This window comes from Lynx canadensis, chromosome C1 (assembly GCF_007474595.2).
Source record: "Lynx canadensis isolate LIC74 chromosome C1, mLynCan4.pri.v2, whole genome shotgun sequence".
NCBI lineage: Eukaryota > Metazoa > Chordata > Mammalia > Carnivora > Felidae > Lynx > Lynx canadensis.
Window position 1 is genome coordinate 186,805,099 of NC_044310.1, and position 128,537 is coordinate 186,933,635.

At 40.1% G+C, this 128,537-nt stretch overlaps 2 protein-coding genes across 5 annotated transcripts; both read left to right on the forward strand.

The window, feature by feature from the left end:
- Window positions 1-6,960: 6,960 nt before the first annotated feature.
- On the forward strand, window positions 6,961-55,530 carry CFLAR (CASP8 and FADD like apoptosis regulator). The gene is given in 11 exon segments (XM_030324433.1): window positions 6,961-7,062; window positions 24,297-24,490; window positions 24,493-24,709; window positions 26,965-27,070; window positions 28,740-28,875; window positions 29,726-29,811; window positions 34,321-34,378; window positions 37,841-37,890; window positions 38,628-38,706; window positions 52,846-53,356; window positions 55,122-55,530. Coding segments are annotated over 10 exon segments (1,524 nt in total). The 5' UTR covers window positions 6,961-7,062; window positions 24,297-24,348; the 3' UTR covers window positions 55,261-55,530.
- A 10,601-nt stretch (window positions 55,531-66,131) lies between these two features.
- CASP10 (caspase 10) lies at window positions 66,132-121,658 on the forward strand. 4 transcript variants are annotated; one of them, XM_030324657.1, is made up of 11 exons: window positions 83,718-84,100; window positions 85,519-85,872; window positions 87,907-88,000; window positions 93,538-93,673; window positions 97,205-97,340; window positions 98,910-98,937; window positions 103,077-103,083; window positions 105,332-105,408; window positions 106,532-106,640; window positions 108,031-108,529; window positions 111,637-113,748. In XM_030324657.1, exons 2-11 carry the CDS (start codon window positions 85,526-85,528, stop codon window positions 111,788-111,790), a joined length of 1,587 nt encoding a protein of 528 aa, XP_030180517.1. In that variant the 5' UTR covers window positions 83,718-84,100; window positions 85,519-85,525; the 3' UTR covers window positions 111,791-113,748. The 4 variants fall into 4 exon arrangements, 3 of the variants coding, with proteins under 3 accessions (XP_030180515.1, XP_030180516.1, XP_030180517.1); XM_030324655.1 differs by lacking the exons at window positions 98,910-98,937; window positions 103,077-103,083; window positions 105,332-105,408 and adding an exon at window positions 66,132-66,401 and having other exon boundaries at window positions 84,046-84,100; window positions 97,205-97,314; XM_030324656.1 differs by lacking the exons at window positions 98,910-98,937; window positions 103,077-103,083; window positions 105,332-105,408 and adding an exon at window positions 77,780-77,798 and having other exon boundaries at window positions 84,046-84,100; window positions 97,205-97,314.
- The last annotated feature ends 6,879 nt before the right edge of the window (window positions 121,659-128,537 follow it).

A 128,537-nucleotide genomic window follows, 5' to 3' on the forward strand; every position in this document is an offset into this window, starting at 1 on the left:
GTACTTTATGTACTGTAAAAGAAATCATACTTGTACATTTTGTGTGTCTGGATTCTTTCACTCAGCACAGTATTTTCTTCCCAAACCTTTCGGTTAAAAAAATGTTCAACCATAAAGCAAAACTGAAAGAATTTTACAGTAAACACCCATATACCTACTACTAGATTATACTACAATTGACTCTTGAACAATGCGGGGGATTAGAGGTACCAATCACCCATGCAGTCAGAAATCTGTGCATAAATTTTGACTCATCAAAAACTTAACTACTGTTGACCAGAAGCCTTACCAATAACATAAACCGTTGATTTCTTTCAATAAAGTAAGCTAAAGAAAATGTTATGAAGAAAATCATAGGGAAAAGAAAATACATTTATAGTAGTATGCTAAAAAAATCTGCATATGTGAACCTGCACAGTTCAAAGGTCAAATGTTTTAGATTCTACTATACTTGTTTTAACACATCCTTTTGTTCATTCTTCAATCCATCTTATTTTTTGATGTATTTTAAAGACATCAGTACATTTCCCCTAAATAATTTAGCTTGCATATCAGGCATAATTATCCATGTCGTTGCATGAATCTTTGGCTTATTTCTTTTTACTGCTAAGTAGTATTTCCATTGCATGGATATACTGCAATGGTTTATCCATTTGTCTATTGATGGAATTTTAAGTTGTTCCCAATTTGGGGTTATTATAAGTAAAGCTGCTGTGAATGTTCATATACAAGTCTTTGTACAGATACATGCTTTTATTTATCTTGAATAAGTACTTAAGAGTACTTTTGTGGGGTCATATGATAAGTATACTTTATAATAAGTAGCCAAACTGTTTTCCAAGTGGTACCATTTTACATTTCTGCTAGCATTGTATTAAAGTTGAAGTTGTTCCATATTCTCGCTGATACTTTGTATTGTCAGTTCTTTTGATTTTAGCCATTCCAGTAGGCTTTTAATTTGCATTTCCCTAATAATTATTGGTATCAAGTATCATTTCATGTACTTATTGGCAATTGTTTTGTAAAGTGTCTATTCAAATCTTTGGCGTATTTTTTTTAATTTTTTTTATTTAAAAAAAATTTTTTAACGTTTTATTATTTTTGAGACAGTGAGAGACAGAGCATGAACAGGAGAGGGTCAGAGAGAGGGAGACACAGAATCTGAAACGGGCTCCAGGCTCTGAGCTGTCAGCACAGAGCCCGATGCGGGGCTCGAACTCACGGACCAAGAGATCATGACCTGAGCCAAAGTCGGCCGCTTAACCGACTGAGCCACCCAGGCGCCCCTCTTTGGCGTATTTTTAAAATGGGTTATTTGTTTTGTTATTATTGTTCATATATTCAAGTTTTATGTCCATTGTGAGACATGTATTGGAAATATTTTCCCCTGGTCTATGGTTTTTCCATACTTTTATTTTCAATCTATTTGTATCTTTGTATTTTAAAAAATGTTTATTTATTTTGAGAGAAAGAGAGAGTGAACAGGGGAGGGGAAGAGAGAGAGAGAGACAGAGAATCTCAAGCAGGAACTGCACTGTCAGCAGGGAGCCCGATGCGGGGCTCAAACCCACCAACCACGAGACAGTTATAGCTCGAGCATAGGTTTTTTTCAATACAGTCTAACAAGCTTTCCTTTTGATTAGGTTGAGCCTTTCCATTACTATACATATGTGTGTATATATATATATATATATATATACACACACACACATATATATACACATATGTATACATATACATATTGTATGTATATACATATACATACATATGCATACACATTACATATGTATATGTGTATATATATATGATGGTTTATTTTCAGAGAGAGAGAGAGAAAGAGAGTGTGAGCAGGGCAGGACAGAGAGGGAGAGAGAGAATCCCAAGCGGGCTCTGCACTGTCAGCGCAGAGCCCAACGAGGGGCTCAAACTCATAAACCTGCATCAAAATCAAGAGTCGGATGCTTAACCGATTGAACCACCTAGGTGCCCCCTTTTCCATTTAATAGTATTATTTACATAGTTGGATTTGCATGTGCCATTTTACTTTTACTTTTTGTTTTCTATATGTCTCATGACTTTTCTGTCCCTTTATATCTCCTTACTGCTTCCTTTTGCATTAAGCGTATATTTTTAATGTAGTATCTTAATTTCTTTAATGATTTTCAACATATTTTTTAAAGTTATTTTTAGTGATTTCTCTATGGTTTACCATTTACGTCTTAATTTACCAGAGGCAGCTGGGATTTATACTAGCTAGTTCCAATGAAATATAGAAATCTTGCTCCTACATAGCTCTATTCCCTCTTTCCTCCCTTTGTGGTATTTTGTTATATATCACATCAATTAATGTTATACATTCAAAAATACATTGGTACAATTATTACTTTACCATCTGTAGTCATTTCCTTATCCCAGTATAGCTTTGCTCCTACCCACCTCCTTTGTGCTATTATTGGCAAATACATTTCACGTATATTAATTTCTCTGTTACAGGCACGATGATCCATTACATTACTTTACACAATTGCTTTTTAAACCAATTAAGAGGAAGAGAAGAAATATTAATTTATACTATTTTCTATATTTTCATTTTTTTGTTTTTAATTGAATTATAGTTGACATAATATTTGTTTCAGGTGTACAACATAATGATTTGACAATTACATTATGAAATGCTCACCATAAGTATATTTACCTTTTGTCACCATACAAAGTTATTGCAATAATTTTCCTTATGCTGTACTTAGTCTGGACTTATTTCTTTTATAACTGGAAGTTTGTACTCCTTAATCCTCTTCCCTTATTTTTCCTATCAACCCACCCACTCCCCTCCTCTGGCAGCCACCAGTTTGTTTTCTGTATTTATGAGTCTGTTTCTATTTTTTTGTTTGCTCATTTGTTATGTGTGTTAGTGTTTTAGATTCCACATATAAGTGAAATCAAATCATTTGTCTTTGTCTGACTTATTTCAGCATAATACCCTCTAGGTCCATCTATGTTGTCACAAATGTTAAGATTTCATTCTTTTTTTTATGACTAATATTCTATTGTGTGTATATATATATATGTATGCATATATGTATAAACATCTTTTTCCATTCATATATTGGTGGACACTTAAGTTGACTATTGCAAATAATGCTGCAGTAAATATAGGGGTGCATATATTTTCTTGAATTAGTGTTTTCATTTTCTTTAATACCCAGTAGTGGAATTACTGGATATTATGGTATTTCTATTTTTAATTTCTGAGGAACCTCCATACTGTTTTTATTTATACTGCCTTTTATAATTTTATAACTACTTTTTTTGGTGCTCTTTGTTTTTTGTGTGTGAGTATTTGAATTACTGTCTGGAGTTATTTGCTTTTAGCCTAAAGAACTTCCTTTAGTAATTCTTGTAAGGCAGGTGTGCTAGCATAATTTTTTTGTTTTTGTTTGAGTATTTCACCTTATTTCCCCAATCTTATTTTCATAAGGTTGTTTTGCTGGATGTAGGATTCTTAGTTGAAAGTTTTTTTTCTTTCAGCACTTTGAATATGTTTCTCATTGCCTTTAGCCTTTATTTAGTTTTTGGTGAGAAGTCATATTAACCTTACTGGTATATACTTGTAAGCAAGAGTTGTTTATTCCTTTGTTGCTTTCCAGGGTTTATTCCTTGTCTTTGACTTTCAGCATTGTTACTGTAATGTATCTGTTTGTAGAGCTCTTTGCATTTATCCTATTTGGAATTTTTGAGCTTCCTGGAGTGTAGGTTACAGTTTTGAATACATTTGGGAAGCTTTTAGCTCTTATTTCTTTGTATATTTTTTCTGCTTCTTTTCATTCTCTTCTTCTGGTATTCCCATTATGCACGTGTTTGGTGTGCTCCATGGTGTTGCACATTTCTCTGAGGCTCTCTTCATTTCTCTCTGTTCTTTGGCTTGTATAATCTCCATTTCCTAGTTAGCTTTTCTTTCTTCTGCAGTTCAAATCTACTGTTGAGCCATAATAAAGTTATTTCCACTCCAGAGTTTCTATTTGGTTCATTTCTATAATTTCTGAGTTATGTCCCTGCTCTAGGGACTGAATATCTCTTTATTGGTATTCTCTCTTTGATATGACATTCATACTGATGAAGGAGTGTGGGCCAAGCTGAGGGCAAAATACAGGCTAACAGCACGCTTCTTTCCCACCCACCCCTCCCCACCCCAGGTGGGATATGTGTGACATAATATGTAATATGTGGCTTGATGATGTGTGATACGTGGCTTATGGCCCCCTGATATATATCTGAAGGGTCTCATGATTGAGGTTTTATTAAATGGTAATAAATGGTTGCCTAGCAACATCTAGCCCCTCAAGGTCCTGGAAACCTTGCTCCCAAAATACCTTAGAGACTTACTCTATCCCTGACCCCCTCCCAACCTGAGGGTATATAATGAGTTATCCATCATGACCCCTGTGCCGCTCTTCTGCCCACGGGTCCTGTTCCCATGCTTTAATAAAATCACGTTTTTGCACCAAAGATGTCTTCAAGAATTATTTCTTGGCCATTGGCTCTGGACCACTCCATGCATCACCCCCAAACTTCATCAGTACCTTTCTTCTTTAATCCTGCTTTTCTTTAGCTCTGGGAAAATATTTATAATGGCTACTTTGAATTTTTTTCTGATAAATCTGACATCAAGTTGCTCTCACAGGCAGTTTTTATTGCCTATTTTTCCAGTGTATGAGTCACACCTTCCTGTTTCCTTGCATGCTTCCTTGTTTTTTCTTTGGAAACTGGGCATTTATTACAAGTACCAACTCTGGGTGCTTATTTTTCCTCCCTCGTCCTCCTCACTTTGTTATTATTATTTGCTTGTTTATTTGTTTAGTGACTGGCTGGATTATTTTAGTAAAGTTTACTCCCCCCCCCCCCCTTAAATTTCTGATGTTTTTATCCTAGTATTATGGTAATTTGGCTACAGCTCTCTTTGTCTTATTTCCTGACCACACCCAGCTGTTAAACTTCAACAGTTTACTGCCTGATTGCTCTATTATTTTCAATGCTGTCCTGAGACATAAATTTCTCTATAAATGGATCCAATCAACTTCTGGGTCCTTTGAAGCAATATTTTATGAGGTCAGTGTTATTATCTGTTCTCACCCAAGGAGGGCTTCCCTCAACTGTCTTTATCTTTGGTTCTCTCTGGCAAACTAGCCAACTTACAATTTAGCCCATATCTTGAATCTCCTCACAATTGCCTAACACCAAAACCCCGAGGTTTTTGAGAGCACTGCTTGGCTTACATTTTCTCCATGTTTTTGGCACATGAAATCACTTCCTTTGGGAAGAGATTTAAGCTATGTGTTTCATGGACTGCCCCCCCCCCCCCTCCTCAATTAGAGAGCCAGGGCTTTGGGGAAGAGGAAGAACAGTGGCAAACTGAGTCACATCTCTGCTCTTAGGGGCTGAACTCTAGGTAGAGGAGGGGGTAGTAGCCCGAGGTCCTCTGGCTTATCTCTCTGGTCCCAACTACCACTTCTGAGGTGAGGGTGATTAGGTCCCTAGTATTCGCAGCACTCCAGCCCAAGGTAGATCCTCTATTCCATGAGTGGACTGGATGGGATAAAAGATCCTCCATCTCTCAACCACACCTACCCAGGATTTAGCTTTAGCGTCAGGTACTAGGGCCTGGTGAGAATTGCTGACATTCTGCTCCACCCCCTGGAATTATGGGGAGAGGAGAACCTGTGTTCTTGATTGCAGCAGAGTGGGGTCTCTGCTGAGTAGAGAGGGTGAAGCGGTCCTGGTTGAAATACTACAGATTCTCACTCGCCTTTCTTATCACATTTCATGGATTTTCTTGAATAGATATTTTTTTTCATTTGCTGTTTTTCTCTTAGGACTATTTCCAAGGGTTTAAGTGATTATTTGTTGTTCGCTTGTTTTAAAATAATTTTTCATCAGTATCACTGGGGAGTGGGTCATCTGAGCTCCTCATGCTGTCAGGCCAGTAGTTAATCTCTTGGTGTTATTCTTGCCAACTTTCCTATAAGCTTAAATTGATTTCAAGAAAAGTTAAGAAATAAAAAAAAAGACACAGAAGAAAGTGGTTTTTAGGAATAAACATTTAAAATATAAAGTGCTTTGCACTTGCGATTATTATTCATTCCCATGCATTGGTATCCAACCACTAGCCAGTGTTGCTTGCTCTTTAATGACAACTAGAACTACCTTAAACAAACACCCTGGGTTCATAGCATATCCAGATATTGAGGAAGAAGACAATTTTTACTTTACCGTTCAACGTTCTTTTGTCTGGTCTAAGAATTAAATTGGCATATGACAGATTAACAGACTACAAATTTAATTACCTACCTATCAGGCAGTCAGGCAAGTGAGGCTTCTGTGTCATTCAGGGATAAGGAGAAGGGAGGGGTCTGGGGCCTGGGACCTCAAGGGAAGGAAGGACAATTCACAGGAAGATGAAAGAGAGTAAATGTTCGGTAAACAATGTTTGCTGGGCCAGACGGAAACAATGGGGACAGAGAGAGGAATTTTAACAGACTTTGCTAAATTCTTCCCTGTCTAAAACACCTAGTTCATATTATACTATAGTTAACTTATGTGATAGGTCCCTTCCTAGAGCACATCCAAATTCGTTACACAGTTAGAGGGAGGGTCAAAGGTTCTTTCCGAGTTGTTTCTTGAAAATAATCACCAGAAAACCCACATGCCAAAGACACAATTTTGGGGTGCTATTCTTCTCCCCGCTCAGTAATAGAGGGTATTAACAGCTGGTTGACTGTGGTACAGGAGTGTTTTAATTCAAAAGGACTCAGGGACTGGTGAAATGGGGGTTGCGGAGGGGGGTCTACTGGTTTAACACAGTGAACGTCAGGCATCAAGCTTTCTTAGCGGCTTTTTCCTGGGTGAGCAAGGCCAATGGAGGCGGGACTGGGCAGGAAAGGCGGCCACGTCCGCTTCCAGGGCTTAGGCTTTCGTTCCTTTCTCCATCTTGCCTACGATTTCTGCGTCAGTGTCAGGCGAAGCCTGACAGGGCAGCCTAAGAAGAGCCCCGCGGTGAGCAGGACGGTAAGTGCCCAGGGCTTGCTCTCCCCGCTCCCCCACCCTCCCCAGATCCAAGATCGAGGCTGGTGGGGGCGGGGGGGGGGGGGCCCCCCGAGGGCCCCCCCCCTCCGCCCCTCGCAGCTACTCGGGACTAGCTCTTCCCGGAACTGGTCTGGTGGCGGGCTGAAGCCCAGGCAGGGGTTACGGGATAGAGGGGGCCTTCTGGCATGGTGACTCATCCAGTTGGGGGTCCTTACTCCCGTTGGACTGGCAGGCGCCCTCCCGGGGGCGGGAGGGGGCGGCTGGGGGCGGTGGCAGGGGGCGGTGGCAGCGGGATCAAACGCCCTAAACAAACCCCGCTCCCTCGCCCTCCCCCACCCCACTTCTCAGCAGGGCCGCGGGAGGCTGCCAGGGTCCCGGGTGCTGTCCGAGAGTCCCCTACCCTCCCAGCCCACGTAACCCTTGCCTAACACTGAAGCTCCAGAGGACGAATAATAAACGTTGCCTTTAAAATTGAGAGTTTTTGCTCAATTCCTGGGGTAAACCGTTCAAAAGACTTGGCTTTTTTCTCTTTCGAAAAGTTGATGAGAAAGAAGACTTTCCCTGCAGCAGTATGTATGTGTCTCCGCCCGAGTAGCTGGTCTGGCAGGAATTTTTACTTTCTCCCCATAGCCTGGTGAAGTAGGTCAGGACTGTTGTTTTTCACAGCAGTGCAATATGTATTTTGGCAAATTGCACTGAAACTTGCGAACGTTTGGAATGATTGGTAAGATTTTGGTTAAGCCTTAGCTTAAATTTGTTCTCCGCTCCCCGCCTCCCCCCAAAGAACTGGGAGACGTTGAGTTCAAGATGTTATTTCTTGACTGTGTCCGGATTGGGACAGAAGGACTTGTTCTTTTTAAACATTAACAGTGGAATGCAATAGAACAAAGGCCACTGAAGTACGTTTTTGGTTCAAGGGAACAGGAAATGAGTAAGGGCGTAGGTTAGTAAGGACACTAAATTGCCTCGAATTATTTTCATTTGTTGACACTTGAAATTTTTTACGCAATGAGACTGTAGTGCCAATAGAGAGAATATGTCAAACATTTGGACACCGACAGACCTGGGTAATCTAAAATTTAGACTGGGCTCTGGTGGGCTTGACCTACTTTAGTTAAGATATTTCAGATAAGAGGAACAGAATTTTTGGTATTTTCCCTCTGGTGGTGCCCCTAAATAATCTTACAATAAAGTTCATTAGGAAAAAACTTGGCTTAACTCCAAAATTTAAAAGAAAAGACTCAGATTTGGAAAGGAATTTTGAATGTTTGCCATACAGAAGTTTTCCCTTTTCATGTTACCTTGTGTTTTACTTACAGCTTCTGGGATGAAGGTCCTGATTAAAATGGCCTTTTCTAACGACTTTATGTTTTAGATTTCTGTTTGTTACTGACCTTGGTACTTCTCTGTAACACTATATTACTTACTAGCTTGCACCTGCTTTAAGAAGGAGACTGAATCCGCCTGCAGGTGTGAAGTGCACCTTGCCCCCTGGAAATGGGCGTGGGTGGGTGGGAGTGTAGTAAAGGGCAGTTTTTTTCCGGGTAGCAGGGGGCCTACCGCAAATTGAAACGGAAGCAGGTTTCGTCTCTGGGACGCCCGCGAGTCAGACCTTCACTCTCAGTGGGGAGGTGGGGCGTAGCCGCAGTACCCACCCACTGGGTCTCCCCCAGCAGCACGTTAATTCCCCGGAGCGCCACGTGGGCCCTTTGCTTACACAACGGAGAGTTTCGGGACAACAGCGCATGTGCTCTCGTGGAGTTTCTTAGGTGTGGGGGGCTGAGGGTTCTCGAGCCTTAAGTCTCTTGTGGGCGGCCTGGAAGAGGCTCGCGGAAAGCCCAATGGGGAGTGCACCTGTTGATGCGTGCAACGCTCTCCTCCAGTTCCCGGAGTACTACTCCCGGCGCGGTTTCCCCTAAAGGCAGGTCCCGCACTGGTGAGTCCCCTTCCCGCCTGAGATCCAGCGGGAAGAGCCGGCCTACCCGGGCATGAGTAGAATAAGAATCCTGTCCGTCTCTCCTCTCTCGACCTGCGCCCCCTTGCGGGAGTCGCCCTGGGCTCCGGGGCTGTAACTGTCCCGGATCCTGGCAGAAAAAGATTGAGCCCCTCTTGGCCCTTCCGGCCGGTTCTGGAGCCTCCTGGGGATTCATCTTACAGCAGTATAAGTCACGAGGCGTGTCACTTTTTTAAATCTGAGGAACGGACTCCGTTTGGTTATTTCTTCTTTTGTAGGGCCGCAAAAGTTAATTAAAGTCGTGTTTTTGGACTCAACTGACTCCTTTCCTTTGATTCAGTGTAATCCTACAAACATTTATTGAGCTCCTATGGGCCAGGCTGAGTTCTGGGTGCTGGGGACATAGAGACGGAACTGAACTTGGTTCCTTCCCCCAGAGGCTCTCAGAGCGGTTGGGGGAGACGGAGCAGTTATCCACACGGGTAACTTGGGCTTAAGGGGCCTGGAGGGGGGCCACTGACAGGGGAGGAATGGGAGGAAGATGGTGGGGCCAGTTGGAGAAGTAATGACAGGTAACAGAGGGCAACATGTACTCAACGCTCATTCTTGTTTTCCGTACTATGCATCAGTGAGGTAAGAAACACTATTTCTCCTTTATGTTCAGCTTGTCACCTCCTCTCCCAAGACTTCATAACCCACCCACGAATGTTCCCTTCCTCTACATTTTCATACACTCTGTGGCTGTCTTTACACTTACCATGAATTGCACTTAACACTCTGTATCCTAATACTTTTCTTTAACAACTTTTCAGTTAAGTTGTATTATAATTTTCTGTGTTAAAATTCATGCAGAGTAAATAGAGAAAGCTCTCAGGAGTCTGTTCCCTAAGATAACCAAAGGTTGCAGTTTAGTGTCTTTTTCAGACATTTACACACTCAAATACAGCCTTTTAAGTGTTTTTAAATATATAATTTTTTGCTCTTTTGTTTTCTTATTTTGTATGATGCTGTTCAACTGCATTTCAGAACTGTTTTTTTTTTTTCTATTAACATCTCTATTTTTCTCAGATGTAATTTCACTCCCCTCTGGCATCAGTGTTTCTAATGATTTTCCCCCCTAATGACCACCTTTCTTGTTTCTGAGAATATGTGTATCCACAATTTACATTTAATTCATCTGCTTGCTCATATGCCCCCAGTGTTTTTTCTCCCTCAATTCTGGGTTTAGAGAAGTAATTTCTTCTTTGACTCCATGTACATATGAATGAATGAATGATGAATATGTATATATTTTAATATTTTCTTTCCAGATAAAACTGCTTTTTTCTCTGATGGTCTCTGCTTTTAGCCATATTGTCTTTATTTGGCCATTTAAGTTTTTGTGCAAAACAAACAGCTTCCTCATTGTTTTCTTCTTATTCTATATATTGGGTTGTCATCTTTGGTGATTCAGTACTTGTGAAAGATGTGATATAACGTTCATGTATATATTCAAGATGGTTTGTGTCTTCTACATGGAACCTTTCTCCTGGAGAAATTAACCCATTTTATTTACATTAATATCTATATGCTTCAGTTTTTCAATATAATTGAAAAATCCTCTTGTAGTTCCATGCTCCAAGGTTTAAAATGTTCCCCAGGGTAATGGTTTCCTTTTATCATCTGATAAGCTTCCTTACCTACTTGTCAAGTTCTTGAGTTGTTGTTTTTGTTGTTTTTTTTTAAACTTCTTTCAGATCTTCACTTTAGCTTAGTATATTTTGTTTGTTTGGTTTTGGTTTTGGACTTGAAGCTTTCAAAATGTATAGTTTTTTAAATCAGTGATATTTGTTTTATTTTTTTTTTATTTTTTTTTTAATTTTTTTTTTCAACGTTTATTTATTTTTGGGACAGAGAGAGACAGAGCATGAACGGGGGAGGGGCAGAGAGAGAGGGAGACACAGAATCGGAAACAGGCTCCAGGCTCTGAGCCATCAGCCCAGAGCCCGACGCGGGGCTCGAACTCACAGACTGCGAGATCGTGACCTGGCTGAAGTCGGACGCTTAACCGACTGTGCCACCCCACCCAGGCGCCCCAGTGATATTTTTTAAAGAATAAAGCACATGAAAATCTTGCGTGGATACTATCTGGTGAATGAATCAAATTCCTTGCAAGAATTGAATAAAATAAATAAATAATAAGTTAATTATTCCCTACATTCAGCATTTACTGAGCACCTTCATTTACTGAGTCTATCTTTTTCACCCGGGTTGTCAACAGGAATGCCACGGAAAGTAGAAAGAGGAACCAGGTAGGAAATGAGAAGCTGGAAACAGGTACCAGAGATAATGATGGGGCTGAAGCAAATGAGGAATTTTAGTTTCTTCTTCACTTTTCTTCATTTTCCAGATTTTCCTATAGCATCCAAGTAGTGCTTTTTATAGTTAAAAGAAAGAATGCTATAAAAATAAGTTTGAGAGCTTTGTATCTCCGGTATTATGCACAACTTGTGATTTTGAACACGACTGTTTCCTGATGGGCTAACCTTGTCCCTTTAGCTACTAAGAATCTGTTGTATAAACTGAGAAAATATACCTATTAGGTTGAATTTGTTTAAGTTTATTTATTTTGAGACAGAGAGTGCAAGCAAGGGAGGAGCAGAGAGAGGGAGAGAGAGAGAGAATCCCAATGTGGGGCTCAAGCTCCCAAACCATAAGATGGGTTCTTGGAGCGCCTAGGTGGCTCAGTTGGTTAAGCATCTGACTTCAGCTCAGGTCAGGATCTCATGGTGTGTGAGTTCGAGCCCTGCATTGGAGTCTGTGCTGACAGCTCAGAGCCTGGAACCTTCTTTGGATTCTCTGTCTCTCTCTCTCTCTCTGCCCTCCCCAGCTTGTGTGCTCTCTCTCTCTCTCAAAATACATAAAAAAAAAAAAAAAAAAAAAAAAGATTTGGACTCTCGACCAACTGAGGCACCCCAGGCACCCCTAGGTTGAATTTTTAATTCAAGCTAGTCTTGTATAGATGGGCCTCAGAGAATATTTGCTAAATATTTATTTTACTGTAGCATAACTGATACCTTGGTTGTTTCTTGACCCCCTTTTGAGTCCTTTGATGAAAACCTTGAGAAGAGGGAATGTGTATCTTCCTGATAGCAGTTGTATGGTGATAAAGAAGACACCAAACAGCCATATGATAGTGTGAGGCATTTACTACATTCATCAATTTACTCTGAGGCTTCAATTTCCTCAACAACGGCAACAGCAACAAAAACCAACAGGCAAAACTGAGTTTAAGCAGGATTCCAAATTTTAATGCTTCAGCAAAGTCTGAGTTCAGAGACCAGATCTTAGTTCCAAGTAGTGCAAAGAAGGGCTGTGACCTAGCCTTAATTCTTTGTACATATCTGAGCCATACAAGGTATTAGTAATTTTTAAAAGCTTATTTATTTTGAGAGAGACAGAGACAGTGTAAGTGGGGGAGGGGCAGAGAGAGAGAAGAGAGAGAGAATCCCAAGCAGGCTCCGTGCTGTCAGTGCAGAGCCCAATGTGGGGCTCCAACCCATGAAGCCATGAGACCAAGAGTTGGACACTTAGCTGACTGAGGCACCCAGGTGCCCCAAAGTATTAGTAATTTTGTTGATGTCCTATTTGAGGAAAGAATTCTTAAAATTTAGGTATCTTTGAGTCCATCCTTTGAGAATTATACCACACACAGAGGACCTGCCTAGAGACTTGGCAAAATGAAAATCCTGACACATAAATCTTAGGGTTTTAGAAATTGTGATAAATGCAAAAGGTAAAATTTTAGCTAAAGGTACAGGGAGATGTACCTTTTGTTAAAACATCTTGGCTAGAGATGTTGTATTCTGCCTGTTCAAGGTGAGGTCCTGCCAGGTCCTAGGAAGCCCTGCATAGAGGCTCACCCAGCCTCTTACAAATCACATTTAAGCCACTGTTACTTAACCAATAGCATTGTTACCCCTTATATTTGCAAAAGCTACCTTTCACAATCTGTTTCCTGGATCTAACAGCCAGGTTCCAAGTATGATATCTGCTCCCATCTTGCTTCATTGTACATTGTGAAAGGATGAGTAAGCATTACACATGTTCAGGCCTGCTGGAGCTGTGTAATGGTGACCAGTCTGTTTTTGGCAGGCCTGGCCAGGGCTCACCACAGCCTAATGAAGGTGAATGAGAACCTACCAATCCTCAAGGACCTCACCACATATGGCAGGTACCCAACTAGAATAAGATAAATGCCAGACGAAAGTAAAAACAGTGCTACGATGGGGCGCCTGGGTGGCTCAGTCGGTTAAGCGCCTGACTTCGGTTCAGGTCATGATCTCATAGTTAGTGAGTTCTGGCCCTGCATCAGCTCTGTGCTGACCGCTCAGAGCCTGGAGCCTGCTTTGGATTCTGTGTCTCCTTTCCTCCCTGTTCCTCTCCTGCTTGTGCTCTCTCTCTCAAAAATAAATAAATAAAGACTAGAAATAAATAAATAAATAAATAAATAATAAATAAATAAATAAATAAATAAAACAGTGCTACTAAGCAGCAGGAGATGACTTGATTTGGGCATCAAGATAAGCTTATGGAAGTGAAGTCTTGAAAGGTGGGGTAGAATTTCAATAGGTAGAGACTGGGAAGAGGGGAGGAGCTTTCCAAATGGAGGCAAATGCTTGAGCAAAGAGGTTGGGACAGAAAAGCACTGGCCAGAGAATGGAGATATCTATTTGCAGTGAGTTTAATTACAGGTTGGGCAGAACTCTTAGGTATTCTTGGGGAGATACTCTTAGGTGCTTGGGCTATGTAGAAGTTTGCCCTTGTGGAAATTTAACTTTGGTTAAGATGGAGCGGGCCATTGCATTAAAAGGATTTACTTTTATTGCCCCTGGTGATTCTGTTTATGTTTTGTATCTGATTAGATGATTTATAATCTCCTTCTATCTAGATCCTTTCTTGTTCTGTGGTTGTTTCATTCCCTCATTTCTGCAGCTTCTATGCAACTGTTATAAAACAGGGAGGTGATTGGTGGTAATGTTATGTTGGCGTTTGTGGGAGCTTCCCTGAGAGTCATGGGCCTGAACTTCATTAAAGAACTTCATAAAAATATCTTCTAGGGGAGCACCTGGCTGGCTCAGTCTGTCGAATATGCAACTTTTGATCTTAGGATTGTGGGTTCAAGCCCCATGTTGGGTGTGGAGCCTACTTAAAAAAAGAAAACAAAATTTTTTAACATGAAATTTATTGTCAGATTGGTTTCCATACAACCCCAGTGCTCACACCAATAGGTGTCCTCCTCAATGCCCATGACCCACCCTTCCCTCCCTCCCACCCCCATCAACCCTCAGTTTATTCTCAGTTTTTAAGAGTCTCTTATGGTTTGGCTCTCTCCCTTTCTAACTAAGAAAAAATGTTTTAAAAAAATCTTCTAATTTTATGTCTTTTTATAATTGAGATTATCTATTGTTTGTGGGAAATTTGCTATAATTGAAGCGGATGGCTTGTGAAGCCAAATCATGTTTTAATATATAATTTTAGCTACTAATGCATAATAGTGGTCAGTACATCTCACCTTGGAGTGTTTATGGCTCAGCTAGTATATGGTCATCTAGACTATGTTTGAGTAGGTATCTGTAGCATTCCAGAAATCAGGAACCACATAATGATCTGTTATTTATAGACCTCATTTTAAATATCTGTGTGTGTGTGTGGGGGGGGGAGGTTGTGCAAAATGGCATTTCATGTGCTCTCTGAGGTTTAAAATGCCTCAAGTGGAGGAGGAAAGAGGGTTCATTATATTAGCTGCTTGAATTGTTACACAAACTTCCCACCTCTATGGATTCTGTACACAAACGGGAGGAAGGTGGGTTCTGTTAGGTTCTAGAACTCCCATGAGATGGCTACTTCTCTTTTGCCCAGGATCATGTAACCCCTTCTCCTTGATCCTTTCAGAATCTTCTGGGTGACTCTCTCGGGGACTTTATGTTCATATCTTAGTGGGGATTTCCAGACACATGAAAGTTCCAGCTTTGCATGCTGCTTTCTGCAGCTGGCAAAGCTGGCTTTTCTCCATCACTGTTCAGTTTTGTGGTGTTTCAGGGAAATTACATTTGCTTTCATACTGTGACCGTGTTTGTTTGTTTGTTTTCATGCCATGCTATGACCTTGCTTCAGATACAGAAGCACTACAAAGAATGGAATATTCAGTATGTCTTTGGACAGGTCGAGGTATAATGGGAACCAGTTATGCTGGTGGCTGTGCTGCTGATTACAGAGAATTATGTGCTTTAGATACCAGATAGTTTGGAGGCAAAATTGACATCCTGTGAGAAAGATTGAGAAGCCTGACTTAAGTTAACCACACTTTACTCTCGCCTATTGGGACTAATGCTGGATACCAAGGAGGTATGTTCATAGTACTGTGATAATACAAAAAAGTTACTGGCTAAGTCTGTGTGTGCTTTTCCCAGGAAAGCTTTACACAGTAGGAGATGCTTCAGCTGGCCCTGAAAACTGAGAAGGGTTTTGTTTTGTTTTGTTTTTGCTAGACATGTAAGTAGAAGAGGGTAGTCCAAGCAAAGGCATAGAGGCATGGGAAAGAACTCTGTGTTGAAGTTAGGTTGAAGCCAAATGTGCAAAGTCTGTGTTAATAAGAGATGAAGGCAGATGCTGGACTACAAGGAGCCTTGAATGCAAAGAAAATTGGAACCTGCAATGGGAGATGAGGAATCATTGGAAGGTTTAAAACAGGAAAATGACTTAGTTCAAGCACGAATGTTATAAAGTTCATTCTGAAGGAGATCAATTTGGAGGGGTTGAGACCATAGGCAGGGAGAACAGAAAGACCAGGGAAAAGTCTGGGTGAGAGATAGTTGCTAGAAGATAGTTGCTAGGAGAAGTTGCTGAAAGAGTACTGAGGAGTCAGAGAAGGTTAGGGAGGTATTGCATAAGCTATAGTGGTCTGAGGTGAGCCAAAGAAGACTTTCCAGGAGGGACTAATCGGCAGCATCAGACGGAGTAGTGTGCCCAGGTAAAAGAGGGCTTCCAAGTGACTTTGGATGTAGCTACTAGGACGTCACCAAGTTCCCTACTTAATGGGAAGTAGACCACTGTCAGCAGGACTGGAATACTAGGGTGAGCCAAGTAAGACGCTTACTTCAGGCACAGCGTTTAAGACGTGCTCACTAACTCAGCAATCAAGATAAATAATCTTGAGGCGCCTGGGTGGCTCAGTCGGTTAAGCGTCCGACTTCAGCTCAGGTCATGATCTCACGGTCCGTGAGTTCAAGCCCCGCACCGGGCTCTGTGCTGACAGCTCAGAGCGTGGAGCCTCTTCAGATTCTGTGTCTTCCTCTCTCTCTGACCCTCCCCCGTTCATGCTCTGTCTCTCTCTGTCTCAAAAATAAATAAATGTTAAAAAAAGTTAAAAAAAGATAAATAAACTTTAATATTTTGAAAAATTGACATTAATGCAAAAAAGTCACAATGAACAAAGTATCAGAATTTAAAATAGAGACAGCGTCAGTATTACTGATTTTTCTTTTGCCTCAGGTTCCAGTATGGCTTGGCACAGAGTGTCATTATGTAAGGGATATGGTGGGAGGGAGGATGCAGATAAGGGGCATACTAAGGAGTGAATTGAAGTTGTGGGAGTTGAAGCACTGAGTGCAGACTCTTCCTTCATAAGGTTCCATTTATGTGAAGGGAAATAAAGTGAAAGGGTGGTTGGCTTTGGGATCTCAGGCTTAAGGTCTTTTTTGTTTTATTTCTTTTTTTAATATTGGAGAGACTTGAACATGTTTATAAGCTGGAGGTAGAGAGAGGTTGATGAAAGAGTGTTTGTAGGGGCTCACAGAGATAGAGGGCATGGGGGTATGGGGTGGATGGCCCTGGCAAGGTGAAGGGCAGCAGGTGATGGCCCCACAATGGGAAGGTGGAAGGTTGTGGAAACTTATGCCTGATAAATGGCAAGGTCAACTGATGAGGGATGGCACTAGTAGGTGGTGAAAGAGCTGTTAGGCAGCTGTGGAGATGGAGCTGACCAAGGTCCTGTAAAAGTAGTTGCTGAGTGACAGTAAGGACCAGGTCAGGTTGAAAGCCACAAGGGTTTGGTGTGATCTTTCCCTCTCTCCTTGGCATGACTTGCTACTCTAAATGTATGAGTGGAGGGGCTTACCATCCAAAGATGGGATGCTGGGGTGGCCAACTATCCTGGTTTTCCCAGGACTGAGGAGTTTCTGATGATACAGACAGGACTTTTAGTGCTAAAACTGGAAAGTTCTGGTGGTCAGGAGGCAAAAAAACTGGAAAGAGCTGGTGGTCAGGAGGCAAAAGGGCAAGATAATTGCAGGTGTTGGTCAGAGAGAGTTAGCATGTGCTCTAGGATCAGTCCAGGGAAAAGGAAGCGAGGCCATTACCTGGTAGCAACTTGTGAAGACTCCAGTTATTCACTGATTCATTCAGCAAATACTAATTGAGTGCCTACTATGAGTCAGGCACTGGGGTCCTTGCCCAGGATTTAACCACCAAGAAGATAAAAATGTCCTCATAGATTATCCTTCTGTGGTGGCTAAGGTCAGTTGGTGCTCAGGACCCATTCCCATCTCTGCCTAGAGGATGGAACATTACAAACTGCATTTCCTAGACTCCTTTACAACTGGGATGTAAACTAAGTTCTGCCAGCTAGGTGCAGTCAGGCAAGATTTGTAAACAGAATCAAGGTAAAGCCTAACAGCTGGCTGCTCTTGTTAGTTTCTCTGTTGGCAAGCATGGTGGTGGTGAGGTAGGGATTTGGGCAGCAGCAGTTACCATGTCCACTCACCAGATTTAGAGGTGTTGGAAGCAGGTGGTGTGGTTGGATGCTTTCTGATTTCTGGGTCACTCCAATGCAGGTGAGCCCAGCACTCCCAGTGACAGCCTCCTGACTCCCCACTGCCCTGGCTGAACCAAGATCTTTCTGGGTATAGAGGAGGTTTTTTCAGAAGCCCAGGCGAGAGCCATTTCCTCCAGCCCTTACAACAGTTTTGGAAGCACCTGTATTACATGTATTTCTACTGAAAATACCTGGAGTGTTTTTTGTTTCTAGAACCTGATACCACCCCTTCTATTAGTCAGTGTTGTGGATTTTAAAGCTCTGGTGACATCAGCTTTATTTAGTTTTTTTAAATGGCAACGGTCCCATGACCTCCATGTGAGAAATGAAACTGGAACCGGTCTTAGTTGCTTTGGTTGTGAAGATTGGGGACAGTTTGAAGCACTGTGGAGATTTTGTGTAGGTGTGGAAAAGAAGAATTAAACTAGAATTTGCCAGTAAGGGGAGAAAAAGAAAAGGGGGATTTCTTACAAATTTTAGAAAACATACCCAGATGCCAGTTTTGTCTGGCTAGAGAAGGTGAACTGCTTAAAACAGTAGCGTGAAACCAAACTGACAGAATATTAACCGATCAGGAGGACTGGGTATTTGAAAACAAGAAAGAAAAAGAGTTGGATTTGGATCCCCACTTTGTCTCTCAGCAGCTGCAAGTGAACTTCTAAGGAGGTGAGTGGAGTGCTGAGCTAGGCAGCTCAGGCAGTGGTAGTTGTGGGGGGGGGGGCTGGCAAGTGGTGAGCACTGTCCTTTCATGGAACTTTAAAGAACTCATTCGAACTGCCACCCACTCCCAACCCCCTCTTCTCCGTCTTTGAACCATGCTAAATAAAATCTGACCTGTTCTTTTGGAGGATAACTTTGGGATGCCTCCAGGCTTTCTTGTTCTAATATTTATCTATATATACACCACGGAAGCTCTAAAAGCATTTTGAATGCTGTGAGTTGGTTTCTATACAGCATGCTTTGCTTCTCCCTTTCCTCCTCCCCTACACCTGTATTTTCTTTATACAGTGCTTGTGAACTGGTAAAGGCTGGTGTGGAAGAGAAAAAACTAATTTTTTACTTTGAAAATGTGTAGGGTTTCCCTTTGGCTTATTATAGTTTTCTAATTTTGTTGTACTGTGGTCAGAGAATGTGGTTTGAGGCACATTTATTTTGATATCTGTATACCTATTTCTCTGCTTATAAAGTAAAACGTTACAAATTCAGTCATTTCTCCTGTACATTTTTAGCTAGTCACATTCTGTTCATCCTGTAATGGAAACTACTTTTCTGAATTCAGTATTTATTATTACTATGTATGTTTTAATATTTTCACTACATACACACAGACACATACACACATTGCTAAACAATATATAGTATTATTTTTAACAGTTAGGATCTTAATGTGAAATAATCATATGGTATGTATGCTTTAGCAACTTGCTTTTTGCTTCAGCAAAATATTTGTTGTGTTGTTTTGTGTTTTGTTTGTGAGATTCATGTAGTTCTGGTTCATTCCTTTTCCAGGCTGTATAGTGTGTATACCTGTCTGAGAGTTTTTAAGAGATATTTACTTAGAAATGAAATTTTCATGTCATAGAGTAATGTATATTTTTATCTTTACCAAATATTGTCAAATTGTTCTTCAAAGTGGCTGTACTAATTTATCATTCTTCTAGTAATGTTGGCGATTTTATATTTCTGTGACAATTGGTAACAGATACTAGCATTTAGCTGATGGGAAGTAATATCTCATTGTAGCTTAAATTTGCATTTTGCTGACCACTATTATGGCTCAAGCATCTTCTCATATGGTTAGTGGCTATTTGGTTTTTCTTCTGGGAAGTGCCTATTGCCTATTTTCCCTTTGGGTTGCTTGTCTTATACTTATTGATTTGCAGGATTTCTTCTTCTTTCTTTCTTTCTTTCTTTTTAATTTTTTTTCTTTTTTAAAATTTATATCCAAATTAGTTAACACATAGTGAAACAATGATTTCAGGAGTAGATTCCTTAATGCCCCTTACCCATTTAGCCCATCCTCCCTCCCTCTTTCTTCTTTCTTTCTTTCTTCTTTTCTTTCTTTCTTTTCTTTCTTTCTTTCTTTCTTTCTTTCTTTCTTCAGATTTTAGTTTTAAGTAATCTCTATACCCATTGTGGGGCTTGAACCAACAACCCCAAGATCAAGAGCCACATGCTCTACTGACTGAGGCAGCTAGGTGCCCCTGTGGAAATGCTTTCTATATTCTGTATACTAATTCTTTGTTAATTAAATATGATGCATTTGCCTTCTCTGTCTGTGCTTTATCATTTTTTAATCTTTTTCATTTTTAAAAGGATGTGTACTTTTTATGTCTTATAAAATCCTTTTGTAATCAGAGGTTATAGATTTTCATTTAGAATTTTATATCCAGGACTTGAGTACATGTGGAATTGACTTGTAAGTGATATGAGGACAGGATCTCAATTTCCCCCTATATGTATTGAATAACCAGTTATCCCAGCCCCATTTCTGGATATGAATGTCCTTTCTCTATTGATTTTCAGGACCACCTCAGTCATCTGTGTATGGATTGATTTCTGAGTCCTCACCTGTGTATTGGTTGCTTTATTATATATCCCCTGTGCCATATTACATTTGTATAAAACCTTGATATCTGGTAAGGCAACTTCTTCTAACTGGTTGTTCTTAAAACTTATATTGGCTATTTTTAGACTTTCTCCTCCTTACATACGTTTAAAATCAGCTTGCCACAGTCCATGGAAATTTTTTAAAAAATTTTATTGGACTTGTATTTATAAATTCATTTGAGTGTCTATGATAGCCAGTTTTTTTTTCAATTATCTAATGTAGAGTTTCTCAATCTTAGCACTATTGGTATTTGCGGTTGGATAATTCCTTTTGTGGGGAATGTACATCCGGGGACGTTTAGCAGCATCCCTGGCCTCTGTTTTCTACAGCCAGTAGCACCACCTGGTAATGATGACGAAAATGTCTCAGACATTGTCAAATGTCCCCCGAGGGACAAAATTGCCACTGATTCAGAACCATTCATTTGGCCTATTATACTGCAGAAATTTTCCTCATTTTTTTGGAATTATTTTCATACTTATTTAAATTCTTTCAGATGTAGGTTCTTCAGATGTGAATTTTATTTGTGTTGTCTACTGTCATGGTGATTTTTTTTTTGTACATGGTAATTTTTAAGCATGAACTTGCCTCTAGCATAATGGATGTCTCATATGCCCTGGGTTGTGAAGGTAGCTTTATGGGGTGGTTTTGAGTTTGCCTCTGAAGATCTTATAGGCTTCCTTAGTCTGAGAGTACTTTTTATGTTAATTTCTTGGTTTGGGCTTAAAAGAAACCCCAACAAAGTAGTGATTATCTGGACCCTAGCCCTAGGTCTCCCTTCCGTGCTCCCCTTTCTCAAGTGCCTGTCACCTTTAGCTACACTTAACTGCCTCAACACCACCCTAACATATACACACTGGCATTTTGCTGCGTGTTGGCTTGACGCAGCGTGAGATCTGTAGTTTTCCTTTTGATATTTTTTCTGAATATGCCAGATGCTTCCACTGAGTAATTTGGATTTTGCTGCCAAACTATACCTCCATTAGTACAGAGGGAAGACAGCATGCCAGTTCGCTTGCTGGGTGTGCGTGACTGGCAGAAAACAGTCCTGGTATAATGGTTGGAGGGAACAAACTGAGCAGATAATATTTTTAAAAGCGATTATCTAATTTTGTTAACAATTTACAAAATTATTACATCATTGATAACTATGAACTCCAAAAGTTGGCTACTGTTTTTAAAAACAGGGAATTGTACATTTGATTTCTAGAGTTCTCTTTGGCTTTTTTTTCTTCCAGATATGTCTTGTGAATTTGGATAACATCTCATTTATTCCTCTTGTGTTTAATGACCTCATCCTTATTTTATACTTTCTAGTGTGTATGAATATTTTATAGGTTAATTTATAACAACTACTAACAAAATTGTGACTTTTAGTCAATAGAAAAAAAGTACTTGACTACCTTTCATGGAAACTAGAAGTTATGTTAAAGTATTGTTAGCCCCTGAATAAAGTATAGATTTAGGGTCTCTGGAACACGTAAAATTGTTATTAAGCTTTCAGATTAAAAAAGTAAAGTAGGGGTGCCTGGATAGCTCAGTTGGTTAAGCATCTGACTCTTGATTTGGCTCAGGTCATGATTCCATGGTTGTGCAATCTAGCCTTGTGTTGGGCTCTGCATTGAGCATGGAGCCTGCTTTGGATTCTCTCTCTTTCCCTCCTTCTGTACCTCTCCCCAACTCTCTCTCTCTCTAAAAAAATTTAAAAAAAAGTCTGAGTGCCAGTTTTTCTACTTTCATTGAGCAATCGTTTAGTAAATTCTATTTCCTCAGTCATTCACAATGGCTAGATTTAAGTGAAGTTTGGATGAATGAGTATGAGACTGGCATAGACATAAGAATACCTATTAGCAAGTATGCATTAAGTAAAATGTCTATTTTTATTAAGAGTCACCTGTTTAGCCTGGTTGTGGGAAGCCCAGTGTGAAAGATATAAGTGATCTACTTTAAAACAAATATTTAGATTTTTGAAAAATAAAATGAAAATTAAAGTAAATTTGATTTTGTTACTTTCAGACACTAAAGAACTTATCAATATTTTCATCTATGGGGGACTCTGGATCTCTAGGGAAGTTATGCTTACTCTAAGAAGGTATTTTGTCTTTGACAGCAAGAACAAAAAAATGTCCCATATACCGTTTTTTGCTTTGACTGCCAGGAAACTCAGGGACAAATTCACAGTCTACTAAAAACTGTTTAGGCCTTTCTGGTCTGCATATTTGCTTTGTATTCTCTATCCTTCCACCCCAGCTCAACTTTCTAAACTAATATTTTTTAACCAAATTCCCCTGCCTTGTTCTCATATAAAATATTTCTTGTACTTAGTGTTGTTATTATAAGATGCCTTAAATCTATTATGGACTGAAATTGTACATAAATAAATAAAATACCTTCAGTGTTATTTTCACTAAATATAGCTCGATAAATAATATAAAAATGCAAGTGGGGCACCTGGGTGGCTCACTCAGTTGAGCATCCTACTCTTGATTTCAGCTCAGGTCATGATCCCAGGGTCCTGGGTTTAAGCCTCATGTGGGGCTGTGTGCTGAACATGGAGCCTGCTTAAGATTCTCTCTCTCTCTCTCTCTCTCTCTCTCTCTCTCTCTCTCTCCCCCCCCCCCCACTCTCCCCTTCTCCCCCTCCCTCTCCTTCTGCCACTCTCCTCCCACTTGCACTATCTGTCTCTCTCCTAAAGAAAAAAGAAAAAGAAAAAAATATAAATATACTTGTACACAAATACATAGTAATAGTTAGCAACTTATAGTTGGGTTGTATTTCCAATTATTTTTTTTTAATGTTCTCTGATAGAATAGACAAGATACTCTTTCAGAACACAGCGTTTATTTAACATAAAATATAGCTGTGAAACTTTAGAATAGAATAGACAGTGACTGCCATTTGCACCTTAGACTTTGAAAGAGAATAGGTTGAGTTTCAATGGAAAAAAATTAAGAAGTCATCCATGGCATGACCTCCCATTGCTCCCACCCAAGTCCAGCCCTGGGACCAAGATTTTTCTCCAGATTTTCTGTTCTACTTCCTTCCTTCCACTGATACCATCAGGAACTCTTGTGACAATTACTGACCTGAGTAATGTGTTGAGAGTAAGGGGCCTCTGGCACTTCCATGGGCTCAGGGTCTGAAGCAGTGATCAAAGCTTGACAAGGCCTTTGTTCAGATAAAGTGGGAGGTCCTATGAGCATTCATGATGAAGTTGTGAAAATGACCTGAGACTTTGGGAGGATGCCAGGGAGGGTTTCTACTTATAGGTGTAAATGAAGAATTTTATAGTAGGAGACAACTGGGAAAAATGGGTGGAGTAGTTCTGACACCCTGCCAAAGGTCTCTTGTCAAGACCCGTGTTTGTTTAAACTTACCTGGTTGGGGTCACTGAAAGTGGGAGTTAACCCTGTGACACCAGTTTTTCTGGTCCAGTTAGCTTCTTCATCATTGGGCTTTTTCTTCTTCCTCCCACCAAGGTTATTCATATGCCATTTCATCATTTATGATTTCTTCTAACTGTATTTACATTCTTACAAATTCTGATAAGACCTGTGGGATTTTTGGGAGATAATTTGTTTCTGGTTTCATTTCCTTTAAAATGTAGTTTACCTTCTTTGTGTGTCTTGATTTTTCAATCAGTTGCTTTGTCTGCTGAAGATCACTTTCTATAGGGTTAACAATACAAGTTTAATCTTCTAAGTTAGAGAGACCAAGAAAGGAAGAACCTATACCATGAATGTTAGGCATAAGTTATTTTGATAAGAGGATTTAAAAAGATTCCCTTTTAATCACAGAACTCCTCCATTGGAAAGGGGATTTTGAAAGAAATGAAGAAAACCATCAGAAATGATGTCAGCAGCCTCGTGGCCTTTTATTGACTGGAGTGGAGTTTTATTATTGCATTTCCTTGGAATGACACTGCGCAGGATGTCTGCTGAAGTCATCTATCAGGTTGAAGAGGCACTTGATGAAGACGAGAAGGAAACGATTCTTTTTTGTGCCGGGACATTGCTGCAGATGTTGTTCCCCTTAATGTCAGGGACCTTCTGGATATTTTAAGTGAGAGAGGAAAGCTGTCTGCCATGGGCTTGGCTGAGCTACTGTACAGAGTGAGGCGGTTTGACTTGCTCAAGCGGATTTTGAAGATGGACAAAAGGGCGGTGGAGACGCACCTGCTCAGGCACCCTCAGCTTGTTTCAGACTATAGGTAATTCATTATCTATTCCCAAGGCTGGACCTGGTGGGAGGGAGTGAGATGGTCTGGACTTATGAACAATAGACATGAAGACAGTAAAAAAAAGCAAACACATTACTTCTGTGCCCACAGATTCGACTGCCTTATGATGTTACTTTATTCCTTTGAAGTCTTTGAATTCTTAGAACATGTTCACTTAAAGTAACTGGGTAGAAGATCATAAAGAAAGTGGAAGAGCTGGGTAGTATGTGTTTGACGAATGGATAGAATGAGAGAGATAAGAACAACTAGAACTAGTAATTCTTGCCATCCTCTGTCTGTGGGATCTGTTGTGGTCTGTGATGTCAGACTGGCAAATTCCGGTACTGAGAAAGGAAATAACAAGTCTGACAGTGATTTTCCTGACCTTTGTAGAGCTCTGTGTTCCCTCCTGAGTCCCCATTGGTCTTTCCCCTGCTAAGGAGCTTATGAAGTGGACTCCCTTTCTGTGAGTTTCTTTGGGGTCCTTGCCCCTAGAGGCTTGGTAGGGCAGGGGTGCTGAATGAACATTTCATCAATTAAACAGCCATAGGCCCCCTCCAGTTCAGAGAGGGATGGTCACTGGAGTCCCCTTTAGTTGAGACCATCTGAGTTTTTCCTTCCTCCTGTTAACAAACTACTCTCTTGGAGACTGAGAGGAGCACACAAACCATAAGAAAGGCTGCATTTCTGGAGAAAGGAAGATAACTTGTGACCTTAAATTAATGGTTCCTTTTTCTTCAGACCACCAGCCTTTAAGTTATATCAATGGTGTGTATTTGGAGAGGATGTGTATTATTGAGAACTGTATTAAAGACAGTTGAAAGCAGCTCTGCCCTTGAAAAGTGTCAGAGACCTGAGGTCTGGAGGCCTGTTTCAAGTCCCAGAAATACCAGTTATAGGCCACCTAGGCTGAGCCAGCCACTAACACCAGTTGGGACTTTGTTTGCCTACTTATAAAGCTAAAAATAATAATACCTGATTTCTCAAGTTTGTTGGTGAAGATCAGTTATGATAATTTAGTATGTGAAGTACTTTTAAAACTGTGAATCCCTCTACAATCACAAGAGTTTATTATTGGGGTGCCTGAGTGGCTCAGTTGGTTAAGCATCCAACTCTTAGTCTTAGCTCAGGTCTTGATCTCAGGGTCATAAGTTCAAGCCCCATGATGGCCTCCATGCTGGGCACGGAGCCTACTTAAAAACAAACACACGAACAAGTGAAAGAGTTTATTTTTATTGTTGTCGTTGTTCTTGATCATCTTCTACCTCTTCAACCATCATAAAATGTCAATATGTTCTTAAAACTTTTTCAGAGGTGCTGGGTTTCAGTGAATAAGTTGGGGCACTCTCTATTTCCTGTCTCCTTGCTAATGTGAATGTAGGCAGTTCCTTAGGGCCTCTGGGTGGAAAGGGTGGGTAGAGGGAGGGGATGCTAGATTCATTGATTCATCTGTTCAGTGGGCTTTTTTTGGGGGGGGGGGTCAATATATGCCAGGTGTATAGTAAGCATTAGAACAAAATGAAAGAAGCATCTTCTGTCCTCAAGAATTTGAGAGCCTAATTGGGAAAACAGCCCTCTAAAGCAGAGATGACAATGTCAAGGCAATAATGCCAACCACAGGGTGTCCTGAGAGCCCAGGTAAACTGTGATGGTGGCTCCAACTGGAGCAGAGGTGACTGAGTCAGGTGAGGCTTTGTAGACAAAAATATCTATGGTCATAATCCCCAGGATCTAGATGCCTTTTACCCTTTGAGTTTAGGAGTAGGCCAGGATATCCCAGGTATAAGCTTGCTTTAGAAGCTTGTGACTCAAAGTGTAGGCCCTGGATCTGCAGCATCCTCATCACCTGGAGGCTTGTAAGATGGGGAAGACAGGACGACTTCAAATTCTATTTCTATCTTTCATCTTAGTCATATATGTTCTTCGCTTATTTCATCATAACATCTGGGGGAACTAGGGGATTCCTTTAGGGAAGTTTTTATCTCTGAGTTGTTTGTAGATCAGTTAGTTGGAAAGAGAGGTACTATCTCTTATTGAAAGTAGGAGGAAAGGATGAATTTCCTTTTGAATTCCCTTAAGATCTCTTCCTAGGGTGGTCTAGGCTTTCTGTTTTATGGGGGTGCTATTCAAATGGGGGCCGAATTAGTCTTTTAAAGCAATTATTGGCATAGCAGAAGCATAGGCTTTGGTGTTTTCATTAGGATTAGTATCTGAATTTACTTAAAAAAAATCTTGTCTGGTTGCAGGGTGTTGATGACAGAGATTGGTGAAGATTTGGACAAATCTGATGTGTCCTCATTAATTTTCCTCATGAGGGATCATATGGGCCGAAGCAAGGTAGCCAAGGATAAGGTGAGTATTCTTTTTCTGGTTCATGTTTCCAAGGGCATATCAGAAGGAAGAGGGTTGCTCTGTAGTGTGTGGGAAGAGGGAAGTGGGCACTTGAATATGGAGACCCAAGCTGGGAGTGAAGGTAGGAAGTGAGAAAAGTAAATCTTTTTACTTCAAATTCACTTTCATCTTGCTCTCCCATGGCCATCTATTTTCCTTCAACTAGCTTGAGATCAGTGTGGAGTCATTAGGCTGCATGTGGAGGTGGGGAGGGAGAAGGTACTTATGACTCATGTATCCAGGGAATGGCAAAATTAGAGATTTGGGATTGGAAACTAGGTAGGAAACAAGATCTCAGGGATATTGCAATTGCTGGAAAAGTATTTAAATTGTCTAACCTTATGTGGTACTGCTGGCCTAAGGACGGGCCAGGAAAAACTCCGATCTCTAGAATATGAAAATATGTTCTTAAAGGACCTGCCTTTAAGGACTCTGGTAAATTGTTGCTTGAGAATTTTCTCATGTTCCATAATAATTGTAGTTTTGTTTCTGAAATCTATAAATATAGGGTGACTGTATGCCCCCACCATCAAATGCATCAAATGGGAAGGAAGAGGAAAAAATAGAACTTCTTTTTGGTGTCCTCAAGTCAACTTATTGCCAATCACTTATATCAATTTCATGATGATTATTATTAAAAATAAATAAATATAGCGCCTCAGTAACTAAATGTTAGAGGAAATAAACCCAAAGCAATGCCTATTTCTGAAATATAGTTCTTTCATAATCTCTGTGGTCTAGGGCAAGTAAGTAGCAATATACCCTACTTTTTAATTTTGCCTCATACTCCCAGAGTCAGAATGAGTTTGGAATGTCCAGCAGTGATTAAGATATTTTAGAAATTTCTGGGGTGCCTGGGTGGCTCAGTCAGTAAAGCGTCCGACTTTGGCTCAGGTCATGATCTCATGCTTGTGGGATCTCACTGGGTTCTGTGCTGACAGCTCAGAGCCTGGAGCCTGCTTCAGATTCTGTGTCTCCCTTCTCTCTGCTCCTCCCCCACTAGCTCTCAGTCTGTCTCTCTAAAAATAAATAAACATTGAAAAAATTTTACATATTTTAGGAACCTTCAAAACTGCATCATGGGGATTTTTCTTTCCCCCAGCTATCTTCTCTCTTCCCTTTTTAGGAAAGCCCTTAGAGTTTTTCAGTATAATACCAGAGTAGCCTTTTGGAACAGAATGAACTCAGGCAGATTTTATTTTTAGGCCTGCTCTCTCACAGTACTTTTTGTTGTTGTTGTTTTTGTTAAGTAGGCTCCATGCCCAATGTGGAGCTTGATCTCATAACCCTGAGATCAAGAGTTGTGTGCTTTACTGACTGAGCCAGCCAGGTGCCCCATCTCACAGTACTTCTGATGACGTAAAATGACCTCATGTGTCCCCAACCTAGGGTACAGGTTGGTCCGCCAAAAGACTTTACCACCACCTCTTTGTAAAATCCAGGAGTGTAATTTGCTTCTGGCCCTGGAGGACTATGAACAGAGAGGTCTGGTTTAAGATCACTGCAGATCATGGAATGGGTTCTTCTTCTCACATTTGCTTGCTGTTACAAATCACACAGCTTGGGGTTTGCATTTAGGGCTTAACAGTCCACCTTACTGACATTTGTTTCTTCTTGGTGGCTCTCTTAGAGTTTCCTAGATCTTGTGATTGAATTGGAGAAGCTAAATCTGATTGCTCCAGATCGATTGGATTTATTAGAAAAATGCTTAAAGAACATCCACAGAATAGACCTGAAGACAAAAGTCCAGAAATACAAGCAGTCTGGTAAGTAGAATTTTGGCCTCTCAGTGGCCCAAGGAAAGTACCCTGGGCATACTAGGTTTGATTGGTAAAGATTCATTTGTTGGATGGGTGGAGGGAACAGAACCTAAGTGTCCACAGCCCCCACTAGCCTGTGGCTCGAGGTCACATCCCCTCTAACTTTCATATCTCAGATCTGCTGACTTATCACCCACACCCATGAATCACAGAGTCTCAGCTCTCTGCAAATGCTGCTGAGAAGTTCCTAACATCCCGGCCTTCATGAAATAGTCTGCACCCCCAATTTTCTGCATGGGTTGGCAGCACAGTGGACACTCAGAGCTTTTGAGGAATATGCCAGGCCCTGCTGCACTGCTCCAATGTTTGGCCTGACCACTATCCAATTCTGGTCTCATCCTGTCACTGGGATCCCATAACTGCCCTGCATGTGTCCTGAGTTTCCAAAACCCCATGGAAAAGGGTTGCATTTGCCCCCTTCTTAAAGGTGACCAGTCTCACGTTGGCCTTCTTCCTCATGCCACCCTCCCCCATTGTCTTTTAGATTCCAGGCTCAGCATGGACTCTGTTGCTCTGTTAGCAGTCCACGCACCATAGAGTTACAGCCCTAATGGGGATAGCTGAGACCCAATGATCTACAGATACCTCCCACCCCATGACCAATAAAAAAAATCAAGGATGGGTGGAGCATTTTTAGCACATTCTTAATGATAGTGGGAGATATTTGACCTAGTAGGGTGGTTAGAAGTTTAGGATATTTTGAAAGATGATTGACCCTGAACTGAGCCATTGTTGAATAGGCATTTTGATTAGTAACTTATAAATCTTAACTCCATACCTCTCCTCCTGCTTATAGCTCAAGGAGGTGAAACAAGTTATATAATGCACTCCCAGGCACTCTCTCCAAATTTGAGTCTTAAGGATCCTTCATATAACTTAAGGGTGAGTCTGGAGCACATGTATGGAATTCCAGCATGAAACAGTTTCAGAACTTTTGATAAAGATACAGACATTTGCACAGCATGGACTTTATTTAATATCTGAAAAAATGTGATAGTCATGTGCATTTGTTTTTTGAAATATGTGTAACTTCTTATGGTCACAAAATTGGCATGTGTTCATTGAGATAATTTGGAAAATATAGAGAAATATAAAAGAAGAGCAATAAATCACTTCTATCCTACTATCTAAAGGTATGTTGGCAAATTTCCTTCTAGTCTTTTTTCTATGCATGTTTGTGTATCTACATATCCAATTGAACATTTTTTTTCATAGTTCATTTGTTCTTTAGAAAATTTAGGTTTTTTTTTTTTTTTTTTTTTTTTTTTTTTTTGAGAGAAAGAGTGCACATACATGGGGTAGGGGCAGAGAGAAAGGGAGACAGAAAATCCCAAGCAGGCTCCTTGCTGTCACTGCAGAGCTGGATGCAGGACTTGGATCTCACAAACTTGGAGATCATGACCTGAGCCCGAAATCAAGAATTGGACACTTTCGCTGACTGAGCCACCCAGGCGTCCCTAGAAGATTTAGCTTTTTTAAATATAAATAGATAGTGCATCCTCATGGACAAAAATTTCAAAGTATACTAAAGAATTTTTAAAGTATGTTTTCTCTTACTTCCACTTCCTTTCCCCCAGAGGCAGCTGTTGTAACCATTTTCTTCTATACACATTCAGAGACAGTCTACACATACCATATCTATTTTTGGTTTTTCCTTTCTGTGCAAATGGTAGAACACTATGCCCATTGAGCTGAGAATTCTTGGAAATTGTTCCATATGAATCATATGTGACAACCTCTATTTTGTCATTGCTTTTAATGGGTGCATATGGTTCTACTTTCTGGAACTTTAATATCTGAAAAAATGTGATAGTCATGTGCAGTTGTTTTTGAAATATGTGTAACTTCTTATGGTCACAAATTGGCATGTGTTCATTGAGATAATTTGGAAAGTATAGAGAATATAAAAGAAGAGCAATAAATCACTTCTATCCTACGATTAATCCTGGGTATATTACAATGTGTATAGCCTTTCTTGTGTGTATTTAGATTGTTTCCAGTCTTTTTTTGTAATACAGTGATTCAAAATAAATATACTTGTATTTACCTCTCTGTGCATTTGCTTGTTATTGGGCGTATTTAATGATTTCAACCCAAAGTGTTTTTTGTTATTGAGTGATAATTGAGGTAATTGAGTTGTGACCCTAAATATCACATAGTCACTTCTGGTTGTTGTTTTAGTAATGGTGCAAGGTATTATCAGAATTCTTGTTGGTTAATTTTTTATCTTGAGAGTATCCGAGTATATGTGGAATTTGTAGTCAGGCCTCAGGCCACAGTGCAATTTCATGATTAAATTATAAACACTTAAAAGCATCTGAAGAAAACATTAACTACCCTGTAATATAGTTTCTGAAAAATGTGAGATGTGAGGATATCTCTGAGCAATAGAATTTCAGAGCTAAAATGGGTATTAAGGATTGTACTGTTCACCCCCCTCATTGAACAAATAAGGAAATTTAGGCCTAAGGTGCATTAAGTGATATTGCCCACCTCTACCTATCACCAGAACTGGGCCCAGTCCATGTTCCTTCCTCTGTGACATGGCATATTTAATAAACTATATACCAGTCATGACATAGCTTAAATATATCTGTCACTTTTTTTTTTCAAGAATAAAATATACTTTCTTTTGTCCTTCTGAATCTCTATGATACCAAATTATGAAACCAAATTGATTTAGGATCACATCCAGATTTTCTGAGTATTCTCTGCTATTATATATCTAATATAAATTATACTGTCACTCTTAGTAAAACCTTGCAATATTTTACTATTGTCTTTCTATTTGTTGATGAGAATAACTGTATTACTGTATATGTAAATAGACATTTAATTTTCTGTCATTTAAATTTTCTGTATATCTGTGACCCTGACCATTCATTTAGTAAACAGACCCTGTGGCATATGGATTCAGCATATTTCTCATAAAATTAGGAGGTAAATACCTGGATGTTAACTCATACAAGAGTGCAAAGTGCTTTAAAAATCATAGTGACACTAAATGACACATGATACCAACATTTTATAGAATAAAAAAGTTGTGTCACTCTGCAATATGATGCTTTTTAAATCCAGCTTTGTTTTGATGTTGTATCTCCTTAATAGCTATGTAAATGTGAATGCACATCCATGTGGGGTTCCAAATTCGATGTAGTATTGTAGTATTATCAGCCTCTGGCTAAGTCTCTTATTATTAGTGATAAAAGCAACTTACATGTTTTTCTTTAATTTAGACACACAGACTTAGCTACAGACACAGCTTAATGAATAGTATACTTCTCTCTTTTGGCTAGGATAGCTTCAGAGGAGAACTGTCATTTGAAAGCTGAACCTATCAGATGGTTGGGAGTATGTGGTATATGTACCTTACAAAGGACCTGTCATCTGAGAAGAGAAAGGGTCGGTTCAATCTTTCATTCTCTGATTAATTTCATTCTAGCCCTCAGAATTGGTAGTTGATTTTTTTTTTTTTGGTAGCTGACTTTTAAGAACCAAGCCCACATGTGACTTCTGTGTAGCTAAGCATTATAGAAACACAGTAACTAGACATTTATTAAGCTCTTCCATAAGCTAGCACTGTGCTAAATGCTTGTGTACATTTAGTCTTCACAAAAATGTATAAGGTGGCTATTGCTATTATCCTCATTTGAAGATAAAGAAACAGACATAGAGGTAAAATAACTTGCTCAAGCTTACATAGCTAGTAAGTGACAGAATCAGGATTCATAGCCAGGTTTGTCTGGGCTAGAACTCCCACTATTTTTTTTTTTTTTTTTTTTTTTAGTATCGTTGCCACAAAATGTTACATTAGTTTCAGGTATACAGCATAGTGATTTGACAAGTTTATACATTATGTTATGTTGTTATTTTTACCACAAGTGTAGCTATCTTCTGTCACCATACAAGCTAATATCATTGATTATATTTCTTAGGCTGTGACTTATTCACTCCATAACTGGAAGCCGTCACCCATTTGGCCCATCCTCCCACCCCTCTCTCCTCTGGCAACCATCAGTTTGTCCTCTCTATTTATAGGTCTGATTCTGCTTTTTGTTTGTTTATTCATATTTTTAAAAATTTTTAATTTATTTTTATTTTAGAGAGAGAGTGTGAGTGGGGGAGAGGAGCAGAGGGAGAGAGAGAAAGAGACTCTTAAGCAGGCTCCGCACTGAGTGCAGAGCCTGATGTGGGGCTTGATTCCATGATTCTGGGATCATGACCTGAGCTGAAATCAAGAGTCGGATGCTCAATTGACTGAGCCACCCAGGTGTCCCCATATATATATATTTTTAAGATTCCACATATGAGTGGTATTTGTCTTTCTGAGTCTGACTTACTCCACTTAGCATGATACCTTCTACGTCAATCCATGTTGTTACAAATGGCACAATCTCATCCTTTTTTGTGCCTGTGTAATATTCCATTTTATACATATACCATATCTTTTTTATCCATATCTGTTCTTTATCAATACATACTTAGGTTGCTTCTATATCTTGGCTTTTTAAAATAATGCTGTAGTAAACATAGGGGTACATATATCTTTTTGAATTAATATTTTCGTATTCTTTGGGTAAATACCCAGTAGTGGAACTACCAGAATATGTAGTATTTCTATTTTTCATTTTTTGAGGAACCTCCTCCATACTGTTTTCCACAGTGGCTGAACAAATTTACATTCCCACCAACAGTGCATGAGGGTTCCTTTTTCTCCACATCCTCACCAGTACTTTAGAACTCTCATTCTTTCTTTCTTTTTTTTTTAAAGTTTTTAAAATTTATTTTTGACAGAGAGAGTGAGTGTGAGCTGGGGAGGGGCAGAGAGAGAGGGAGATACAGAATCTGAAGCAGGCTCCAGGCTCCGAGCTGTCAGCACAGAGCCCGACGCGGGGCTTGAGCTCACAAACCATAAGATTCATGACCTGGGCTGAAGTTGGACGCTTAACCGACTGAGCCCCCCAGGCACCCCTAGAACTCTCATCCTTAACCATACCGTACATTGCCTCTGTGTTAAAGGATCAGGTAGAATGTCGATCTGATGTTCCAACAGCTTGTTCTAACTTGGAGCTATTATAGCAACTCTACAATACTGTAACGTCTGACTTCATTGAGCTGTTTTGGAATATTCTAATAAGCTAATTTAGCATATTTACATGTTCATTGTATTTTTACTTTTTAAAAAGAAGAGTTGCCTTGTTCTTTGGCTATAGAAATGGGACTTACGGAGTTAACCGCTCTTGCTATTCTCCTTTAGATAATTTAACTGTGAATGTGATACTTTAATTTTTTTCCTGGGTAAGAATTCTATTGAGATATTTAAAGAGGTGTGATATAAAGTGCCTCTGAAAAAACTAACAGGGGGTATGACCTTATTCTTTATATTTGAAGCTCCAGAATGGGAGAAGTAATGAACAAAGACTCAATGTGGGACAACCTGATACTCAGAGTAAGGCCAATTTTTCTTTCTTTCTTTTTTTGTAATGTTTATTCACTTTTGAGAGAGAGGGAGAGCGGGTATATGAGCAGGGGAGGGTGAGAGAGAGACACACACAGAATCCAAAGCAGGCTCCAGGCTCTGAGTTGTCAGCACAGAGCCTGATGCTGGGCTGAAACCCCGAAGCCGTGAGATCATGACCTGAGCTGAAGTCGGATGCTTAACTGACTGAGCCACCCAGGTGCCCTACATTCATTCTTTATAAATGCTTGATAATTCAAGTATAAATCATTGCATTTTTGGAGTTTCCCATTTCCTTTATCTACCTATTCTGATTAAGTTCTCAAAATAAATAGCAGTTAAGTTCTTAAAATGTAGTCCTTGGCATTTCTAATTATGTAATGAATTAGCTTATTTGAACTTAAATACCTCTTACTCAGTTTCATCATCTTGGCGATGTTTTAAGAAGTTTCAGGTTTTATACCTGAAATGGAACTATAATCAGGCTATGTGAAACATTAATCTAGCCATGATAATAAATTGAGTTAAATTGAATATCTAGCAGCAGGAAGAAGAAAGGTACTAGGATCTGTTTTATAGCTTATTTAATACATCTAGATACTCTACAGATGACATCTCTGTACTCCTAAAAAGAAGGAAAAAATACAATAAAAAACTAGGCATTTCAACCCATACGATTTCTCTCTTCTCTCTTAAAACATCAGCACTTGATCCTATAACATCATTTAAAAAATGTATTTCTTTTGCTTGTCTTGAGTCCTCCTTCAAGTGAAGGCTGAGACTTGGTCTCACACTGCATTGTAGATGATTGTGTTTCAGAACTCAAGGAGGCAGGGGATTGATAGGCAGGTAAGGAGGGCTCAGTCTTCCCTGAGGGGCTTGGAGTTTGTCCTGGGTGCAGTGCTGAGAGCCGATGGAAGCCTTCTTTATGTGGCAGGCCCCTTGCCAAAATCTTATGACTCAGCCTACATGCTGTCTGCCTGCACCTAGAAACTGAGAAGGATTTCTCCCAGATTAGCCAGATGGCATAGCTCATGCCTGTCATTCCTCACCTAGTATTCTGCTCTCCAGCAAAAGCTATTGAGAAGTGAATTTATTCCTGAAGTGACAGCATGTTTCTCAAAACACTGACGAGGTGGTGAGAATTTGCATTTTGAAAGCTGTTTAAAAGGAAAATAGGAGAGCTGGCAGATTTGGATAGGAATGAAGAACAATCAGTGTTCTTTCCACAGCACACCCTGACGGCAGGTTTATCCTTCACTGTAATTATACAGGAGAGATAAGTGAGGCATCTAACACCTCTGGTGATTCTTAGGAGAGCTAGGTACCTGCTTTCACCTGGATGCTTTATTTGCTAATAAAAGAAAAAGTCTTCATATTAATTTTGACTTCCAAATAGATTTCAATTGGATGATGATGATGATCACTGTAATTTATTAAGCTCTTACTAAATGCCTTACACTGAGATAAGCATATTAAAATAAGTTATTTTGTGTTTTTTATTCTGTTAATCCATGATTGCTTAAATGCAAAATGATAAAGAGAAATTTCCTTTTAATCCCAAGTATCAGATAACCACTGTTAATATTTGATTTATATACCGCTGGACTGTTATTTTTAAGCATATCTATGTGTAAGGATATGCACACAAATACATATATTTAAGTATGTTGGATTAATAATATTCATGTTGTGGGGCGCCTGGGTGGCGCAGTCGGTTAAGCGTCCGACTTCAGCCAGGTCACGATCTCGCGGTCCGTGAGTTCGAGCCCCGCGTCAGGCTCTGGGCTGATGGCTCAGAGCCTGGAGCCTGTTTCCGATTCTGTGTCTCCCTCTCTCTCTGCCCCTCCCCCGTTCATGCTCTGTCTCTCTCTGTCCCAAAAATAATAAACGTTGAAAAAAAAAAATTAAAAAAAAAAATAATAATATTCATGTTGTAAAATAACCCATTTCACTTACTATGTCTTATGTATCTTTTCATGTCAAATACAAAAGGATCTTTTAAAACCAAAGGACCTTTTTAACATGTATAGTATCCATTATATGTATCATGATTAATTTAGCCAGTTTCATTTTTAAGTATTTTTCTAGTTTGAGGCCATTATAAAATTTTTTTTTACTGTTTATTTATTTTTGGAAGGAAGAGAGAGAGACAGAGTGTGAGTAGGGGAGGGGCAGAGAGAGAGGGAGACACAGAATCTGAAGCAGGCTCCAGGCTCTGAGCTGTCAGCACAAAGCCCAACACAGGGCTCGAACTCATGAACTGCAAGATCATGACCTGAGCCGAAGTCAGATGCTTAACCAACTAAGCCACCCAGGTGCCCCAGTTTGAGGCCATTATAAACAGTTATTCAGTACATATTCTTGCATACTTGCTCTATTATTTCCTTAGGATAAACTTCTAGAAGCAAAATGTTGTTTTAAAGGATATCACCAGTTGTTCTTTAAACAGATTGTTTTTTTTTTTAAGATTTTATTTTGTTTTAAGTATTCTCTACACCTGACGTGGGGCGTGAACTTACAACCCTGAGATCAAGATTCACACACTCCACTGACTGAGCCAACCAGATGCCCCTTAAAACACTGTTTCAACTTACACACTTGAAAGGCCTCATTTCCCTCAAACCTTAAAAATACTGGCATTTTCTTTGCTTGTCTTTGCCATTCTCATTTTTGCAACAATCTTCTAAGGTAGATGTTGGTATGTTCACCTTAGGGATTTAAAACCAAAACAAAAGAGCCTGAGACTTCAGCGGTAAACTTGCCTAAGATCACAGAACTCATCAGTGATGGTGCTAGGGTTTGAGCTAGCCCTTTATGGCTTCAAAACTGGTGGTTTCTCCACCTATCTGGGCTAATAAAGTCATTTTTACCTAATGATATTGACTTTAGGCTCATCTACATTTGCTAGGCTCACTGTCCTTATCTTGCAACTGCCATTTTATTTTATGATCTCTCAATATCACTGGACTAAGAAAACATGGCCATCTGTTGTACAAGTGGCTAATACAAGTACATTTTCCCTTCTCTGCAGTCTCTAAGGCTGTCCCCCTCTAGGCCTTATCCACCTTGTCCACATGGAAAAAAGCTATTGCTATTGCTAGGTGGTGAGGTTATTGGATTCTCCCTATCAGTTTAAAAACTCATCAGTCACCTGGTCCTCGCCTGGAGAAAGGCAAGGGAGAGCCTTTTTTCCCCCTTTGCTATTTAAGCAGTTTTTCTATATAACCCCTGCCTGGCATGCAGACTTGTGTTTTCTTATCAGTTAGGTTCTTCAGTGTGAGGCTGAAACCTTGGGGCCAAGTAGAGCTGAAGAAAGAAGACACAGTAAGGGGAAGAAAATAGGGGAAGAGGACAGCTGAGATATAAAGAAACCCAGTCAGCATGGGAGTGTGCTTAGTTCTCCTTCAGCTTTGTAAATGGTTTCTCTCTCTCACCCCCCCCCCCCCCCAGGAGAATCAGTGAAGACATCCATTCAGGAATCAGGAACATCTCTACCTCAGGTATGGAATAAATGATCTAATTTGGTATTGTATTGTTTGCACAGTATCTGTGGGGAACACTGGCTTCTTTAAAATATCTATTAAGAATTCTCTGTGACAAGAATAGGATGCTGACAGTGTGAGAGTGCCTTTTTCTTGAGAGATCTCCTAAGGGGGAACCTTGGATAGAGCAAAGAAGTTGTTGTGGAAGTGGATTGCATTAGTGAACTCTGGAATGCAGGAAAATTCCAAAGTAGCACTTCTCTTCCCAGCTGAGTGATTGGTGAATATATAAGTAAGCAATGACACTGAACCTTGACTTGCTCTGGCTTTTTTTTTTTTTTTTTTTTAAAGGCTGAAACCTTTTCACCATAAGGAGGCAATAGAAGGCTTCCTTTTTTACTGGTTTGGAAAGATATCACTTGTATAACCTTAGGTTACTGTGGAAACAGATCCATCCTTTCAGCTTTAAATTGTCTTTATCCTGTGGCTCTAAGACGTGTGTAAAGGGACTGTAATTTTCACTAAAATTAAATAAAAACTGAAACAGCTTGTCTTAAACATATTGCCCAAATAGAGGAAAAATATGAAATTAATGGGAAATGTCAGCTGTGGTGACTTCAGGCTGTATCTATTGAATGGCTCACCTGGCAACAGGAAGTTTGAGGAAATCCAAAAGAAAATATGGTTTATGGGTGGGACCTATAGGAAGCAGAGCAATGTCTAGCGTTTTCAACAATTGCTGTTTTCCTTTCCAGCACATACAAGAGAGATATAGGATGCAGAGCAAGCCCCTGGGAATCTGCCTGATAATTGACTGCATTGGCAATGATACAGGTAGGTATGCATGCTGCAGATTAACTGATACCCCACAGTGAGGTCATGGCCCAGAAAAGCTGTATTCATCAGTGATCATCACAAGCTGTTATAACAAACCACTGCCAAAATCTGTGGTTTCACATAGCAAGGGAAACTTTCTCACTCATGGCACAGCCTAGTATGAATTGGGCTGGAGCCAGCTTTGTTCCATGTGTCATTCAGTGGCTTCATTATCTGAAGCCTTGGGGTTTTCCACAGGATCCTCTGTATCTGGCTGGTGGATTGTGGGAAATCAAATAGCTATGTTCCGGTTAAGGAGATTATAGGGAATGCATTATACTGCTTTCTGGCCCTGCTGAAAACAGCTGACCAGTATCTAATTAATGCATATTTAGGGATTGGGTCCTGCCTGTGCTCATGAATTCCTTAGACCATGTTATCTATGGAATATCTTATCTTGTTCTCCACCCTGCTTTCAGCATCTGCTCTTTTGTAGTCTTAGGAGCACCTTGTTTTTTTGCATGCTTTCTATATGTTCTCGCTGGCAGTAGCCGCTGACATATTGCATAATGTTTTCCCTATAATGTAGGCCCAATAAATACAGGAGCTTGAGAGCAGCTTGGGGAGACTTCTCTTAGCCTCCCTTTCACCTGTCTTGACTTGTGGCGTCTTGAGTAATCCTTTCTGCCGTCCTTGGCTTTGCTGGACAAAACTGAAAGCTGAACCCACAATTGGTGACCCCGATGTGATAAGCTGAACCCACAACTGGGGACCCTGACATGATCCCACAGTGGATGAATGAAATTCGTGGAAGATCTCACAAGAGACTTTAGGGGCCAGTCCTGAGAAAGTGAAATGCATCGTTTCCATCCACATTCCATTGGTCAAATGCACTCATGTGGCCCCACTTAACTGCAGTGGATAAGGAACTCAGTCTGGCTGCATGCCAGGAGGAAACTGGAAGGAGATCTGGGGAGCACATAGTTGTCTCTGGCACAAAGGTGTAATTGGTGAAAGTTGGTGAGCTTCAGTCTGGCTTTTTCATGCTGGATGCTGTGGCAGAGAGGAGGCTGGGGATCCAGAGTGGGGTTTAAAATGGAAGGCTTGCTGGCTTCAGTGTTAGCAGATACCCCATCATTTCATATAGATAGACTATGAAAGCTCTTCTGGGGGACATTAAAAATGTCATAATGTGTGTTCACTTAGAGGCAGTGTGTCACTTGATTCTGGCACCGTGTACTTTGGCTGTTGGCCTGAGTCTGTACTACTTGTGTGTTCCTTGTTGTTCAATCTGAATTGATTCTCTTGCTCAATTGTTGCTGGATGTCTTACTCAAACTGAATCAATCACTGGTGATGCATCAAAGAATGTAAGAAGAATCTCATTGCGAAACAATGTGCTTAATTATTTACCTCTTCCTTAGTTGATCATTACATTCCCACAGTTTTCCTGCTTTTCAAGATTCTTAGAATGAGTCAGATCTGTCTTTCAGGCTCACTTAAATGTTACCAGGGTGAGTTTTATAGAAAGAGACTCTAAGAGAAGGTCAAATCATCAAATATTAGGTTGAATTTCCCAGAATTTTAAGATATGGTCTTATTTCCTCATGTTCTATTTTTGGTTTAGTGAGAAATACCATCTCCTCAGCTATAGATGCGTGTCCTTTCCTTTTTAGCCATTAGTATCCATATAAGAATGAGAAAATATTTTCTCAATGAGTAACTTCCTGCTTTAAAAGAGTAATCATCTTCTACTTTCTATTATAGTCAGTTCTGTTTCATTCATTGGCAGAAAGTTCCCAACTACACGATGTATGTTTGTTGTATGAAGATAATCATAAAGCTATGACCTGCGATGAATTTGTGGCTAAAACCCAGTGTCTATTTGCTTCCCTTGCTGAGTTATGGGCCTCTTGTGGGCAGGGACTGAATGTATATTTATGTTTTCCTGCATTATAGGAGCATGGTCAGAGTTGGGCCCTGGAATATGACTGCATGGGTTTGAATCTTGGCTCTGCCATGTCCTAAATTATAACCTTGGGCAATTTTCCTAGACTCTCCATGCCTCAGTTTCCCTTCTATAAAATGGATTAATAACAGGACCTCTCTCTTGGGGAAGTTGGGAGAAGTGAGTGAGTTCATACTTGTCAAGAGCTTAGAGCAGTGCCTGGCACCCTGTGAGCATATACTAAATGCTAGCTAACCTTGTTTTTTCATTTTGTTTGTTTCATTTTTGTTGCAAACCACTAAGCTAGAACTTTCTGTGGCTTTGTACATGGAGTCTGAGCCCAGACAAATGAGGAAACAGAGGACTGGGGGTCTGACACCTGCACAGGGGCTCAGGGATGAGTGGGGCAGGTTCCCATAGGCTGGGGCTAACTGGAATGGAGGGGAAATACCCAGGTGGGCAGTCCACTCCCACTAGTTATCAGTATGAATGGGCTTGACAGAGACAGAGAGTCTGAGTACAAAGGTTGGGGCCAGGGAGGGTAGGGGGTGGCAAGACCATAGGAGAGAAAGATGGGAGTGAGGATAACATTGGAGGTGGCTCCTGGGACAGTATCTCTGGCCTGAGGCATGTGCAGGTATTGACATAGGTATGTTTGAACATTTGCTCCCTTGACTCAAGCTCTCCCTGCTTCTGGGGACAAAGCAAATAACTGATCTTGAGGCTACTAATACAAGCCCCTGGTGGCCGGGTGGCCAGTTGATAGTTGAGAAACAGGACACTTTTTACTCCCATGTGTGGTGGCTTTTATCATCTGAAGGGTCCTGAATCCATTCATATGCCAGCACCAGCAGAGACTCAGAATAGCAGGAGAGTATCAATTGACTTGAAGTGGAAGGCAGTCTCCTCTCTCACACCCTCTCTCTAGGGCTCCAGCTCCTCGTTTTCCAATTCTCTCCTGGCACTTGTTCACTGAGGCCTGTAGGCCTGAAATCCTGCTTCAGTTGACAGTAATCCTAAATCCATGCAGCACACTTCATTTCTTCATCTCCATCTTGACAGCATGGGAGGGGGGTGCTTCATCTGGAGAGATTAGGTGAGGTTTCCTTTGTCTCTTGCCTAGTTAACTTAATCATTTGGTTAATGTTGATTATTTGGGAGGAGTGCAGGAGTCTGGGAATAGACATTATTGCCAATTGAAACAAGGGCTCTGAGAGAAACTAACAGTGATATTGTGAGACTAACAGGGGTGGTGATGATGAGAGTGTAAAGTTTATTAAAAATCTGCTCTGTGCCAGGTATTTTGCTAATTCTCACTCAATCTTCATAAATAATACTGTAAGATGGGTACTATTATCCCCATTTTCAAGGTGAGCAAACAGAACACAGTGAACTGCCTTCCTTAACTCCCTAGTAACTGATAGAGCTGACATTTGAAAGCTTTACTCCAAAGCCTCTGATTTTAGCTACTTTGTTATAATGTAAGTTTCGTGAGGGTGGGGAGCTTGTCCATCTCTTTTGCTATGTGTCTGATATCTGGAACAGTGCCTGGCACATAGGAGCTCAATAAACATTTGTTGGTTAGATGAATGGAGAAATAAGGTCTGTTAGCTTCTGTGTTTCTAAAACCATTCCTTTGTATCTGTAGAATTTAGTAGACTCTGCCCTGTCTTCCGAAAAAAAAAAAAAATCAGACTTTTATCCAAAGAGTATGCATGTCTTCTAAACATCTATAGGTTTATTTTTCCTTTATCCCATAAATGTTTACTGAGCACTTACTATGTGCAAAACACCATGCTTGGCCCTGCGTGAGACAAAGATGGAGTCCGGTGTTAGATCGGTCAGTCCAGTGTCACATTGTTTAACAAGGATAAAGTTATTTTTTGGTGGCTTGTCCTTGAGAAGAAACCTGATAGAGGTCAATTATCTCTTCTTGAAGAGAAAGCTAGGCCTCTGCTAGGTCCTGATTCTCAGTGCCCTGATGTAGCACCAGAATTCTGATCTTGTTGGGTATGGAGAGTTGAATGTCTCAAAATGCAGACGGATGGATCTGAGCTTTGACTTAAAGCTCTGGCTGGCTTTTAGGCTCCTGAATGGAAGGTGGTGTTTGCAGATTTTAAGAGGAAGGGTTTATTCCTCTGTCTTCTCCTTTGCTCTCTCTGAAAATCTTTATAAATCTTGTGTAAGTAAACTTCCTCTTCAAACAGAGCAACAGGAGTCATGAAAGCCAGACGTTAATAGTGGAAACGCTTTGTAGGTGGTGTTGATTTGAGCTTTGCTGTCCTTGGGGTTGTCCAGTCCCCTTACCCCCTTTGCCCTCAATGGAATGAGTAACAACTCAGATCAGTAGCATTTTCCTGTACTAACAAATGTAGGAACATCTCAGCAAGGGGAAGTGGAACAGTCACTGTGGCCTCTGCTTCTGAGCTATGAAGGCGAGTGGTAAATGGCAGTGGAGACGGCTCAGAGAGAGCAGCCACCACATGCTGCCTGCCAGCTTGAGTGCCAAGGAAGTGGGGCTTCCCCTCATTGCTATCATGGGATTAATATATTATTAAAGATAGCCTCCTCCTAGAGGCAAGAGACCAGGAAGTCTGTGGTGGCGTCCTTTTTCTTCTGGACATTCTTACCTCTGAGAGCAGAGGTAAGCAGACCTTCATTTGGAAACCTAGTATCACAAATAAAATTCCCCTTTAAATCTAGGATATAAATAAGAATTATAGGTCCACAATCCCTTATTGGAGACCTTTGTATTTCAGGATTTGGAAGATCCAAGAGTTTAGAAAGATGACAAAGTATAGATGCTGTAATTCATAGAACACTCCAGGGGGGTCCAGGGCAGTACCCCATAATTGTATACGTTAGTATTTCTACAGCAAAATGAATGGATATTCACACTAAGGGGAATAAAGACTCTCAATAGCCTCTCATCAGTTCAGGAAAGGTTTTGCCACAAAATGAATCAGGGAAAAGAACTGAAGGTTTTCAGAGCTTTTGGGGCTTTGGCATTGTGGATAAGGAGTTGCAAATACGTGGAAGAGTAGAGTACTTTGAGGCTGCCTGAGGTACTACAGAAGCTTCTTTGACATGCAATACACAGGCTTATTATTGATATTGTTTTCTGCTACGAAAAGCTAGTCCAGAAGGAATTACTAGTAATCATTTGTACTTAAAAAGAAGACATTTAACAAGTAGTTTATAATTTTGAGTGAATATAGATTGTCCAGCGAAACCCCTTGATTGGTCTATGGAAACAAATGAAAAGTCAGATTTATCCAAGGCTGCCTCTGCCACTCACTTCCTCACTCACTCACTCATTCTGTCTTTGTTCGTCATCATCCCCTATCTGGGGGACCTCCTATTTCACTTGTTCTTCCAGCTTAAATTGTACTTTTACCACAATCTCATCTCCAGGTGTCTCAGACTGCACTGACAGTCCCTTCTCTGACTGTGTGTTTTACCTAAAATCCCACTGTACGTGTGACATGTCAACCATTGTTTTGTGCATATTTATAAGCTTTGCTTCCCCAACTAGATTATAGGCTTCTTGAAGGACAGGTGCTTCAATCTGTATTTCACAATGTATTTCTGCCACATAGGGAAGAGGAACTGTGTAAAATATGACTTTTGGGGTCAAAAGAATTTGAGAAATGGTGAATAATTTGTTCCTCCTTTGGGGATTTGCATATTGGCCTTAAAGGCTCTGAGCAGTCCTCCTGTAAAGAAACTTATTTAAGTCTTAACCAATGTTGCATCTCACATTTGTAGTTGATCTCAGAACTCCCCTTCTCACTAAGAATAGCCTGCCCAACTTGTATTCCATTTGTGAGTAATTAGAACTGGGCTGGGATGCCTGGGTGACTCAGTCGGTTAAGAGTCTGACTTCGGCTCAGGTCATGAACTCGCGGTTTGTGAGTTCGAGCCCCACATCAGGCTCTGTGCTGACAGCTCGGAGCCTGGAGCCTGCTTCGGATTCTGTGTCTCCCTCTCTCTCTGCCCCTCCCCTGCTCATGTTCTGTCTCTCTCTGTCTCTCAAAAATAAATAAATGTTAAAAAAAAATTAAGAAAAGAAAGAACTGGGCTTATTCAAGGTGCTCACTACATAATGGTAAATAGACTGATGAAGGAAGTGCTCCCTCTTTCTTAGTTATTCCATACGTTTATTTAATGGACTTCTTTTCATAGGTTGTGTCAAGATTAATGTGAACTCATTTTGTTTTATATATTTTTAATATTTTGTCTTATTTTATAGTATATATTTTTAAGATTTTATTTTTAAGTAATCTCTACACCCCAGATGGGGCTTGAATTCATGGCCCTAGATTAAGAGTTGCATGTGCTACCAACTGAACCAGCCAGGTGCCCAATGTGAACTCGTTTTTGATGAAAACAAATTATAAATGAATGGGGTCATGACTTTCGACTGTATTTCAGTTTTTGAATTTTATCTCAATAGCCCCCAAACATGTGAGTGGTGCTGACCCCTAGCCCTTGTCTGCTCACCATTTGGGGTAGTTGATTTCTCAAGAACAATGGAAGTGTTACAGATACAGGGTTGGGTCAGTACTGGGGTTTCCAGGGTGGGTGGAAGGAGAAGTGGGACTTCTGCCGTCACTAAGGTTGTATTTCCCAAACTCAGCACCCAAGTTTTTCTTCCCCTATTTGAGGGACATGACAAGGCAGCTACTGTGAAAAATGGGACTAACCCAGTAGGTGGAGGAGCCAGAACTTAAACTCACATCTTGTGATTCCAAGACTGCTTCCTCTTTCCCTGTTCCCGTGCAGCTGCCTGCTCACTGCTATGTGACAGCGTCTGCTCTAGCCAGAGCCTACAGGGAGTTCAGAAAAAGGAAAGAGATCTAAGGCACGGGACAGCCCTTGCTCTGTCCCTGACCCCTGCACACCAGCATGGAAAAAGAGACTATGTCTTTCTTTCTTTTTTTTTTATTATGACATTTATTGTCAAATTGGTTTCCATATAACACCCAGTGCTCATCCCAACAGGTGCCCTCCTCAATACCCATCACCCACTTTCCGCTCCCTCCCACCCCCCATCAACTCTCAGATTGTTCTCAGTTTTTTTTTCAACGTTTATTTATTTTTTTGGGGGGACAGAGAGAGACAGAGCATGAATGGGGGAGGGGCAGAGAGAGAGGGAGACACAGAATCAGAAGCAGGCTCCAGGCTCTGAGCCATCAGCCCAGAGCCCGACGCGGGGCTCGAACTCCCGGACCGCGAGATCGTGACCTGACTGAAGTCGGACGCTTAACCGACTGCGCCACCCAGGCGCCCCAATTGTTCTCAGTTTTTAAGAGTCTCTTATGGTTTGGCTCCCTCCCTCTCTAACTTTTTTTTTCCCTTCCCCTCCCCCATGGTCTTCTGTTAAGTCTCTCAGGATCCATCTACATAAGAGTGAAAACATATGGTATCTGTCTTTCTCTGTATGGCTTATTTCACTTAGCATCACACTCTCCAGTTCCATCCATGTTGCTACAAAGGGCCATATTTCATTCTTTCTCATTGCCACATAGTATTCCATTGTGTATATAAACCACAATTTCTTTATCCATTCATCAGTTGATGAACATTTAGGCTCTTTCCATCACTTGGCTATTGTTGAAAGTGCTGCTATAAACATTGGAGTACAAGTGCCCCTATGCATCAGGACTCCTGTATCCCTTGGGTAAATTCCTAGCAGTGTTATTGGTGGGTCATAGGGTAGATCTATTTTAAATTTTTTGAGGAACCTCCACACTGTTTTCCAGAGCGGCTGCACCAGTTTGCATTCCCACCAACAGTGCAAGAGGGTTCCCGTTTCTCCACATCCTCTCCAGCATCTATGAGACTATGGCTTTCTTTCAAGGACTTTGATAAGGGAGGAAATCTTTACAGTGAAGATTGGGTTTTGAGGGAAGTGAGTCAGTCTAAGTAAACAAGAGCTTTGAGTCTGGTTTTCCCTGTTTGCTTCTGCCCCCTGGAGGAAAGAATACTCCATGACCTGTGAGTCCTCAATAGACGACTGGAATAAAACAGTAGTGATGGAACTGGGTTCCTGGTCTGGATTCTCACATTGTTCAGTCCTGTGTTCCAACCTGAGCGCAGTACTGGGTATGGAAAGCTTGCCTACATCTGCTGAGGTGAAGGCCAGGGGGCAGTGCTGGTGGACTTTTTCTACCACAGTGAGATCCTGTGGGGATGAGTGAGCTATTTCATAGGTTATCGGCAACCTGTGTATCGTGTCCTTCATTTCCATCACAATATTTATTTATCATAGGGTTTTAAGGAGATTAGCACCTCCCTTATATCTCTCCATTATAGTTTTGTTTTTTTTACCCTTATCTGTGGGCCAGACATACAAGTACATAGCCTAACTACATCTTTAATTAATGGTTATTATCATTTCCTGACTTACCTGGTGAATTATGTATCAAATAATGTATTATTATCAAATAATAATCACTCCAAATTTAGTGGCTTAAAACAACAATATTCATTTATTTATATATCTCTCACAGTTTTTGTGGAGCAGGAGTTTAGGGGTAGCTTAGCTGGGTTGCTCCGGCCCAGAGTCTCTTGGTAGATGGTGGTCAGATTTCAGCTGGGGTCATCCCAAGGCTTGATTGGGATTGGAGAATCCTCCCAGGTGGCTCCCTCCTGTGGCTGGGAAGTTGGTGCAGCGCTTATTTCTTCATGTGGGCTTCTGCACGGAACTGCTTGAGTGTTCTTTTTTTTTTTTTTTTTTTTTTTTTTTAAATTTTTTTTTTTTCAACGTTTATTTATTTTGGGGACAGAGAGAGACAGAGCATGAACGGGGGAGGGGCAGAGAGAGAGGGAGACACAGAATCAGAAACAGGCTCCAGGCTCTGAGCCATCAGCCCAGAGCCCGACGCGGGGCTCGAACTCACGGACCGCGAGATCGTGACCTGGCTGAAGTCGGACGCTTAACCGACTGCGCCACCCAGGCGCCCCTCTGCTTGAGTGTTCTAATGACAGGTTAGTTGGCTTCCTCCAGAGTGTGCTGTTCAAAAGAGGGAAAGAGCCAGGTAGAAATTGCATTTTTTTATGATCTAGGTTTGGAAGTCATATAGTATCCCTTTAGCCACAGTCACTAGAAATAAGTTACCAAGTGTGGCCCACATTCAAGGGGAGGGTAATTACACTCTTTTTAAGGAAGGAGTGTCAAAAAATTTGTGGACACATTTAAAACTGCCATATCTGGTAGATGTGGGGCCACAATTAAACCCAGCTCTCCTGAGTGGAAAGTCCCACTAGACCCAATGTGAACATATCCAGGTACCACAAACTGGGTGAATTAAACTCAGAGCACCCAAGCCAGCTTTTATTTGCCCGGTGGCTAGTTATTCCAGTTTTTTGTTTACTCAAGGCTACGTTTCTTTTCTTACCTTTCTCTCCCTATTTCCTGCTGAGAAGCCAGAAGACAAAATGTGATAGCTAACTTTCACTTTTGTAGTTTATTAGTGTTGGTAAAATTTTCAGGGCAAGAAGGTTGAAACTATTGGTTGAAGCTGTGAGTCTCTGAATTATTTGTGACTATTCAGACTTCATATTGTTCCCATTTAATATAGAGAGTTGAGAATTTGTGGAAAACTGTTATGTGGTGATTTCAGGGGAATGACTTACATCCCCTTTCTGTGATGCCTACATTGGTATGAGATGGGGGCTTTTGTTCCTTGGTAGAAGTTTTATCTGTTCTAATTACCGTTATGTTGTTTGGTTTGGGATGAATGCAGTGGTAGACTTCTGGAAGACCACACCCCAGGGGACGAAGAGAGGTGGGTACACAGTCATGAGACATGGAAAGAAATCCCAAAAAGTTGGCTAAGAGTAAAGGTAACTATCTGAATTGGGAGACGTCTGTTTAGCTTAGGGCAGAACAGTTTTTCTGCTCTGCAGATGAACTAAGAAGTGGAGGCATCTTTCAGACAAGGAACAGAAACTTAATGGGTGGCTCAAAAGGATGTGGCATTTCTTAATGAGGAAGAGAAAGATGTCTCTCTTCGCTGTTAGAAAGATATAAAAAATCAAGAGACTGTATTTATTTTTCTGATGAGGGCAAACTGAGCAGATGGGAAAGAAATGGACTGGGGAAGATTTCTACGGTTCCAAGGCTATAGAAACTTCAAAAAGATGGATAAAATATATATATATTTTAAAGGTAATAGGAACTCATTACTCTTGAGCACCAGGAGCTTTATATGTATTACCTCATTTAATCCTCATAGCATGCTCACAGGATAGGTATCATCACTTCCATTTAAAGCTAAGGAGACCCACTTCTTTAAGGTCATGCCACCATCATGTGGTAAGGTCAGTGTAAGAAGGCAGCCTTGTCTGACATAAAGTCTCACTTTTCCACTGCCTTACACTGCTTCTTCAGGCAAAGTCAATCCAGGATTCCTGGAAACTGGGAGAAGAATCTTTTCTTTTTTAATATGAAATTTATTGTCAAATTGGTTTCCATACAATACCCAGTGCTCATCCCAACAGGTGCCCACCTCAATACCCATCCCCACTTTCCACTCCCTAACACCCCCCATCAACCCTCAGATTGTTCTCAGTTTTTAAGAGTCTCTTATGGTTTGGCTCCCTCCCTCTCTAACTTTTTTTTTCCCTTCCCCTCCCCCATGGTCTTCTGTTAAGTCTCTCAGGATCCATCTACATAAGAGTGAAAACATATGGTATCTGTCTTTCTCTGTATGGCTTATTTCACTTAGCATCACACTCTCCAGTTCCATCCATGTTGCTACAAAGGGCCATATTTCATTCTTTCTCATTGCCACATAGTATTCCATTGTGTATATAAACCACAATTTCTTTATCCATTCATCAGTTGATGAACATTTAGGCTCTTTCCATCACTTGGCTATTGTTGAAAATGCTGCTATAAACATTGGAGTACAAGTGCCCCTATGCATTAGGACTCCTGTATCCCTTGGGTAAATTCCTAGCAGTGTTATTGGTGGGTCATAGGGTAGATCTATTTTAAATTTTTTGAGGAACCTCCACACTGTTTTCCAGAGCGGCTGCACCAGTTTGCATTCCCACCAACAGTGCAAGAGGGTTCCCGTTTCTCCACATCCTCTCCAGCATCTATAGTCTCCTGATTTGTTCATTTTAGCCACTCTGACTGACATGAGGTGGTATCTGAGTGTGGTTTTGATTTGTATTTCCCTGATGAGGAGCGACGTTGAGCATCTTTTCATGTGCCTGTTGGCCATCTGGTAGTCTTCTTTAGAGAAGTGTCTATTCATGTTTTGTGCCCAGTTCTTCACTGGATTATTTGTTTTTCGGGTGTGGAGTTTGGTGAGTTCTTTATAGATTTTGGATACTAGCCTTTTGTCCGATATGTCATTTGCAAATATCTTTTCCCATTCTGTTGGTTGCCTTTTAGTTTTGTTGATTGTTTCCTTTGCAGTGCAGAAACTTTTTATCTTGATGAGGTCCCAATAGTTCATTTTTGCTTTTAATTCCCTTGCCTTTGGAGATGTGTCAAGTAAGAAATTGCTGTGGCTGAGGTCAGAGAGGTCTTTTCCTGCTTTCTCCTCTAGGGTTTAGATGGTTTCCTGTCTCACATTCAGGTCCTTTATCCATTTTGAGTTTATTTTTGTGAATGGTGTGAGAAAGTGGTCTAGTTTCATCCTTCTGCATGTTGCTGTCCAGTTCTCCCAGCACCATTTGTTAAAGAGACTGTCTTTTTTCCATTGGATATTCTTTCCTGCTTTGTCAAAGATTAGTTGGACATACTTTTGTGGGTCAATTCTGGAATCTCTATTCTATTCCATTGGTCTTTGTGTCTGTTTTTGTGCCAATACCATGCTGTCTTAATGATTACAGCTTTGTAGTAGAGGCAAAAGTCTGGGATTGTGATGCCTCCCGCTTTGGTCTTCTTCTTCAAAATTACTTTGGCTATTCGGGGCCTTTTGAGGTTCCATATGAATTTTAGGATTGCTTCTCTAGCTTTAAGAAGAATGTTGGTGCAATTTTGATTGAGATGGCATTGAATGTGTAGATTGCTTTGGGTAGAATTGACATTTTAACAATATTTATTCTTCCAATCCATGAGCACGGAATGTTTTTCCATTTCTTTGTATCTTCTTCAATTTCCTTCATAAGTTTTCTATAGTTTTCAGCATACAGGTCTTTTACATCTTTGGTTAGGTTTATTCCTAGGTATTTTATGATTCTTGGTGCAATTGTGAATGGGATCAGTTTCTTTATTTGTCTTTCTGTTGCATCATTATTAGTGTATAAGAATGTAATTGATTTCTGTACATGGATTTTGTATCCTGCGACTTGGCTGAATTCATGTATCAGTTCTAGCAGACTTTTTGTGGAGTCTGTCGGGTTTTCCATGTATAGTATCATGTCATCTGCAAAAAGTGAAAGCTTAACTTCATCTTTGCCAATTTTGATGCCTTTGATTTCCTTTTGTTGTCTGATTGCTGATGCTAGAACTTTCAACACACTTTTAAACAACAGCGGTGAGGGGGACATCCCTGTCGTGTTCCTGATCTCAGGGGGATAGCTCTCAGTTTTTCCCCATTGAGGATGATGTTAGCTGTGTGCTTTTCATAAATGGCTTTTATGATGTTTAAGTATGTTCCTTCTATCCCGACTTTCTTCAGCGTTTTTATTTAGAAAGGATGTTGAATTTTGTCAAATGCTTTTTCTGCGTCGATTGACAGGATCATATGGTTCTTATCTTTTTCTTATTAATGTGATGTATCACATTGATTGATTTGCGAATGTTGAACCAGCCCTGCAGCCGAGGAATGAATCCCACTTGATCATGGTGAATAATTCTTTTTATATGCTGTTGAATTTGATTTGCTAGTATCTTGTTGAGAATTTTTGCATCCATAGTCATCAGGTATATTGGCCTGTAGTTCTCTTTTTTTACTGGGTCTCTGTATGGTTTAGGAATCAAAGTAATGCTGGCTTCATAGAATGAGTCTGGAAGTTTTCCTTCCCTTTCTATTTTTTGGAACAGCTTGAGAAGGATAGGTATTATCTCTGTTTTAAATGTCTGGTAGAATTCCCCAGGGAAGCCATCTGGTCCTGGACTCTTATTTGTTGGGAGATTTTTGATAACTGATTCAATTTCCTCGCTGGTTATGGGTCTGTTCAAGCTTTCTATTTCCTCCTGATTGAGTTTTGGAAGAGTGTGGTTGCTTAGGAATTTGTCCATTTCTTCCAGCTTGTCCAGTTTGTTGGCATATAATATTTTTTTATAATATTCCCTTATAATTGCTTGTATTTCTGAGGGATTGGTTGTAATAATTCCATTTTCATTCATGATTTTGTCTATTTGGGTCATCTCCCTTTTCTTTTTGAGAAGCCTGGCTAGAGGTTTATCAATTTTGTTTATTTTTTCAAAAAACCAGCTCTTCGTTTCATTGATCTGCTCTACAGTTTTTTTAGAATCTATATTGTTTATTTCTGCTCTGATCGTTATTATTTCTCTTCTTCTGCTGGGTTTGGGGTGTCTTTGCTGTTCTGCTTCTATTTCCTTTAGGTGTGCTGTTAGATTTTGTATTTGGGATTTTTCTTGTTTCTTGAGATTGGGAGAAGAATCTTTGAGGGCAATGAAGGGAATCTTGGCTAAGGACTCCCACTGCTCAGTTAGAGGTTACACTGGGAGGCAGGTCTAAGAGGAACTGGGGAGTCTGGAAATGGTCACAACTTAGATGTAGTTGTGGGCCTCTGTATCAGCCCACAGCCCATGGGAAGGTGGGAACTCGTGACCCGTGCCATCATTTTTGATCTAGATTTGGATCTGTGCTCTGCAAATGCATCCATTCCTACATACTTGGGTGTTATTTTAAGAAAGAGCCTTTTGAAAAATCCCCAACTTTGTTTTGAAGAGAAAAAGTTTTGTACCCCGCCTTGGTTGCATCAGACTAGAAGTGGGCCCAGTCTGTGCCCGTGACCAGATGTGATAGTAGCTTCAGGCAGGGGACAGATCATAATAGGGGACAGATTGTAAGTGAGAATCGGGGACATGAATGTCGTGTGTTTCAGGTTGATTCTCTCCTGACCCATGCTCAGGTCCTTCACAACCTCAAAATATGGCATAAGAGCAGAAATGGAGAAGTAGCGGAGATCAGACTGTGCTTAGGACTGCTACCCAGTACCTCTTAAACTTTTCTAACCTTAGTGTTGTTTTCCATGTGTGTTTATTTTATCCAGAGTTTCTTCGGGACACTTTTACTTCCTTGGGCTATGAAGTCCAGTATTTTTTGTACCTGCATGTGGAGAGTATAATCCAGATTCTTCGCCAAGTTGCCTGCATGCCCCAACACCAAGACTACGACAGCTTTGTGTGTGTCCTGGTGAGCCGAGGTGGCTCCCACAGCGTGTTTGGCGTGGATCAGACACAGCCAGGGTTCCCTTTGGATCAGATCAGGAGGATGTTCATGGGAGATGCATGCCCTTCTCTCTTAGGGAAGCCAAAGCTCTTTTTTATTCAGAACTATGTGGTGTCAGAGGGCCAACTGGACAGCAGCAGCTTCCTGGAGGTGGATGGGCCAGCAGTGAACAATGTGGAGTCCAAGGCCAGGCAGCCTGCGCCCTGTACCATCCACCGAGAAGCTGACTTCCTCTGGAGCCTGTGCACAGCAGACGTGTCCCTGTTGGAACGGTCCTCCAGCTCACCGTCGTTGTACCTGAAGTGCCTTTCCCAGAAACTGTGGCAAGAAAGGTGAGCCACTCAGGCCGTGGCCCATGCCCAGACCACTTGTTTGTTTTCTTGCTGCCAAGATGGAGAGATGGAGATTGCCACTGTGCCATATTTGATGCCCTTCTCTTCAGGGAGAAAAGGATTTTTCATTCCTTGTTGGGGTTTCCTTGGGAAGGTTGCACATTCTATGACCTGCCTTTGTGCTTCAGGAGGTCACTTGTTAGTCAGCTTGTAGTTTGGATATTGTTCTTCAAAATAAAGAAATTTTTAATTTTTTTTTTAATTACAAAAGCAGTACATACTCCTTATTTAAAAAAAAACAATGAAATATAAATGCTTAAAGCAGAACATAACCAATAGTTATAATCCTGCTTATTAGAACCAATCTCTGTTAGCCAAGTCTTGGTGTATTGCCTTCCAGATCTTTTTCGATACCCACACAATCGTATATAAATATGTTTTTTAAACCAAAATGAAATTGCTATCTGCTATTACTTTGTAACCTGCTTCTACTTGGTGTAACACTATATCACATACAGTTTTACATGTCACTAGTTACATTTCTAAGCATCATTTTAAACTTTTAAAAAATGTTTATTTTTGAGAGAGAGACAGAGAGAGAGAGAGAGAGAGCATGAGCAGGGGAGGGACAGAGAGAGAGGGAGACGCAGAATCTGAAGCAGGTTCCAGGCTCTGAGCTGTCAGAACAGAGCCCGACACAGGGCTTGAAGTCACAAACCATGAGATCATGACCTGAGCCAAAGTCAGACACTTAACTGAGTCACCCAGGTGCCCCTGTAAGCATCATTTTAATGTCTGTGGAACCATCCACAATATGATTATGGCATAAGTTACTTGACCAATTTTCAGGCGTTGGAAGGTGTTTCGCTTTCATAAAAAAAAGTTTTCGATGTCTTTGTAGTTCAGTGTTTGTGCTTATATTTACTGTTTTCTTGAGGAAAATACCCAGAAGAAGAATTACTATGTCCAACAACATGCATTTTTAAAGGTTTGGATGCATTTTATCAGATTGTCGTCTCGGACAGTTAAACCTGCTTTGCATGAGAGCGCCCATGTCCCCGAGCTCTGCCCGACACTGCATTTTTTTTTTATTTCCCCATTTTGACAGTTTGATAGGTGAAAAATGGTACCTGACTCTTCAGGTTTGCAAGTCTTTGTTACACAGACATTTCTGATGTTTATTGGCAAGAATACTTTTCTAAGGGAAACCTTGGTGATCTGGTTTTCATTTAAGCTGAATGAAGCCCACTATACTTCCATGTAAGATTAACAGTCCTTTTTCAGCTGTTCCCTCCTTACAGTTTAGAATCATGTTCCTGAGCCATGTGTGAAATGCATTCTGTTGTATCTCTGGGGACCTCAGGAATACATCTCATCGCCTGTGACTCCCCAGCCCCCTCAGTAGTGGCTTAGCAGCAAGGAGTAGGCGGTAGTAGGGATGACTCAGCCTTCCAAGGTAGACACTTCGTGGACCAGCAGTATCCATGGTCTTTTACATCTGTCCTCCATTTGCATAGATGGTCCAGCTAGGTTATCATCTGACTGGAGTGTCCCCAGAATATGACTCGGTTGCCTCTTGGGTGAGGGTCATGGGGCCAGAGTGTTGCAGGCTGGTGTGGATCACTCACTAAGCAGCTTGTAGAGCATTTAGAAAGGAACAATTTCAAGCACTTTCACATCTGTTGCCTCATTTCACCCAAATGACAGTCTGTCTCCTCTTTGATATTTGCATGGCATTAATTTTTGCCTTTCTCATTCCCTCCAGAAGACGCCCACTCTTGGAACTCCACATTGAACTCAACAGCAGTGTGTATGATTGGAACAGCAAAGTGTCTGCTAAGGAGAGGTACTACGTCTGGCTGCAGCACACTCTGAGAAAGAAACTCATCCTCTCTTGCAAATGAAAAGCCAAAAGACTTTCTTAGCTCTGCAGTCTCCATCACTAGCCCCAAGTAGTTTTCAAGCAAATGTATGTGTCACGTGGGTAAGATGGGGTCCTGTTATGGGCTGAAATGACCCTCTGTGAGGAATGTTATCAGGAAGGGGTGTTTGAGCTAAAGCTTCTGGGTTGAAGGCTTTGGCCTCTGTTGCTGAAAGCTTGTCAAAACAGTGTTAGAAAGGAAATAGCTTTGAAACTTTATTATTATTTTTTTAATGTTTATTTATATTTGAGAGAGAGAGAGACAGTGTGTGAATGGGGGAGGGGTACAGAGAAACAGAGACAGAATCTGAAGCAGGCTCTAGGCTCTGAGCTGTCACCACAGAGCCCGATGCAGTGCTCGAACTCACACGCCGTGAGAGAGATCATGACCTGAGCTGAAGTTGAATGGTTAACCAACTGAGCCACCCAGGCACCCTGGCTTTGAAACTTTAAAAAGCAAGTACTGGTTGAATTGGGTGACTCATGATTGTGTTGCCTTCCCTCGTGCAATCAAGTAAACCGGAGCCATGGAGATAAGGTTGCAGTAACACAGTTAATTAGCCTGTGTGTATCCATGCTCCAAGAAGAAAAGTAAAATAAAAAACCAAAACAATGAGGGACACCTGGATGGCTCAATTGGTTGAGCATCCAACTCTTGATTTTGGCCCAGGTCATGATCCAGGGTTGTGGGATCAAGCCCTGCAACACACGCTGAGCGTGGAGCCTTCTTAAGATTCTCTCTTTCTGACAGGCGCCTTGTTGGCTCAGTCGGTTAAGTGTCTGACCTCGGCTCAGGTCATGGTCTCACGGTTCATGGGTTTGAGCCCTGTGTCAGGCTCTGTGCTAACAGAGCCTGGAGCCTCCTTCAGATTCTGTGTCTCCCTCTTTCTCTGCCCTTCCCACATTCATGCCCTGTCTCTCAAAAATGAATAAATGTTAAAAAAAAAAAAAAGATTCTCTCTTTCTGAGTATCCAATGGAAAAGACAGTGTCTTTAGCAAATGGTGCTGGGAGAACTGGACAGCAATATGCAGAATAATGAATATGGACCACTTTCTTACACCATACACAAAAATAAATTCAAAATGGATGAAAGACCTAAATGTGACGCAGGAAACCATCAAAATTCTAGAGGAGAAAACAGCCAACAACCTCTATGACCTCGGCCGCAGCAACTTCTTACACAACACGTCTCTGAAGGCAAGGGAAATAAAGGCAAAAATGAACAACTGGGACCTCATCATGATAAAAAGCTTCTACACAGCAAAGGAAACAACAAAACTAAAAGGCAGCCAATGGAATGGGAGAAGATATTTGCAAATGACATATCAGAGAAAGGGCTAGTATCCAAAATATAAAAAGAACTTAACAAACTCAGCACCCAAAAAACAAATATTCCAGTGAAGAAATGGGCAGAAGACATGAATAGATATTTTTCCAAAGAAGACATCCAGATGTCTAACAGATACATGAAGAGATGCTCAAAAATCACTCATCATCAGGGAAATACAAATCAAAACCACATTGAAATACCATCTCACACAGGTCAGAGTGGCTAAAATTAGTATCAACAGATGTTGGCGAGGATGTGGAGAAAGGGGAGCCCTCTTGTACTGTCGGTGTGAATGCAAACTGGTGCAGCCACTCTGGAAAACAGTGTGGAGTTTCCTAAAAAAATTAAAAATAGAATTACCCTACGACCCAACAATAGTACTACTAGGAATTTATCCAAAGGATACGGGAGTGCTGTTTCATAGGGACACATGTACCCCAATGTTTATAGCAACAGTATCAACAATAGCCAAATTATGGAAAGAGCCCAAATGTCTCTCAACTGATGAATGGATAAGGAAGATGTGGATGGATGGATATATGGATAATGGAATTATGTGTAATGGAATACTACTTGGTGATGAAAAAAATGAAATCTTGCCATTTGCAGCAGCATGGACGAAACTGGAGGGTATTATGCTAAGTGAAATAAGTCAGTCAGAGAAAGTCAGATATGTGATTTCACTCATATGTGGAATTTGAGAAACTTAACAGAAGACCATAGGGGAACGGAAGGAAAAATAAGTTACAAACAGAGAGGGATGCAAACCATAAGAGACTCTTAAATACAGAGAACAAACTGAAAGTTGAAGGGGGTAGGAAGTTGAGAGGGCAGGGAAAATGGGAGATGGGCATTGAGGACAGATCTTGTTGGGATGAGCACTGGCTGTTGTATGTTCTTACATTAGATGAGGAATCTAATCTTGAATACACTGTATGTTAGCTAACTTGACAATAAATTATTAAAATAAAAAAATTAAAATAAAATAATTCTCCAAAAAAAAGATTCTCTCTTTCTCTCCCTCTCCCCTCTCCCCTGCTTAGGTACTCTCTCTCTCTCTCTCACTCTCTCTCTCTCTCTCTGTCAAACAAAAACAAAAACAATGAAATGTAACAAACACTTAAAATCTTACCTACCACATACAACCACAGTTAAATTGCAAATTTATTTTCTGTGTACAAGATTCGGATGTTAAATCAGGGGGGCTGTTTTTCTCTCTTCAGGCTACTATGACAAAGTGCCAGAGACTGGATGGCTTAAAGAAACACTTATTTCTCACAGTTCTAGAGACTGGGAAGTCCAAGATCAAGGTGCTGACACATCTGGTGTCTAGTGAGAACCTGCTTGTGTGTCTGCTAATGACCATCTTCTCATGGTGCCCTCACATGTCAAAGAACAGAGACAGGAAGCAAACTGTCTGTGATAGCTCTACCTTCATGATCCAGTCACCCCAAACACCCTGCCTCCTGATATCAGCACACTGAGGGTTAGGGTTTCAACCTATGAATTTGGTGAGGGACACAAACATTCAGACAATAGCAGTGGCTTTATAATTTGAGATTACTTGTCTGTCTAGAACTCGAGTGACACTTTACAGCAAATAATTTTCTCTCGCAGATTTGATGACATGACCTAAAAAGAGATCATTATTTAAAATATCATTTAAGGGGTGGCTGGGTGGCTTAGTCAGTTAAGTGTTCGACTTCGGCTCAGGTCATGATTTTGCGGTTCATGAGTTTGAGCCCCACCTTGGGCTCTGTGCTGACAGCTCAGAGCCTGGAGTCTGCTTCAGATTCTGTGTCTCCTTTTCTCTCTGCCCTTCCCCTATGCATTCTCTCTCTCTCTCTCTCTCTCTCTCTCTCTCTCTCTCTCTCTCTCTCAAAAATAAGTAAACATTAAAAAATTTAAAATATTTAAAGTATTTATTTATTTATTTATTTATTTATTTATTTATAAGTTTATTTATTCTGAGAGAGAGAGAGAGAGCAAAAGCTGGGGAGGGAAAGAGAGAGCGGGAGACGAAGAGAATCCCAAGCAGGTTCCGCACTGTCAGAGAGGGAGCCCACACAGGGCTTGAACTCATGAAATGTGAGATCATGACCTGAGCTGAAATCAAGAGTCAGATGGTTAACCAACTGAGCTACCCAGGCACCCCTCATTTAAAATTAAAAAAAAAAAAAAATATATATATATATATATATATATATATATATTTTATATTTTTTTGACTTGGTTTTAAATGGTGTGTATTTCTTATGTGCATATTTGTGTGTGTTTTGCTGTGACCAATCAGCAAGACTGAAAAGCATGAAAGGAGTATTCAGACCATTCATAAGTAGTTATTTTTGCTTTTTGTTTTAATGAGTGTGGGACACCTGAGGATACTTTTGAATGTAACATTGTTGAGGGGCACCTGGAAGAATAATGTATATGCCTGTCCTCATGAACCAGAACCTTGTGTTAATTATTACAGAAAGAAACCGAGAGAGATCTTAGAGACCTGACAGCTTTGGCATCCTTTTCTGTTCCATCCAGACCAGGTGATAAGCATTTTCCATTTATTCTGTTTCTTATCTTATGCTGGAATAGCACATGTTTTTTACCTTTTTTTTCCTCTTTACTTTTGAGGCGGGATCATCCCCACTCTTGCGAGTAACTTGCCTCAAAATACCATGTATAGGATCTTTGGCTCACAAAAAAATTGCAGACCAAACCCAGAAACAAAGTATTTATTTATATTGCTTTTTAGTTTTATGCATTTTTCGTATATTATTAAGATAACTTGCATTTGCAATAACAGAGGTGGACTTTGAATACATTAAGCAAGCGAAATAAATCAGACACAAAAAGAAAAATACTGTATAATTTTACATATATGTGGAATCTTGAAAACAAAAAACAAACAAAGGACTCATAGAAAAAGACATCACACTTGTGGTTACCAGAGGTAACCACAGAGGTTGGGGGAGAGGGAATTGGAAGAAGGTAGTCAAAAGGTACAAACTTCCAGCTATGAGATAAGTAAGTACTAGGGATGTAATGTACAACAGTGGCTAATACTGCTGTATGATATACGGGACAGTTGTTAAGAAATTAAATCCCAAGAGTCCTCATCACGAAGAAAAAAAATTTTCTTTTGTCCTTTCTTTTCTTTTTATTGCATCTATATAAGAAGATGGATGTTAGTTAAATTGATCATGGTAATCATTTCATAGTATATGTAAATCAAACCATCACACTGTATGCCTTAAAATTTAGACAGTGATGTATGTTAATTATTTCTCAATAAAACAAAAAAAATATTTGAAACGGACAATAAATCTAAATGAATTTAAAAGGTAACCTATAAATGAAAACTTGATACATTTAATGAATTAAATTTCTGTATATAAATATTGATGGTAAACTTAATCAAGCATTTATTCAACTGAAACCACAAGTCTAATACATTAGATTTTCTTAAATGTTTTAAACACACTAAAAAATAGACAATTTACAATGATTACAAAATGGATCAGTACATTCGGTTACAAAAGTATGTGTATGATGTACTTAGGCTTATTTCTTCATTGTGTTTACATTCCTTTTTTTTTTTTTACCTTTCAAATTTTCTAAGATTATGGCAAAAATGGATAGTCTATGATTCAGGACTTGAAGTGTAAGATTTAGTGTGCCATTCAGGGTGTTTTACCTGAGTCTGTCTTCCAGTTGGATTAGCTGTTTTTATAGTTAGACTTTATTCACTGATTGAGCTTTACCAATTGCTGGAATTATTGACTTTGGTATCAGATATGTTTTGATTTTTTGTAACTTTGTTTCTTCGATGTATTCTTGTTATAGTCTAATTTCTATTTCTATTTTAAAATAAAAAGTAGTAATATGATATCTTGTATTCTATTGAGGACTGAATTTTGAAAATCTTTCACATTAACGTGAACCTTCTTGATTAACTATTTTATCATTCAAAATGATAGTAAGTAACAGATGCAAGATGCAAGTAATGGAAGACGTAACTCACAACAAAAATACCAGTTTTGTTTGTTTGTTTGTTTGTTTGTTTATGCTTGTTAAGCATAAGGTCCAGAGGTAGGGGTATAGATGCTGGCTTGGTTAAGTCACTGATGGAATGATGTCATCAAGGACTTAGTGCTTTCTATCTTTCCGCTCTGTACTTTCTTTGTTTTGGCTTTTATTTTCAGAATTGTCATCTAATGACTACAAGATGGCCACAGGTCCAAGTATCACACCCAAATGACAGAAAGGAAAACACCTCTTCTTTGTGTTCCTTCTTAAGATCAAAGGAAAATTTCCCTAGAAGCCTTCCTCCCCAAGTGTTTCTTTTCCATATTTCTCATTGGCATGTCATTGAATGACATGCCCATTCTTAAACCAGCATTTGGCAGAGGGAATAGGATCACCATGGTTGATTTATACCAGCCCAGCTTCAGTCTCCTGGCCTGGAGAGGGGCTCAGCTCCTCTGAGGCACATGGTGTCCAAAATGAAAAAGTGGGGCATGGAATGAATCCCTGTGGATAGCCAACCATAATGAATACCAAAAGAATGAGAACATCCATTTTATGATCAAAGAAACTGAGGCACACAGCTTTTAAGTGACTTGTTCCCAAATCTCAGAAAAAAAAAAAATCAGTGATAGTGCTAGATCTAGAATGTCGACCATCAGCCTATCATCTAGTGTTCTTTAGAAATTAAACAAACATTGGAAATGTGTAGCATCATTTCAGAGAAGGCATCATACTCCTCTCTGCTGTTTATGAGAGTCATTATTTTACCTTTCCAGCCTCTATCCTCTCCCCACAGATAGGTGGCATGGCCACATATCTCCCCTTATCCCACCTTCCTGGCATGGTGAAAATATAGAGCTTGGAAAATCAGCATCTTTTCTTTCCTTCTCTTTCCCTTCCCTCTTTTTAAACAATAATTTATTAAATTATACTCTGTCGTCTGTTTACTTTTATCACTTTTCTTTTTTCTTTTTTTTTTTTTGTATTACATTATTCTTAACACAACCAATCCCTAGGCCCCAAAGAGAAGAGTGTTAAGTGTTTGCTTAGGTGTTTTGCTCACTGGCAAGTAGTTTGGGGTGGAGTAAAGAGGGATTATGATTTCAGGCCTAGGCTGACAAAATGGGAGGAATAATGCCTTGCCTTCCCTTGCTTACTTAAATGAAAGAGCTTTTATGAGCATACCCATTGGGGGAGTTTGTCTTTCCCCTCCCAGACAAACCCTTTATAGGTACATACAGGGCAGATCCAGCCATGGGGAATATTCAGTCATCAGGGAGGATGTCTAGTCATGGGGGAGGGGAGATGTCCAGCCATGACTGTGAATGCCCAGCCCAGTCATGGGGGATAGAATACACAATCATAGATGGAAATTTCCAGCTGTTGGTCATTGGTAGGATGTTCTGACATGGATGGAGATGTCTAGCCACAGGGAAATATCTATATGTTGGCAGAATGTCTAGCCATTGGTGGGGATGTCTAGCTATGGATGGAAACATTCAGCCATAATTAGGATGTTCAGTCATGGATGGGGTGTCCAGTAATGGAAAGAAGTCCAACCATGGGTTGATGCATAGCTATGACTGGGGATTCCAGCCATGAATAAAGGTGTCTATCAGAAGCTCAGCTAAGCTGGAAATAGTTGAGCTGACAGGTGTCAGTGTAGATTTCCTGGCTGTCACCTTGAAGCCCTTAGGGGAAGAGGAAGACAGGAGAGTGCTTGGGGCCACTTGAGCCTGATATGGCACCCTCCCAATAAAGGAGTTTTTGTAACTGCTTTGGTGATGCCATGTGAACATCACTATTATCATGATACCACCCTGTGGGGAAGTTATTTTGGAAATATTGAACCAAACCTTGTAAAGTTTGTAGGATTTTGAGATGGAGAGGAGAATATGCTGTAGGTGAGGAGACAACGCAAGTGAAGAGACAGGGGAAATGCAAGACATGTTTTAGAAAATTTGAGTGTAACTTTTACCTGGCATAGAGAGAATGTGAGCAATGGTGAGTGGTAAGCTAGGAGGTGCCTATTGTTAGAGCGTGGAGAACCTTCAAGGCCCTCATCTTGGTCCGCTAGTTTCCATGGAAGTTATTTTTCTCACTTGAATAGTAGAGTCTATGACTCCTCCTTTGATACTTTTTCATATGAGTATTTGATTACTAGATGCATTTCTTATTCTTTTTGAGTATGGTTTTTAGTGAAATATTTTAGACATGCTAAAAGAGGGTTATATTAGATAACAATGTAATGAATACCCATGGTACCTACCACCTAGCTTAAATAAAATGTTCTAAAATATATATGAAGATTCTTAAGATGTTACTTTAAGTAATAATCCTAAATATAAAAGAGATAAATGCAATAAAATGTTTCAAACCTTATAATAGCCCCAAACTGAGAATTAGCCAAGTGTTCAGTAATAAGGGTATGCTTATGATGATAGGTCCAGTGGTTGATACTTTATGTAACCATTAAAATTATGTTTGTAAATAATAAGAGCTTACATCAAACTGTTATTATCTCTTTTTAAAAGAATTTTTTTAATGTTTATTGATTTTTGAGAGAGAGAGAGAGAGAGAGAGAGAGAGAGAGAGGGAGTGCAAGCAGGGGGAGAGGCAGAGAAAGAGGGAGACACAGAATCTGAAGCAGGCTTCAGGCTCTGAGCTGTCAGCATAGAGCTGACTTAGGGCTCAAACCCACAAACCGTGAAATCATGATCTGAGCTGAAGTCGGACACTTAACCGCCTGAGCCACCCAGGCTTCCCTATTATTAGCTCTTTACACAAATAGATAATTACACAAATAGATAAACACAAATAAACGAATTATCTCATTTAATCCTCAAAACAGCTGTATGAGGTAGGTATTATTGTTCTCATTATTTTTTCTTCCCATTCTATAGATAAGGAAAATGAGCAAAGTGATGTTAAGTAGCTTATCCGTGATCACCCCATACTAGGGTATAAACTCAAGCCATGAAGAGAGCTACTTTGGGGCCCAAATGCTTAACCAGTTCACAATATGGCCTTGACAGAATATCATAATGAGAAAAATGCTCATATATTCATGTTACCTGGGAAAGAGTACAAAATAGTATGTTTATGTTAACTATGCTTAAAATAAAACAGAAAATACCTCCCATAGGAAGACAAAGGGCCAGAAAGAAATAGTTACAAAGTGGCGTATGGATGACAGAACTGTGGCTGATATTATCTCTTCTTTCTGTTTTCCAAATTCTCATCTCTGTCTATATATTTGAGAATATTGACTTTGCCCTAGAGCCTAGGTGGTTCCTTTCAACTTTCAAGTAGTTGATTCTTCATCACTAACAAAACTACCCTCTCTTCTTACTTTTATCCTTATTTCTCTGTCCCATCTCTAGCCCCTCTTTTCAGAAGCAGAACTCCTGGTCTCAGGGCTGCTTTTCTGAGCCATTGGTTAGGAAGATTGACTAGTAAACCCCTAGTTGACCAATACTTCTATCCCTGTTGTTTCTCCCGCCCTTAACCCTGTTCTATGCCATTCCCCAACCTCTTCAATCCTCTTCCATGAATAGGCCATAGTGGGAGTCACTTGACACCTTTATCTGCAGTGTTTGATATGAGGATCTCTTCTTCTCCTCTGAGATTTTAGAAGCAAGTTTTCAGGATTAAGGATGTTATTTATACCATCAAGAGGTCAGAATTTGAGGTCAGCCTTGTCAATTTGGCTGTGGACAGACCCTGCTTGCTGTCTTCATATATTCATTTTCTTTTTCCCTCGTAATAGAAGCCTTGATTTGGAACTGGGCACAAAGCCTCACAGAATATAGTCTACTTGTCCAAGCTTCAATTTGTAGCTAGATGTGGTCATGTGTTTAGGTCCTGGCCAATAAGATGTCAGCAGCAGAATCATTTGGCAGTTGCTGAGAACTTTCCTTAAAAGACAGTTGTTTTTTCAGTATAATACTGGCACAAATCAATGAAACAGAATAAAGGTCCCAGAAATAAACCTATGATTATATGGTCAATTAGCTTAAGACAAAGGAGGTGAGACTATGCAAAGGGAAAAAGACAATTTCCTCTACAGATAGTATTGGGAAAACTGGACAGCTACATGCAAAAGAATGAAACTGAACTACTTTATCGTACACAAAAACAAAGTTAGAGTGGATTAAGGATCTAAATGTGAGACCTGAAACTATAAAAATCCTTGAAGAGAACACAGGCAGTAATTTCTCTGACATCAGCTGTAGCAACATTTTTCTAGACATGTCTTCTGAGACAAGGAAAACAAAAGCAAAAATAAACTATTGGGACTACATCAAAACAAAAAGCTTCTGCACAGTGAAGGAAGCAAATAACAAAACTAAAAGGCTATCTGAAGAATGGGAGAAGATATTTGCAAATAACATATCCAATAAATGGTTAGTATCCAAAATATATAAAGAACTTACACAACTCAACAGCTAAACACAATCTGATTAAAAATGAGCAGACATTTCTCCAAAGATGACATACAGAGGGCCAACAGATATATGAAAAGATGCTCAACATCACGGATCATCAGGGAAATGCAAATCAAAACCACAATGAGATATCACCTCATACCTATCAGAATGGCTGAAATAAAAAAGAGAAGAAATAACAAATGTTGAAGAGGATGTGGAGAAAAAGGAACCCTTTTCTGTTCCTTCATTCCCATCATGTACTGTTGATGGGAATGCAAACTGGTGCAGCTGCTGTGGAAAACAGTATGGAGGTTCTTCAAAAAATTAAAAATAGAATTATCATATGATCTAGTAATTCCACTACTAGGTATTTACCTAAAGATTACAAGAACACTAATTCAAAAAGATATATGCACCCCCATGTTTACTGCAGCATTATTTACAATAGCTAAATTACGGAAGCAATCCAAGTGTTGAGTGACAAATGAATGGATAAAGAAGATGTGGTATATAAACAATGGAATATTTATTACTCATTCATAAAGAGAATGAAATGTTGCCATTTGCAACAGCATAGATTGATTTAGAGAGTATAATGCTAAATGAAATAAGTCAGAGAAAGACAAATACCATCTGATTTCACTCATATGTGGAATTTAAGAAACAAAACAAACCAAGAAAAAAAAGAGACAACTCAAAAAACAGACTCTTTAAAAACTTTTTAAAAATGTTTATTTATTTTTGAGAGACAGAGAGAGAGACAGAGAAAAAGGGAGACACAGAATCCAAAGCAGGCTCCAGGCTCTGAGCTGTCAGCACAGAGTCCGACACAGGGCTTGAACTCAGAAACTGCGAGATCACGACCTGAGCTGAAGTCAGACGCTTAAATGACTGAGCCACCCAGGCGCCCCCCGCCCCCCCCCAAAACAGACTCTTAAATATAGAAAACAAACTGATGGTTACCAGAGGGGAGGGAAGTGAGGGGAAGGGTGAAATAGGTGAAGGGAATTAAGAGTATACTTATGATGAACACTGAGTAATATATAGAATTACTGAATCACTATATTGTACACCTGAAACCAATGTAACTCTGTATGGTAACTATATTGGAATTAGAAATTTAAGAAAGGCAGTTATTTTTTGCCCTTCACCTTTTTATCCCTTCTTCCATCTTGCTGACTAGGATGTGGATGTGATGGCTGGAGCCTTAACTTCCATTGGAACTATGAGGATAATGGCCACACTATAGGGACAGCTGAGTGGTGAGCAGAAAGGAGCCTTCTTGGATGAGGACAGAATCACTATACCAGCTGTAGACTACCTACCTCTGGACTTTCATGTGAGAGAAAAAATGTGGGGTTTATATTTGTATTTTTTAAACCTAACACAGTCCAACTGATGCATTATTATTTGATTAAAATGTTTAGGATGTTATAAGTTTAAAAGAAAAATTTATCTGGATGATTATTTTAATTTTCTAATTATTTTTTAATGTTTATTTATTTTTGAGAAAGAGAGTGTGGGTGGGGAGGGGACAGAGAAAGACAGGGGCAGGGGATCCAGAGCAGGCTCCGTGCTGACAGCAGAGAGCCTGATGTAGGGCTCGAACTCATGAACCATGAGATCATGACCTGAGCCGAAGTTGGACGCTTAACTGACTGAGCCACCCAGGAGTCCCTCTAATTATTGTTTAAAAATATATGTGCACTTAAAATATGAGCTACCTACATGTTTAACACCCAGCTTGGTTGCTTCCAAGTTTTGGCATTGTGCATAAAGGTGCTATAAACATTTTTATGCTGATTTTTGTGTGGACATAAATGTTCAACTCATTTGGGTAAATACCTAGGAGAACAATTGTTGAAGTGTATGGTAAGCCTATGTTCAACTTTGGAAGAAATGTAAGACTGTATTTCAAGTGGCTATATATACCATTTTGCAGAGTTCCTGTATCTCCACATTCTTGCCAGTATTTGGTGGCATTAATGTTTTGGATTTTAGCCATTTTAATAGATGTATAGTGATAACACGTATTAATTTATGATTACCTAATGGCACGATGGTGAGTACCTTTTTATATCCTTATTTAAAATATGTATATCTTCTTTGTCGAGATGTCTGTTCAAATCTTTTGCCCATTTTTTATTAAAAAATTTTTTTAATGTTTATTTTTGAGAGAGAGAGAGAGAGAGAGAGAGAGACAGGGACAGAGACAGAGCATGAGTGGGGGAGGGGCAGAGAGAGAGGGAGACACAGAATCCGAAGCAGGCTCCAGGCTCTGAGCTGTCAGCACAGAACCTGATGTGGGGCTCGAACTCACTATCTGTGATATCGTGACCTGAGCCAAAGTCAGACACTCAACTGACTGAGCCACCCAGGTGCCCCTCTTTTGCCTATTTTTAAAAGTTTTTATTTATTTTGAGAGAGAGAGAGCTAGAGAGTATGTGTGGGGTAGGGGCAGAGAGAGAGGGAGAAAGAGAATCCCAGGCAGGTTCCACACTGTCAGTGCACACAGCCTGATGTGGGGCTCAAACACTTGAACCATGAGATCATGACCTGAGCCCAAGTCTGATGCTTAACTGACGTACACAGGCACCCCTCTTTTGCCCATTTTTAAACTGAGTTTTTTGGTTTTTTTACTGGTCAGTTTTAAGAGTTTTTTTGTATATTTTGGATAGAAGTCCTTTATCAGATATGTTTTACAAATATTTTCTCTCAGTCTGTGGTAGAAGTTTTTAATTTTAATGAAGTTCAATTAATCCATTCCCCCCACCCCGCCCAGATTGTGCTTTTGTGCTCTAAGAAATCATCACTAAACTCAAGATCACCTAAATATTCTCCTCTGTTATTATCCAGAAGTTGTAGTTTTGCATTTTACATTTAAGTTTATGATCATTTTGAGTTACTTTTTGTGAAAGGTACAAGGTCTGTGTCTATATTCGTTTTTTCTGTATGTCCAGTTGTTCTGGCCCTATTTGTTGCATTCCATTGATTTTTCTGTCTGTTCTTTTACTAATATGACGCTGTTTTGATCCTTAAGCTTTATATGGAGTCTCGTAATACCCAACGTTGGTAGCATACTGGGAGTTTTAAATAAATGCGGTTGTATTATTTGTTTCATTTTATGCAAAGCACATATTGTAACTTCAAAAAATTAATTAAAATGGGGCGCCTGGGTCACTGAGTCGGTTAAGTGTCCAACTTCGGCTCAGGTCATGATCTCACGGTTCATGAGTTCAAGCCCTGCGTTGGGCTCTGTGCTGACAGCTCGGAACCTGAAGCCTGCTTCAGATTCTGTCTCTCTTTCTCTTTCTCTCTCTCTCTTTCTGCCCCTCCCCTGCTCGTGCGCACTGTCTCTCTCTCTCTCAAAAGTAAATAAACATTAAAAAAATGAAAATGAAAATAAAATAAAAATTACATACTGTAAAAGGTCCAGTTTCTTTAATACATAAACACATTTGATGCATTTATTTTAAACATAAATGGCATAATTGTTTTTAATAAATGTTTTTATTTATTTTTGAAAGAGAGAGAGAACGAGCAGGGGAGAGGAAGAGAGAGAGGGAGCCACAGGATCCGAAGCAGGCTCCAGACTCTGCACTGTCAGCACAGAATCTGACGTGGGGCTTGAACTCAGAAACTGCAATATCATGACCTGAGCTGAAGTTGGACGCTTAACCCACCAAGCTACCAGGCATCCCCATAAATGGCATAATGTTTAACACTGTTCTTTCTTTTCATTCAAGTAGTCATGTCTATATATGTTTTGTATCATATTTAAGTTATCACTATTTTATTTTTCACTATTTAAATGATGATACAAGAAACATCTTTTCTTCCTTATTTGGTAAGGACTTCCTGCCTGAAACCTGGGATTTGCATCCTCTTCTTAGTGCTTCCTTTGGCATAGGTCAGTCTTCTGTCAAGACTGAACGTTATTTCAACTGTCTTGTATCATTAATCTCTCTCTCTCTGTCTTTGAACCTTTGGTCTAAAAACAAGTTCTGACTCCTCCATCAAATAAAGCCTGTCTCCCTTAAAAAAAATGTTTATTCGTTTATTTTGAGTGAGAAAAAGAGAGATAGCGAGCAAGCAGGGGAGGGGCAGAGAGAGAGAGAATCCCAAGCAGGCTCCTCACTGTCAGTGTGGAGCCCAACTCCAGGCTCAATCCCACAAACCGTGAAATCATGACCTGAGCCAAAATCAAGAGTTGGACCCTTAACTAACTGAGCCACCCCAGTGCCCCATGCCCCTCTCTTTCAAGCTACTGTCTTAGGTATGTTTTAGACTATACCCTCTCCTCTTCTACCCATTTACTCCATACTTCCCTGATATCTGGATTTCACCTTAATCATTCTGCCACATCTATAAGATCCAAGAGCAACATTGAGCTTACTTACCAAACTTGTAGTCCTTAGATTCTATGGGGTCATTGTCCCCTTCCTACTTCTCCAGTGTATTTCACCCTAGAAGTTCTGTCAAGGACAGACTTCTGACCAAGTCTTCTTTGTATCTTTCTCCTCCAGATCCATAAATGTGGATATTCACAAGGATCACTCCTTTGTTTCTCTTTTTATATGTTCTCTTTTAACAATCTTGTAACTTCAGTTACTACTCCTGTGCTGCTAACAAGTTGGATATTTCTAGTGCAGACTCTTCAAGTTCAAATCTTGCCCTGCAGCTTCCTGGCCAGTGTTTCCACTTCATTTCCTTTTCACACCTCAAACTCAATATATTCCAAATATTAAAAACAAAAACAAAAACACCTCCATTCCAAATCTGCTTTTCTGCCTGTGTCTTCAATTTCAGTTAACAGCACCTCCAGAATATCATTTTCACTCTGACCCACCCTCTCCTATGTTTCTTCATCCAGCTAGTTTCCAAATTAGTTGGTTCTGTACCTGTAATGCCTTTTCCATCTATCTCTATTATTACATTTCTTCTGCCTCCATCATTTCTCCACTGAACTATGATCATAGAGTTTTTACTGATCCTGCCACCACCCTCTTAATTCTACGATAACTTTATACATAGAACCTGAAGAACCTCCCTAATTGCAGCTCTGTCACTTTCCTTAGAAACCTTTAAGATTCTCTATTGTTTACACCGTAAGGGTGTGGCTGGGGAGTGGGGAGCAGGGAAGGCTGCTGTTGTAAGTCCTAGAGTCCAAAGACCCAGAAAACCAAGAGTATTTTAATGTCCAAAGGTAGAAGAAGTTGACCATCCTAGTTCAAAAAGAGAGAAAATTTGCCCCTCCTCCTTTTTATTGGACCAATCCTTAATGGATTGGAGGTTGCCCACCCACATTGATGAGGGCAGATTTTCTTTACTCAGTCTACAGATTTAAATACTAACCCTTCCAGAAACATCCTTACAGACATACCCAGAAATAATGTTTACTGGCTATCTAGGCATCCTTTAACCATCAAGTTGACACCATACAATTAACAATCACAAGGTAGTTTGTGACATATGATTGTGACATATTCCAGACATCCCTTTCTTTTTTCATTGAGATATAATTCACATGTTATAGAATTCATCCTTTTGAACTATACAAGTCACTGGTTTTTAGTATATTCACAGTTGTGCACATGCACAATCTAATTTCAAAACATTTTCATCTACCTTAAAAGAATTTCCATACCTGGTAGCCATCATTTCCTATTTTCCCCTTCACTCCAGCCCCTGAGCAAACACTAATCCACTTTCTATTTCTACATATTTGTCCATTCTGGATATTTCCTATGAACAAATCATTCAGTATGTTTCCTTTTGTATATGACTTATTCTCCGTAGCGTGTTTTCAAGGTTCATCCATATTGAAGAATACATTAGTACTTCATTCATTTAATGGCTAAATAATATTCCATTGAATTGACAGAGCACATTTTGTTTATTCATCAACTGATGGAAATTTGGATTGTTTCCATGTTTTTGGCCTTTATGAATGATGCTGCTATGAGTATTCATGTGTAAGTTTTTGTGTGGATACATGCTTTCAGTTCTCTTGGGTATATACATGGGAATGGACTTACTGGATCATATAGTAAGTATATGTTCAACTTTTTGAGGACTGCTAAACTGTTTTAGTAAAGTGGCTGCACCACTTTACATTCCCACCAGCAATGTCCCAATTTCTCCACATCCTTGCCAACACTTGTTATTGTCTATTTTTTCCTTCCTTCCTTCCTTCCTTCCTTCCTTCCTTCCTTCCTTTCTTTTTCTTTCTTTCTTTCTTTCTTTCTTTCTTTCTTTCTTTCTTTCTTTTTTTTTTTTTATTATATATGAAGTGATACCTCATTGTAGTTTTGATTACATTGCCTTAATAACTAATTCTGTTGAAGATCTTTTCATGTGCATATTGGCCATTTGTATATGTTCTCTGTAGAAACATCTATTCATATCCTTTCCCATTTTTTTTAAATTTTGTTTTTTATTTTTTAAAGTTTACATCCAAATGAGTTAGCATATAGTGAAACAGTGATTTCAGGAGTAGATTCCTTAATGCCCTTTACCCATTTAGCCCATCCCCCCTCCAGAAACCCTCAGTTTATTCTCCATATTTATGAGTCTCTTCTGTTTTGTCCTCCTCCCTGTTTTTATATTATTTTTATTTCCCTTCCCTTTGTTCATCTGTTTTGTCTCTTAAAGTCCTCATATGAGTGAAGTCATATGATTTTTGTCTTTCTCTGACTGACTTCACTTAGCATAATACTCTCCAGTTCCATCCACATAGTTGCAAATGGCAAGATTTCATTCTTTTTGATTGCCGAGTAATACTCCATTGTGTGTGTGTGTGTGTGTGTGTGTGTGTGTGTGTGTGTGTGTGTATACCACTTCTTCTTTATCCATTCATCCGTCAATGGACATTTGGGCTCTTTCCATACTTTGGCTATTGTCCATAGCGCTGCTATAAACATGGGAGCGTATGTATCCTTTCAACACAGCACACCTGTATCTCATGGATAAATGCCTAGTAGTGCAATTGCTGGTTCGTAGGGTTGTTCTATTTTTAGTTTTTTGAGGAACCTCCATACTGTTTTCCAGAGTGGCTGCACAAGCTTGCATTGCCACCAACAATGCAAAAGAGATCCTCTTTGTCCGCATCCTCGCCAACATCTGTTATTGCCTGAGTTGTTCATGTTAGTCATTCTGACAGGTGTAAGGTGGTATCTCATTGTGGTTTTGGTTTGTATTTCCCTGATGAGGAGTGATGTTAAGCATTTTTTCATGTGTCCGTTGCCCATCTGGATGTCTTCCTTGGAGAAGTGTCTATTCATGTCTTTTGCCCATTTCTTCACTGGATTATTTGTTTTTTGGGTGTTGAGTTTGATAAGTTCTTTGTAGATTTTGGATACTAACCCTTTATCTGATATATCATTTGCAAATATCTTCTCCCATTCTGTCCGTTGCCTTTTAGTTTTGCTGATTATTTCCTTCTCTGTGTAAAAGCTTTTTATTTTGATGAGGTCCCAATAGTTCATTTTTGCTTTGGTTTCCCTTGCCTCTGGAGATGTATTGAGTAAGAAGTTGCTACGGCCATGGTCAAAGAGGTTTTGCTTGCTTTCTCCTCGAGGATTTTGATGGCTTCCTGTCTTACATTGAGGTCTTTCATCCATTTTGAGTTTATTTTTGTGTATGGTGTAAGAAAGTGGTCCAGGTTCATTCTTCTGCATGTCGCTGTCCAGTTTTCCCAGCACCACTTGCTGAAGAGACTCTCTTCAGTCCATTGGATATTCTTTCCTGCTTTGTCAAAGATTAGTTGGCCATACTTTTGTGGGTCCATTTCTGGGTTCTCTATTCTGTTCCATTGATCTGAGTGTCTGTTCTTGTGCCAGTATCATACTGTCTTGATGATTATAACTTTGTAGTATAGCTTGAAGTCTGGGATTGTGATGCCTCCTGCTTTGGTTTTCTTTTTCAAGATCGCTTTGGCTATTCAGGGTCTTTTCTGGTTCCATACAAATTTTAGGATTATTTGTTCTAGCTCTGTGAAGAATGCTGGTGTTTCTTTGATAGGGATCACATTGAATATGTAGATTACTTTGGGTAGTATCGACATTTTAACAATATTTGTTCTTCCTATCCAGGAGCATGGAATCTTTTTCCATTTCTTTGTGTCTTCTTCAATTTCTTTCATCAGATTTCTATAGTTTTCAGTGTATAGATTTTTCACCTCTTTGGTTAGATTTATTCCTAGGTATTTTATGGTTTTTGGTGCAACTGTAAACGGGATCAATTCCTTGATTTCTCTTTCTGTTGCTTCATTGTTGGTATATAGGAATGCAACCGATTTCTGTGCATTGATTTTATATCCTGCCATTTTGCTGAATTCATGGATCAGTTCTAGCAGTTTTTTGGTGGAATCTTTTGGATTTTCCATATAGAGTATCATGTCATCTGCGAAGAGTGAAAGTTTGACCTCCTCCTGGCTGATCTGGATGCCTTTTATTTCTTTGTGTTGTCTGATTGCAGAGGCTAAGACTTCCAATACTGTGTTGAATAACAGTGGCGAGAGTGGACATCCCTGTCTTGTTCCTGACCTTAGGGGGAAAGCTCTCAGTTTTTCCCCATTGAAGATGATATTAGCGTCGGGTCGTTCATATATGGCTTTTATCATCTCGAAGTATGCTCCTTCTATCCCTCCTTTCTTGAGGGTTTTTATCAAGAAAGGATGCTGTATTTTGTCAAATGTTTTCTCTGCATCTATTGAGAGGATCATATGGTTCTTGTCCTTTCTTTTATTGATGTGATGAATCACGTTAATTGTTTTGTGGATATTGAACCAGCCCTGCATCCCAGGTATAAATCCCACTTGATCATGGTGAATAATTTTTTTTAAGGTATTGTTGGATCCAGTTGACTAATATCTTGTTGAAGATTTTTGTATCCATGTTCATCAGGGAAATTGGTCTATAGTTCTCCTTTTTAGTGGGGTCTCTGTCCGGTTTTGGAATCAAGGTAATGCTGGCTTCATAGAAAGAGTTTGGAAGTTTCCCTTCCGTTTCTATTTTTTGGAATAGTTTCAAGAGAATAGGTGTTAACTCTTTCTTAAATGTTTGATAGAGTTCTCCTGGGAAGCCATCTGGCCCTGGACTCTTGTTTTTGGGGGAGATTTTTGATTACTAATTCGATTTCCTTACTGGTTATGGGTCTGTTCAAATTTTCCATTTCTTCCTGTTTCAGTTTTGGTAGTGTATGTGTTTCTGGGAATTTGTCGATTTCTTCCAGATTACCCATTTTATTGGCATATAATTGCTCATAATATTCTCTTATTATTGTTTTTATTTCTGCTGTGTTGGTTGTGATCTCTCCTCTTTCATTCTTGATTTTATTTTCGGGTCCTTTCCTTTTTCTTCTTGATCAAACTGGCTAGTGGTTTATCAATTTTGTTAATTCTTTCAAAGAACCAGCTTCTGGTTTCATTGATCTGTTCCACTGTTTTTTTTTGTTTGTTTGTTTGTTTTTTTTGTTTTGTTTTGGTTTCGATAGCATTAATTTCTGCTCTAATCTTTATTTTTTCCTGTCTTCTTCTGGTTTTGGGTTTTATTTGCTGTTCTTTTCCCAGCTCATTAAGGCGTAAGGCTAGGTTGTGTATCTGAGATCTTTCTTCCTTCTTTAGGAAGGCCTGGATTGCTATATACTTTCCTCTTATGACTGCCTTTGCTGTGTCCCAGAGGTTTTGGGTTGTGGTGCTATCATTTTCATTGACTTCCATATACTTTCTAACTTCCTCTTTAACTGCTTGTTTAGCCCATTCATTATTTAGTAGGATGTTCTTCAGTCTCCAAGTATTTGTTACCTTTCCAAATTTTTTCTTGTGGTTGATTTTGAGTTTCATAGCGTTGTGGTCTGAAAATATACATGGTATGATCTCGATCATTTTGTACTTACTTAGGGCTGATTTGTGTCCCAGTATATGGTCTATTCTGGAGAAGGTTCCATGTGCACTGGAGAAGAATGTATACTCTGCTGCTTTAGGATGAAATGTTCTGAATATATCTGTTAAGTCCATCTGGTCCAATCTGTCATTCAAAGCCCTTGTTTCCTTGTTGATTTTTTGATTAGATGATCTGTTCTTTGCTGTGAGTGGGGTGTTGAAGTCTCCTACTATTATGGTATTACTATGGATGAGTTTCTTTATGTTTGTGATTAATTGATTTATATATTTGGGTGTTTTCACATTTGGCACATAAATGTTTACAATCGTTAGGTCTTCTTGGTCTATAGACCCCTTGATTATGATATAATACCCTTCTGCATCTCTTGATACAGTCTTTATTTAAAGTCTAAATTGTCTGATATAAGTATGGCTACTCCAGCTTTCTTTTGTTGACCATTAGCATGATAGATGGTTCTCTAGCCCCTTATTTTCAATCTGAAGGTGTCTTTAGCTCTAAAGTGGGTCTCTTGTAAACAACATATAGATGGATCCTGTTTTCTTATCCATTCTGTTACTCTGTCTTTTGATTGGAGCATTGAGTCCATTGACGTTTAGAGTGACTACTGAAAGATATGAATTTATTGCCATTATGTTGCTTGTAGAGTTGGAGTTTCTGGTGGTGTTCTCTTGTCCTTTCTAATCTTGTTGCTTTTGCTATTTATTTATTTATTTATTTATTTATTTATTCATCTTTTCTCCTCTCAGAGAATCCCCCTTAAAATTTCTTGCAGGGCTGGTTTAGCGGTCACAAACTCCTTTAATTTTTGTTTGTCTGGGGAACTTTTTACCTCTCCTTCTAGTTTTAATGATAGCCTTGCTGGATAAAGAATTCTTGGCTGCATATTTTTCTGATTCAGCACATTGAATATATCCTGCCACTCCTTTCTGGCCTGCCAAGTTTCTGTGGATAGGTCTGCTGCAAACCTGATCTGTCTTCCCTTGTAGTTAAGGACTTTTTTCCTTTGCTGGTTTCATGATTCTCTCCTTGCCTGAGTATTTTGGGAATTTGACTATGATATGCCTTGTTGATGGTTGGTTTTTATTGAATCTAATGGGAGTCCTCTGTGCTTCCTGGATTTCGATGTCTGTGTCTTTCCCCAGGTTAGGGAAGTTTTCCACTATGATTTGCTCACATAACACTTTTACCCCTATTTCTCTGTCTTCCTCTTCTAGGATCCCTATGATTCTGATGTTGTTCCTTTTTTAATGAGTCACTGATTTCTCAAATTCTTAAATCGTGCTCTTTTGCCTTAATCTCCCTCTTTTTTTATGCTTCGTCGTGCTCTATAAGTTTGTCCTCTATATGGCTGATTCTCTGTTCTGCCTCGTCCATCCTTGCTGCGGCTGCATCCATCCATGATTGCAGCTCAGTTATAGCATTTTTAATTTCATTCTGGCTATTTTTTACTTGTTTTATCTCTGCAGAAAGGGATTCTAATCTATTTTTGACTCCAGCTAGTATTGTTATTATCATGATTCTGAATTCTGGTTCAGACATCTTGCTTGTATCTGTGTTGGTTAAATCCCTGGCTGTCATTTCTTCATGCTCTTTCTTTTGGGGTGACTTCTTTTGTTTTGTCATTTTGAAGGGGGAAAAGGAATTAATGAGGTAGAAAAATTGAAATTAAAAAAATTAAAATTAAAAAAATATTAAAATTAAAACTTAAAACACACACACACACAAATAGAATAGACGATTCTAGATCCTAGGAGTGTTTTGGTCTGGATGTTGAAAGTGGTTTGACAGATTAGAGAAAAAAAGGGGGGAGGGGCACCTGGGTGGTGCAGTCAGTTAAGCGTCCGACTTCAGCCAGGTCACGATCTCGTGGTCCGTGAGTTTGAGCCCTGTGTCGGGCTCTGGGCTGATGGCTCAGAGCCGAGCCTGTTTCCGATTCTGTGTCTCCCTCTCTCTCTGCCCCTCGCCCGTTCATGCTCTGTATCTCTCTGTCCCAAAAATAAAAATAAACGTTGAAAAAAAAAAAAGGGGGGGAGAAAAAAAAAGGAAATCGTTTGAGAATTTGAAAAAATGAATACATTGAAGTAGACTAAAATGAGATAATGGGGGTAAAATTGAATTTGAAAAAATATACACAAAAGGAAAGAATATAGTAGAAAAAAATTGAAAGAAAAATATTTTTAATAAAAATTAAAAATAAATATGAATTTTTTCATTTTCTGTATTTAAGAAAAAAGAAAAGAAATGAAAAAGAGAAAAAAGAGAAAAAAGAAAAAGAGAAAAAAGAGAAAGGAAAAAAAAGAAATCATTTGAAAATTTGAAAAAGTGAATACACTGTAGTAGAATAAAATAAAATGATGTGAGTAAGATAGAATTTGAACAAATTTACATAAAAGCAAAAAACATAGTATACAAAATTAAATAAATATATTTTTAAAAGAAATTGAATGTAAAAATGAAGTTTTTCTCTTTCTGCATTCAAGAAAATGAAAAGAAATGAGAAAGAGAAAAAAGAGAAAGAAAAAAAAGGAAATTGTTTGAAAATTTGAAAAGGTGAGTACACTGAAGTAGCCCAATATAAAATGATGGAAGTAAAGTAGAATTTGAAAAAAAATTACACAAAAGTAAAAAATATAGTCATAAAAATTGAAGACAGATATTTTTAATAAAAATTGAAAATAAAAATGAATTTTTTCTCTTTCTGTATTCAAGAAAAAGAATTGTAAAAGAGGAAAAGGAAAAAGAAAAAAAAGATTAAAAAAGAAAAAAAATTGAATAGATGAACCTGCTAACAGATTGAAGTAGGACTGAAATTGCTTCATTTTCCCCTACAGGTCAGTCTATGTAGCTCTTTATAGTCCATAAATTAAGCCCGGCGGTGAGGCTTGTGTTCTTGAAGAGCAATGTTGGCCCAGTTGGGTGGGGCTCAGTGTAACAGCTCTGCTCTCCACTAGATGGCGCTGCTAGCCTACTGGGGTGGATTGTTGCGGTGCTCGTAGGTGTGTATGCACGTTCGTGGGAGCAGTGAAAATGGTGCCACCCAGCTACCCAGTCTGTTCTCCTGGATCAGCAATTGCACACCGGTCCTCTGTCTTTAGCTCTCGTCCACTCCCGCTTTTTCACTCTCTGTGACCAGGCCTGAGGCAGTACTGCTCTCCCAAGTTTTGTGTCAGATGTGGCTGTTTTCCCCGACCCCTTACTTCTGAAGGACTGCGGCTTTGACCCGTTCCGCCCCTCTGTGGGAGGGTCTCACCGAGCAGTGGCTGAATGAGCAATGGCCAAATGTCGGCTGCACCCAGGAACGCCTGCTGGGCCATGCTGTTGCCGGTGCCCCGAGACTGCGGCCAGGTGCTAGCCCGCCCCCAAAAAAGTTCGCGAGACAGTGTAGCAGCAGCATTTCAGGGATTATGGAAAATCACAACACAATCTGGCACCAGGCTTCACCCTCAACAACCTTGTCCCAGCACCAGTGAATGTGGCTGCCTTCCAGGATCTGCTGGGACCAGGTGGCTTCAATAGTCTCTACCAAATGCCCCCCAGCAGTGGAACTGCTTTTCCCTGTGTGGCCTGAGAACCTCCCAGACCCCACTCTGTTCCTGGGGATTTGCCCTTCCCACCAGAGCATCGCCAGGTATCAAGCTGCAGAGTTGCAGCCTTTGCGCTCCCCTTGTTTACAGTCTTAATGGAATTTAAACCCTCTCCTTTCTCCTTTCTCCCTTTTTAGTTTAGTCCCTGTGGCTGTTTCCAATTTTCCACTTTCTCTCCAGCTGCTTTTGGGGAGGGGTGTTTTTCCCATATGCTCCCCCCCTCCCCAGTCTCTGTCCTCTCTCTGCCCGCAAGAGGGGTTCCCTACCTTTAGTGGCTTCTTGCTCCCCAAGTTCAGCTCTCTGCGCCACGTACCCGCTGAATTCTGTGGTTCAGGTTGTGCAGATTGTTGTGTTAATCCTCCAATCAGTTTTCTAGGTGTGTAGGATGGTTTAGTGTTGGTCTGGCTGTATTTCATGGATGCAAGACACACAAAAAGCTTCCACGCTGTTCCGCCATCTTGGATCCTCCAAATCCTTTCCCATTTTTAATTGATTATCTTTTTTCTGTTCTGGTATAAGTATTGCTTATATATTCTGCATACTTGTCTCTTATCAGATAGAAGATTTGCAAATAGTTTCTTCCATTCTGGGGATTGTCTTTTCACTTTCTAAATAGGGTCTCTTCTAGCACAAAATTTGTATATTTTGATGATGTCTAATTGATGTATTTTTTCTTTTGCTGCTTTAAAGTTTTGGCATTATATGTCCAAAACTATTGCCATTAGGCAAGGTCATGAAGAGTTACTCTTATATTTTCTTGTAAGAGTTTTATGATTTTAGTTCTTATATTTAGGTCTCTGACCCATTTTGAGTTATCTTTTGATTCTTTTTTTTTAGCAGCATTAAAAATATTTTACTCTTTTAACCACATCCACCTAGTTCCCTAGCGAATCCAATGTTAATCTGTTAAAATCTTTTAGTAAACATCATTATCTTGTGGAACTTTGAGGTTTTTGTCATCTCAGAATTACCGAGCTTCTTGTCCCAAGCTCACTTAATTTTTTTTTGAGGGGGAGGGGCAGAGAGAGACTCTCAAGGAGGCTCCATGATAAATGCTGAGCCTGATGCAGGGCTCTATCCCACGCCCTGGGATCATGACCTGACCTGAAATCAAGAGTCAGATGCTCAACCGACTGAGCCACCCAGGCACCGCCCCCCTGCCCCCAGCTCACTTAAAAGTAAGATGGACTGGGGTAGGGTGAAATTAAAGATTAGCTTACTAATTCTACATTTGGGTTCCTCCAAAGAAAATAATTTTAAGATGTTTTAAATAATTTAATTTAATTTATTTTAAATAATAAAAAAATGTGCCAAGATTTGTCTGTAAGTATCTTCTTTTTTTAATGTTAATTAACTTATTTTTTGGGGGGGGAGAGGCGGAGAAGGGAGAGACAGAGTCTCAAGCAGGCTCCACACTGTGAACGCAGAGCCTGACACGGGGCTCCATTGCATGGAACTGCAAGATCCTGACCTGAACGGAGCTCAGGAGTCTGATGCTTAGCGGACTGAGTCACCCAGGCACCCCTCTATAAGTATCTTCTATGCAGCATTGTTCACAATAGCAAAAACTTGGAAACAAATTGGATGTCTGATAATTAGAAATTGGTTAAATACATATGGAACATCCATGGAAGGGAATATCATGTAACCACTATACATCGTGTTTTCAAAGATGTAATGATATGGGGAAAAATGTGTATTATTAAGTGAAAAAAGAAAATCGTACAATTTTTGGCAAATAATTGAATAATTGAATTTTTGGCAAATAATATACACATAAAAATGTGAAAGAATATATACTAAAATTTTAAGGTAGTTATAGACTACAAGTGACTGTATGTTTCTCCATTTTCCAGCTTTTCTACATTAAATACTGGAAGTTTACCTTCTCTTTTTTTTTTTTTTTAATTTTTTTTTTCAACGTTTATTTATTTTTGGGACAGAGAGAGACAGAGCATGAACGGGGGAGGGGCAGAGAGAGAGGGAGACACAGAATCGGAAACAGGCTCCAGGCTCTGAGCCATCAGCCCAGAGCCCGACGCGGGGCTCGAACTCACGGACCGCGAGATCGTGACCTGGCTGAAGTCGGACGCTTAACCGACTGCGCCACCCAGGCGCCCCATACCTTCTCTTTTTTAATGACCACTTTTGTAATAAGAAAAGGGACATATTAAAACAGGTCAGTCTGTAGTATAGTGAATCCAAAATGGGCCACATTTTACTTGTCTCCTGCCAGTTCACTAGTTAGAGATCTCTGCTGGGATCCTTGCCAGAGAAAGTCTTCCACTTTGGTACTTGGCTTCACCATGCTCCCATGAATAAAATTGTTTCTGGCAAGGTCTGGAGTGTGTGGATAAGGTGTGGAGGTCCTGGAAGTTTGGGATGGGATGGCTAATCAAAATAACCTGCTACCTCAGGACCAGGGTTGAAGAGCAAGTTTTAGGGCACAGAGCTCTTCTCCAGTTCATACACCTACCTTCCCCATCACCTGTGTCCATTTTTTAGTTCAGGAGTCTTTACACTTATAAAGTTTCCTTTTATAAATTTTGAGGGTGGAGAACCTGGACCAAAGCCTGGTTGTAAAGAAAAACCTTCTATTGCCACCACCAGCCACTCTCAAGGCAGAACTAAAAAGAAACAATCCAGTATTTCCTCTTTGTCACCAGGGTAGTAGCAGACTCCCATCGCTATAAAAGGCTATGTAGGTTTTGACTAGCTCTTCATGTAGACCCAGCTGACTGCGACCAATCAGGAAAGATGCTGTAAGAAATGTTTATTCTTTCCACTACTATCAACTTGCCATCAGCACGTCCTCAGTAACTGTGTTCCAAATTGGAAGAAGTATGAAATATTCAATACAAATGACATGGCACATGGTCTCACCTCTGTAAACTTGGTTTGAGTGTTTCCACTGAGCACTAGGATAAAAGTTTAAGTTTTACTTCATTTGTCTCTATTCTACTTCTACTTTCCAGGCTTAGCTCAATACCTCCTCCTCCAAGGCATCTTCGTCAGGATCCATCCTTTGTTCCTTGGGGCTTTTGTGGCATTTAGGTGAAGCCCCGTGGCAGCGTCACCATGCCCTGCCCAATGTTTACAGACATTATGTCACATGGAGTTACAGGCCGCAGTAGCCTTGGGATCAACAGCTTTGGGATGATAGCAAGATACTTAGCATCTCTGAACTTTGATTTCATCATCTACTTAATGGACTAATAATGTTGACTTTATACAGTTAATCAGAAAAGAAGAGGTGAAGAAATGGTAGTAGTCATAATTATTTGAAGGCAGACATTGCATTGTATTCACTTTCTTCCTAACTGTGCCCAGTTCAGTGCTTTGCACTTAGGAAGAGGTTACTAAATAGTTAATATTGTTGAACAAAAGTTGAAAGGGCTTATGTACTTTATTGTGTCATACACAATCATTTCCTCAAGCCACATTCAGGTTTTTCACACTTGCTTCCAGTTTTCACACTTGCAGAGCAATTTAATCTCTCTTTCCCCCTCCCTCCTTCTCCCCTCTCTTTTCTTTCCTTCCTTCCTTTTCTTCCTTCCTTCCTTCCTTCCTTCCTTCCTTCCTTCCTTCCTCTAGACTTCAAGTTACAGGCTTATTTTATTTTTTTTAAGTTTATTTATTTATTTTGAGGGGGGGAGAGGCAGAGAGAGGGAGAACAAGAGAATCCCAAAAAGCTCCACACTGCCAGTGTGGAGCCAACTCGGGGTTCCAACCCACAAACCGTGAGATCATGACCTGAGCCAAAACCAAGAGTCTGCCACTTAACCGACTGAACTACCCAGGCACCCCTCAAGTTGTAAGCTTTTTAAAAATTGAACTACAATTGACATACAATATCCTATTAGTTTCAAGTATACCTAATAGTGATTCTATATTTTTATACATTATGAAATGATTCCCATGTTAAGTATAGTTACCATCTATCACTACACAGAGTGGTTACAAAATTACTGACTATATTTCCTATGCTCTATGTTACATTCCCATCACTTACTTATTTTATAATTGAAAGTTTCTACCTCTTAATCTCCTTCACGTATTTTGGTTGCCCCCCAACCCTCACTCTAGTAACCAACAGTTTCCTGTATCTATGGGTCTGTTACTGTTTTGTTTGTTTGTTCATTTGTTTTGTTTTTTAGATTCTGCATGTAAGTAAAATCACATGGTATTTGTCTTTCTCTGATTGGCTTATTTCACTTAGCATAATACACTCGAGGTCTATCCACGTTGCAAATGGCAAGATTTCATTCATTTTTATAGTTGAGTAATAGGGCTCGTCTTTCTTAAACACAGAAATTCTCTGGATGATGCCAAGGATATGAGAATGGCACTTTAATATATTTGTTAATAAAGCATCATAAATCTTACTTCTTTTTCAGAGATAAAATACCTTTCTAAGATTCTGTGCTTCTTCCCAGAGCTCTGCACGTTTGAATTAGTTGAATTATAGTATAGTGAATTAGAGTCAGGTTTGCTGGTTTAAATTATGGCTTTCCCACTAGCTCACTGTGTCAAATTACTTAACCTTTCTGTGTCTTAGTTTTCACATCTTAAAAGAGCGTTCATACTAGTAGTATTTATCTTAGAGACTGGAGATGATTGAATGAAAATATAGTACCTGGCACATGGTAGTTGCCATATAAGTATTAGGTATTGTTTTTATTCTTAGAAATAATGTCTCCAAAGTCTCTTTCCTGCTGCATTGAATGTGCTATGAGGCCAAAGATTTCATCGACTTTGTCTGCTGTTAATTGAGTTCCCTGAAAATACCTCCAAACGGGCTTATAGTCTAGCTCTCCCTCTTTTTTTTTTTTTGTCTTAAGAATGTTTTTATTTGCACATGCAATTTTTTGAGAAAGAGTTAATATGGCTGACCACCCTTTCTTGAGCTTTTTCGGTTTTATTTTAAAGGTTAAATGAGTTTGGGGGAGGAGATGGTGAGGAAAATATTCCTCCTTCTTTCCTTCCTTTTCTTTCTTTCTCTTTCTTTCTTTCTTTCTTTCTTTCTTTCTTTCTTTCTTTCTTTCTTTCTTTCCTTCTTCTTTCTCTATTTCCCTCCTTCTCTCATATCCTCTCCTTCTCTCCTTTTCCAATTCTCTCTCTTTCTTTTTTGATTCTCCAATCTTAGTGATCCAAGGGAAAGGCTAAAAACACTTAGTGCCTTCCAAGAGTTCAGTTGCAGCAGTCTTTGGTTTAACCTGGAAAAATCCCTAGCTGTCCGGCAGGAAAGTTGTAACTCTTGCCTTTAGGAGGCGCTGTTTGTCAGAGTTATCCTAAACCTGGAAAAGGGAGGGGGAGAGGCCGTCAAGGGAGCTATGACGTGAGCAGGAAGTTAATTATCAAGTTACCCGAACCGGGACTTCCAGTTTTCATTTGCATAGGCGGAAAGTCTTGAGTTCTCTTCCCGCGCAAATGGGAGCTTCCCTGGAACGTGGATTACACAGAGAATTTTAATTTCTTAAAAACTTGTTTTCAGGCAGTTTCCCCCGGAACCATTTACCTCCAGAGGACGAGCGGAATTTGATCTGAAGGTATGTGATTAGCACCTTTCCCCTGCTGAGGTCTTACACGCTAGCCTTGTTCCTTCCTTCAGTTTTAGAAACTTGCAAAAGCTCTCGTTGTCAGCAATGGCACTGTTTCTGCCGGGATTTATTAGCCATGCCAGGGAAAATGAAGGTTTAAAAAGTCCCAGGAAAGCTCCAACACAGACTTCTACTGGCAGAAATATGCTAGTCCACAAATGGAGACAAAGTCTGTTAGACTCACTAAAGTTCTAGATTGGAATCTTCGGGAAACTGCAAGGCAACCGTATGCTACCTTGGAATAGGAAGACATCTCCAAAAAGCCATTCATTTGGTTTCTGGTATCACAGGCTGCTACTAGAAGGAAAGACCCCATGGATGATCACATTAAAAATAGCATTTTCTATTTTCTTGCTCTCTCTTTCTAAAAATAAGCTCTATGCCCAATGTGGGGTTTGTTCTCACAGCCCTTAGATGAAGAGTTGCATGCTCTTCTGACTGAGCCAGACAGGCACCTCTCTGTTTTCTTTTTCTAACAACAAAAGTAATGTGTGTTTGTTGCAGAAAATCTGAGAAACTCAGAGAGGAGCCTGGAAGAAAAGTTATTTGTAATTATACCACCTAGGTATAACCATTTTTTGTTATCGATATTGTGTTTTGTTATGTTCTTCTTCCTTTAGAAAGTGGTTTCTTGTTTCTAAATAGCTCAGTTTCGAAAAGAGAGTATATACCTTGAGGTCTTATAGTACGAATTATATTACACTGAAAAATTTTATCACTTCAATGCTCCTTTGATTCGAATGGAATTTGGTATAGAAAATACCATATGAACTTTATGAACTAATCCGGTAGAAATATTGATTTAGGTAATTTGTGACTTCCTTCACTGATCTGAGCAACTCTTGTTTAAAACCACCCTTTGGAGTCTAGGATTATGGCTTCTCTTTTTTGTGAGATACAAACCTGCCCCATTATGGTTAGCAGTGTTACCTCATCCTTCAATTGGTAGACATGAAATATAAAACCCGAGACTGCTTTATTTCTAAAATGAAAGGCATAAATCTGAGCACTATTTCTGCCATTTGGTGGAAGTGAATTAAGAGCTCTAACAGGGAGAAATTGTGCTTTGTCATTCTCCCTTTTGACTAGCGCCCACCAGGGGCATTTTGATTTGGGAGAAATAAAAGTAGGTTGAGTTCCAAAAAGAGCTCCTTCCAGACCTCCAGAAGGGTTAACATAGAAGTGCTGTGGTTGAAGGTTGGTTTTTTTTTTTTTTTGCCTATTGGTTTTTGAAATAATTTCACAGGAATTTTTATTTTTCAGCACTTCCAGGAAATTCTAATGCCTGGCATGGAGGAGGCCGGGGAAGTGGGGTTCTGTGGATCCTTTTTCTCTTATGTGCTGCCCCACCTCTCTGTCTCTTTCAGGCTGGCCATGACATCTCAAGGTCAAAGTTTGAGGTTCCGTTCAGATGATAATTGTCAAGTGAACTTCCGTGAGAAGCTTCTGATTATTGATTCAAACCTGGAGGCCCAAGATGTGGAGGGCTTGAAGTTTCTCTGCCGAGACTGGATCTCCCACAAGAAGCTGGAGAAGTCCAGCTCAGCCTCGGATATTTTTGATCATCTGTTGGCAGAGGAGCTGCTGAGTGAGGAAGACCCCTTCTTCCTAGCAGAACTCCTCTATATACTCAAACAGAATTCGTTGCTGCGGTACCTCCGCCAAAGCAGAGAGCAAGTGGAGAGTTTGCTGCCCACCCGAAGGAGGGTCTCTCTGTTCAGGTGAGGAGGGGTCTGTGATCAAGACAGGGGGGTTTTTCCATCTAGCTAGTGTTCATTCGGGCCACTGGGCTTTGAAAGGAGGTTGGGATTAAGATCTTTTTCTTATCTTCCTCCTTGGATGCTTCCGAACCAGGAGATCTCTCAGCTTCCAGCACTAATGAGATGAAAAGTTGGGAGGTCAGCAAAGCTCTGGGCCTGGTAGTGGCTTCCCTTGGTTTGCTTCTCACCGCCAAATGAAGCCTGCCTCAGCATAGCAGGGCCCGTGCTTTCCTTTTACCCTCTGTACTCCCAGACAGCCCTTCCTCCTGTGAGTCATTGCGGGGTTTTGAGAGGAGATAATGCATGCGTGGGGCCAAATAAGCAAAATGAAAAAGGGGATGTGTCTCTGAGGTAGGGAGGGACACCATTTATGCCATGTCCAGTTTTAAATGTTCATACCCTTTTGTATGAAACCCAGAAGGGTAAAATATAGACGTTTTACACAAGGGGTGAAATATAGGGATCAGGTCTATAATGGGTCAGACCTTAGATAACACTATTTTTTTTCATTTAATTAAAAAAATTTTTTAATTGAGATATAATTGACCTATAACATTGTAATAGTTTTAGGTATACCACATAATGATGGGATATATTTATATATTGTGAAATGATCACCACAGTAAGTTTGACATCCATCACCACACATAGTTACAAAGTTTTTTTGCTTGTGGTGAGAACTTTTAGAATCTTCTTTTTTAGCAACTTTTAAATATATAACACAGTACAGTGACCCTTGAACAATGGGGGGTTAAGGTGCTGATCCCCACAGAGCCAAAAATCCAGCAAAACTTTGGAGTCCCCTCCAATTTCACTACTACTGTTGACCAGAAGCCCCATAGATAACATAAACAATTAACACATATTGTGTATGTCACACGTATTATATATTGCATTCTTTTTTTTTTTTTTTTAACGTTTATTTATTTTTGAGACAGAGAGAGACACAGCATGAACGGGGGAGGGGCAGAGAGAGAGGGAGACACAGAATCGGAAGCAGGCTCCAGGCTCTGAGCCATCAGCCCAGAGCCCGACGCGGGGCTCGAACTCGCGGACCGCGAGATCGTGACCTGAGCTGAAGTCGGACACTTAACCGACTGAGCCACCCAGGCGCCCCTATATTGCATTCTTAAAATAGAATAAGCTAGAGTAAAGGAAATGTTATTAAGAAAATCATAAGGAAGAGTAAATACATCTATAGTACTGTACTGTATTTATCCAAGTTCAAGTGGACCCATGCAGTTAAAACCTGTGTTGTTCAAGGGTCACCTGTGTTGTTTAACTGTAGTCACCATGTTGTACAATACATCACCAGGACTTGGTCAATATGGTTTTTAATTGTCCACTGACGTATCTACATTAGAGAACTTCCCAAGGAAGAGTTGAAGCGTTATTTTATGGCTGGGGTGACTAGAATCCTTCAGGTCTCCCTCCTTGAAGTGGCTCCCAGAATCTGAGCTATACTTGAGTCAGTGAGGGAATTCTGGAAGTCATTATTTCCACTCCGCTGGTTAAGATCTCCAGCATACAGAGGTGTTAGTGTGTGAATGGAATGTTCAGCTTTTCTGGTGGTCAGTTACATGACTCTCCAGAAGTTGGGATAGTTTCCTTTTTTTTCAACCGTGGACTTTCTATAGAATGGTATCAAGTCCTCTCTGACAAGGGCCTATAAAGTAAGCCTGAGTTCCTAGAATGCGGTCAGGAGATGGGAAGGCATGCCAACATTGAGTTTTACATCTTCCTAGTGGGATGGAAAGTAACACTGGACTTGGAATCAGAAGGACTGCCTCTACTGCTTATTATGTTATCTTTATGTAATAGACCACTTAAAGCTTAGAGTTTTAGTTTTGAATCTATACAATGGGATTTGAAATTATCTGCTCACAGGGTGTGATCATTCAAATGAGAGAAAATGTATATAAAAAAGCACTCAATTTACTGTGCTGTCCTTTGCAAGTGTGAGGCTTTACTTGTCTCTCTGGATGTATGTCTTAGAAACCTGCTGTACGAACTGTCAGAGGGAATCGGCTCAGAGAACTTAAAGGACATGGTCTTCCTTATGAGGGAATCAATTCCCAAAATCCAGATGGTAAGTGGGTCATAAAGAGTGGGGTATTTGTGAGCACTGCCTTTAAAAAAAAATGTTTCTTTATTTTTGAGAGAGAGAGAGAGAGAGATTGTGAATAGGAGAAGGTCAGAGAGAGAGAGAGGAAGACTGGGAATCCCAAGCAGATTCCATGCTGTCAGCACAGAGCCTGAGTTGGGGATTGAACTCAACAAACTTTGAGATCATGGCCTGAGCCAAAATCAAAAGTCAGATGCTTTCCTGACAGACCCATCCATGTGCCCCTGTGAGCACTGCCTTAATCAGTGTTGGGAATATGCTGGAAAGGGTCTTCAAGAAGGGTTTATATTTGTAGGAGATGATACCATACAGTGCTTAGGAACATTGACTTTGGTGTTGGATGGGCCTGGATTCTAGTCCTGGTTCTGTGACTAATGCCTCGATGTGGGGCAAGTGATTGAACCTTTCTGAGTCTCCATTTTCTCATGTGTCATATTGTAGACAATTACACTACTTCCTTCCAGGACTGTTGGGAGAATTGGATGAAATAATGTGGGTAAAACTTTAGGGGCCTGTATTTGGCACATAGTAATCAGGTAGTAAATTGTTAACTTCTATTGGCACCCACTGTGTTTTACCATATAGAAATGTGTCAGGCACAGTAAGGAAATGAGGAGGTGGGTGGGTGGGGTAGGTCAAATGAGGACTATGTAAGGAATTCATTAAATATATTTCCTGGTGTTAGACCTGTAGACCCGAACAGGTTCATTTTGTTTAGGCTACAGTTTTTTAAGATCTTTTTTTTCCTCTTTCATACCCCTCAGGGATTTTACCCTCTGTGTCTTTTGATTAGTCACTTATGGAGGCTTCTGTCTTCTAAAAGCTGGGTGTGGGTTCCTTGGAGTTGGTGACCAAGTCTTACTCATTGTTATAGCTCCAGAACCTTGTAGAATCTGTTACAAAATGGTGCTCTGAATGAAAGCATGAATGAATGGGATGATACAATCTTTCCCTTCTCTTTCTGAGAAAATGGCCTGGACCCTTGCTTTTATGTGATTTTATGATGAATGACTGGAGAGATTAGCAGGACGAACTAAGCCACCCTAATGGGGTTGTGCAAAGATACACGAATAACATTCTTATACTTGTTGCCCCTTGTCACAATCTACTAATTTTTTCCCTTAGATACTCTCTGGAAGTTCTGATATCTTTTTTTTTTTTTTTTACACTTTTTTCTTTTATCTTTTTATTCTTAAAAAAAACCCCAACAAAACACAAGTGTAGAAAAATGAATAAAATACACATACAGATTAAAGAATTGTTATAAGGCTAATCCTCTTGAAACCACTACCCAGGTCAAGAATTTGAATTTTGCCAGCTGTTCTAGAAACCCCTCCACTTGTCCCATTCCAATCACAGCCCCTTACTTACCACCCGCTAGAAGAAACCACTGTTTTGGCTTTTATGGTAACAATGTTCTTATGTGTCTTTACGCCTTTATCATTTACCTGTGCATCCCTAGATGTCAAGTTTAGTCTTGGCCAGTTTATTTCTTTTGAGTGTCTTTTAATCTGTAGGTTAAACCCCCTTCTCCCAATCCCTTTCTTTTTCTTAAAATGTGTCTGTTGAAGAACCCCAGGACACCTGGCCAGTAGAATTTCCCCCAGTCTGAGTTTTGCTGATTGCGTGTGCTTGGTACAGTTCAATGTGCTCCTCTGTCCCCTGTATTTCCTGCAAATCGGCAGCTGGATTCAGAGTCTGAATGTCTCCACATTGATTTCATGTAGTTTGAAAGTGCTCCAGATTATTCTGATAATATTTTCTCCTAGCTTGGAACATCCTCTTGTGATTTCTCTAGTGTCTGGGTTTATAAATAAAATGAACCCACTCTCTGTGGTTACACTTCTCTCTGTGTCATGGACAGAAGTCCATACTCCCCACAGCAGGATGAGGGATGAGGAGATGGGCAGGAATCCCTGATATGCTCCACACCAAGCCGTGATTTTCTACTAGGAAAAACTGGGGGATGTATTTCTTCTTGTATTTCCTCCATGGGTTTTAGACCTTAGCTTGCAGGCATCTGTGGTTGGTTGCCAGAAGTATTCCAAACATTTTGCCCCCTGCTAAATTAGCTTTTAAGTCATTGAAGGCCCATGTTCAGGCAGCCAAATGATTTTATGCTTTTCTCATTCAGTACAGGAGTAAAGGGAGAAATCACTGTATTTCGCTGTGGCATAGACTATGGAAATACCCGGTCAGATTCAGGAAAAGCACACTTCCTTCTTGGGTTCCAAATGAGCTCAGCTTTATTTCGAAGGAGATCTATTTTGCCATGTGAGAATTGTGGGTGAGTTATATACCTGAGGTAATCCAGGTTGATCTCAACTGGACTTTGAGATCAGGCTAGCCTTCTGAAGTATGTAAAGGACAGTCTCTAAGCAGCTAGATGAGTTTCTATATGGGGGCTTAATAAGACTCCATTATCTGCAGTTGCCATTGCAAAAACTTTTGTTACTGAAATAAATTATTTAGCAGCTGGGTGGGGGGGGCCTGAACTTCCCTCAGTCAAAAAAGGAAATGTTCTAAATTCACACAGTCTCTCCAGAGTTAGAGAAATGACCTTTGTAGGGTGTTCTAGGGCTCCTTTTTGATAACTTTCTACAGGTTCATAGCAGAATAGCTGTCTTTACACATGCTGAAAGACTCAAACAACAGTCCGGAAATCCGTTCTCAGAGTAGCAATCAACTTAGGACGTTGGATGTAAAGGAAACCACACCCAAATCTACTAGCTTAGCAAAGGAGCACAACAAAAGAGGTTTCAGACACTTCCTGCTAGTATTAACCAGAGTGGTGTTCTTAAAGTACAGACTCCATTTAAATTGCGTGGTGTGTGTGTGTGTGTGTGTGTGTGTGTGTGTGTGTAGAAGGTGTCATTTACCAAACATCCAATGAACTTTCCACGAAGTTATAATGAATTTCTATCATTGCTTCTGGAATCGTGTCTTAGTCCCTTTTCTTCACCCTTACTAGGATGCTGTCAAAAATGGGGTTTCGGGGTGCCTGTGTGGCTCAGTCGGTTAAGCATCCAACTTCAGCTTGGGACATGATCTCACAGTTCATGAGTTTAAGTCCACATTGGGCTCCAAACTGATGATGTGGAGCCTGCATGGGATTCTCTCTCCCTCTCTGCCCCTTCTGTGCTCTCTCTCTTAAAAAGAGATAAACTTAAAAAAAAAAGAAAGTTTAAAAAAATGGGGTTTCTGTTTTGAGGTTCAGAGAGAGCTCATCTGCCTGTGACCTACCACAGACCCTTGTGTGGTAGATTCCTTCTGACCCCTTTGCCCAGCTGATCAGCTCTGGATGAATCTTCCTGCACATGCTCCTCTCTCCTGCTTTATTCCTGGGCCAAGCTATTGGTGTGCTAGGGCTGCAGGTGGGGGCACACACACTTCTTTTATTTCTTTATTTGTTTTTGAGAGAGAGGGTGCAAGTGAACAAGGGGCAGAGAGGGAGAGAGAGAGAATTCTAAGCAGGCTCCACACTGTCAGTGCAGAGCCTGGTATAGGGCTCGAACTCATGAACTGTGAGATTATGACCTGAGCTGAAATCAAGAGTCAGATGCTTAACTGACTGAGCCACCCAGGAGCCCTGTCTCTGGAATGTCTTAAAAAATTATAATCTCTCTTTGATCAGATGAGAACAGAAATCAAGTAATCAATTCTGTTCTTTTCCTTGGTTGTTGACATCTTGAGTGCCTTATTTGAAAACACACACACACATACACACACACTCAGTAACCCTTCCTCATCCTTATGTTATTGCTCTTTCTCCCTGCCTCCCTCTACTGCCAAGCTTCTTGAAAGAATAGTTTGTATGCGCTCTTTCTCCACTAAGTCAACTCTGGGTCACATATCAATGCATTTCAATATGACTTCAACTTCCACCACTCCAATGAAACTGCTCGTACTGAAGCCAACATGAACCTCCTCATAACCAGATTTGTAGTTTCACATCACTTTTCCCATGTGGTTTTCTTTGCCTGGAATGTCCTTTTCCACGCTGGCAGTGAAGACATAGTCATCCTTCAAGAATCCCCTCCCAGGGGTGCCTGGGTGGCTCAGTCATTTAAGCATCTGACTTTGGCTCAGGTCCTGATCTCACAATTTGTGAGTTTGAGCCCCGCATTGGGCTCTGAGCTGAGAGCTCAGTGCCTGGAGCCTGCTTCAGATTCTGTGTCTCCCCTTCTCTCTGCCCCTTCCCTGCTCATGCTCTATCTCTCTCTCTCAAAAATAATCATAAAAAAAATAAATGAAAAAAAAGAGTCCTCTCCCATGTGCAGCTTTTGTGAAGCCTGCTATGTGGAATAGACGAATGATGAATAAATGAGTGATACCACCATTTGAAGTCATCTTTTTCACCCATTCCCAGTTGATCTCCACAACTCACCAAATTCTATTTCAGAAATGTTTCTCAGGTCCAGTACCTCTTGCCAATATTTTCTCTCTAATCCACTTCCTTCTCCAACCTATTTCAAAACTTCTGCTAAAAATAAACGTATTCATGTTACTGTCCTCCTTAAAAACTACTTCTGCCACTCCTTGACGCGTGGGACACTTGGCCCAAACTCCTCATATACTGTATGTTCCTGCGTGGTCTGATACCAGCCCGCAGTTCTAGCCATGATCTAACTCTCACTCAGTGTTTGTACTCAAGCTTCCTTCTCAGTGTTCCTGAACACACTGTCCCTTTTTAACCGTTCAACTGTTCCATATATCTGGAGACTTCTCCCCCGTTCCCACTCGGCTGATGCTTAATGTATGCAGTGGGATAGTGTCCAGAGGTTCCTTTCTAAGCAGGTATTCTTTTCTGTGGGCTCTAATGTAATTTTGTCCCTGCATATTTTTCATAACCAGCTTAATACATTGAGAAGCCTTATTTACTGAAAAGAATATGATACCTTCCACCCCACATGTATTTCAATATTAAAATAATACTAGCTGATTTGTGTTTTTTTCCCAGCAGTATTTAAGAAATTTTTTTTTCTTTTCAAATACCAAATATTTGCCTCTTGTTTCTTTGGTGCTTCTGTTTTGCTGCTGCCCTAATCTAATTATATCATTTACAGCTGTAAGTGACGGGCAGTCTAGCTCAATGGTTAGTTAATAAGAGAGACTTTGACATCAGACTGCCAGGTACAGATACCAGCCCTGCCACTTATTGGCTCTGTGACCTTGGACAAGTGATTGAACCTCAGTTATTTCATCTTTAAAATGTGGATTATAATAGGATCTAGGCTCATTGGCTTGTTTTTGAGGTTAATGTACAGCAAGCACTGCCTGGTATGTAGTGAGTTACATATATTTGGTATTTGGTATTAATATAGATTGTATATTTTACTTGGTAATCCACCTTCCCCCATACGATTGAACCCCTCAGGGGCAAACACTCTGCCTTATTCATCATTGCAAAATCTAGTGACTAGAGGCCATGCAGGTAATGTTTAAAGAATGAATGGATCCTCAGAGGGCAAGTAAATGTGACTCCATTGATTCTCTTGCAGACCTCTCTAAGTTTCCTGGCATATCTGGAGAAACAAGCTCTAATAGATGAAGATAATCTGATGTTACTGGAGGATCTCTGCAGAAAAGTTGTACCTAACCTTATGAGAAAGATAGAAAAATATAAGAGAGAGAAAGGTAACTAGCTTACTTACACTTGGTTCTTTGCACAAGACCATGGGAATTCTTAAACTAACAGGTCATTAATGATGTTTACTCATCACTCTGATGATACTGTCTTAGAAAAGCCAGAACTCTCTCCCCATCTGCTCATTTAAGACATATTTATTGAATGCAAACTATTTATTGAACTCTGTACTAGGCAGAGTTTTAGAAGTTGGAGACACAGTAGTGTATACAGCAAAGCTTCTGCTGTCTTGGATCTTATATTCTAATGAAAAAAAGTTTTAGATAAATGTCTTTTTCTCATTCATCCGTGGGGCGAGAGTAGAGAAAATAATTTTGAATGAAATAACAAAAAAGAAGGAGGCAGAATAGCATAAGGATGAAGAATGAGGTCTATGGAGTCAGATTGCCAGGACTCCACTTATTAATGATTCAGTGGTTCTTTTCTTAGCCTTTCTGTGTTTCACTTTCCCCATCTGTAAAGTGGGGATAATAATACTATCTACCTCATGAGTGTTTTGAGAACTGAATGAAGTAATTCCTGTAAAATGCATGTCTGGCATAGCGTAAAACATATTGCTATGAATATGTTTGTCAGAAAGTCATGAAAACGTTCATATTCTCAGAAATTACTAACAGAGAAGAATTTTATTTCCTTGTTTTTTTCTTTAATCCTGTCTTGTAAAGGTTGTATTGCTGTCGTATTATATGGAGGTAATAGCACAGCGTGGAAGTCAAAGCTGGTTGGTAAATATTTGTGTTTTTCCAGGTCTGTTTCTCCAGTGTTAAACAAGAGCTGAAATAAAAATGCATGAGTAGCTTTAATGCCACACCCATATTTTAGTTCAGTGAGTTAATCTGGTGTGCAAATGTCTTTGGTTGAAAACGAAACTAGCTAAAAGGAAACTTCTAAGAATTCTATAAATACACAATGAGTTGAGGGACAAAATATACTGTTGTTAAATTTATAAAATCTCAAACAATAATAAGGCAATGAATAAATGTATAATTTAAGTAAAAGTTATGAAAAATAAAAATGATTCTTCTAACCAAAGTTATCAAGTGAGAAATAAAAAGCAGGGAGTTGATATCGAAAATACATTTGGAATCATTACTGAATTCTGAATACAGAGATTTTTTTAAAATTACATTTCCATTTTCCTGTAGCTAGTACCCCACACAAAATGAACAGGGTAGGTGGTCAAATTATTTTGGATATTTGAACTCTGGAGAAGGCACTCTAGTGTTTATGTAGTAAATGCCTCAGTGAATCTTGAAGCCTGAGCTTTATATCAGAAGAAGAATTCTAATTTTGATTTTTCTTTTCTACAACCTACCTGCTGTGTGATCTCTTTTGGGTGTCAAAATAAAAAAAAAAAAAAAGTTTTCCTCTAGTATTATCACACCAACACTTCTGGAACACTTCTGACCTAGATGGGTATGATTTTTTTATACCAACCAATTCTCTAATTCTCTGTAGACACCAACTTGGTGTCCTATGATTTAATTCAATTCTGACAGTAACCAGAGTTAGTACACACCTTAACTAAATTAGGCTAAAGGCTCAGTGCCCTAAGACTGCCCCCTACTTCTGATGCCAGTCACAAGTTAGCGGGTCCCCAGAATACTCACGGCTTGTATCCAACTTGGCTACAAACTGATGGTTCCCATGAGCCCCTCCTCAGGTTCAGTAATTGGCTAGAAAAGCTCACAGAACTCAGGAAAACAGTTTACTAGATTACTTATGTATTATAAAAATATTTGACTCAGGAACAGCCACGTGTAGGAGGAAACGGATAGGGCAAGGTATGGGGGAAGGGAGATAAAGCTTCCAGGCCCTCTCCAGGCAGCTCACTCTCTCAGCATCTCCACGTATTTGCCAACCTGGAAGCTCTCCAAGCTCCTTCAGTTAGAGATTTTTATGGAGGCTTCATATGTAGGCATGGTTGATTGAATCATTGGCCATTATGATTTATTCAACCTCTAGGCCTTCTCCCTTTCTCAGAGGTCTGAGTGTGGGGTTGAAAGTTCTAACCCTTTGACCACAGGCAAGTAGCCCCCCTCTAGAGGCTGTCCAGGAGCCCCCAGTCACCAATCATCTTATTAGCATCTTATAGCAAAAGATGCTTAGCACTTCAGAGATTCCAAGGGTTTTAGGAGCTGTGTGCCAGGAAAAGGAGGGCAGAGACCAAATACATATTTATTATTATATCATAGATATCAATTAATATTTCAGTGTTGACTTTCTGTAGCCCTAAGAGTTTGGGCTTAATTCTGCCATTTAGGATTAAGGACTAAAGGACTGAAAAAATAGTAGGTATGCAGATTTTAGACTTTTCTGTAAATGAGTGTGATCCAAAGGCAAAGTCCACTTTTTAAAAATGTTTATTCATTTTTTGAGAGAGAGAGAGAGAGAGAGAGAGCGTGAGTGGGGGAGGGGCAGAGAGAGAGAGGGAGAAACAGAATCTGAAGCAGGCTTCAGGCTCTGAGCTGTCAGCACAGAGCCCAATGCAGGGCTTGAACTCATGAACACGAGATCATGACCTGGCCAAAGTCGGACATTGAACTGACTGAGCTACCCAGATGCCCCACGTCAAAGTCCATTGTATCTGATTAGGACACAAGCTCTATTTAAGGACTGCCTGGATACTTTTCTAAGTTTTCTTGAGTCTTGGTGTTTGCTTTAGTATTTTAAATTTCTTATTAAAAGTAATGTATCATAATTATAATAAAATTAAATAAAAATTCAAATAATGACAATAGAGTTTATCTACTGCTGGCCAGTCCCCAGACCTAATCACTGGAGTGTATTTTTGTAGCCTTTCTTCTATATGGAGACAGTTTGTGAGTGAGTGAGTGTGTGTGTGTGTGTGTGTGTGTGTGTGTAGATAGATAAATACATATATATTTAAATAAAATCATGCTAATCATATATAACTTTCTTTATTCCCACCTAATATAGCTGATATTTTCCTATGAACATAATACAGACATAGCTCATTCTTAGTAATGGTTCCATAGAAATAACTTTATGTACATAACATGTTTATTATTAAAAAAACCCCATATTTATTTAATTACCACTTTTGAGTGTTTTTTCTTGATTTTTTTTCTTTTCCTCCCTTCCTTTTTTTCTTCTTTATCTTTTTTACTATGGTCTTAGTTCTGCTTTTATTTTTTGAGGTAATGCCTTTGTTATCTCTTCTTGGCCATTATCTGACACATTAAGTACCATACATTCTGAAATAGTATTTAGTACAGTATATGGTAATTTTAAGGAACTAGTAACATTATAAAAAGAATAAAAACACAAACATAATAAGAAATGAAATATAATAATACAAGGAATGAAAATACAATGATAAAGAAAAACAATTTATAAATTCACATTTTTTTCCTAGGTATATATGTAGGCCTCTTTAAGCAAATGGCACTACAAATCTACAGGTCCCTATAAAATAATATCTTGTGATGATTGGTTACCTTGGATTACTACTAGTCAGAAGATGATTTTTGTTTTACTGTCTGTGATTCTATTTCCAGCCTCCCAGGTAGTGACACCTCCTGTTGACCAGGAAACTGAGTCATTGCATCAAGGAGAGGAAGAACTATTTTCCCGTTCAGATGTTAACCAATTCTTTGGAGCCTTACAGGTAGGTTCAATGATGTGTTGGCAAATGTTTAATGACCAGCTCTACTCTCCACCCTCAATTCCCTATCCCAAAAAGAAAGAACAAAAAACAGAGAGAGGAGAGAGACCCTGATTTGTAGCGTTTGGGGTAAGTGTTCCCATTATGGCTGATTTCAGGTTATTGCAGAATTTCTGAAAATCTGACAAATGGCTCTCACTAGCTGGGTTGAGTTGACTCCAGTACACCACTGGATTGCTTTGAAATGGATTGTTTTATCTGTGCAATTTGATCAAGGCCAGCTTCCTGAATGTACAGCCTGTGCAGTCCCACATTGCCCATGCTTTTCTAATGCTCAGCTGTCACTGTTTTAAAATTCTTAATAATGAGAGCTCCTGGGTGGCTCAGTCATTTGAGCATCTGACTCTTGATTCCAACTCAGGTCATGATCCCAGAGTCTTGGGATAGAAGCCCCATATCGGGCTCCTTGCTGAGCATGGAGCCTGCTTGGGATTCTCTCTCTCTCTCTCTCTCTCTCTCTCTCTCTCTCTCTCTCTCCTTCTCTCTTTGCCCCTCACCTCTGCTCTCTCTTTCCATAAAATAAAAAAAAAAATTTAAACAGTTCTTTATGTATGAACAAAGGGCCTCACATTTTATCTTGCATGGAGCCCTACAAATTATGTAGCCTGTCCTTTCCAGAGAACAAGAACTGGGTTCCTTTAGTGCCCAGCAATAGAAGGGTGGATAGAGGGAAAACATTGGGAAATTTGCAATCTGTTTCATTTTCTTTTTTTTTCCTTTTTTTTCTCCTCCTCCTCCTCCTCCTCTTTGTCCTCCTCTCCTTCCTCCCTCCCCTCCTCCTCCTCCTTCTTCTTCTTCTTCTTCTTGGTGCTGAAACCTAGGAGCAGTGTGTTTCTTATAACATGATCATGATCCTTGGAAGACACATATGACATTCTTCCCTGGAATTAATGTTTCTTACCAGCAGACTTGGGCAGTTTTATTTTGCTAACATCTATCAGTATCAATGCAGTTATCTTGGCCTTGGAACTTTTTTTTAATTGTGATAAAAGACAACATAAAATTTACTATCTTCATCATTTTTAAGTGTACAGTTCAGTTCTGTTAAGTACATTTATATTGTTGTATAACCAATCTCCAGAACTCTTTTTATCTTGCAAAACTCAAACTCAATATCTATTAAACAGTAACTCCCCATTCCTCCCTCCCACCAGCCCCTGGCAAACACCATTCCACTTTCTATCTTTGTGAATTTGACTACTCTAGGTACCTCATATAAGTGGATTCATATAGTATTTGTTTTTTGTGACTGGCTTATTTCACTTTATATAATGTCCTCAAGGTTCAACCGTGTCAGAATTTTCTTCCTTTTTAAAGCTGAATAATATTTCATTGTGTGTATGTACCATATTTTGTTTATCCATTCATAAACGAATGCACATAAGTTTGATGGACATATGGATTGCGTCCACCTTTTGGCTATTGTGAATTAATACTGCTATGAACATGGGTATACAAATATCTCTTTGAGATCATGGTTTCAGTTCTTGTATTTACCCAGAAGATCATGCTTTCAGTTCTGGGTATTTACCCAGAAGGGGAAATGCTGGATCATATGGTAATTCTGTATTTCATTTATTGAGGAACCTTCATACTGTTTTCCATGACAGCTGTATCATTTTTCATTTCCACCAATAAAGCATAAGGGTTCCAATTTTTCCACAACCTTGCTAACACTTTTTATTTTCTCATTTTTTGATAGTAGTCACCCTAATGGGTATGAGGTGGTATCTCATTGTAATTTTGATTTTCATTTCCCTAATGATTACTGATGTTGAGCATCTTTACATGTGCTTGTTAGCGATTTGTGTTATCCTTCTTGGAGAAATGTCTATTTAAGTCCTTTTGCCCATTTTTTAATTGGATTGTTTGTGGAAGTTTTATTTTTTATTCTTAAAAATTCATTCATAGCTTCTTTACTACTTTCATGGTTTCATATTTTTACAGTTACAATTTTTTATTTTTAAATTTGGAAATAATTTCAATCTTATGGAAAAGTTGACAGAATGTGAGTAATACTAAGAACACTGTGTACTATTTTACCAGATTCACTTACCTGTTGTTGACTTTTACACCATTTGTGTTAGCCTTTGCTTTCTTTCTCTGTCTTTATCTACCTACCTACCTATCTATTTACCTATATATCATCTATCTATTTAAACACATAATTTTTTTCCAAACTTTTTGAGAGTAGCTTGCACACATCATGACTCTTTACCCCTGAATATTTACTATGTATTTCCTAAGAATAGGGATATTCTTTTAAAACTATAGTACAGTTATTGATGCCAGTAAAGTTTACTTAATACAATACTTTCACCAAATTGAAGTTCCACATTTCAATTTTTTCTGTTGATCAAATAATATCCTTTATAGCTTTTTCCACCTCCAACACATAATTTATCTGGGATCATTATTGTATTTAGGTGTCATGTGTCTGTAGTCTCCCTTAATCTTGAACAACTTTTCTTTATGACATTGACATTTTTGAAGAATATAGTCACCCTCACTACCACCTTTTATTAAAAAAATAGAATTGTCCTCATTTTTGGTGTGCGTGGTATTGCCTGTGATTTGTTTCAAGCTTTATATATTCTGGCAGGAATATTACCTAAATGATGTACTCTTCTCAGGGCATCACACCTGGAAGCAGTGGTGTCCGTCTGCTCCCTCTTTGTGATGGTAATTTTGATTGTTTGGTCAAGGTGTTGTCTGATTTCTTCACTATACAGTTAATTTTGTATAGTTACTATTTCTCCCCTGCAACTAGTAAGCAAGTGGTAGAGAGACATTTTGAGACTTTACAAATATCCCACTCTGCATCAAGAATTTCCCCTAGATTTAGTATCCATTAATGATTCTAGTGTGATTCAATTTTTATTATGTTGGTTGAAAAGCAATGATTTTCAAACTCCAGTATTTTCTCTACCTTTATAAGTCAGCACTCAGCATTCTGCTATATGCGAGAGCCCTCTTTTCTCCTCTAAAAGTTTTTTTGCCCACTAAACTTAATCCTTCTCTGCACCTACTTTTTCAACTAATTTTGTGTGTGCTCAGATACTTCTGTGCATGTAGAAAATACACACACACACACACACACACACACAACTTTGCTCTTTGCCTCTTAGAAATTCAATAGTTTCTAAGGGGAGTGGCTCAGCCTTGGCATGTAGAGCGCTGCTATTTTGCTGACCTCAGAGGATTCTGGCTATGGCCAGATGAAGATGGGAGTAGTTGTCATGGTGCTGAGAGTATAGGAGGCTTTGGGAGGGAGCACCTCATATTACATGCCTTCTCCTAGACTTTCAGGGTCAGAAGGTGTCTTAAAAGTTACTTATGCAGGAAACCATCAGAATCCGAGAGGAGAACACAGGTAGCAACCTCTCTGGCCTTGGCTGTAGCAACTTCTTACTAGACATGTCTCCAGAGGCAAGGAAAACAGAAGCAAAAATGAACTCTGGCTCCGTCAAGATAAAATGCTTCTGTACAGTGAAGGAAACAATCAACAAAACTGAAAGGCAACCTATGGAATGGGAGAAGATATTTGCAAAAGACATATTGGATAAGTTCTATGAAGAACTTATCAAACTCAGCACCCCAAAAATAAATAATCCAGTTAAGAAATGAACAGAAGACGTGAACAGACATTTCTCCAAAGAAGACAAGCAAATGGCCAACAGACACAAGAAAAGATGCTCAACATCACTGATCATCAGGGAAATACAAATCAAAACCATGATGAGATACCACTTCACACCTATCAGAATGGCTAAAATGAACAACTCAGGAAACAATAGTTGTTGGCAAAGATGCAAAGAAAGGGGAACCCTCTTACACTGTTGGTGGGAATGCGAACTGGTGCAGCAATTCTGGAAAACAGCATGGAGGTTCCTCAGAAAGTTAAAAATAGAATTATCCTACAACCCAGCAATTGCACTACTAGGTATTTATCTGGAGAACACAAAAATACTGATTCAAAGGGGTACCTGCACCCCAATATTTATAGCACCACTATCAGCAACAGCCAAACTATGGCAAGAACCCATATGTTCATCAACTGATGAATTGCTAAAGAAGATGTAATACATACATACCAAAAAAAATGAAATCTTGCCATTTGCAATGATGTAGATGGAGCTAGAGTATATTATGCTAAGGGAAATAAGTCAGAGAAGGAAAAACACTCTATGATTTCACTTATGTGTGGAGTTTAAGAAATAAAAAAACAGATGAACATAGGGGAGGGGAAGGAAAAATAAGATAAAAACAGAGGGGGAGGCAAACCATAAGAGACTCTTAAATACAGAGAACAAACTGAGGATTACTGGAGGGGGTGGGTAGGGGGGATGGGCTAAATGGGTGATGGGGATTAAGGAGAGCACTTGTTGTAATGAGCACTGGGGGTTAGATGTAGTGATGAATCACTAGATTCTACTCCTGAAACTAATACTACGCTATATGCTAACAAACTTGAATTTAAATAAAATCTTGGAAGAAAAAATAAAAAAATAAAATAAAGTTTGAGTATTCGGGATATTAAAAAAAAGTTATCTAGGCAATCCTGGCCCTGGATAAAATGAAAGTTGGTAAATCATATCATGTTTCATTAGCACCTTAGAGGTTTTCTTACATAAAAGAGCACTACCAACCATTGCATTTAATGAGAAGAAACTGTATTTCAAGTAACACCCCTAATTATTTAAATTGATTTACATTAAAAACCAAATCAATATATTTGAGTGTGGAATATGATTTCTTAATGCTTTTCTGTTATCTTAATGATTTCTGTTATTCTGCATTTTCTCTTCATGCTCTTCTGTTGAAGAGTTGTAATATCAGCTTCTTTTTAAGGCCTTATTGGACCCTTATTATTTGAAAACAGTGGAAAGAAGACTGAGCATGTCCAGGCAGTGGGTCAGTTATCCATTCGTTCCTTCCTTCCTTCCTTCCTTCCTTCCTTCCTTCCTTCCTTCATTCCTCTCTGACACAGAGGTTTGAGAGGGTGTCAACAGAAGATGCAGCATTTTCAGAGAAAGAGCCAGGCTGACCTTAAAGCTTATTTCTAGTCTGTTCTGGCTGATTTTATCAGCACAAGGAAGGAGACAAATTAAGGAAACCTGGGTCCTGGGGATGCTGGGCAGAGCCTGCTGCTGTATCTGTGTTGCCCTTAATTCCAGAAAATTCACTCAACTGCTTTCAAAACCAGCTGGATAAACCCAGAAAACAGGCTGCTTGGTCCTTGGATGTCGCTGAGAGAAACTAGCATTTTGCAGGAAGGAAAATACGGCTTGCAAAAAGAAAGGCCGGAAGTGTTTTGGAGAGTGAAACTAAAGTTCTTTTTTTCATTTGTTCCATCAAAGTTGGGAAATTCTGGTATTGTGCAGCCTGGGAGTGAGGCTGTGCGGCTTTGGTCTGGCTTGAAGATAAGTCCCTCTCTTGCAGCCGGAAGCTTGGTGGGCTCCAGCAGGGAGGCACCCCCAGGAACTTGGGGATGACTTGCCGGTCACCTCAAACAGGTCTGGTGCTGCGCCCCATGTGGCCAAGTGGCAGTGTTGACCCCTCCCCAGAACCCCTTTGAGACTTTCTGCTGCAGGCTGAGGGCAAGGGGTTTGGGAGTGGAGTGAATGTGGTGGAGCATGCACAAAAGATGAGGACCCTAGGCTATGTTTCAGTCTTACATTTAATAATATAGAATGTTTCTGTAGGCCCAAAGTAAAAATTGTCAAGAGAGTATACTCAGAGGAGGCTCCATTGCATTCTTGCCCCTCTTCCCTTTCCTCCGTAGATTACCTTTTTTTATTAGTTTATTTTCTATTTATCCTGTTGTTACTTTTGAAAAAAACCCAGCCATCTGTCCCCTTTATTATAAATGAGGTGCCCCATTAAAATACTGTTTTTCGGTTGACTTCCTTCATGTAACGGGATCTTCTGTACAGAAATTATCTTCTGCATCCTCCTCCACAGCTCTTTCGCCCACTTCCTAGTGGTGGACATTAGAGTTATTTCTCGTCTTTCGTTATTTCAAATAATGCTGCAATGAATAAATATCTTTGTGCATATGTCATATTATATTTTTGCCACTGTGTCTTTGTGAGCCTCCTCCTCTGAAAGGAGAGAGATGATTCTCTTTTTTGTCACTTGCTGCTGAACTTGCTGGGGATTAAGTGTCTGTTCTTTGCATCAAGTCCAGCTTTTTGACTCTCATCCTAACTGTGTGGATTTCCTGCATTTCATTCATTTCCTGTTTCCTCAACAGAGGGTTTCTGGGCAAGATCAGCCCATGAGGAATTATGGTAGATGTTTCTAATACACTTTATATAACTTGGATCAGTATGGCAGGAATAGAAACATATGACAGTTACCAAGCAATTTGAGATGTTTTGAGGGAGAAAGGTAACAAATTAGTGGAGAATTCATTTCTTATCTCATTTCAGGCATGGATTCTACCAGGCTTTTCTGTGGGAGAATGGAGAGAAATGGGTGGTTTGTACTCTGAAACCCTTGCACCACAGCATCTGGGGAATGCTGGCATCTGCTCTCCCTCTACCCTTCAGAATTAGATCACCCTCTGTAAGGAGGGAAGGAACACTTGGTAGGGCTGAAACCCACAGGCCAGCATGACAGAGCAGAATGTTGACTCTGGGAACATCTGGTGTAGTGTGGCTCCAGATACTGCTTGTATTTTTCAGAGTGAGAGATGACAGAGGGAGGGACTTGATAATGATGTATTTAGTGCCTTGGATCTTTGCCCCAAAATCATAACCTTAGGAAAATATTACAGAATCTGCTACAGAGCTAAACGGCTTATGAACACATTTTTGGTGTAGTCTCCCTGTGATATGTAAAGTTTATCAGAGGCCATTCCTTTTTTTTTTTTTTTTTTTTCTGGAAATTTAAACTTCAGAGTCCAAACACTTCACATTCCCAGGAATCTCTGCTTTCTGCCTAAGCAGGAAAGTGCGTGATACAATGTTGATTAGAGTTACCATTACTGAGCACTTGTTATGTGCTAGGCAGGCACTGTCCTAAGAGCTTTCTAGGGCTTATCTCATTGAATCCTCCAATTCAGAGGTAGGTACTACTGTTATTCTCACTTAATGACAAGGAAGTGGAGACTCAACAGATGTAGTACTTTCCTAAATGGACACACTAGTGAAACTGGGATCTGAACCCAGGAGTCTGACTCCAGAGCTCACCCTCTGAAGACCTGGCTCTAACACAGTGTGGCTTCAGGCGCTCAGGCGATTGCTTCACTTCTCTGAAAAATAAGTGAGTTTCTTTCAGTTTTGCAATTCTCTGGTTTGGAAGTTTGAACATGGCTTTCTTGCAGTATTACCTTCTCCCAAGGTGAGGAGGAATTTATAGGTGCTGTGTACAGCTGAAGTTTGGCCCCTTTTGGCTGTGTTCTATGGTCTGGGGATGCTGGATTCACTCAGCCTGAGCTGTGCACCCAGGAGTGACCCTTAACTATAGTTAATAACTAACTCAAGCCTTAGAGACAAGGGCAGAGCTTGCTGGATTCTACTGAAAACTTGCTGGATGTGGGAGAAGAAAAGTTTCAAGTTTCATTTTCCTGTATTGCTACGTGACAACACATCACTGGCTTCATCTGTGGTGGATTCATATTTAGAGGAACTAAGAAATTTGCAGGAACACTTCAGAGCAATGCGATCTTTAGCCGATGCCGAAGACATGACTAAATGAATTCTGGGCTGTGGTCTGATTTTTGCCCTACCCAGACTGGGTTCTCTGGGCTTTCTGTTTTTCCCCCTCCTCTTCCTGGTGTCCGTCCAGCCTGTCTATATCCAGTAACAGATAGATACTGCCTCAACCCAGCCAAGCTTTCTGCCAGAAATACTTTAGCTGATTCACATGATCTTGACTCTTAACCCATCCTCTGTAAGGAAATCTAAATGTTTGGGGAAAGATATTTGAAGAATCTGAGAACTTCTCTTTCAAGGCGACAGAGAAATCCTGGTCTCCATAGAGATGTTGGGAGCATCTGCTGAGACTTTAACTTCTGAAACCAGCACAAAGGTCTTCTCCAGCTAGGGTCCATCCCTTAATGACTTTGATTTTGAGGGCTCAGAGCTGTTTGTTTCTGTCATTGTTCTTGTTTCTGTCTCTGCGATTATCCCACCTTTTTCTGAAACAATCAGAAGTGTGTTCACTTTTGCCTATGGAGGCAATGCTGTTGCCATTACAGCCACACACAGCCTTTGAATTATTTCCAGGTAGGGGAGTTTCTTTTCTATTGACTGAAGCCACTTCTTTTCTGCTTGGATCAAAGATATACCGTGTTTTTAGGAGATTACTTCAGCCACACAGAGGTCCCACTGGAGCCAACTCAGCTCACTTGTAATTACATGCTGTTTACAATAACCTTCAGAAATAATTGCATGTATTTTAAAATTCTCACTGTGATCTCTACAAAAGAGACTTTTCTGTTTTCGGGGGAGTCAGATCACTTCAGAATCTTACCATCTGAAAAAGAAATAAACATTTGATATCTTTATTGTCTTGTTAGATCCTTACTTATACTTCCTTCACTTTGCTAATCCAAAAGGGAAGATGTGGGGTGCCTGGGTGGCTCAGTCAATTGAGAGTCTGACTCTTGATTTTGGCTCAGGTCATGATCCCAGGGTTGTGACATCAAGCCCTGCGTTGGGTTCTGTGCTGAGTGTGGAGCCCACTTGAGATTCCCTCTCTTTCTCTCTCTCTCTCTCTCTCTCTCTCTCTCCCTCCCTCCCTCCTTCTGCCCCTCTACCTGGCTTATGAGATTCTCTCTCTCTCTCTCTCTTCCTCCCTCCCTCTGCCCCTCTACCTGGCTTGTGCTAGCTTTCTCTCTCTAAAAAAACACAGAAACAAAAAAGAAAACAGAAAGGAAGATGCTTTTGCATAAGCTCTTGATTTGCTGAAGTTAAATTACATATTCTGTTATTTAACACTGCTAATTGACATTCTGCAGTCAAACCAAATGAAGTCTGAATTTTAATCAATTCCTGGCATTTCACCCTGGACTTAATTGAGTAATTCTAGACCAGGACCATAGCCTTGAGAACTCTCAGCCTTTGGTACTGATAAATGAAGTGATTGGTTAGAAACATTAAACCCTTAAAATGAGGATTCCCTAATAAGTCATTCTATTTCTTCTTTCAAGGAAGCAACTGTGTACAGAATGGATCGGAAGCACAGAGGCCACTGTGTTGTTGTCAATAACCACAGCTTTACCTCACTCTCAGATCGACCAGGGACTCATAGAGATGCTGGTAAGAAAGTCTGAATAGTCTATAAGATGCAAGTTGGGGATCTTAAAATCATTTTTTTTTAATTTTCATATTTTCTTTCTGTAATTTTTTATCTTCCATTTATTTTATTTTATTTTTTTTAGTGTTTATTTATTTTTGAGACAGAGAGAGACAGAGCATGAGCGGGGGAGGGGCAGAGAGAGAGGGAGACACAGAATCAGAAGCAGGCTCCAGGCTCTGAGCCATCAGCCCAGAGCCCAATGCGGGGCTCGAACTCACGGACCGCGAGATCGTGACCTGAGCTGAAGTTGGATGCTTAACCGACTGAGCCACCCAGGCGCCCCTATCTTCCATTTAAATGTAAGGATGATATGGGGCACCTGGATGACTCAGTTGGTTAAGCATCTGACTACAGCTCAGGTCATGATCTCAGGGTTTGTGGGTTGGAGTCCTGTATCTGGCTCTGTGCTGACAGCTCAGAGCCTGGAGCCTTCCTGGATTCTGTGTCTCCCTCTCTCGCTGCCACTCCCCCACTCATGCTCTGTCTCTCTCTCCCTTGTCTCAAAAATAAATAAACATTAAAAAAATTTAAATGTAAGGATAATATAAATGTTCTAAGCCTCTTGTATATCCCAGGTGTCTTAGCCTACCTGGGCTGCTGTAATGAAATACTATAAACTAGATGGCTTATAAATGACACACATTTATTTCTAACAGTTCTGGAGGCTGGGAAGTCCAAGATCAAGGCTCTGACATTTTGATGCCTGGTGAAAGCCCGCTTCCTAGGTGGCAGTCTTTGTGCCGTGTCCTCACATGGCAGAAGAGCTTTCTGGAGTCTCTTTTTTTTTTTTTTTCTGGGGTCTCTTTATGGGCTCTCCCCTCACGACCTAATCACCTCCCAAAGGCCCCACTTCCTCATACCCTCACCTTGGGGGTTAGGATTTCAACATATGAATTTTAGGGGGACACAAACATGAAGACCATAGCAGGTGGGGTATTACCAATCTGCTGAAAGAGCAAAAGGAGTCCCTGACCATGTACAGCTCTGTGGGTTGGGGGAAAGCATGGTGTATCAGCAACAAAAAAACTGGGTTTGAGCTGTGGCTCCACCACAAACTAGTTTGTGACTGTGGGTGAGTCCTGGGCCTTGGCTTCCTCATCTGTGAAGTAGGATGAAACTGTGGCCTCTGCTGACTCTCAGGACCATTGTGATAGTGCTGTGGGTACTATAAGAAGGTAGGTAAATAATAAAATTTTATTGTTATGAAAGTAAAATAAAAACCCAAGCTTCAGGCTACTTGCTGTGCAAGTTTTATAACTATTAACATTGTTCCACCCCTTAATTTTGTTTCATTTTACTCTATCTCATTTTATTATTTCCCCTTTCTTTCCTTTTTTTTTTTTTTAACAGAGTGCTTGGAGCGTGTGTTTCAGTGGCTGGGGTTCAGCGTACATATATATAATAATGTGACCAAAGGACGTCTAGATGAGGTTCTGAAGGAATATAAGAGTCATCCAGGCCATGCTGATGGAGATTGCTTTGTGTTCTGTGTTCTGACCCATGGGAAATTTGGAGCTGTCTACTCCTCAGATGAGGCCCTTGTTCCCATTCGGGAGATCATGTCTCATTTCACAGCCCAGCAGTGCCCTGGCCTGGCTCATAAACCCAAACTCTTTTTTATCCAGGCCTGTCAGGGTGAAGAGATACAACCTTCTGTATCCATTGAAGCAGATGCTGTAAATTCCGAGCATTCACCTCCTACCCCTTCCCTTCTGGCCAGTGTTCCCAGTGATGCAGATTTCCTTCTTGGCCTGGCCACTGTCCCTGGCTATGTATCCTTTCGGCATGTAGAGGAAGGCAGCTGGTATATTCAGTCTCTGTATAATAATCTGAAGAACTTGGTCCCAAGGTGAGATGTTTGAGTTGTACTATATACCTACCTGTTTGTCCATCCATCTATCTACCTACCTGTTCGTCTGTCTCTTCACATACCCACCCATGCATCTGTCTGTCCATCCATCCATCAGTCTACTCATCCATCTGTCCCATATATCCATCCATTCATCGTCATCCATCTATCCATTCATCCAAACATCTGTCCATCCATCCAAACATTTATCCATCCAATAAACCTATGTTGAGCACTAGCATATAACTGGAAAGGAAGATACAGAATTAAAAAAAAAAACAGTCCCTGCCCTCGAGTTGCTCACAGTCTAGAGAGATAGAAAAAATAGATGGGGGAAGAGCATTCCCTGTGGCAAATACACATTATGCAGCATAGGTGTTATGGAAACACATAGAACTAGTACCTCACCCAGATTTGAAGGATCAGGGAAAGCTTCTAGAGATGACAAATAGATGTTAGGTAAATAATTGAGATGAAAGAAATGCTGGGCAGAAGGAAACAGTATAAATAAAGGTAAGAGGGCCTTTTATTTGTTCATTTATTTATCAGTCACTCATGTTTACTGAGTGCCTATGTATTGCCTTTGGCATTGTACCTTTGATCTCCTGCCACTGCTCTGACAACTTTCCATCTGTATCTACCACGTGCTCCTTACCTGGTACCCTGGAAATGGGCCTTCATTGCAGTTCTGCCCTGTACCCCATGCTATGTTCTTTATAGCTCTGGGCAGCTTCAGCTATACCCTGGAGGCCACTTGACCTCCATGAAAATGTCTCCAAAGTTGCCATCTCTGGTCCATTAATCTCTGAGTTTTTGGAAAGCAGAGTTATTTCATTCAACTTTATGTCCTTAGCACTTGACACAGTACCTGATGATATATTGTTGAGCTTGATAAATATTTGCTGGACCAATGAATGACTGAGTGAATCTCATTCTTAGGGTCGGTCCAATACATTTCTTGCAGCCTACCAGACATCCCACCTCCTTGTTGCCCTTGGAGCTCATATTCAGTATGCATAGTCCTCAATTCATCTTCCAGCCCTCTCTATCTGCCTTCTTCTCCTGAATTCACATTTTAAGGAATGGTCAAAGTGTTCTGGGAATTCGGAACTAGGAATTCAGGATTGGAACCTCGAGTCAACCTTAGCTTTTCCATCTTCTTCATTAATCCCTCCATCCCCACCATAGCCATCAAAAACCAATGTCCTATGACTTTGAGGACAAGGCAGATTTATCAAGGACTTACAGTGTGCGTACTGTCCTGGGTACCGAGCTAGGGGCTAGGAGTAAGTTATGAATAAGGGAGACAGAATGTCTTCTCCATGGAGCTTATAGACCAGTGAGTAAGTAAAGGTAAGAAGGTAAATATTTAAGTTAATAAGATAATTTCAGGAAGTGACACCTGCTGTGAAGAAAGCAAACAAGGTATTGTAGAGAATGGGGCAGGGAGCTACCTGAGAAGGCTTCTTGGTAGAGGTGATATTTCAAGTAAGACTGAGTGGTGATGAGTCAGCCACAGGAAGATCCAGAGGCAGAGAGAACAGCTGGTGTGAGACAGGATGTAAGAACTAAGAACCAGGCAAGGCCTGCTGTCCCTTGAACATAGCAATGATGATGAGGATAAGTAGTGGCAATATTAATAATAATAAAAATGATGGTCAGTGGAATATTATAGCCAGTTTTCTATATGCTTTACATAAATTTACTTCATTTACTTCTCATGGCAGTCCCTAAAATGGGTATTCTTATGGTCCTTATTTTACAGCTGAGAAAACAGAGGCATATTTAGTGTGAAATAAGTGACTGTGCCTAAGACCACACGGGTCCACGAGTGATGGAACTATGCTTCAAACCTGAGTTCTATTTCCAGAGCCTTGCTTTTTTTTTTTTTTTCCCAGTGCTATGAATTGCCCATCCCTGGAACATTTTGGTAGACGTTAAATGTCCTACAAGCCCAGGCTCACAAGCTACCTCCTGTATGGAATCCAGGAAGTGCTCTTTTTCCTCTGAACTTGCAGTGGAACTTTGTCCACTTTTCATATAGTATTGATCACATTCTGCCTTATAGTATGCATTTTGTGTATATACCATATTTGGTACATGCTTCATGTCTGCATTTGAAGTGCCTAGAAATTTGTGTCATGTTTATCTTCGTATCCTCCTCAAACCAAGAATAGAGAGGGCATTAGTAATAGTAGGGTCCCTTGGGGCACCTGGGTGGCTCAATCGGTTAAGCGTCCAACTCTTGACTTCAGCTCAGGTCATGATCTCATGGTTTGTGGGTTTGGGCCCTGTGTCAGGCTTTCTGTGCTGACAGGGCGGAGCCTGCTTGGGATTCTCTCTGTTCCTCCCTAACTTGTGCACATGTGCACTCTCTCTCAAAATAAACTTAAAAAAAATAGTAGAGTCCTTCTCTATCTTTATCACCTACCTATCTATTCTATCATCTATCTATCTATCTATCATCTGTCTGTCTGTGTGTCTGTCTATATCCACCAGCTTGGAGGAGAAACATGGAAAAATAATTATGTGCAACCTTCCTTTGTGGACCAATGACCTTAAAATGTAAGTTGTGGAGCAGCTGTCTGGCTCAGTCAGAAAAGCGTGACACTCTTAATCTCAGGGTCAGGTTCAAGCCCCATGTTGGGTGTAGATTGCTTAAAAGAAAAAAGAGGGCCACCTGGCTGGCTCAATCGGTTAAGCATCCGACTCTTGGTTTTGGCTCAGGTCATGATCTCAAGGTTTGTGGGTATGAGCCCTACACCAGGCTCCACATTCTCAGCACAGGGCCTGCTTGGGATTGTGTCTCTCAATTTCTTTCCCACCACACCCTCCCCAGGATAAATAATAAACTAAAAAAAGTTAAAATGCAAGATGTGTCTATTATAGTGTTCTTAAACATTAAATGTAATATTGAAAACTTTAGTATAATTTAGCATTTCTTTTTTTAATTTCAAAATAAGAATTTCTTTATATTTGACAGGATTCCAGTTAGAATTTTGCCCTGTTAGACTAGGAAGAAGCCACATGTTTTAGGGTTTCTTTGTATGACCTGGTATGTGATTTCTGTCTCCTGATTGAAAATATTTTTTCTTATCTGCCTGCAGACATGAAGATATCTTATCCATCCTCACTGCTGTCAACAATGATGTGAGTCAACAAGCAAACAAAGAAGGAACAAAGAGACAGATGCCCCAACCTGCTTATACACTACGGAAAAAACTAGTATTCCCTGTGCCACAGGAAAAACTTTTATTGTAGTAGAGAGTTCTCAATGACTTTTTGACTTGAAAGGAAACTTTGGTCATCTCTTCCAATCTCCCACCCACCATAGGAATCATTGATAGATGGTGAGCCTGTCATTCTAATAGGAAATGCCCTATTTTCTGATTCAACAAATTCTTTAAAAAAATTTTTTTTTTATTTTTGACAAGTCTAATTGTTAGAACACTTTCTTTATTGAAGCCTTTGGTTGTAGTCTTGGCATTAGTTTTGTGCCCTCAGAAAAAGCAATTGGCCTTGGTTTGTGTATCTGTGAGGTAAAAGGTAGTACCAGATACATTTTAAGATTCCTTTGAGCTCTAAAGAACCACTATTCTTAACCTCAACTGAGCTCTGATTTCCTCTCTGTATGACCACCCCTTGTGAACATTCTGTGTCCCTTTTGCATAGCCTTGTTTTGGACATTGGATAATGATGAGATCACACATGGTTCATTGACCCTTTCTCTGCTCTCCACTTCCTAAGGCTTCTCATCTACACATCTGCTGGGGTGAAATTTTTGTCTATATGATGCCCATTTCCAGCTTTAGTATAATGAAGGTGTTCCCACAGGAACTCTTTATCTTGGGTTGGGAACAGGTTTGGCTCTAGGAAGATGATAGTTCAGTATGAAGAGAGACAACTCAGCCACTCTGGGATCAGAGACTTTACAGGCTGAGGTTAAATTCTGTGTCGATCAGAACTTTTCAGGTGCTGATGACAGAACACCCACATCACACCAACCAAAGCAAAGAAAGGAATTTATTGCCTCATTCATCTGAAAACACACAATTGGGTAGTGCTGGCTTCAGGTGAAGCTTGAATCAGGACTCAGTCTGCACTATACCATCTCTCTCTTGGCCAGAGGTTCTTTTGGTGGCTGCACTGTGCTGACTAAAGCCAACAGCCCCTGCCTTGTCTCCAACATGCTCTGTTTCTCTGGCCCAAAGAATTGAGGAGAGAGACAGCCTTAGGGATGAAGCTATTCACAGAAGTTGTTGTCCTCTCCTTAGAGAGTTGTCTGGCTGTGCCTTGGTGGGGAGTGTGGTTCTGTATGGAAGCCTTGCTACTTTTTACATTAAGGTTTTGAATATCTTTATGTATGTGAACTTTTTTTTTTCAATTTCAAGAGGAATTTTTCTTTTTTATTTTCTAAGGGAGGGAGATTGAAAGTCCTGTACCTAAGGCCTTTATTTATTGATGAAGAGGTTGAGGCCCAAGGAGGCAGAGTGATTTGCTATAGTCCCCCAGCCAGTTATTGTTTACAGGGTTTTATTTCCCACTTGAGTGAACTGGAATGTCATGGGACATAACAGGACTTTTTAGGAACATTTCCTTGGATATGTAGACATCCATGAAAGATATCCAGGAATGAAGAAGAATAACTCTCAGTGATGCCTGATTTTGTAATTATTAACGTGTAAGTCAAATGATCTTCCAGAACCTTTGTATATACAAGTCAAAGCGAACATCTGGTGATTACAGTCCTTCCCCAGTTGAATATACACAGCTTTTGGCCACTTCATAGTCCTTCTCTGCAAGTGAAAGATGGTGTGGTACAAAGCAAAGAGCAAAGAATCTGGAGATAGAAGCCTTTGGTTTCTGTTTTGCTTTGTGACTTTCTGGCTCTGAGACACTAAGTCAAGCTAGTTTTTTGAGCCTTATCTATAAAGTAGAGAAAAATTACCTATTTAAGATAAGGATAGGTTAATATATAAATCCATTTAAATCTAGTTGTTGTGAGTTATATACAAGACCTTTACATGGCAGATACCTCTGGCAGTCACCTAACGGAAATAGAGTTTGAGTTCCTTTGTGTCTAATTCCAGCTGAATTTCAGCCACAAATCAATACTAATACCCACCGATGTCCTCTTAGGGAAATGTTGGTTTTCCCCGGACTGATTCACAATGCCCCCGGCAGCAGCAGGCTAGCTCTTGGCTCTGAATCCAGCTGGACAAAACACTGCTAATGAACTCTCCTTCCTCAGCAACATTTGGGGTTTTATGTATAAGTCCCGGTCCTGTGGTCTATTTTGTATTTTTGTTTTGCTGGAACTTAGTGGTTGTGCAAGGTTAAGTTCTAGGATCAGGAAACTTTCCCATGAATTTTCTTTTCAGAGTTCTCCAGCAGGCACTTTAGGGGTCACTAGACATTTATGACTGTAAGTCACACACCTATGCAGACAGTAGGAGTACAATCATCCTTCAGTCATTTCTCCTAAATGGAGCATCTACACACTTTTCCCTCGTCTGTGTGTGTGTATGTGTGTGTGTGTGTGTGTGTGTGTGTGTGTGCGCCTACGTGTGTGATAATTTAGAGTGGAGCATAGCAAGTGATTTGGTCACAGCTATTCAGCAGAGACTACCGCCATTGTCTGTGCAGACATTTATGAAAGAAATGTGCAGAACCAGTGAGGTTTCTGTATATTTTGCCTAGTTTTGCTCAACCTACAAGAGCTGTAGTTAGATTTTTTCTTTGTTTTCTTTTTTTTTTCTCAAAAGTTGGGCTTATACCAAACAAAATGAAGGACGTGGAAAATTTTAATAGAATATTATACAAATGTTAGTTATTTAATAATGATACTCTTGGTGTTGATTATTATTAGAGATATTAGTCACCACAGCATCCTAGTGGCCTCTGCTACAAGGTTTCACCATGGCAGTGGGCAGTTGTGATATCACCAGGGTTTCCCTTAGCCAGTGCTCAGGTAATTCAAACATACAAGCAGCTGGTACAATATGGTTACTGACCAATCAAAACACATTGACCAGTATGTATAACACTATGGTGAATGCTGCTGAATCGCAGCCCCTTATCAATCAATGATCAAGTCTCCACTGAGGTAGACCAAATTGGAAGTTTACTTCATTTTGTAGATAACTTTTGTGCCATATTTGATTCACAAAATCTTCTAGGTCAGATACTTTATGAGTGATTTAGTGAAGTTGTTCTCAACCTTGGAATTCTTGGGTCCTTAGATGTTTGTGGAGTTATTCTCAGGGTCTATGAGTTCTCCACCTTCACTTTGAAATGTTGTAATTCCTTTTTGGTGATAATCTTAAAAATTAATAGGGATGCATCCTGGCTCTTCTGCATAATCATATTTGAGCAACTTTTGTGCTCACATCCTGGTGCCCATAGAAAGTGATGAACTTTGCATTGAGCTTTTTAATGTAGCATGGATTGGGGTCCATGGCCAGAGGTCCTCAGATTTACTGTCAGGCACCAGTGGTTAATCTATTTGAAACCTGCTCCAGTTCATCCTCTTAAGCCATGATAGACTCCTAGACCATCATCCCTCAACCACTGCTTAACTCTCAACAGAGAGAACTCACACTACATACAAAACCATGGACTGGGGAGCTTGGAAGGACCCTAGAGAACCCATGGTCCAGCCTTCAGGGTGTAAAAAGGCTTACTAAAGTCTTACAGCTGTTAGAGGAACATTTGCAATCCTGTGTATTTCCTGATTTGCAGTCTTGCCGCCTGGTTTTACTTTTGGACAGCTTTAATTGTTCTTTTCCCTGTGGTGACTTGAATCTACCTGCTTAGAACATACTTAAATACATTGCCTCTCATTCTAAACTCTGGAGCCATACCAAAGACATGTAACTCTCTTCTGGTTAAGTACATGTTTCATGTGACAAGTTATTTAGCTTTCTTTCTGGTAGGATCTGGCTCTCCTCAGAAGTCTGCAGGGGCACCTGGGTGACTCAGTCGGTTGAGTGTCTGACTCTTGATTTCAACTCAGGTCATGATCCCAGGGTCGTGGAATCCAGCCCCTCATTGGGCTCTGCACTGAGCGTGGAGCCTATATGAGATTCTCTCTCTCTCTCTGTCCCTGTCTCTCTCTCTCTGCCCCTTTCCCCTGCTCACTTTAAAATTAAAAAGGGGGAAAAAAAAGTCTGCAGTTTGCTTTTAAGGATGTGAATATCACATTTGTATCTTTGAACAGTAGCTAAATTCCTAAAAATGGAAGGCTTTTAAAAAAGTACTAGGGGAAATTCTTTGTTTAAAGAAAGACTGATTTGCTAATACAAAGAAGCATTTTATAACATAACTTTAGCATATATGAATTTTTAAAAGAGGATTTTTCTATTAAAATTTTTAAATTGTATTAATTTTTACTTTTTAAATCTATTTTTGAATAGGTATTATCTTTACATTGTTCAACGATAAGAAAATACAAAGAGGTATTCAAGATAAGTGTTGCCTGCATTTCTGTCCACTAAATGCCCAGTCCTCCCACCTTTGCATCCCAGAGATAATTTCAGGATTTCTTAATGCAAATGCAAATATAGCAAGTACAAATATATATGTATTTTAAAGTAGGCTTTTTTGGAAACAGAGTACATACACTGTGAAACTCGTATCTGTCATTTGGTCTCATTTTAAATGATTCTGTTAGATGCTTGGAAGTACTGGTACAATTCTAGAACGGGAATAACTTTATGAGCTTTGTGGACTGGGTACTTGTACATAGTAGTAATTGACTCACCAATAAAATAAAGGGATTTTTTTCCTTTTTATCTTTGAGTAATATCTTTGATTTTACCTGATAACTGTTTTTTCTGCTTATATAGTAATATATGCACATTGTGGAATATTTGGGAAATAGAATAACACACAAAGAAAAAGAGTTAATTCAGTTATAATTCCATTTTGGCATTCACTTTCCCATTTTTTCACTCTGCATTTGCCCCTGAGCTTCCCAACCACCTTTAAATCAGCTTAACCACCATATCCTCCTAGTCATGCATCCAGTAAACTCTGTCTTTGCCAATATTTCCACCCAAGTTTCAATTGCAAACATTTCTCTCTATGATAGCCACCTCCTACCATTCCATCTCATTTTCTGCCAACAGAAATCTTTCCAAAGCCAACACCACCCTTTACTTCTTCCCTCCTTCTTTACCCAGCTGGAGTCCACATGTCATCATTGAACTCACTCTCTTGCACCCACCCTCGATACCCTTGCCTTTCCCTTGGTCCTAATCACAGGGCAGAGTCTAAACTGTGGTTAATCACACATGCCTGCTTACCGCAGTTTTGTACTAGAATTCCTGGTTGTGGTGGTTTGGCTCAGTCGGTTAAGCATCTTGGTTTCAGCTCTAATCATAATCTCAGTTTGTGGGCTTGAGCCCTGCATCAGGCTCTGTGCTAGCAGTGCAGAGCCTGCTTGGGATTTCTCCCTTTCTCTCTGCCCCTCTCCTGCTCTCTCTCTCTGTCTCTCTCATATTAAATATATAAAAGCTTAATACACACACACACACACACACACACACACACACACAATGTTGCAGACTTGTCTCATTCAAAACCAATGACCACAAACCTCAAACAGGCTTTTAGTGATTCTCAGGAATCCTGTAATGTTTCCCTGGTTATGTCACCCTTTGCTTTCTCAGCCGGTGTTACATCTTTTGTCTTTTCAGACGTCTATCATCCTCCATTCTCCTCACTTTCATTTGATAGTCTCACTTCACTAAGGGAGGTAATCAGAAAAGATTTCCACCATCCACCACCGAGTCTCCTGATCCACCTGCACCCTAACCCTATTGGCTGCTTTCTCTCTTGTCAACAATGGGTGCACCTTCCTGTCTGTGCTTCTCCCAAGAGTCAGTGCCTCCTCTTGGGCAGGGATTAGCTCATCCTGCTCACTCAAGGACACCACTCCCATAGCCCTTCCTCCCTCTCCTGCTTGATTAACTGTTCCCTCTCTCCCAGATCATTCCCCCGAGCACAAAAACATGCTGTAATTTCTCTTCCTTCCAAAACAGAACTGAAACACCTAAAGGTGGATCTTCTGTCACGTGCTCAGAATCAGACCCTGAGTGTATGCAAGTGATTCGTTCAGGAATTGCTCTCCAGAGAATCCTGCTGGGGGTGGGAGGTGGGACAGAGAAAGGGAGAAGGCAGGCCAGGCCACACATTTTATCTCAGGGTGGCCAGGACGGAGCACTTTAAAGTGAAAATTATGCCTCAGAGTTCCCCACCCAACGGGAAGCAAGAGAACTGTTTTTGCATCCTCCCTTAACCCTTAGTGCCTCCATCCTCTGCTAAGAGCTGCCCCAGGTGGGAGAACTTAAACATCCAGGCACTTCCTGTGGTCTGAGGGCATAGTCTCCTCACATAAGGTGTGAGTCTTTAGAAGCAAAAACCTCTACAATCTGGCAAGCCAGCTAAACTGGCTGAAAGGTGGGGATGCGGGGGGGGGGGGGGGGCGGTGGTGGTAGGCAGAAGGGGATTAAAATGGACCAGAAAAGACCTACCTTCACCCCTCTCCCATCCTAAGCCTGATCCAACATTTGCAGGGCCCAGGCAACAGTAAATCTAAGACCCGTAACCCATACATAGAAATGTAAATACCGACAAACTGTTCTATTCTCCTGTTGCTGAGGATTTATCATTTTTATGGTGTGCAGGGTGTCTGCCTCTGGCACAGCCTGTGCCTTTCTCTCCCCATTCCTAGCTCCTTCTAGCTTACCTGAAGCCCTAATGTATGCCAAACAACATGAAAAATGTCACACACAGTCGGATCAGTGTACCTTTAAGCTCAGGGTTTTGTGAAAGAATTTTCTGTGATCTCAAGCTAAAAGGTTGGAGCTGTATCTTAGATAACCCACTTTTTAATTTACTACCTCCCTGTAAATCTATTATTTGTAAATTTGTCTAAGCAGAAACTCCCTTTCTCCTCTTAACAATTTAAAATAAACATCAAAAACAACATTGAAAGGGGCTCCTGGTGGTTCGGTCGGTTAAGCGTCCAACTTCAGCTCAGGTCATGATCTCACAGTCCGTGAGTTCAAGCCCCATGTCGGGCTCTGTGCTGGCAGCTCAGAGCCTGGAGCCTGCTTCAGATTCTGTGTCTCCCTCTCTCTCTGCCCCTCCCCTGCTCATGCTCTGTCTCTCTCTGTCTCAAAAATAAATAAAAACATTAAAAAAAAACAATATTGGAAAACTAAAATATTAGCCACAAACTGGGAAATGTTATGTGCTACATATACAACTGATGAGGGATATATAAATATATATAAATGTATATAAAATATATATTCTACAATTCTATAAAATAATTAAACAGTCCAGTTAGATGGGCAAAATATATGAAATGAAAAAGGAAAAGAAAAAAACCCCTATCTGTAGCAAGTATGGGTGAGGATATGGAACAAAGGGAATTCTATTAACACTGCTTAGAGAAATGTAAATTGACACAATCAGTTTAGAGAACACTTTGACAATATCTGTAAACGTTGAATATGTCCATACACCGTGAGCGAGCATTTCCATTTCTGGGTCTATGCCCCAAAAGAAATCTTGCACATGCACCAGGAGACGTGGAGGATAACTTTCAGAGCATTATTGCTTGTAAGAAGGGGGAAAAAAAAGGTCAGAAACAAATATGGCAATTTTGATTGGTTCAGTCATAAATACTACAACACCATGCTTTCCGGAACAGGGTAATGGTGAATGGGAACATTGTGAATATACTAAATGCCACAGAACTATTCACTTTATTTTTTATTTTTTTTTCTTGTTTCTCGTTTTTATTTTTTTAAATATAACTTATTGTTAAATTGGCTAACACTTTAAATTGTTAAGATGGTAAATGAAATTAGAAGTCTATTAAAAAAGAGAAATGTTGAGCAAATAAGTGAATATATGCAATATGGTATAATTTATGCAATGTTAAAAACCCAAGGTGCCTCTGGATGGCTCAGTCGGTTGAGTTTCTGACTCTTGATTTTAACTCAGGTCTTGATCCCAGGGTCATGGGATCAAGCCTTGTGTTGGGCTCTGCAGGCTCTGCACTGACCATGGAGCCTACTTGGGATTCTCTCTCCCTCTGCCTCTGCCCCTCCCTTACTTATGGATTCTCTCTCTCTCACGCTCTCTGTCTCAAGAAAACAAAAACAAAAAACAAACACCACCCACATAACAGTTCTGTATGTTGCTTGTGCACTCATTTCCATGTTGTACAAATATAACAATCTACATGGGGTGATCAACAAATTTTAGAATGGAGGTTACCTGGGGTGGGGCTGGGATTTGGACAAAGAGGGAGGAATGATGCAGGGGTTCATTCTGCCATCCAGTTGGATTTTGGATCTGTGGGTATTCTCTTTTTTCTAAAATCTTTTTGCATGTCAATGCTGATTAATGTAATTTGGTCACCAGACAGGGTGATTTCTCAGCCTGCTGTACTGTGAATATTGGCCAGCTAAGGTACACAGGATGGTTTTGCCCTCCTGGTTGGAGAAGACTAAGTTTCTTAGTCTGTACCTGTCAGTATTTTTGGTGGTGGTGATTTCTGTGGTGGTGATATAACCAGTGTTGCCAAGGCGGGGAGAAGGGGCAATGACTCACTTTTTATTGCCCTGAGCCATTGTTCTGTGTTTCTAGTCTGGAACAGGAAGCAAGCCTGAAGACGAGAGCCCTCTTGTGATGCCTCCGAGCTCCCCAAACCTGTTCTCATAAATCAGGTTCAAATGCAGACTCAACTTTCCTCACTTGTGACCACCACTTGCACACCACTGCTGCTGACAGTTTTCCATTCCCAGAATGCACAATCAGAAGCCCTGTACTGCATCTGATCATCCTACATTTCAGCTTATTTTGCCACTTGCAAGCATCCTCACCCCTCTACTCATGTCGTCTTGGATCTCCAGCTCTCGCCACCCTGCAAGGAGACAGTGAGCCAGTTTTGGCTAGATGCTTCTTGCTGCGGCCAAATTAGCAACGTTAGCCTTTGGTTCTAGTCACTTGCTGATGCCGAAAATGATGACTCTGTGAGAGTGACAGAGAGGTGTTACTGTGCCCATTTTATGGATCAGAAAATCAAGGCTCAGAGAAGCTAAATAATAAACAAGGTCATACTGCTAGAAATTGGGAAGGACCAGACTTGAACTCTATCTGGCTGACCTCCAAGTACAGGGACCTGTCCTTCCTGTCTTTACCATGCTGCTCTTGTGAAAATATTTTCTAAGAGAGGGCAGGCTTATACAGAGCAGTTAGCACCCCATCTCAGGTCTTGGAGGTGGGAACCTGGCCTCTCTGCTGGAGGTATCAGCCTGAAATATCAAGGAGAAGACAATTTTATCAACAGTTTCAGCCCTGTAAGAAATGGGCTTGGCCTAAGTTACATATTGTGATAAAATATTAAAACAGGAAGTTCTATTACTTATAAGAAAGATGGTTCATTCTGCCAGTAATCGAAAGCACTGCTGTTTGTGGAAGTTTGGCAAGTCCAACTTCCTCAGGTCCCTGGAACTGAACCCTTAGGTCTGGGACCTCTATATGTGACAAATCTACTCAGCCAGGCTTCCCCCTTTTTGCTCTGTGTTCAGTAGGAGGTTACAATTTCTAGGAAGGACAATGAAGCAAATTCAGTGGCAGGCAGAGAATACATGGGGGCCTGAACAGACAGATCTTAACAACTTCCTTTCCTAGGTTTGCCTTTGCTTGGACACCTCACAGGGCAGTGATTGATAGTCTTTTCCAGAGTCTTGCTCCTCCAACCACCCACCAGCTGCGTTATCTCCTAGAGCAAGACTTAAACCCAGCCCCTTTCCAGCACCACCCTTCCATTTTCGAGCCATGGGGTTTAGAATTCTGAACTCATCACTCTTACCTCTTATTGCTCACACTTTTGTTTCATGTGTCTATGTGTCTATCTCATTTCATCTTTTAAAAATTCCTTTATTTATTTGGGAATATAATATAAGCAGCTGGTAAAACATTTAAACAGTACAGAAGGATACATAGGGAAAAGTAAATTTCACACTGATCCCCACCCCCAAGTCCCCAGTTCTTCCACAGAGATAATTATTGTTTCTTCTTTTTGTTATTTATTTAAGTAATCTCTACACCCAACGTGGGTCTTGAGCTCACGACCCCAAGACCAAGAGTTGCATGCTCTTTCTACTGAGCCAGCCAGGTGCCCCCAGAGGTAATTATTGTTTCCAATATTTTGAATATCCCTTCAGAGATATGTTATTCTTATATAAACATATATATATATATCTGTGTCTTTCTCTGATTTTCCCCTTCCCAAATGCTGGCAGACCATTCTGCACTTGGGTTTTTTAATCGAACATATCTCAGAGCTTATCCTGTATCAGAACATCTAGGTCTCCCTGATCTTCTTTATGGCTGCCAATATTCCATTATATGCATGTGTCATCAGTGATCCAACTAGCCCCCCACTGATGGGCATTTAGGGATTGCAGGGTTCATATGGGTAGAAACCAGATCTTACCCATCCTTTGTTTCCTATGTTTCAATCTAAAACAGTGCTCTGCCAGAATTGTTTAGTAATTAAAAGACAAATACAAACCACAAACACATTCGTTCATGAAAATTGGGGAAAAGCTGTTATTTATTCTCAGCTCTGAGCTTTATATCTGCTGCTTTGCTGAAGTAAGAATGTGCTAGTTCTCATGCAGCTTTCTCATCAGCCACAGGTACTCAGCTCTACCAGGTATCAAGTAGTTAGAAAACTTATGGATGCAAAAATGTCCCTGCCTTCTAGGAAATTATAATCTGGTGGGAGAGAGAAGAAAGGTGTTTGTTGGCAAAAACAAAATAATCAAGAAAGGATGGATAAATTTTAAAAATGGTGTTAGGACAATTGGTTCTCTATCTGCAAGAAATTAAAGTTAGATTCCTATCTCAGACCGTGAACACATACACAAAAACTCCAAAAATATAAATGTTAAAACAAAACTATAAAGGCATTAAAAGATATATAGGAAATGAAAGACCAGAGAAAGTCTCCCTAAGCAACACGTAGAAGCCAGAAGTCACAAAGAAAAAGCCAGGTACATTTGTCCACATAAAAATGTAAATTTTCTGTGTAATTGAAGACACAAAAATTGCATTAAAAGACAGGCAATGACGTTTGGGAAGATGAAAAGATGCCCATTATATCTTGTTAACTAAACAGAAAGTAAGCTGTAAACCATATATATACTTATATAAATTGATATATTCAGTCAGAGTGCAGTCAGAGGTGGAAACCACACCTGTCCTTCAAAATGGAAAATTTAATAGGAAGAATTATTCACTAGTAAAAGAAAATTACTGAAAGTAAAATGCCTTTAGGGCTGAGGGAGGTACCCATGGAAGGAAGAGATTTGGAAGACTCCTCCCCACCCCACAAAGGTTGGTCCCAGTTGAAGAAGCTGTGACTGTGCCCACTGAAGGTAGAGAAGTTCATGGGAGTGTCATAGGCTCACCTGCAGTCTGCAGGTGGAGGCTGGTGAGCAGGAGGCTTCCTGTGGGCATGCTGACAAAGTTCCTGGAGTGTGAGCACCACTAGGTCTCCTGCAAGCTGCTGGCAGCTCTGCCGTAGAAGCAGGAAGAAAAGCCCGCTGAACTAGGAAGAGAAGCCCTTCCTTTGCTTGGCCTTGTGCTGTCTCTCCAGTGTCCTCTAGGATCAAAACCTAAAATTGTGCCAGCTGGTGGAGGAGCCATTTTCATAGGATGTAGCTACAGTGTCATCAAGCAGGCAGTAGGAGAGTGGATTTGGTGCTCAGAGGCAGTACATGGATTGATACAAGATGGCATGTATGATATATGTGCACATTCACACTTATGTGTTTACTCAGTACACCAGGAGGTGTTGTAATTCTTTTACATGTATTAACTCATTTGATTTTCACACTAAGTCTCCAACTCTTCAAAAGAGTTATTAATATCTGTATTCTATGAATGAGGAAATCGAAGCACGCAGCTCTTAAGTAACTTGCCCGAGGTCACACAACTAGTAAATGGCAGAGCAAGAATCATAATGGCTTTATAAGCATAAAAATAGACGGAAAGAATCAAAATAACAGTGTTACCTCTCAAGACAGGATTAAAGAAGCCATGGAAGTGGATTTTATTTATTTATTTTTAACCGTGCTTCAATAAATAAATACAGTAATAAACTACTGTTTTTTATTTCGTTTTTGTATATGCGGGAGGGCTCCTTTGGGGAGGGGGTTATTTTCCAAAGAAACTGAAATAACTGAAAAATGACAACTGTCTGTGCCAGGCGGTAAGAATCAAGTGTTCCATAGGCACCAGGTGAGAACTCTCAGCAGGAGGAAGTCATATCTGGAGGGTGTGTCAGGGGCCTGAGGGAAGGTTTAGAAGAGGGTGAGTCACACAGTCCCTGCGGTTGGTTTCTGGCTCACGTTGTGTCAGGTCTGATCAGTGGCTGGTTACCTACCCTGAGCCGCCTGCCCTCCTCTGTCTCAACAGCTTCCAGGAAAAGGTGGCTAGTGGTTGCCTGAGGGATGCGGGTAGGGGAGGGGGAATTAGCACGTGGGCAGCACCTGCCCTCTGTGAGATAATACATGCAAGCACCACGGATACTGCTTTATTCAGCCCTCCAAAGCACCCTCATCAAGCAAGTCATTATTGCCATTTCCCATATGGAAAACCAAGGCTGAGTGAAGCAAAGGAAGGTATCTGGATCTCAGCAAGAGGAGGAGCTAGGGTTTGAATCCAGATCTGTCCGATTCCAAAGTCCAAGCTCAGTCTACCACACCCATCTGCTTTCCAGATGGTGAAAGATTAGGTCACTTTCCCTAAAGGCCTACTTCAGGAACGCTTAACCAACTGAGCCACCCAGGCGCCCCTTGTGGCTGATCAGCAACTTTAGATCCTTCTCTGAGATAAAGGGGTGCAGGTCAAAGTGTCAGTAGAGGGAGAGCTGAGCGGAGGTGCTGACACTGGTTTTCAACTCATGGTCATCTCTCCTTCCTTTTAGGAGTGGCCCCTGGGCTACATCTATTTTCAGACTGTGAGGCTGGGTCTGGACAGCCTAAGCGTTGTTGGCACCTGAATTTTGGGAACACTGAGGTGAGCCTGGAATTTCCAAGATGGGCACAAGAGAAGTGATGAGCACTGGTGCCCAATGGGCTGGCTTTAAAAGTGTGTCAGTTGGGACCTACCCACCCTCTCTTTCATTATTAGTCCACTATTTTTACCTGCAGTCTGGGTATGCATGGAGGCAGCAGTATAGATACCTGTGCTAACGAGCTAATGCAATGTTCCCTTATAGTATGGGGCCCACTGGCAATACTGGGCAGTGCATGGTCATTATGCACTAAACAACAGAGGATCATATAGTGAAAAGTTATTCTTTTTATACTTCTCTAACATCAGGGCAAAAATTCCACTGTCAACGCTAATATATCTTTAATATATCTCAAAACATGCTAACTTCCCGTTTTGACAAAAGAGACATCTTCTTTAGTCATTCATCAGTTGATGGATATTTGGGCTTTTCCCATAGTTTGGCTATTGTTGATAATGCTACTATAAACACTGGGGTCCAGGTACCCCTTCAATCTGTATTTTTGTATCCTTTAGATAAATACCTAGTAGTGCAATTGCTGGATCATAGGGTAGTTCCATTTTTAACTTTTTGAGGAACCTTCATACTGTTCTCCAGAGTGGCTGCACCAGTTTGCATTCCCACCAACAGTGCAAGAGGGTTTCCCTTTCTTGGCATCCTTGCCAACACCTGCTGTTTCTTGTGCTGTTAACTTTAGCCATTTTGACAGAATGAGGTGGATCTCATCATGGTTTGATTTGTATTTTCCTAATAATAAGTGATGTTGAGAATCTTTTCATGTGTCTGTAAGCCACCTGGATGTCTTCTTTGGAAAAATGACTATTCATGTCTTCTGTCCATTTCTTCAGTGGATTATTTGTATTTTGGGTGTTGAGTTTAAGTTCTTTATGGATTTTAGATACTAACCCTTTATCGGATATGTCATTTGAAAATAGCTTCTCCCATTGCGAAGGTTGCCTTTAAGTTGTGTTGACGATTTCCTTCACGTTGCAGAAGCTTTTTATCTTGATGAAGTCCCAACCATTCATGTTTGCTTTTGTTTCCTTTGCCTCCAGAGACATGTCTAGTAAGAAGTTGCTATGGCTGAGGTCAAAGAGGTTGCTCCCTGTGTTCTCCTCTAGAATTTTGATGGTTTCCTGTCTCACATTTAGGTCTTTCATCCAGTTTGAACTTATTTTTGTGTATGGTGTAAGAAAGTGGTTCAGTTTCATTCTTCTGCATGTTGCTGTCCAATTTTCCTACCACCATTTGTTGAAGAGACTCTTTTTTCCATTGGATATTCTTTCTTGCTTTGTCAAAGATTATTTGGCCATATAGTTGTGGGTCCATTTCTGGGTTCTCTATTCTGTTCCATTGATCTATGTATCTGTTTTTGTGCCAGTATCATACTGTGTTGATGACTACAGCTTTGTAATATAGCCTAATGTCCAGAATTGTGATGCCTCCAGCCATGATATTCTTTTTCAAGATTGCTTTGGCTATTCAGGGTCTTTTCTGGTGCCATACACATTTTAGTATTGTTTGTTCTAGCTCTGTGAAAAATGTTGGTGGTACTTTGATTGGGATTGCCTTAAATGTGTAGATTGCTTTGGGTAGTATAGACATTTAACAATGTTTGTTCTTCCAATCCATGAGCATAGAATGCTTATCCATTTCTTTGTGTCCTCTTTAATTTCTTTCATAGGGGTTGTATAGTTTTCAGAGTATATAGATCTTTTACTTCCTTGATTAGGTTTATTCCTGAGTATCTTATGGTTTTTGATGCAATTGTAAATGGGATTGATTCATTGATTTCTCTTTCTACTGCTTCGTTATTGGTATATAGAAATGCAATAGATTTTTGTATTTTGATTTTATGTCCTGTGACTTTGCTGAATTTATGTATTAGTTTTGGTGGAGTCTTTCAGGTTTTCTTTTTCTTTTTCCTTTTCTTTTTCTTTTTCTTTCCTTTTCTTTTCTTTTCTTTTCTTTTTTTCTTTTTCTTTTCTTTTTTTTTTGAGGGAAGAGGGTGTAAGTGTGCAAAGGGCAGACACAGATTGGGAGAGAGAGAGAGAATCCCGTGAGGGGCGAAGAAAGAGGGAGGGAGGGAGAGAGACAGAGAGAGAGAGAGAGAGAGAGAGAAGTGGGGCTCACCCAAAGGTGGGCTTGTGCTTACCCAAAGCAAGGCTCATGCTCACTCTTTTGGGTTTTCTACATAGAGTATCATGTTGTCTGCAAATAGTGAAAGTTAGACTTCTTCCTTTCTGATTTCAATGCCTTTTATTTTTTCTTGTTGTCTAATTAGTGAAGCTAAGACTTCGAGTACTATGTTAAATAATAATGGTGAGAATGGACATCCTTGTCTTCTTCCTGACTGTAGGGGAAAGGCTATTAGTTTTTCCCCATTAAGGATGATATTAGCTGTGGGTCTTCTGTATATGGCCTTTATGATGTTGAGGTATGTTCCTTCTATCCCTACTTTGTTGAGGGTTTATATCAAGAATGGAGGCTGTATTTTGTCAAATGCTTTTTCTGCCTCTATTGAGAGGATCACATGGTTTCTATCCTTTCTTTTCTTTTTTTTTTGATTTAAATTTATTTTTTATTTTTTAAAATTTACATCCAAATTAGTTAGTATATAGTGAAGCAATGATTTCAGTAGATTCCTTAATGCCCCTTACCCATTTAGCCCATCCCCCTCCCACCACCCCTCCAGAAACCCTCAGTTTGTTCTCCATATTTATGGGTCTCTTCTGTTTTGTCCCCCTCTCTGTATTTATATTATTTTTGTTTCCCTTCCCTTATGTTCATCTGCTTTGTCTCTTAAAGTCCTCATATGAGTGAAGTCATATGATTTTTGTCTTTCTCTGACTGACTAATTTCACTTAGCATAATACCCTCCAGTTGCATCCATGTGGTTGCAAATGGCAAGATTTAATTCTTTTTGATTGCTGGGTAAATACTCCATTGTATATATACACCACTTCTTCTTTATCCATTCATCCGTCGATGGACATTTGGGCTCTTTCCATACTTTGGCTATTGTAGATAGTGCTGCTATAAACATGGGGATGCATGTGTCCCTTTGAAACAACACACCTGTATCCCTTGGATAAATGCCTAGTAGTGCAATTCCTGGGTCGTAAGGTAGTTCTATTTTTAGTTTTTTGAGGAACCTTCATACTGTTTTCCAGAGTGGCTACAGCAGCTTGCATTCCCACCAACAATGCAAAAGAGATCCTTTTTCTCCGCACCCTTGCCAACATCTGTTGTTGCCTGAGCTGTTAATGTTAGCCATTCTGACAGGTGTAAGGTGGTATCTCATTGTGGTTTTGATTTGTATTTCCCTGATGAGGAGTGATGTTGAGCATTTTTTCATGTGTCAGTTGGCCATCTGGATGTCTTCTTTGGAGAAGTGTCTATTCATGTCTTTTGCCCATTTCTTCACTGGATTATTTGTTTTTTGGGTGTTGAGTTTGATAAGTTCTTGGTAGATTTTGGATACTAACCCTTTATCTGATATGCCATTTGCAAATATCTTCTCCCATTCTGTCGGTTGCCTTTTAGTTTTGCTGATTGTTTCCTTCTCTGTGCAGAAGGTTTTTATTTTGATGAGGTGCCAGTAGTTCATTTTTGCTTTGGTTTCCCTTCTCTCTGGAGATGTGTTGAGTAAGAAATTGCTATAGGCAAGATCAAAGAGGTTTTTACCTGCTTTCTCTTCGAGGATTTTGATGGCTTCCTGTCTTACTTACATTGAGGTCTTTCATCCATTTTGAGTTTATTTTTGTGTATGGTGTAAGAAAGTGGTCCAGGTTCATTCTTCTGCATGTCGCTGTCCAGTTTTCCCAGCACCACTTGCTGAAGAGACTCTCTTCAGTCCATTGGATATTCTTTCCTGCTTTGTCAAAGATTAGTTGG

What these genes read in the sequence shown, in the direction of transcription:
- CASP10 (XM_030324657.1), top strand. Translation starts at nt 85,526, where the DNA reads ATGACATCTCAAGGTCAAAGTTTGAGGTTCCGTTCAGATGATAATTGT. An exon ending in AAAATATAAGAGAGAGAAAG is followed by an intron (nt 93,674 to 97,204) that starts GTAACTAGCTTA and finishes TTCTATTTCCAG; the next exon opens with CCTCCCAGGTAGTGACACCT. An exon ending in CTGAAGAACTTGGTCCCAAG is followed by an intron (nt 108,530 to 111,636) that starts GTGAGATGTTTG and finishes ATCTGCCTGCAG; the next exon opens with ACATGAAGATATCTTATCCA.